We start from the raw sequence: 142,542 nt of genomic DNA, 5'->3' as shown, positions 1-142,542 counted from the left end.
AGGAAGGCAGGAAGGAAGGAAAAGAAACCAGCCTATCAGGATAAAACTGTCAACAGGTTAGCTACAGAGGGGACTGTACCTCAACACAATAAAGGTTATATATGACAAACCCATTGCTAACATCATTCTCAATGCTTAAAAAGTTGACAGCTTTTCCTCTAAGATCTGGGATAAGACAAAGATGCGCACTTTCACCACTTCTTTTCAACACAGTACTGGAAATCCCAGCCAAAGAAATCCGGCAAGAGAAAAAAAACAAGACATCCTAACAGGAAAGGAAAGAGTAGAATTGTCTCTATTTGCTGACATGATCTTATATATAGAAAATCTAAAGGCTCCACCAAAAAAACTGTTAGAACTGACAAATTCAGTAAAGTTGGAGGCTACAAAAGTAACATACAATGATCGGTAGCGTTTCTATGTACTAATAACAAACTATCTGAAAAGGAAATTAAGAAAACAATCCCATTTACAATAATAAAATAATTCAAATGCTTAGGTATAGATTTAACCAAGGAGGTAAAATACCTGTATACTGAAAACTATAAAACACTGATGAGATAAATTGAAAGTCAGGTGCCGTGGTAAGCACCTGTAGTCCCAGCTACTTGGGAAGCCGAAGCAGGAGGATCACTTGAAGCCAGGAGTTCAAGTCCAGTGTAGGCAACATAGTAAGATTCCTGTTCCTAAAAAATAAAAAATTCTAGACTACACAAATAAATGAAAAGATATCTCATATTGATGGGTGTGAAAAATTAAGATTGCAAATATGTCCACAGTATCCAAGGTGATCTAAGGGTTCAATGCAATCCTTATCAAAAATCCAATGTCTTTTTTCTTTTTTCTTTTTTTTTTTTTTTTTTTTTTTTGAGATAGAATCTCACTCTGTTGCCCAGGCTGCAGTGCAATGGCACAATCTCAGCTCACTGCAACCTCCACCTCCTGGGTTCCAGCGATTTTCCTGCCTCAGCCTCCCAAGTAGCTGGGATTACAGGCACACACCACCATGCCTGACTAATTTTTGTATGTTTTGGTAGAGACGGGGTTTCACCATACTGGCCAGGCTGGTCTCAAACTCCTGACCTCGTGATCTGCCCACCTCAGCCTCCCAAAGTGCTGGGATTATAGGAGTGAGCCACTGTGCCCAGACCCAGTGTCATTTTTTACAAAATAGAAAAAAAAACCCTTAAGTTTGTATGGAACCACAAAAGACCCCAAATAGCCAAAACAATCCTGAGCAAAAAGAAACAAGGCTGGGCCAGGCGCAGTGGCTCATGCCTGTAATCCCAGCACTTTGGGAGGCCAAGGCAGGCAGGCAGATATGAGGTCAGGAGTTCGAAACCAGCCTGGCCAACATGGTAAAACCCTATCTCTATTAAAAATACAAAAATTAGCTGGATGTGGGGGCGCATGCCTGTAGTCCCTGCTACTCAGGAGGCTGAGGCAGGATAATCACTTGAACTTGGGAGGCAAAGGTTGAAGTGAGCCAAGATCGCGCCACTGCACTCCGGCCTGGGTGACAGAGTGAGACTCCATCTCAAAAAAATAATTTAAAAAAGAACAAGGCTGGAGGCATCACACTCTGATTTCAAAACATGCAAAGCAATGCAATCAAAACAGCATGGTACTGGCATACAAACAGACACACTGACCAGTAGGACAGGCTAGAAAAACCCAGAAATAACCCTCGCATTTACAGGCAACTGATTTTTGACAAACATGCCAAGAATACACAATGAGGAAAGAACATCTCTTCAATAAATGGTATTAGAAAAACTGCATAACCATACACAGAGGAAAGAAATTAGACCTTCATCTTACACCATACACAAAAATCAACTCAAAATGGACAAAAGACTTAACTATAAAGCTGAAACTGAAAAACTGCTAGAAGAAAACGTGGGGGAAAGCTTCATGACAATTTTCTGGGCAAGAATTTCTTGGATAGGATCCCAAAAGCATAGGAAACAAAAAGAAAAATAGGCAAATGAGATGACATCAAAGTAAAAAACTTCTGCATAGCAAAGGAAACAATTAACAAAATGAAGAGACAACCCATAGAATGGGAGAAATATTTGCAAACCATACATCTGATAAGGGGTAATTTATAAAATATGTAAGGAACTCAAACAACTCAAGAGCAAGAAAACAAATAACCCAATTTTTAAATGGGCAAAGGGCCTGAACAGATATTTCTCAAAAAAAAGACATAAGCGACCAATAGGTACATGAAAAAAGGTCAGTATCACTAATCATTAGGCAAATGCAAATTAAAACCACAATGAACTATCCCCCATTCTTATTAGAATGGCTTTTATCAAAGAGATAAGATATCAAGTGTTCGGATTCAGAGAAAAAATGGAACTCTTACATACTGTTGATGGGAATGTAAATTAGTACAGCTGTTTTGAAAAACAGTATGGAGTTTTCTCCAAGTATTACAAATCAAAATACCTCATGACTCAGTAATCTCCTTTCTGGGTATATATTAATAAAAAACTGAAATTACACCTTGGGATGAAGAGGCGGCCAGATCACCTGAGGTCAGGAGCTCGAGACCAGCCTGGCCAATATGACAAAACCCTGTCTCTACTGAAAATACAAAAAAAATTAGCCTGGCGTGGTGGTGGGTGCCTGTAAGCCCAGCTACTCAGGATGCTGAGGGAAAAGAATCACTTGAACCTGGGAGTCGGAGTTGCAGTGAGCTGAGATCACTCCACTGCACTCCAGGCTGGGTGACAGAGCAGGACTCCATCTCAAAAAAAACTGAAATCAGTATGTTGAAAGGGGTATCTCCATTCTCATATTCATTGCAGCATTATTCACAATGGCTAAAATATGAGAACAATCTAAGTTTCCATAAACAGATAGAGAAATATGGTGTACATACTCAATGGACTACTATGCAGGCTTTAAAATGGGGGAAATATTGTCATTTGCAACAACATGGATTAATCTGGAAGACATTGTGCTAAGTGAAAAAGCCAGGCACAGAAAGACAAATACCTCACGATTTCCTTATAAGTGAAATGTAAAAATGTGAACTCATAGAAGTAGACAGTAGAATAATGGTTACCAGAGGTTGAGGGAGAGGGGAAGGAGGAAATAAAGAGTTGCTGATGAAAGAGTACCAAGACCCAGATTTAGATAAGAGGAGAAAGGATTTTGAGATCTATTGAACAGAAGGCTGACTATAATCAATAATAATGTATTATATATTTCATAATAAATATATTTCAAATGTCTCATCTTAAAAAAATGATAGGTAAGAAAGGTGATATGTTAATTAGCTTAATTAATGCCACACTGTATACATATATTAAAACTTCACATTTTTACATCATAAATGTCTACAATTATGATTTGTCAATCTAACAGTATTAATAATTTAAACTTTTTAAATGTCAGGTCTATCTAATTCTGAAGCCCAGGTTTTTTTCCACCGTACCGTTTCTGTATTTAATAAAATGTTTGTTTTCAAATCATTAAATCACAGGATGTGTTCCTGATTCTTCCCCTTCCCTATCCTCCTTTCCCCATTCCCTTACAGGCTTCCCCTGAGAGCACTCCTTAATAAATCACAGGCACATGAATCCCCACCTCAGATTCTGCTTCTGGAGAATGTGGCCTGAAATTACAAAAGGGATCTCAATTTCAATATGGGCACGAAGTTTAAGTGAAGCTTAAATTGAAGTAATGATCATTTGAAAGTTATCTTCTGGACCAGGGATTACCTGGTCCTCCCTGTGACTGAAATCACATGGCACAGTTTTTAAAATGCCATTTCCCAGCTCCTGTCCTAGATCTCCTTAACCAAAATTCCAGAAGTCTGACTTAGGAGTCTCTTCTTTAAGTTGTAATATTTCTGATGATGGAGGTTTTGGAACCCATTGGTTTAGACAACTCAGTTGTATTGGATGGTTTAGATATACCTGTATATGAACCTGTATATGAACCTCTACATGAACTTGTGGGAGGGATATGCAAAATGAAATTTTGAGGTCCCTGCCAATATTACAAGTCTATGGTTCAGTTAACAATTCATCACAAATCAATCTCTTAATTGAAAAAGCGATTTTGATTTTAAACCAGGCATAGCATGATTATTTATTACAAATGTAATTTAATGTGACTTTCTGAAATTCTGACATGAAAATTTTTGAATATGGTACTTGTTTAATTGATTACATTTTATAAAATGGTAACAATTCTTTTTATTACTAAGTTAAACATGTTACTATATTAGTGGAATAGACTAGGTTACACTCTTGCAACAGTTGGAGTAGACCGTTACACTGTTGCAACAAATGATACCAAAATCTCAGTGATTTAACCCAGTGGAGGTTAAACTCCTGTTCATACAAAGTTTACAGCATGTCTGGACAACTCCCCAGGGCAGCTGTCCTCCACATCCACCACTCAGCAGTGCAAGCAGCTTCCATTCTGAGGCACCTCCATCTTGACAGGAGGCTTAAAGTTCATTGTGGGGAAAAAAAAATTCACACTGGAAATTAAATGCTGCAGCTCTGAGGCAACTCGGATCATCTCCATTGATCACATGGGTCACTGCCCATTAACCAGAATTAGTCATATTATCCTACAATAACTGCAAGCCAAAGAAGGGTAATTCTGCTGTATGTTCAGAATAAGAAGACTGCATACTGGGGAGATTAGCAATGTCAACAGTTATTAAATAAAATGTGGAAGATTCATGAAAGTCAAAAACTCAATTTTATCTGTGTGTGTGCATGTGTGTGCATGCACATGTATACATACACACATATACACACACACATGCCCCCACTGCTGTTGGTTTCGGGTTTATTTTCTTTTTTTTCTTTTTATTTATTTATTTTTTATTATTATTATACTTTAAGTTCTAGGGTACATGTGCATAATGTGCAGGTTTGTTACATATGTATACTTGTGCCATGTTGGTGTGCTGCACCCATCAACTCGTCAGCACCCATCAGCTCGTCATTTACATCAGGTATAACTCCCAGTGCAATCCCTCCCCCCCCCCCCCTCCCCCCTCCCCATGATAGGCCCCGGTGTGTGATGTTCCCCTTCCCGAGTCCAAGTGATCTCATTGTTCAGTTCCCACCTATGAGTGAGAACATGCGGTGTTTGGTTTTCTGTTCTTGTGATAGTTTGCTAAGAATGATGGTTTCCAGCTGCATCCATGTCCCTACAAAGGACACAAGGTTTCGGGTTTATTTTCTTTGAGTCATTGACAATACAAATTCGTGGCTGAAGGTGGTGGCTCATGTCTATAATCCCAGCACTTTGGGAGGCCAAGGCAGGCAGATCATCTGAGGCCAGGAGTTCGAGACCAGCCTAGCCAACATGGTGAAACCCCTTCTGTACTAAAAATACAAAAATTAGCCAGGCACGGTGGTGCAGTGCATGCCTGTAGTCCCAGCTACTTGGGAGGCTGAGACATGAGAATTGCTTGAACCCAGGAAGTGTAGGTTGCAGTGATCCGAGATTGTGCCACTGCACTCCAGCTAGGGGAACAGAGTGTGAGCCTCTGTCTCAAACCAAAAACATCTTTTGAATAAAATTATTTTTCTTTTACAATTACCCATTCTCATTGTAGAATGTTTTTTAAAATACGTCAATATATACCGAAGAAAATTTAAAACCCTTGCAATCTCACCTCCAAAAGACAACCACGCATTATTTTTAATCAGTTAGAATCACAATATTTATGTTTATTTGTACTATGCTCGGTCTCCTTATCAATAAACACAAATTCCATTTTTAATTCCTATTTGCTAATGATCATTGATTATGATTTCTGGCAAGGCACTTCTCTCTGGGTCTCAGTTACTCCGTCACTAAAATAGGTATGTTAGAAAAGATCATCTCTAAAATGCCTTCCAGCTCTGGTGATTGTGTGTATATGCCACTTCTGATGCTTGTACATGTTCTTCTGTCTCCTTTCGTCTTTCCCATAGGCCACACTCAGGACCATTTGTACTTCAAGAATAAAAACCTTGAACCAGATTCCCTTGTAGTCCACTTTCAGGACCCAGAACAGCTCCTAGTGTTGTGGCTCCTGTCTGTCAAGGTGATGTCCAGAAACCTCAGCTGCTTTCACTGTGATGTACAAATCCCCTTAGGTCCCTGAGTCTCTGGCCAAAATCATTGTTACATATTCTTGCCAAACCACAGTATCATTACTGTGAATTGATGAATCTTAGAATCTCTGGTTAGAAAAGAATATTGGAGGCCGTTTATTCCAGTAAAAGGTATGCTCCTAAAACAAGGACTTTTTTTGTTCACAGCTGTATATCTGTCACTCTGGAAAGTTTCTGGAACATAGTAAGTACTCAACAAATATTTGCTTGTTTGAATAACCTTATCACTCCATTTTATAGAATTCTCAAAAAGGACTCATGCAGAATCTGCTTCTACAAGTCTAGCAATTGAGAGCTGATTGCTCCTAAAATAACCCATTCCATGGTTTCACTGAGAGGCAGGTATGACTAGAGGAGGGCAGCATTATACTCGATATATCCTCTACCCCAGCTACCAAGTCAAGAACTGAGGGGCAAGGGTGGCATGCCAAATGAGCAAAAGTCATCTCTGAAAGGGAAAATGCAAGACTCAGAAACAATAGCCTTCAATTTGTAGGCTGTATTTTACCTTACAGTATATTTAGGTCCATTTTTATCCTAACTTGTGGGGTTAGACAGAAGTGGGATTTATTAAATTCAGTTACGTAATGGCAGATCCTTTTTGCAAGTTTTACATATGGCACCAGAGGGCGCACTTGTTGCTTAAATCATCACATCTGCAGCCTCTGAGATGCAGGACTTGAATAAATAATCAGAGACATTTAGGTCCTATCACTGGACCTTCCTACAACAAAGTTATGACACCAAAAGAAATATTACAGAGCAAAGTCGATTCTCGGAGAACATCATATCTAGTAAGAGAGGTGGAGAGAAAGCCCTCTTTTACCACTTACTAGGGAGCCAGCAGAGAGCCAGAGGCCGCAGACATGGAGCAGAGTATTATGGCTTCTAGGTGAAGGGGTCCCAGGGCCTTGCTCACCTGGATTTAGAGTCATAGAGAAGTTGCCTGTAGGCGCTACCTCGCTCTCCAAATCTCTGGCAGTCTCCTTGTAAACTGTCAGGGCTAGAAGAAGCTGCAAGGGCGTCAGCCATGCCTCCACTCTTCTATTTTACACATGGGGAAACTGAGGCCCAGAGAAAACTTAGTCATTTGACTTTGGGCAAGTAATTATTATCTAGTTGCAAAGCCTGGAATAAAACCCAGGAGATTATTTCACTGACTATTTAATTGTTCGGCTTGTTGGAAGTTGTCTGTAGAAAGAACCGTTTGGATTCAGGACAACCTAAACTCTATTGATGACTAAGACTGGTCTTTGCAGAAGAGGTTATTTAGTGTGATATCTTCACTGAAAAGAGAGGAAGGAGGGTGGGAAGGAAGGAAGAAGGAAGGGAGGAAAAAATGAGTTTTCTGATGGTCTTTGTATCCAGGCAGCTTCTGTTGCTGCTCTGTCTTCCTAGCAACTGCAGCTATGCTGCATTGTTTGAAGTATTCATTTTGTTCAAAGATGAAGGATAAACTCCCAAAACAAAAGACAGTTTTTCCAAGGACTGAGATAAATTATAAGTCAAGGACAAAAGAGTCAAGGGTGAGCAATCCCTCAAAAACCATTCGCAGAACAATTAACCATTGTCAATAGCACAACTCATTTCTGAAGTGCAGACTTGGAGTCTTGGAAGCCAGAACTAGAAAGGGCCTTGGAATCATCACATTAAAATTACTCACTTTACAAATGAAGAATGCATGGTTCAGAGCAGAAGGGACAAGATCATAACTCAAATGCTTGCAGGGGCCAAGGAAATTAAGCAAGCTAGGGTCAGATAAGAGATACTTTTTAGATATATTACAGGAAATGTGTGACTTCCCCTTTAAGAAAAATAACAGAGCAAACATTTGATAAGTGGCAAATAGCACATGCCCTCAGTGATGGAGGCAAGAATGGGCACTGTGGCAACCTGGACTTGCTCTGCCTCAGAGGATCTACTGTTATCCAGCTCCATTTGGTCACTGTCACATAGAGATGTGAGCCTGAAGTTGCCAGACTTTATTTTTTTTAATATGGATTTATATTTGAAATGCTCCAATTTTTTCTATAGTGGCCACCAATCTGAATTCATTGCAGGCCAAACAGGGCCCTACTAGAGTCTGGAGTCAGCCTCAGGTTTGTAGTCTGCACCCTCTGGCTCAGAGTACTGTGGAGTGACAGGGAAGAAGCCCTCTGGGAAGCCTTGGGCTTGGGTTTCAGCTCAGGCATCCACTTGGCTTGTGACCTCCAGAAGCCACTTCTCTCAGCCTTCCGTTTTCTCACCTGAACTGTGAGAGAGATGAAGCAGGGGATCTGTACGGTTTGATCTGACAGTCTCTGGGTTTCTAACAGCCTCTGCAGATGGAGACTCTAAATTAGCCAGGCATTGTGGGAAAATAATGGGATCTGGAGACAAAAGGTCCAGCAAACTCCTATATCTCTCCACGTCCCTACCCTACTGGAACTTCAAACTCCACATTTCCAAAACGGAGCTTAGCTTATCCCCTTTCCAAATGGCTCCTCTGCTAGTCTTCTTCACAGCGGATGGCACCACCCCTCACCCAGCTGCCAAGCTCAAAATTCTCGTTTTCATCCTGAAGTTCTCCCTCCCCCTCTACCCTCATCCAATCACTAAATCCTATCAATTCCATTTCTTACCACTCTACGCTGTTCACTTCGTTTCATCTGCAGCACCATCCTTCTAATCCAGGCAACCATGTCTTCACTGGAACCACCGCATCAGCCCCTGACTGTCTCCCTCTCTTCATTCTTAGCCCCCTCCAGTTTATTCTTCATGTTGCAGTCAAAGTTGCCTTTTTAAAATTATGATAAAAATTTATCTTCATGTGGAGGTCTCCTTTTTTATTTGTATAAATGTAAGGGGTGCAAGTGCAATTTTGTTTCATGGCTCTATGGCATAGTGGCAGTGAAGTCTGGGTTTCTAGAGTATCCACCGCCCGAATAATGTACACTCTACTCATTAAGTAATTTCACATCCTCCACCTTCTCCCACCCCCTTCACCCTTTCAAGTCTCCAATGTCTATCACTCCACACTCTATGTCCATGTGTACACATTATTTAGCTCCCACTTATAAATGAGAACATGTGGTATTTGTCTTTGTTTCCGAATTGTTTCACTTAAGATAATGGCCCCCATCCGGGTCTATCCATTTTGCTGCAAAATAATTAAAGTGGACCCCTATCTCTCACCATATTTAAACGTTAACTCAAAATGGATTAAAACCTATAATGCCAGTGCTTTGGGAGGCCAAAGCAACAGGATCCCTTGAGGCCAGGAGTTCAAGACCAGCCAGAACAACATAGCAAGACCCCATCTCTACAAAAAATCAAATCAAATAAAAATTAGCTGGGTATGGTGGTGCACACCTGCATCCTAGCTACTTGGGAGCTACTTGGGAGGCTGAGACAGGAGGATTGCTTGAGCCTCAGGAGTCTGAGGCTACAGTGACCTATGAATGCCACTGCACTCCAGCCTGAGTGACAGAGTGAGAACCCTGTCTCCTAAAAAAAGAATTAAAGACTTAAATGTAAGACCTGAAACTATTAACATACTTGAAGAAAACATAGGAAAACTCTCTCTTCTAGACATTGGTCTGGGCAAAGAGCTGCCTTTACAAAACACAAGTTTCCAGCTTACCATCTTTCTGTGGTTGCCTTCAAGATGAAATCCAGACTCCTTGGCATGAACCCTTGGGTTTTCTGGCCTTTGCTCATACTCTAGCCTTTTCTCTTGCCACTCACCTGCAGTTGGTGAACTTTTGGAGAGCAGAAATATAGGTTATTCACCAGCGAGTGCCCAGAACCTAGCACAGTATCTGACCCCTGAAAACCACGTGCCATTTGACGAATGAATGAAAGAATGAGTGAGTCAATCTATGAATCTAAGGACTCTACCATTTACTAGGTATGTGACCCTGGAATGTGCATGCTCTCTTTCTCTACCTGTAAATAGAGAAAGCTCATTATACCTCTTAAGGTATAATGCCTATCCTTACTGGCCATTGTAAGGAGCAACTTAGACAAGAGGTGTTATGAGCTTTAGAACCTGTAGAAGCAGAATTAAACATTAGTTGCTACATACCCTATCTGTGCTTCAGTTTCCTGACTCAGTACCTGCCTCATTAGTCATAAAGCAAGAATTAAATGAGTCAATATATGTACATACTTTGAACAGTACCTGGCATATAGTAAGTAGTTATTAAACAAATAAATGTGTGTTTATGTGTAATGATAATGATGACAGTGATGACTGATCCTTTCAACCCTCTGAGGTGCCAGGTGTAGTGCACATTTGCTCCTTTGGGGCTGCTTTCTTGGTTAACAGCCTCCTGATTTCCTTTAGGATGAAGCCTTGGATGAAGTTTTGATATGATATCAACTAAGATGTGCCCTTCTCTAGCCAGTGGGGTGAGGCCACAATTGGAACTCAGCCAAAATTGAGTGGTGGGAAGGAAGAAGAAAAGTGAGTTGCTCCATACATCCTTGTAGTGACATCTGGATGTGACTGTGGAGATGTTCCTAACCCTGCAAACTTCTGGAGCTTCTCCACATCCACCTTTCCAAGCCTGGTTCTTCAGTCTCCTCTTCCATTCATGAGCCTCCTTATGGCCTTCCAGTAAATTCCCCTTCACCTAAATCGGCCAATAGTCATTTCTGTGGCCTGTTGCCAAAGACCCCTGACCATGCCTGCTCCAGGGTCAGGAGAGTTTTCAGCCATTAACTCACTGTGTGACCCCAGACAAGAGATTTCCTCTCCCTGTGCCCCAGTATCCTCCTCTAAAAGTTGGGGTCCTTGACCAGGCTAGTTGTTTCTAACCCTGGTCAATCACCCGTCAACAGAATCATCTGGAGAACTTATTTTATTTAACATTGAGCTTCACCTCAATCCCACTGAATTAAATTTTCCAGGGGTAGGAGCTTCAGAATCCATACTTTTTTTTTTCTTTTTTGAGACTGAGTCTCACTCTATTGCCTAGGCTGGAGTGCAGGGGCGCAATCTCGGCTCACTGCAACCTCCACCTCTTGGGCTCAAGTGATTCTTGTGCCTCAGCCTCTCAAGTAGCTGGGATTACAGGCACCTGCCACCACACCTGGCTAATTTTTTTTGTATTTTTAGTAGAGGTGGGGTTTCACCATGTTAGCCAGGCTGGTCTTGAACTCCTGACCTCAAGTGATCCACCCGCCTTGGCCTCCCAAAGTGCTAGGATTATAGGCATGAGCCACCGCACCCGGCCCAGAATTCATAGTTTTTAATAGTTCACCCAGATGATTCTGAGATACAGCTGGGATGCACCGGGCTCCCCTCCTACCCCGTCTCTCGCTCTGTTCTCCTGCTGTGCCTAGAAGAGAATGTTCTGCCCAGGAAATCCTTCTCCTACTCTGAGTGGCTCATTCCTTCTTGCAACTCAAGTCTCTGTTCAAATGGTATCTCCTCCAAAACACCTCCAAATACCCAGTTGAAAATGGCAACTCTCCACCTTCACTCTCCATCACCCACCTTCTTTTCTTTTTCTTCATTGCATTTTTCATTGTCTGAAATCATCCTTTTATCTGTTATTTTAACCTGGCTTATTGTCAGCGTGTCCCCACCAGAATGCGAGTTCCGTGATAGCAGGGAAGTTGATTGCCTTGTTCTCTACTACGTTATCCAGTTTTTGAAACAGAAGCTGGCTCAGAGTAGGCCCACAATAAAATATTTGTTATTTAATTTGCTTTGCAAGAGCTCAGAACCATGATCACGGAGGAGACAAAGCTGTGATGCTCACTCCTCCTGACCAAGTGTTTCTGATATTTCTTCCTGGGATCAGCAGCCAGGTGACCTTGCCCTTCACCTTGAGCTGACTGGTATCTGTAGCCCCCAGGGGCTTGTCCCAGATCTGTGGCCAGCCCCTACAGGAAGATCACACGACACCGCACCAGCCCCCAACACACACAGACACACACACCCCAGCAAATGGTCTCAGCTAAGGTTCTCTGAGACACCTCGCTGATGTCCTTGGCTTTTTACTCTTCAGGCTTGCAGCCAGGAAATACAACCCCAGAGATGAGCTCTTAGGAGCACCAGGACGTCGTCTCTCTTTAAATCAGTTGTTTCACAAAAGAAGCTCTGTTCTTTATTTTCCCATCTCCATCCCAATAGCATATGCTCTAAATCCCAAATCCTTGAGATATGGCACTTGGGCACTATTCCTAGACCCCTAAAGGGATTACCTTTGCTGATTTAGGTAAGGGGATAATATCCAGCTTTTGCTGAGAGAATCCACCACAATTAGGTTCATGAATTCCCATTTGCTCATTTGTTCTAACGATGAGACTAAGGTCTCTGGCTGCATAAACCCCTAAAGGTCTAACATCAGGAAAACCTCCTATAAGACTTGCTTTTAGAGCTAAGTGCTAGAACTACCTCACATTTTTTATGGAGGTGAATGGGGGAAAAGGAGAAAAGGGCCAGGCACAGTGGTTCACACCTGTAATCTCAGCACTTTGGGAGGCCAAGGCAGGCAGATCACACGGTCAGGAGTTCGAGACCAGCCTGGCCAACATGGTGAAACCCCATCTCTACTAAAAATACAAAAAAATTAGCTGGGTGTGGTGGCGTGCACCTGTAATCCCACTTACTCAGGAGGCTGGGGCAGGAGAATCGTTTGAACCCAGGAAGCAGAGGTTGCAGTGAGCTGAGATCGCACCATTGCACTCCAGCCTGGGCGACAAGGTGAGACTCTGTCTCAAAAAAAAAAAAAGGAAAAAAAAGGAAAAAAAAGAAAAGAAAGAAGGAGGGAAGGGAAAGAGTAATATGAGCTTGCAAAAAAAAAAAAAAAAAAAAAGTTACGTACTTTGCTACTTCAGATATACTAGTCTGTTTCTTCCCCTCTGAGATAATTATTTCAGCATTCAACAAAAATGTATTGAGTACCTGCTATGTACCAGGCATTGTCCTGGACACTTAAGATATATCAATGAGCCAAACACATGAAGATGCCTGCCCTGTGGACCTTGTATTCCAGTAGGGAAAACAAAAAACAGATATTTAAAGGGTGAACATACGAAATAGATAAACTACCTAATCTATAGCTCATAAATAAATGTATATAAATAAATATGCCATAAGAAATATATAAAATGTGAGATAGATATTATAACATAGTTTATACAGAAATTATCCAGTACATTAGAAGGTAAAATGTTTCATTATAAAAGGAGAGACTGAAGGGAGCAGGAAAAGGCAGGCTCTGACATATTAGGCAGAGAAGTCAGGGGAAGCCTCACTGAGAAAATGACACTGGAACAAAAACTTGAAGGATATAAAGGCATTAGTTCTATGTAACAGATTGTTTCTTTTTGGCATCCCAAGATGATCAGAACCAAATTTGAGGTTCAAGCACAGTACTCTAGAGGCCCCTGTGTTCTGTACATTTGTAGTCTTTTGTCCTTTGGAGAGGCAGGATAGGACAGTGGTCAAGGGTATCAGTTCTACTGTCAACCTGGATTCAAATACTGCCTCTACCACTTACCAGCTACATGACTTAGGGCATCATATTTCATTTCTCCGAGCCTGAGAGAAATGCTTCCCGAAGCTTCAAAATGAAGATAATAATAGTACTTACCTCACATGGCTCTTTTAAGGATTAAATGAAAATAATGTACACAAATTCCTTTGCACACAGGAATAAACTCAATAAAAACCAGCTGTGATTATTGAGCTTTGGTCATGTCACTCAACGTTTATTTACATTTTCCTCGGTCCTGATTCTTTACCCTCACTGATATTTTAACATTGTTTTATAGATCCTGCTCCTGTGGTAAGCTACTTCAAATCTTTTGTGGATTGGGGTAAGTTATAAATAAGTAAGTAAATAAATAAAAATCTGGATAGGGGGACATTTTCACTGAAGCAAAGCATTTCATTACCAAGACAGCGAATTGCAAGTGAGGCCAAAAGCAAGAAAGATGGACTCTAATCTCTAGCAGTCCACCAAGAACCACCAGGAAAACATTTTCTCTGGTTTCTCAGACCATCTTTTTCTCCCCATCTCCTCTTTCTTAAATCCCTCTTCTTCCCTCCATCAAGAAAGGGTAAATGAGTTACACAAAATGGCTCAAGGAGCCTCCTAAGTCGTCACAACCTCACAACTATTTCGTTGCCATGGGCCTCACAGGACTCTTCCTCATCAGAGAAGAGAAAGGAGATCAAAGCGGCCACTTTTCATGGGTTGACAGGTTGACATAAGTGAACAGAGTCAGAAATAAGCTAGAATCTCGTTTTGTGAGCTCTGTGGCCTTGGGAAAGCCCCGTGGACCTTTCTGTGCCTCTCGTTCCTCTGTGGTAATAGCAGTCCCTCCTAAGGTGCTTTGGCGATCAAAGGAGAAAATGCAAGGAAGCAACATGGATAGCTTATTTTTAAAGCCCTCAATAAATGCTAGATTTCCTTCCTGAACTGCACCCCTGGGGTAATGCTCTTCAATAAGAGGGTGTATAGGGTGGAAACATGGTGAGGAGACTAGTTTAGGTATATCCCTATCTGATAGAAACTCAGTACAAGAAACAAAAGAAAGATCTCTGTTGTTGCCTTACTACTTTCTAGAGGTATTGTCATACTTCTTCCTTGCCATAGCACTTTTAGATCGGCATTATTATCCACATGTGACAGCTGAGGCTGGGCTTTGAACCCAGAGCACACAGCTAGGAATGTTCGCGAGGCACCTCTAGCTTTCCAAAGTTGCCTTTACGAAGGGCAGCCATTAGCCTCCACAATAGGACATCAGAGGCAACGCTGACAGGACCCTGTGAGGTCCCAGCCCACCTAGACTGCCATGATTCAGTGACCCCTGAGCTGGGGACATCAAGAATCTGGGCCAGGCTGATGCCACTGAAGCTCTCAAAGCCCTACTTTCTCCCCTTCCTTCCATCAGCCCAAAGGGCTTTCATGTTAAGGCATCCCTGCTTGTGTGACCACGGGCTATGGAACTGGCTAGATCTGAATTTGAAACACACACCTCTTAAGTGACCTTAAGTAACTCACTTATTCCTGCTGCTTCCTCTAATGAAATTGGGGATGTCAAAAGGCCTATCTCCCACAGATGTCATGAAGATTAAATAGAGCAGTGCCTCAAGAAAACACAAAACACTACGTGGCACATACTAAAGTGCCCATGTATAGTAGTTGCTATTGTTCAACTGATGCAGCCTGGAGAAATCAGCCTTATGCTGAACCATGGTGATGATACTCTCGGGAGGTGAGGAGCAGGTCCTGGCACACAGGCTGACACGTCTACTCACACTTCCACACAACCCAAGCAGTATGGCCTTTTTACCCAATGTATAATTTTCCCCCACCCCACAGAAAACTCCTCGAGGGCAACACAGGGACCTAATTGGGTCTAGGTCTCTAGGTCTTTTTCCAGGAGGGGAAAACAAAGACCCCTCGAGGCCCAGCCTAGGGCCTCCCGATCAGTGACCTTGATCCACGAACATGTACTGATGGGCTCTTCTGTGCTGGGAACTGGGGAAAGGGAAGACACCCCGCCCAACTTTCCAGGAGTTCATAGTGCACCTGGGGAAAAAGACAAGGAATCACTATCACAGCAGACAGAAAGTAATGAAGGCTGAGTGTCCCTGGGAATATGAGGAGAAGGAGGTGGTATTTAAGCTGGACCTTAAAAATTAGTCAAGACACGGGAGGATGGCATTCCAGACTGAACAGGGACAACGTGAACAAAGGCCTAGATACAGGAAAACACAAGGTTCGTTTAAAGAACAGAATTGTGAGGTGAGGCTGAAGGATTGGGATGGGAGGTGGGATTGAGGTGGGAACTGGATATGAGGCTGTGAGCCTCAGGGGCAGGGAACAGAAATAAAAGTCTGCATGGAGAAAATGAGGAGGGAGGCCCAGCAACTTTAAACAGGATAGTTACAGCAATTATCTTAGAAGTGACACACTGAGCCCAGGCAGGGTGGCTCATGCCTGTAATCCCAGCACTTTCGGAGGCCAAGGCGGGCTGATCACGTGGTCAGGGGTTCAAGACCAACCCTGCCAACATGGTGAAACCCGTCTCTAAAAAAAATACAAAAATTAGCTGGGCATGATGGCGGGCACCTGTAGTCCAGCTACTCTGAAGGCTGAGACAGGAGAATCGCCTGAGCCCGGGAGGTGGAGGTTGCAGTGAGCTGAGATAGAGCCACTGCACTCCAGCCTGGGCCACAGAGCAAGACTCCGTCTTGGGGGCAGGTGGTGGGGGGAGTGACAAGTTGAAGAGGTAAAGGAGTAGCCATATGACTATCAGGGGGAAGAGTTTCCAGACAGACCAGCAGTGCAAAGGTCCTGAGGCCACAGGGCTGCCATGCGGATGATGCATTGAAAAGGCCAATGTGACTGGAGTGTGGGAGAAGGGGAGGGCAGTAGAAAGAGAGTTTAAAGAGTTAAAAGGGAGCCAGCTCCTGAAGGGCCTTTGCAGGTCATGAGGGGCCTTTCCAGTAAAGGAACGACGTGCTCTTACTTAAATTTTAAAGGATCGCCGCTGGGACTGTTGTGTAGAGAATAGCTGCAGGGGGCCAAGGGTGGAAACTGGGAGACCAGTAAAGACGCTATTATGGAAATCCCGGGGGGGTGGGGGATGATGGCTGGAACCAGTGTGGTAGCTATGTGGTGGCTCGCCTCTGATTCCCCGTGTAAAAAATGGAGTTTAGGATCCCTGCCCTGTGTGCAGCCCACAGCCTCAAGCCCCTATGGGGATGGAATGCCGGAAACCTCTGGCCAGCATGGTAACAGCCTGCAGAATACCGGAGATTGCGGGAGAATTGTGGGGCGCATGGGCAGCTCCCTGCGCGTCCGGGCCCCTGGTGCCCGCGAGAAAACCGACAGATGCGTGCCCCGCGCCGCACGTCAGGAGGGCAAGACTCAGCGGAGGGAGGAGCTGTCCGCTCGCTCTAGCTCCCCAGAGGCTGAACAGGGAGAACTGGGAAAAGGGGCGCCTCCTCAGCGTCCTAGAACTGGTACTCGTCACCCGGTATTGCGTGCGCCCTAGTATGCGGCCGCTCCACTTGCGCAGGTGTTGGTAACATGGGGGGAGCGCCACAGCACGCCCCCAGTGAGCCGACCCCCCACCCCACAACTCTGCCCCCTTTGTCTCGCTGGCCCCTACTCCATCTGTCTGCCTGTCTGTCCCGTCCCAGGTTCAGCGCGCACGGCCCTGGCAGGGTCCCTCTGGCGGTTGCCGTAGCAGCGCGGCCTGACCTGGGGCTCCCAAGAGCAGAAAAATCATGAATGAAATGGATGCGATGCTCCCACTCCTCCGCCCTCCCTGTCCAGGCAACCTTGGCTTGAGGACAACGACTGCTGGGACTCCGCGCAGAGTTGCTCGGGAGAGGGAGGCACCTGAGACGAGGTCGGGGGTTAAGGGTCTGTGATCCGGCCCCCTTCGTGCCCCGGGAGCAGCCCGATCTCCCGGTCCCCAGCCCCGCCAGCCCTGCGCAATTCCCGGGGAGCGGCGCCAGCCCGCCCGGGGGCGGGGCGGAGCCAGGGCTGGCGGGTGCCAAACCCACCCGGCGGCTGCGCCTGCGACTCCGCAGTTGAAGCGCATTTGGTGAGGCTGTAGGGCGAGGGAGCGCGCACGGAGCGCGGGACGGAGCGCCAGGCGGACGGACCGAAGGACGGACGCCCCGCAGACGCACAGAGCTCGGCGCGGCCCCCGTCGCGCACACACTGGCACAGACACAGGCAGGGACACACGCAGACACACGCACACTCGCGCGCGCACATCCTCCCGCGAGCCTGCCCGCCTGCCCGCCTGCCCGCCTGCCCGCCTGCTCGCCGGCGCCTGGAGACCCGCAGCCCGCAGCCCGCAGCCCGCAGCCCGCAGCCCACCCAGCCCACCCAGCCCACCAGCCACCCAGCCCACAGCCCACCCAGCCGCTCTGTGCCAGTAGGGTCACAGCAGCACCCTCCCGAAATCCCGGCGCACGCCCAGTGGCCTTCCGCCACCCGGACCCGGAAGGTGCAGGGCGCGGGTCCCTCCTTGGGGTGGCCCCGCAATTGACACCTTCTCCAGTCCTCCGGGCCGAGGAGTCGGCGCCCGCCCCCGCCACGCCCCCGTGGGGCTCCGGGCGCCCCCATGCTGGGGGAGGGGTCCCCCAACGCAGAGGAGGGGGCTCGGCGCTTGGTAGCCGGGAGGGAGCGGCAGCCACTCCCCACGAAGCCCGTGCGCGGTTCCGGGGAGGAATCGGGATAGTGTTTTGGAGTGTGAGCCTCTACTGCCGGCAGAGGTTGGTGCGCGGCTCTGGGCTGCATTGCCTCTTCAGAGCCTGAAGCCCCTGAGGGAGGTTGGAAATCGCCGCTACCCTTCCGGCCTCTAAAGCGCGGCTCCCAGCCTTCCCAACGCATCGCCTCCACCGACCCTTTAGCTTTAGCCTCCAGCCTCCCACCTTCCCTCAGAATAAAATCTTAGCGCGCTCCCCTCCCCCAGCATGCAGCTTGTTTCTGGATGAGGCCCAGGCTCCTGCAAAACCGGAGATTGCCCGTGTAAGAGCCTTGGGAGGCTTACCTTATCCAGGATCACAGGGCTTTAGAAGATCCGGGCCAGACGAATCTTCGGAACTTAGTCAACCTCCTCATTTTACAGGTGGGGAAACTGAGGGCCCAGTAAGGTGGCTTGGCCAAGGTGACCGGAGAGTTAGTGGTAAAGCTTTCATTAGAATCTAGGGTCACAGGTTTTCATACTCATGCCCCCTCCTACACAACTAGATCCCACCCCCATTGAAGCCCCAGAACCCCAAAATTCACCTGAGTGTACCACGAAAGTGTGTAATTCCAGCCCTGCCTCACTTGGAGGGGCAGGTGCCATTCATTTGCTATCATCCCTACCTGCTGTAGCAAAAAACGGGGGAGGGGGCTTTAATTTGCTTCCTTCAACCTCAAAGGAGAGCTCTCACGTCTCTTATGCAAACACTCAAACACTCCGAGTTTGGGATTCCGTTTGGGAGAATGAAGAAGCCCTGGACCTGAGATCAGATTCCCAGGCGTTAATCCTGTTCCATCCAGGACACATTGAGCCTGAGTGTCCTCAGTTGGACCAGGTGATGTGGCATCCCAGGATTCGTCCTCTTCTCCACTGTGTCCTGACTGCATGCCCTCCCAGTCACCCTTCCCTCCCCCTTGAGGGCCAAGTCTTCTACTCCAACCAGGCCCCTTTAGTCATCCCTTTGCGGAGGTCCCCACCTCTTTCTCCTTGGGGCTTGTTAAGGGCAGCCTCTTGGTGCTGCTGACAAAGCTGCTGGGGAAGCTTGAGTTACAATCACACCAGGCTCGGGTGCTTTCTCAGCACAAGGCTCCATCAAGGGCAGCCGGGTGTCCCCAGAGCTGAGTCTGAAGCCTGGTGCAGAGAGGGTGCCCCGAGAGGTGTGTTGAAGGAGTACAAGCACAGACGGATGGTGAAGGGATGGAGTCCGTCACCTTGGAGGAGACTCTGGATGGAACAGTTGGCAAGGAGGGCAGTGTTCAGTCTCCAGGGACCTGAGGTTCTGGTCTCAAGAACTTCCTTTTTAAATTTTATTTCCATAGGTTTTTGGGTGACAGGTGGTGTTTGGTTTCATGAGTAAATTCTTTAATGGTGATTTGTGAGACTTCGGTGCACCCATCACCCACAGTATACACTGAACCCAATTTTTGTAGTCTTTTATCCCTCACCCGCCTCCCTCCTTTCCCCCAAGTCCCCAAAGTCCGTTGTATCATTCTTATGCCTTTGCATCCTCATAGCTTAGCTCCCACTTATGAGTGAGAACATACAGTGTTTGGTTTTCCATTCCTGAGTTACTTCACTTAGAATCATAGTCTCTAGTTCCATCCAGAACTATTTTGAGGAGTGAGCAGCTCATCATGGAGCTGAGCCAGGGTGGCCAAGTGGCAGAACTTCAGGGGCTGCCACTGACAATGTAGTCCATATAGATGGCATTGGCTATGAAGTTTACACAGACTTCATAATGAATGGTGGCCCCTGGGTTTTTGCCATGTAGGGGTTTCTCCCTTCAGAGTGGAGAGATCTGGATTCCAGGCCCAGTTTCTTCCTCACTGGCTATACAATGTCAGTATATAACCCTTCTGGGTCTCAATTTCTCCATCCAAAAAATAACATCATTGGATTGATGATGTTATGAACTATTTGGCGGTGGGGTAGGGAGGAGCACGTATTTATATAACTGCTATGGGCTTCTTTTGCTCTATGAAGGAATAATTTCTGACTCAAGAATGATGTATGTAGAGTACTTAGTACAGTCCCTAGCACATACGAAATGCTCAAGAATTGGTAGCTAGTAATTCCACTAGGACCCCAGCTTTGTGGATATACCCTATATGTCTTCCTTTCTTCAGATCATCCAAGGACATGGGATTCTTAAGGCCTCAAAAGTCCTCCTCCCTCAAAAAAATCCTTTCCCCACTGACCTATTCCTGGACTTCAGGCTCAGCCAGCATAAAACATCCATGAAAACTCCCTGGGAGGAGCAACACTTTTGTTTATTCAACGTTTTGTATGTTAGCATGATAGAATTTCATAATTAATTTGTATGTAGTGTCAAAAGCTTTTCCTATACTCTGTCACTTACTCCTCTATAACACATCCATGACATCAATAATGTTATCCCCATTTTACATATAGGGAAATTAAGGCTTGGATTTTCACTTTTCTAAGGGTGCATACCTCAAAAGTCTCAGATCCAGAGAGCTAGGCCCTCCAGCTCAGATGATCTGACTCCAGATTCTGAACTCTTCTGTGTCATATTGCCTGTCCTTTCCTGAGACTTGCCCTAAAAGAGAGGCAGATAACCCCTTAAAAAACAGTTGAGAAGAAAGAGGAATTTTAATCTCCTCACAGGTCAGTAATGGCTTCTTGGAGAAGCCAAGTAGCATTTAAACTGGGTGAATGATTTGTACATTAGAAGAAAGGAAGAAAACTATTTCAAGAAGTGGAAACAGCATAAGCAGAGGATGGACAGGCAATGGGGACTTCTAGGATATATACAGAAACTGGAAAGCAGTTCATTCCAACTGGATCAAAAAGAATAAAAGAAGGGTCTTGAGAAGGAAGGTTGGGTTAAGGGGATGGAGGTTATTGGGGGGACATTGACTGCCAAGCTATAGAGTTGGGAGTCTTTAGTTTTTGAGTAGGGAAGAAACATGATCAAACCTTAGCATGATGAAACTCACTCTGGCTACCCCTTGGAGAACAGATTGGGTGAGGAGAGCCTGCTGGCCGGAAGCCCAGGTAGGAAATGATGACAATGGTTTAGGTGAGAGATTGAGTATGGACTGGGGGTTGTTGTAAGAATGGTTAGAAAAAGGAGTTGATGCAAGAGGCCACAGTGTCACTAAAATTGGTAACTGATTGGATGTAGGCACTAGCAGGAGGGAGGAATAAGTGGTGGCAAGGCTTTGAGACTGAACGGCCAAGGACACCATTCACAGACAGAGCCCAACAGGAGGAGGAGTGGGAGGCTTAGGAGTAGGGGCTATGAATCTACCAGGGACCATAATGATCCCTCCTGCAAAGCTGGTTCATCAAGCACCCTAAACTATCAAGAACCAGTTCATTCATTTATTCTCCGAATACATATAAACATCTGTTACATGCCAGGTTGTTCTAGCCCCTAGGGATACACTGCTAAAAAGATGAACTTCCTCCCCAAGCTCTACCAGGGGAGGCAGAAAATAAAAATAAGCAAAGATAAAATTGTTCAGGTGGTGAGCAGTGCTTTGGAGAAAAATAAAGTAGGATGAGGGATGACTGGGAGGAAGAGTGGAGGAAGAGATCTGCCTTTAAATAGAATTGTCTTTGAGGAGGTGATATTTGAACAAAGACCTGAATGAAGAGGAGACCTGGGGAATAGCATTCTAAGAACAGGAGACTGCAGGTGCAAAGGCCTTGGGGTAACAATATCTTGGTATCTTCAAGGAACCTGAAGTGTAGCTGTAAGAGATAAAGGGGGAAAGTGATAAGGAAAAAGGTGAGAGAGTGGGCAGAGCCAGTCATGTAAGGGCCTGTAGACCTAAAGAATGAGAAGTTGCATGATGTTAATGAATCTAAGAGAACAGACATCCTATTCACCTTATATTCTTTGTGCCTAGCAAACCAAACCTGACCCTTCACAGTAAATAATTGTTGAATGAATGAATGAATGAATGAATGTTGGAAATGACCATTTATGTATGAGACTGCATATCTTGGACTTATATGCACCAATAAATAAAGATATTATACCATAGTAAGGGTATAGTAAGCTGTACTATGATCAAAATAGTAAAGCTCAGATAACTTGAATTCTGTGTTGTTGCTCAAGTATGAAAATTTAAGTGAAGTCTGTATATTTTATTCAATATGGCTTGATACTATAACACTGCTGTTGACTAATACAAAATAGTAAAACATACCTGAAATGACTGTAAAACAATGAAAATAACATTTTTGGTCTTTCTTCATCCTCCTCCCAGCACAAATATACATCCTTCTGGCTTCATTTCAAATTTTCTCTTGAACTCTCAACCATTTCCTTCATAGAGGTTTTAAAGAAACTCATCTCTAACACAAAGACCCATATTTGCAGGACAAGATGCTGTCATCTCCAGTAAATTGACAGATTCCCAAAAAGAGAAGGCAGTGGGGAGGGAGAAATTATAGACATACAAATGCTTCAGGCACCTAATTAATTGTTGAAATGGGTCTACAAGTGGAGATGGAAAAACTGACTGGACCATGTGAGGGGCTAGGTGACATGCAGGCTCAGTGTTAGAAACACAGGATCTCTGGACCCCCTGGTCCAGATTCCATCTGAAGCCACAGGTCTGTCACCTGTCACCTCTAGAAGGTGGAAGCTCAGGTCATCTCAAGGGAAAAAAAAAACAAACTAGAAACTCTTTTCGCTTTTAAGCAGTGTTATCACCAAAAGGCTCTCCCTTACGTTAGGGGATTATGGAAAATAAGATTCCCCCCATTCTTTAACATCATCTCAGTCTTTTCTACATCTGGTGATATGTGGAACGAGCATCGTGGTCACCGGTGTCTGGCAAAACTCAGAAATTTCTGAACTCTTAGACTGAGAAAAGCCTTTCCTGCTGTGCTGCAGCACATGGAACAGAAGCTACCCTCCTTCCTGTGTCCCCGTTGAAGCAAGCGTGACTCAAGTTTCTATACCTGGGGTGTAGCATGTTGGATGGGGAGGGGATCCCCTCACACCAGATGCAGGAGATCCACTGTTTGCAGATTTGTAAGGGAACAAGCATCTTGGGAATTCCTAACTTTGGGCTAATGTAAGGGATAAACTGTTCACAGCCAAATTTTCTGGTTAGTCCAATAGCAAAATAAAGACCCTAAATTGCCCTCCTTTTTGTGGTGAGGTAGTTGGTTGCAGTCATTAGAGAGACACACCAAGTCCCCACGTGTCTTTCTGTAGAGTCTAGATGAAACACCCCCTCGCCCCCCATTCCTCTGGAAGCCATTCGGGAGAGATTTGTGGGCCTCAGTGGTGGCAGCATATGGGCATCTGGAATCAATTCTGAAGATTCTTGCAAAACTAACAATATGTATATTTCATCATCTGCCTAAAGGTGTTGTCTGGTATGAATTATAAATTACAGTTGTGAAAATAACCATACTCCATGCTAGAGAACAAACATAAGATGAACCATCGTTTTATATGCCCCATTCTGTGTTTTCTATAGATCTGTATTTTGTAATAGTCGAAATTAGTCCACATATAGGTTTATAGCCTGCGTTTTTCACTTAACATTTTGTCATGACTTCTCTGTTTATACCTGGTTGGCTGGTCCCTACTTTATTTAACTATGTCTTTATTGTTGCACGTCGTCCATAATGAGCATCTCCAGGCACATAGCTTTTCCATCTCAGAGTCTCAAAGCATCTATCTGAAGCACCCTCAAGAGATATGATGGGATCAAGGAAAAGAACATGTCCTGGCCCTGGGGTCTGCAGTAGAAAAAGAACAGAGAGCTGGGTGTGGTGGCTCACACCTGTAATCCCAGCACTTTGGGAGGCTGAGGCAGGGGATCATTTGAGGTCAGAAGTTTGAGACCAGCCTGGCCAACGTGGTGAAACTCTGTCTCTGGTAAAAATATAAAAATTAGCCGAGCGTGGTGGTGTATACCTGTAGCCCCTCCTACTCAGGAGGCTGAGGCAGGAGAATTGCTTGAATCTAGAAGGCAGAGGTTGCAGTGAGCCAAAATCACGCCGCTGCACTCCAGCCTGGGTGACAGAGCGAGACCCTGTCTCAAAAAGAAAAAAAGAACAGGGAACATGAGAGCTGGAAGCAAGGAGAGGATGGAGAGGAAAACAGATCATGGGCCAGGAGGTCAAGGTCACAGAGCACTAGGGTTGGCAGAGGGGCATGCAGCTCTGTCAGATTTCAGAGGGAAGTCTGTCCTTCCAGTGTTTTGTTTGGTGTGGGAGGCTTTTATTAAATTGTGGTAAAATGCACATAACATGAAATTTACTATTTTAACCAATTTTAAGTGTATAATTTTGTGGCGTTAAGTATATTCACAGTGTTATACAACCATCACCACTGTCCATCTCCAGAACCTTTTTATCTTACCAGACTGAATCACTGTACTCAGTAAATACTGATTCCTCATTCCCATCTCCCCCAGCCCCTGGTGACCTCCGTTCTACTTTCTGTCTTCATAAATTCCCCTATCCTAGGTACCTCATGTAAGAGGCATCATGTTTGTCTTTTTTTGTCTGGTTTCTTTCACTTAGCCTAATGTTTTCAGGGATCATCTCTGTTGTATCATATATCAGAATCTCATTTTTAAAGCTGAGTATATTCCATTGTATGGATATACCACATTGTTTAGCCATTCATCTGTTTCTACCTTTTTGGCTATTGTGAATAATACAGCTATGAACATTGGTGTGCAAGGATCTGTTTGAGCCCCTGCTTTCAACCCTTTGGGGTATATACCTAGCGGTGGAATTGCTGGATTGTATGGTCATTCTGTGTTTAACTTTTTGAGAGGTGCGGAGTGCATTTTTTAAAAAGGATTTTTGCATGCCCAGTATGAAGACCACTGAGTGAAGTCTTAGGAGTAGAGAGTCCAGGAAGAAGCTGTTAATTTAAAAACTAAATGTTGTTTGGGTTCTGCATGGCCATGGAGGTAACAGAAGAGAGAAGAGGGAACAGAATACAAATGAGTCTGGCTCCATTTCTGAAGAATTGTTGTGATTTAGAGGCATTGTGGGTGGAAAAAGAAAGCTCTCAGGAGAGATCTTAGTGGGTGGAATTCATTCAAGCATGCAAGTATTTACTGTACCAGGCACTGTGGTGGACACAAGGCCCTCAGCAATCAACATGACCACAAGGACCCTGCCCACAAGGAGCTTAACATCTAGTGGAGGCACCAGAGGAGTCACCTGGCAACAGTGGTCTGTATTGATGCATTCTAGGCTCACCATAAGCACTCGCTCTTACTGAGTGCTTACTACATTATCTCAATCTTGGTAATAGTTCAGTGAAGACGGTTTCTGTTATCCTCAATTTGCAGGTGAGGAAACAGAGAGCTTGAGTAACTCCGTTTCAGGTACGCACAGCAAGTAAGTGTCAGAGCCAGAATTCAAACCTAGGCAGTAACTGTGTTCTGTAGGGCTGTGGGAACACAGGAGAGACACCTGCCCAGGTCAGAGAAGGCTTTCTGAAGGGAGGAGGGGTCAGGTGAGTATTTTCATGCAAGTCAGCTGTGTTGTTCTTTCGCCTGTGGTGTAAAACAGTGCTTTTCTATAGTAGCAGCAGTAGCGTTCAGCCCTGCTTCCAGTGGCTCCAGACACTCAGGGAGACCCCCGTCACTGAGACTCCACTTCAGAGGAAGATGATCACTTTTATCCTTGGTGCTTATCATGAGGCCGGGAGGCTGGGGGTGGGGCATTGCCATTTCCACTACCATCTGCTGCCTCTGCTACTTCCTAGCTGGTCAGCATCTGAGGTGACTCAGAGGGACCTCCTGGGGCCCCTCCAGGACAGCATCAGGCCAGTGGGCTAAGAGGCAAATATGAGGCCTAGGAGTGGCAGTGAAGATCATATGTCCACCTTCTGTGCCACATCACTGTCCCAAGATTCTGCCACCACCACCACGAGAGCCTTGTCTTACCAAAATACAGATGTGGCCAGGTCTCTCTGCTGTTTCCGTCCTTCTGCGGCTCCCCATGGCTTGCAGCTGTATTTCTCAACAGGGACCTACTGGCCTTTGGGTGGGAGAGTTCTTTGTTGTGAAAGCATCCCTGGCCCCATCTCCTATAGATTTGCCTGTAGCACCCCTCAGTTATTATAACAACCAAAAATGCTCACCCATGTTCTTCAGGTTTATTTTACAAGCAGTCAAATGTACAGATCTTAAGTGTTCTGTTCAGTGCATTTTGACAACTGCATGAGCTCATATAACCATCACCAAGAGCAAGACTCAAGATTTCCATCACCCCCGAAAGTTCAGCGATAACGATTGTTCCCATTTCTATTATTGTAGGTGGATTTTGTCTGTTCCTAATCGTCATATAAGTGGAATCATATCGTATGTGCTCTTTTGTGTCATGAAATAGTTTTTAAAAAGCCAGATGCAGTGGCTCATACCTGTAACCCCAGCATTTTGGGAGGCCAAGGCAGGTGGATCACCCAAGGGTCAGGAGTTCAAGACCAGCCTGGCCAGCATGGCGAAGCCCCATCTCTATTAAAGTACAAAAATTAGTTGGGCATGGTGGTGCACACCTGTAGTCCCAGCTACTTGGGAGGCTGAGGCAGGAGAATCACGGGAACCTGGGAGGTGGAGGTTGCAGTGAGCCAAGATTGTGCCACTGCACTCGAGCCTGGGTGACAGAACAAGACTCCATCTCCAAAAAAAAAAAAGTAAAAAGACATAGTTTTTGAGATCCATCCATGTTGTCACTTTTTCCCCACTAACTCCTGATACACACACGGATTTCTAAATGCCAGCTAGCATGGCAATACCTGCTCTGTCCCCCTGAGAAAAAAATGGTCTGTGAGTCAAAGTCAGTGTGTCTTAGGCTGATGCATGAAGCCCTCTGCTGTGTGACAAGAATCCCGCTTATGTCTACTCTGTGGCTACACTGAGGTGCCTCCTCTGCCTAGCGTACCTTGTGCTTTCATCTCTCCGGGCCTTTGCCCTGCAGTGTTCCCTGCCTGGAATGTCCTCCCTGTATCTGGTGAACTCCTGCTTGTCCTTCAGGTCTCTTCTGTGCAGCTTTCCAGACTCTATTTTTGTGCCCTCCTGAGTACTCCCATAAGACAGCCTCAGTGGGCCCTTAATGCATTTCTCACTCAACTCACTAGGCTGAATGCTGGGTGGAGGGCGGGGACTGGCTCTTAGTTATCTGTGTGTCCCCCAAGGCTCAGTACGGAGCCTGATATGAAAGAAATTGATACAAGATTATAGCAAGATTATCTCAGAGACAAACTGGGTTTAAAATGCAAAATATATTCTGAACCACCCTCTGGAGCTAACAAAGGTGGGGCCGGGCACAGTGGCTCATGCCTGTAATGCCAGCACCAGGCCGAGGCGGGTGGATCACTTGAGGTCAGGAGTTTGAGACCACCCTGGCCAATATGGTGAAACCCCATCTCTACTGAAAATACAAAAATTAGCCGGGCATGGTGTCTGGCGCCTGTAGTCCCAGCTACTTGGAAGGCTGAGGCAGGAGAATTGATTGAACCCAAGAGGCAGAGGCTGCAGTGAGCCTAGATCACACCACTGCACTCCAGCCTGGGTGACAGAGGAAGACTCCATCTGAAAAAAAAATAATAAATAAGTGGTCAAAAAAAGACAGTCTGATCTCTAGCTACAGATGATAAATGTAAACTGACTTCCTGCCAGTGAGGCAGAGACCTCCATGCCTTCCCCAGAGGACCTGGCACACAGTAGGTATGCAGCTGCTATTTATTAAATTTGAATTCAGGAGGTCAGGCCCCTTTCAACCGTGATTCCTGGTCCCACCTGGATATTTTTTCCTAGTTCACACTCTATTTTTTTTGTTTCCTGGCAAAAGAGCCTTAAATCCAGCTGATGTTTCCAAACCCTGCCTCTCTGTGTCTTCCCCTCCAGGCCCTGCTTCTGACTCAGTTTGACTCTTCCACCAAACCCAAAGATGCCGAGATCTTCCCAATTTGCCACGATCTGAGCCAGGCCTGAGCACAGAAGGGTTAAATCGGGCTGGGGGCAGGAGGTGCTGATGAGAAGCTGGAGCTCACAGCAGGGTGTGGCAGGAGCTAGGGGCCCCTCTAGTTGCAGGTGGGAGCAAACTGAGCTCTGAACTTCAGCTTTCCCCTCTGTAAGTACATCCCAGCCCTGTGAGAAAGGAACCTTGTAAACAACGAGGAGCAGAGCAGCAGATGCCAGAAGGGAACATCATGGACCATCCAGAGCAAGGCACAGCTGCACTGGCAGCCTGGGCCCAGGGCGGCATGAGGGAAGTCTAGGGATGAAACCAGAGGCATGAAATAATGTGTGATCAGGGTGGGTGTGTAACCAACACAGGCTAGGCCAGAATTCTAGTTCCAGGGTGTATTAGACCATTCTTGCATTGCTCTAAAGAAATACAACAATTTCTTTAGAGCAATGCAAGAGACTGAGTAATTTATAAAGAAAAGAGGTTTAATTGGCTTATGGCCAGGCTGTCCAGGAAGCATGGCACTGGTGTCTGCTTGGCTTCTAGGGAGGCCTCAGGAAGCAGACAATCAGAAGGCAAAGAAGATGCAGGCACATCACACAGGGAAAGCAGGAACAAGAGAGTGAGTTGGGGGAGGTGCCACATGCTTTTAAAAGATCAGATCTTGTGAGAACTCTCATCAGGACAGCACAAGCCATGCGGGATCCGCCTCCGTGACCTACCAGGCCCCATCTCCGACACTGGGGATTACAATTCAGCATGAGATTTGGGCGGGGACAGATATCCAAACTATATCACAAAGGGAGAAGGGAGAGCTGCAAGAGGGGACAAGGCCTAATCCTAGAAGGCAGAGACTCTGCCCATTAGAGCAGAAGGCCAGTTGCTGGGGTTGGGTCAGTGTCCAAGCCAGATAAGCAACAGTGAGACTGAGTTAAAACTCCTAACGGTGATATTGGCTAACACAGAGCATACAGCGTGCCATGTGCTCGTCTAAGAGCTTCAGGTTTGCTCCTCACAACAGTATTTTGAGTTAGGTCCTACTGCTGATCTGTTTTAAAGATGAAGAAACTGAGGCACAGATTGAGCAAAACTCTGGACCTCTGCTAAGACTGGCAGCATGACTCTTCACATTCATAGCTTGAAATCAGCCATGGTGGGAGCATTACACCATGCAAATTGGCAGAGGACACAAATCAGGGCTTTTCTTTTTTTTTCTTTTTTTTTTCTGAGACAGGGTCTCGCACTGTCACCTGGGCTGGAATGCAGTGGTGCGATCATAGCTCACTGCAACCTTGAAGTCTTGGGCTCAAGCGATCGTAGCTGGGACTACAGGTGTATACCACCATGCCCCACTCACATACTATTTTTTGGTGAGATGGGATCTCACTGTGTTGCCCAGGCTGGTCTCGAACTCATGGCCTCAAGCAGTCCTCTTGCCTCGGCCTCCTAAAATGCTGGAATTACAGGTGTGAGCCACCATGCCTGGCCTACATTATTCTTTTTTTTAATTCCTGCATAATATTCTAGTTTGCTTCATCTTGCTCCCAGTGATACAGCAGTTCAGGTCCAGTAAAGAGAAAGTTAAGAACCAGTTTACCAGGACACCCCAAGATTCATCCCAGAACCTTCATGGACTTTATCCATGGGAGGAGAAGAGTTATATTAACTGGGAAACAGGCAAAGCCTGAAACACAAGATGATGACAATTAACATTTTTAGGAGCTTCCTGGCCCTGTTCTACACATTTTCCATGCATCTTGTGTAAAAACTTTGTGCGAAGGTCAACATTCATTTAATCTTCATTTTAACCCTCTGAGGTGTAGACACACTTATCCCTGCTTCACAGATTAAGAAACTGAGGCACAAAGAAGTCAAAGTCTTGCCCAAAATCAGGCAGCCAGTCAGGGAGCCTTGATTCATACTCAGGCAGTCCAGAGCCAAAGCCTATGTGTTTACTACTTTTATGGTGGTGTTTGTTTTTGAGATGAGTCTCACTGTGTCACCTAGGCTGGAGTGCAGTGGTGCGATCTCTGCTCACTCACTGCAACTTCCACCTCCCCGATTCAAGTGATTCTCCTGCCTCAGCCTCCCAAGTAGCTGGGATTACAGGTGCCCGCCACCACTCCTGGCTAATTTTGTATTTTTGGTAGAGACAGGGTTTCACTGTGTTAGTCAGGCTGGTCTCAAACTTCTGACCTCAGGTGATCTGCCCACCTCAGCCTCCCGAAGTGCTGGCATTACAGGTGTGAGCCACCATGCCTGGCCTTTTATGATGTTTTTAATGAGCCGTTTGTAAATGTTCAAACATTACCCCACTTTTCATTTTTTTTTAAAATTTGCATGGTGCCAGATACAGTATTGGACATGGGAAACAGAAAAGTCCATATCAGATGCTGGAAACCTTGTGATTTAAATAAAGCCTGGAGTTGATATAAACTGAGTTTGAAACCTGGTTCTGCCACGTACCAACTATATGACCTTGAGCAGATGGTTTAGTCTCTCCAAGTCCCAATCTCCACGTGTAGGTGGAGGATGACTGTTTACCTCATCGGGTTACAGTGAGAAGTGAATGATGTCATACATGTACAGTGCTTGGCACGACATCCAGCACACAATAAACCTGCAATAAAAGGAGACTGCAGTCATCATAGACCACAGGTTTATGTCCAGGTAGCTCTGCGTGAGGCAGGGAGACCGGCATCAACACATAAGAGGTAAGAACGGAAGACAGAGTACCCAGTTCTTCCTAAGGGAGTCGGGGAGGGTTCTATTGAGGAGGTGACATTTGAACAGAGTCTTAAGAGGCAAATAAGAATTTTCCAAGCAGAGAAGGGAAAAAGGGGCTTTCTAGTGGAGGGAGAAGTGCATCCTAAGGCATTATAGGTAGGAGCAAACATGTAACTGAATGGAAATATCAGAAGACGCCCACAAGAGGTGTGATCACACCTTTGCATTTGTGATTGCTGTTTTCTCCCTGTAAATTAAACTGCATACCTGGGGGCAGGTGCGAGGAGAGGGAGCAGAATGGACTGTTTTCAGAGTCTTGGAGAACAGAGGTTCAGACCAACCAGATAACCTTTGAACTCTAAAATCCTGCCTTTCTATCTTTTGGGTCCCTGACCACCGCACCATTTAGAATCAGGCCGGACCACCCACAGCATCAAATCACAGCTGAACCTGGACTCTGTCAATAATTGGCTCAGGCCAGATCTGCCCTCCACGCTTGAAGGTTGGGCTGCATGGACCAAGGCCTGTTTCCCCGATGCTGTGAGCATCCTTTGCTGGTTCACTGCCGTTCCACCCTCTGCCTCATTAAACCTGACAGGCCCGGAATTGAAGCCTGACCTCTAAGGAAAGGCCCTTAGAGGTCATCTCATTCAGGTCGTTTGGGTTTCATTTGGGGCTACTGAGTTTCAGATAAGGGAAATGACTAGCCCAAGGTCACACAGTAGCCTGGGACTAGAGCCCAGGGCCAGTGAGCATATTCTTCACGGCACTGATGGAACACAGCTGCCACCATCACAGGCTCCCCACCCAAGCCAGCCTCCCAAACTCCCCATGCAAGCTAGCCTTCCAAAGCCTGCTTCCTGGGCTGCTGCTTCAAGTGGAGAAACCTGAGGTCGTGGTCCAGCGCAGGACTTCCAGTCATTCTTCTGGGGAGAACAGCAATGAGCCCAAGCAGGAACACAGGGACAGGGATCTCCCTCTTGCTCCTTCACTCATTCACTTGGGTCACTTCACCCCCTGAGCCTTAGTTTTCCCATCTGTAAAAATGGGGATCATCACATGCTACTCACATAGATTTATGGTGAGGATTTTTTTAAAGAACATGTAGAAAGCGACTGCCATGATGTGCAGTCTCTTCACAGAGGTGTATTTGCAGAATATTTTTTCTTACCAAAAGCTAAAAAGTGAAAGAGAGGTTAGGAATGTGGGCAGTGGGGGAAGCTCTGTGATGACTAGCTGTGTGGCCTTGGACAGGTAACTTCACTTCTCTGAATTTCCATTTCCTCCTCTAGAAAATGCGGGGAATGTTACCAGGTTCCTCCAGGGGCCGCTGTGAGGATTGAATTTGCTAACACATGCAAGGCACCGGAGCAGTGCCTGGCCTGTGTGGTCCAGGTGCAGTAGTGATAGCTGCCCTTTCTATTGTGAAGATACTGTCATTGTTATCCTCTTCGATCAGGGGCTAAGATGTTACTGAACAGGTGGCCCTAAGATTGCTTCTGCCCTTTTTGCTGCTTCCATTCTCTCCCTGATCGCCTCCTCCTATTCCCTTCCATCCTCACCAATCTGACCATGAAATTTAAAAAGTGTATATTTTAAAAGAAAGCCAGAGTGGCCCTGAGAAGAGGCTGGGAGGGTCCACAGAGTCTGAGTGTGAATTTCTGACCCTCCACCCCAAAGATGTATTTAGGACAGAATGTGTTGGCTTCAGCCATGAGCCCCTGCTCTCTCTCAATGCTGCCTATGCAGCTAGCCCCTGCTACTTTGGTCCCAGCAGGGTGGCCAAAGCCAGCCAAGAATCTGTGTGTGTTTCTCCTGCTCCCATCCCACCCAATAGGAATTTGGCAGGACGGGGGCTCCTCAAATCTCCCTCCAGCCCCCTCCTCCTCAGAGTACAGAGGGAAGCTGGTAAATTCAGTTCATACTGAACCTTTGGACCAGACCACAGACACCTGCAGGTCCAACAGTGCCTTTCTGTTGTCAGCAAGGGAAGGCACATGGTCCTGGGATGCCTCTCTTGTCCAAAGGCTGCCCCAGACAACTTGGCATTGTTCAAAGCCCTTTGCCCTTTCTAGAAGCTAGGTTCCCAGCCCTTTCCTGGGAGTTTATCCATTGTCTCCACCTGCTTCCCCACTACCAACACCCTCATTTCTCTTCTCTGCTGTGCCTTTGTTGGTTGTTTGCACAGGTCCTGAGCACCTGGTGTTCACCAGTCACCATGATAGTCAACATTCACCTTTCTCATTCACTGGTGGTCTTCACCGCAGTCCTGTGTGGAAGGTATTGTCATCCGTGTTAGACATATGAGAAAAATTTAAGGCTCAGAGTTATAAAGACACTTTCCCAGAGCCACACAGTTTGACTAGAGCAGAGTGAAGACCTGTCCCCAGGCAAGGCTTCCTAGAGCAATTCAAGATTAAGCTGGAGCTTAAAGTCTGAGTTGGATTTTAAGGAGGGGTGCAAAGAGGTGATAGCCTTCCAGGCAGGAGAGACAGCCTAAGCAAAGGAGTGACGGGAAGGATGTGCTTCGTGTTCACGGGGGTGATGAGGAGACGGTTATGGTCTGAAATCAGAGTGACTGGAGCAGGTGGCCCAGCAAGGGGGCAGTCCCCAGCTGCAGTCCCAGGCTAGGATACCCCATCACTTACCTGATTGCCACACCCACCTTTTAGCTGGTCTCCTGCCTCCCAAGGCAAGAATCTATTCCTAGAACGCGTTGATTTTTTTAATCCTTAATATCAGGTATGGAAGAAATGTCTCATTGTGCTCCTTAAATGAAATTAGTCCAGACTCAGAGCTCCCCAGCAACCCTACCCTGTAGGAAATTCAATCCCAGTCGTCACTGGAGTGACCTCAACCCACTGCCGTGACCACCATGCCAGGGATGTTTCAAGGAAACCCTGCTGATTATAGCTGAGATATCCCAGCCCCACCTGAAGAGCCCCTCTGGGTCTGCAGACCGTGTGTCTTCTGTCGAGAGGGTGCCGTGTGGGGTGCAGCAGAAGCCCTGGAGCGGAGATCCAGCCCTCTCTATGCACTCAGTGCCACCCACCCACACACCAGGCACCAGTCATGGAACTGATGGGCTCTGTCACCTTCCCAGGCCCGGAGACCCCCTCCCCTTCCTCACACCCCCACCTCCCTGACCAAGAGACACCCCATCCCCAGGTGCTCCAGCTTTCACAGAACAAAGACTGGAAGAATAGCTCCTCCAGGAACTTGGCCTTTGATCCTGCAGCCAAGCTGTCTCTCCCAAGGGAGTGTAGGTCTGCCTTACCTCTCTGGAAAGAAGGGGAGGGATAAGGAAAAAATTTACAAGTGAGCGGTTCGGTAGATCGTCCCATCCGACACCACACCCCCTTTCCACACTCCCTTTTTAGACTACATTTCTTTCTAGTCCTTGAATGTGCCCTGCTTTGTGTCAATTCCAGGCCTGTCTACATGTCCTTATTCTACCTGGAGCACCCCACCCCCTCCTGTCTCATCCCACAGCCTCTCCCCCGCACTCCTCTTTCACATCTCATCAGAGATGACCCTTCCTGGGAACCGAAACTCTCCTGAGTCCTCTGCCTCCTCAGGGGTCTGGCTGGCACTCCCAGGGCACCCTGCTCGTCTCCCCGCACACGGGTCACCTGTGTCGCCATTGCCTTTTCTTCTTACCTACATCCCCCACGAGATGCTTGTCGTTCATTGTATTCCCAGGGTCCCACACGTAGCCTGAACATGGAAAGTGTTTAGTAAACGGGTTGAACAAATGAATGGTCCAATCCCTGAATCAGACTCAAATGAAAAATGGACAACTGTTGCCCGAGCCCCTCAGCAGGCTGGGCCTACCCTACACTTTTCATCTTCTCTTCCCTGGGGTCTCTGCCATGCCCACACCCTGCTTCTCCCACTCAGAGAAGAGCAGGGATGGAAGGGAAGTCATTTGTCTGGGCACATCCCAAGCAGAGAACACTCAGACCCTGTGTTTAGGATCCAGAACACTCAAGTTTGCAGTCTGCTCAGACGTGAGGACAGATGGCTGGACAGTGGACAGCTGGGCAAGGAGGGTAGGCAGCTTGGCAGGATGGAAATAGCAGTGAACTAAGCATTGGGAGTCCTGGGCTCAGAGCCTATTCATTCCACGAGTTTGCTGCACGCATCAGTCTGGGTTATTTGGTTGCCAGCAACAGAAGAGGACTCTGAGTAACTTAGGCAGAAAAGATATTTATTAGAAGGCTTCGGGGTATGATACAAATAACAGGTAACTGAGTTCTGATTCTGGACTCTCTGTTGTAGCAAGGGGCAAGCAGGACACCAGGGGAGGAGAAAAGTGACTCCCAACAGGAAATCAGGGTTTTGACTACCTGAAAACAAATTGTTGGCACACTGCGTGACCGGAGACTAGTCACTTAATCTCTCTTTGCCCCTGTTTTCCCATCTGGATGATCTGAAACTGCCCTCTCTCCTTCATTTATATCTCCAGCTTGCTTTTTGCTGAGAAAGCTTCCTGCACTGGAAGATGGCACCCTTCCCCATCCAGACACCTTGGGAATGAATTATGAGGGAGCCAGGTGAGTGAGCATTTATGCCGTCCCCCTGCAGCCCACCCACTGAGGAGGCCAAGCCTCCATCTGGATGCTCTGGGGCACATGACTCATTCTCATGAGGTGGTCATCCTGATCATTCCTTTTCCATGAAACCAGCATGTCCTCTGCCCCCTGCCTGCTGAACATGCTGATGAAAATCTGGATGGCGTTATGGGCCTCTTCCTGGCTATGGTTTGGCCATCTTCTTTAATTGGGAGGCTCCTAGCTGGAATCTGCCTTCCTAGAGCCCCTAAAGCTACCAACCCTGAGACCCTGCCACTACCCCGCATTTGGCCTTTAACATGTACATCAACAGGCTCAGGCCCTGTGCTGAACACATGGGATGCAGAGGTGGTTGAGGGGGGTGAGGATGCTCCAAAGTCGGAAGTTGGTGGGGGAGGCAGGTGCATAAACAGCTAACTATAGCAGCAGAACAAAGTAAGAGACAAAGGGACATATGAACCAGGTGTGTGGGGGAGCCCAGAAGTGGGAGGACGCAGTTCTTCCTGAGAGATCAGGGAGTGCTCCGTGGGAGACGTACCACCTGAGTCGCACCTTGGAGAATGAGTAAGATTTGACAAAAGGGGAAAAGGATTTTCCAGGCTGAGGGAACAGCACAAACAGGGCTCGAAAGGAGGAATGGACAGGTTCAACTCAGCAAATAAAAATGTCAGGTGGGGTTGGAGCTTTAAGAGGGTGATAAGAGCCCCACATTGATAGTGAGGGGTGTTAATGGGGTACCAGGAGCACAAAGCCCAGAATAGAAGGCATGTCTGCCTGGGCTTGGCTCAGCCTCACACCCAGGAATCCTGGCTTCAGCATCCCAGTTCCCCCTTGCTCCTCACCTATCTTGGAAGCAGGCTTAGGCTCCCTGACTGGCTCAGCAAACCAGCCAGCTGTTTCTCTACATAAGTCCTGGGCAAAGCTGGGACCTCATGTAAGGAGACTCCAGGATGTCTCCTAATAGCATCCCCCATCCCCCGCTCCACCCCCCAGGCAGAGGGGCGGTGCCTCTATTAGAACTTCACCCAGCCCACAGCAGCATCTGTTCTATGTCTTCTGCACTGGCCGTGAGCTTCTGGAAAATGGGGTTGGGTGGTCTAGGCTGGGTCTCCAGCACCCAGCACTAGTGGCGTAGCTGCACGACACATTACCTTCACACGTACGAACGAGCCAAGGAAGGTGATGACTTTCGAGTTACAATGGGCTTAGAGTCCAACCACCTTATTTTCATAAGTGAGGCCTCAGACCCAGAGCGCAGAAAGCATTGCCCCAAACCACACGCGTGATGGGAGGAGAGTGGAAACAGAGCAGTGTGGTTCATAGGAGCACTATTCACAAATAGCCCAAAGATGTAAACAGCCCAAATGTTCAACTGATGAACAGATAAATAAAACATCATCTATCCTACAGTAGAATATTATTCAGCCATGAAAAGGAATCCATGAAAAGGAATGAAGTACTGATGCATACTGCGGACTTGGATGAACCTAGAAAACATTATGCTAAGTGCAAGAAGCCAAACACAAAAGGCTGCATATTTTATGATTCCATTTATATGAAATATCCAGAATAGGCAAACCCATAGATACAGAAAGCAGGTAAGCAGTTGCCAGGGGCTGGAGGGAGGAGGACAGGGAGTGACTTCTTAATGGGTACAGGATTTCCTTCTGGGGTGACAAAAATATTCTGGAAGCAGATCATTGTGATGATTGCACAATGTTATGAATGTATTAAATGCCACTGGATTGTACTCTTTAAAATGGTCAAAATGTTGAATTTTATGCTATGGGAATTTTAACACAGTAAAGAGTAGTTTCAGACCAGATCGGATGCTACCAGCTGGGTCTAAAGTCCATTCCTTAAACATAAGCTGCTGCTGCCCCACTTCCTGTTACAGACCTACCCAGCCAGACCAGGTGTGAGAGAGCCAGCATCACTCTCAGTGCAGGGAAGCCACAGGGAAGCCGTATGATCAAGTGGAAGAGGGCTTCCCCCGCCCCCGGGAGGCAGGATTTCTGGCTTCTAGGCTGCTTCTTGCCCACGTGCCTCTGCTGAGGCCTAGCCCCCATCTGCTGCTCCATCCCACTGACCAGCCTACTTCTGATTGCACCAGATGTTCCGTACATCTTGGGTCTCCATGCCTCACTTTTTCTATTTGCTCTACCCAAGAAATCCTTTTCCCAACCCCTCATTCACCTAAAAACATATTTTAAAAAACAGCTCCTGGCCGGGCATGGTGGCTCACACCTGTAATCCCAGCACTTTGGGAGGCCAAGGCAAGCAGGATCACCTGAGGTCAGCAGTTTGAGACCAGCCTGAGTAATATGGTGAAACCTCGTCTCTGTTAAAAATACAAAAATTAGCTGGGCGTGGTGGCGGGCACCTGTAATCCCAGCTACTGGGAGGCTGAGGCCGGAGAGTCACTTGAACCGGGGAGGCGGAGGTTGCAGTGAGCTGAGATAACGTCACTGCACTCCACCAGCCTGGGCAACAGAGTGAGACTCCATCTCAAAAATTAATTAATTAATTAAATTTAAAAACCATTAAAACCAGCTCCTGTGTCCCCTTTGGAGAAGACTTCCTCTTCCCCTTGCCCCTCCCCACAAATGAGCAGAGCCTTCCCCAAGGTGGTCACATGCATACATCGATTAAAGCAGGCATCAGGGTACGGTCGTGTCTGCATGTCTGTCTCCCTGAGAAGACTGGGAGCCTGCAAAGAGGGACCTGGATTATTCATCACTGTATTCCTAGGGCAGCTCCAGGCCTTGCTCACAGGAGGTGCTGAGCACATGCCTGTTGAATGTGACGATGGCTTTGGGAAGCTGCTTTCACTCTGGGACATCCTCCATCAGTGAAGCGGGGGCAGGCTGGGTGATTTCCAAGTCCCTTCATCCCTAGTGTTCTCTGGGTATAAGGGAAGCAGTGGTGGGGGCAGCCCAGCAAGTGGCTGCTGTTGTCACAGGCTGGTTTTCTGTTCCTCTTGCCTGGCTGATAGAAGTGGGGAAGGAGAGAGCAGGAGCCGTAGCAATCCAATAAAATCAGCTATTTCTGCTCTTGGTGGGGAGGGAGGAAGGCAGCGCCCAGAGACTGGGTTCCCCATCCAGCCTGAATGGGCCATCTATTTTCTTTGGAAAGCTAATTAAACCCTCCTCTGGACAGCCTGGACATGCAGGCTTTGGCTGGTGTTGCCTGGAGTCATTCGACTACAGGGAAGAGCAGCAGGCTCTTGCTCCATTTTCCCCTGCAGTCAAGAGGTGCTACTCGTTCTGCTTTTCTGGTTATGAAATTAGTCATTTTCTAGGAAGCTTATTTATAGAGTCCACTGCACACATGCAGCACTGAGCTATTCTGAACACAGCTTGGGGCCTGAGAGGCTTAAGGTGTGAAAAGCAGGTGTGAGTCACACATGGGTCCCCTTCCAGAGGTATCTGGATACTGTGCCTTTCTGTACCCAGCCAGGGGTCAGCCCTCATGGTGCTGCCGTCCAGCTGGGTGCTCTTTAGGGTAAGGAAAGAACAAGTTTAGGATTGGAGGTTTGGGGGTGGGTGCTCTCAAACACAATCCCTATGGCCGCTCTCAAACACAATCCCTGTGGCCGCCACCAACTCAATATAAAATGTGGGGCAAGTCAGACTCCATCCTCTGCCTCAGTTTCTCCTCTGTAAAATGAGAGGCCTTCCAAGTCTGTGATTCTCTGACTTCTGTGGACAATAGCTATGGAGGAGAGCTCCCAGCTACTTAGCAAAGACCCATCCACAAAGCAGCTCAGATGATGGCTGTGTTTTTGAGGCTCCTAATGTTTTCTCAAGAACATCAGGTCAACATTTACTTATTCCATAAGTGTTTGTTTATTGAACATCCTGCTACGAACCAGGCACTGTGCGAGGCTTTGAAGATATGATGGTAAATAAAACAGAAATAGTGGACTCTGCCTTCATGAAAGCTACAGTCTAATGATGAAGACAGGTGTTGAATAATGGCATAAATTACAGTGACATTTCTAACTGTGTCAAGTGCCTACCATGAGTAAAAAGTACTAAGAGGTAGAGCTAGAGAACCTCTCTAGGTAGTAGGTAGAGAGAAAAACATGTGAAAGGCACTGTGAGGAAAGAGCCTTCCCAGTGTGGCTGGAGTGCAGAGGTCAAGGAGGAGAGGTACATGGGGTGAGGCTGGAGGGATCAACAGGGACCAGACCACCCAACATCTAGTGAACTATGCCAGAGGATTTTTCTCTTTGTTCTAAGTACAATAAGGATGCCATGAAAATATTTTTTCAAGAAAGGTTGTGTGATAAACATGGAGTTTTGAGGAACTGATTCTGGCTCCTCTCTTCTGGGGAAGAGTTCTCCATGCCACTTTCCATTGCCTGGGGCAGAGGGGACTTCCACATCCAGTTGTGCAGGTTGTAAACTGCACAGATTTTCTATGCCAGAAGCATTGGAGCCATGTGGAGAATGTTTTGGAGGCCAGCCTGAGTGGATGCCAGCAACCAGTTAAAATATTGCCACAGCAATCTAGGCAAGAGATAATAGTGACTGGGACCAAGATGGGGCGGGAGAAAGATGAAGGGACTCCAGAGACATTTAAAGAAAGCACTTAACGTTACCTTGAAGGAAGTGACCTCTCTGCAGGAGTGCTGGAGGGCTCTAGGACTTGCGATTCTCAGAGACCCTGGCAATTGGATTGAGGAAAAAATAAAATAATATAATGCCAGTTGAAAAAGAAGATATCAGAGAGAGAAGGGACACCCTGAACCTGGCCTTTCTGCCCTTAATTATTTAAAATCTGGAGTTAGGCATGAAACAGGCCCCAGGGCCAGTCTAAGAAGCAGGATAGCAGGACTCAGGGGCAGAGAGGCAGCTGAGCCTCTGAAATTCCTGGAAGTATGCTAGCAAGGCTATGTCAAGGGTTCTTTTGGTTGCCAGTTTCAGAAATCACATCCCACTGGCATAAGCTAAAATGTGGAGATTTATTGGAAGGATCCATGGCCATCTTGTGGTCTGGACGGACATATTGTCCAAGACTCAGTACAAATGGGAACAACGCAGCTCTCAGGCCCTCATCAGCAGATGTTTGCAGGTCTTCTCTCCGGGGCACTCTGGCTTTCATGATTCAGCCAAGCAAAGTGCACCAGGATGCATTTTCAATGTGCAAGGGAGAAGATCTGATTGACCCAGCCTGGTTTGTGTGTCCAGCCTTGAATCAGTCATCAGCTACTGCCAAGGGTCAGAGACATGAAAGGCAGACAAGGCCACTAGAGCCCACGCGGCATTTCAGGCCATTCCCAGGGTAGAACCCCTGTGAGCCAAGTGGTTGCTCTCAAGATATATCTAAAGATGCCTCATGGGGTCTGGCTGATCTCCAGCAACCTTTTTCCAGCTTACTAGGTAAAGGAGAAAAACTAGACCCCCATACTGTCCTATAAGGTGCCCTGATAGGCTAGAAAGAGGGTTCTCTGATTTCAGGAAGGAAACATTTAGACTATACAAAACATGTATGTAACTACTTTTTGTAGCTATTTCTGGGGAAGAGTTCTGCGTGCCACTTTTCACTGCCTGGGGCAGAGGGGACTTGCACATCTTGGAGAGCTGGACACAGGATTGTGGGTTACTCAGAGCCCTCTTCTTGTCCACCCATGGTTCAAAACCACTGGAACTAGGAGACAGAATAGTACAGCAGCGAGAGCATGAGCCCGGAGTCCTAAGCCATAATTTCAAACTCCTCTCTATTCTGTTGAGCTGTGTGACCTTGGGCAAGTTACTTAACCTCTCTGAGCCTGTTTAGTGATCCCTCATTCATGAGATCATAGTGAGGATTTAATGTGGTAAAGTTTGCAAGGTGCTTGCATATAGTAAATCCTCCTTCTGTGGTAGAGATGATGATGGTGATGATGATGATGATGGTTGTGATGATACTGCTGCCACTGATTCCACACGGAAGACACGTGCAAAATTCTGCTCCTGCCTCTGCAGCTTGACCCGTCAATAGGCGGGTATTTTCCTCAGGTCCCTTTGATGGGGTGGAGTTATCCAAAGGGATACAGAATACAGGAGAGGGAGGCTTCTTATCTTTGCTCAAGGTTTTTGTCTTGATTCTGGCTCAACAGCGTCATCTCACCTTTTCCATTCTGCTGCAGGAGTGAGAGAGAGAACCACGCTGCTGATGACTTCGAGGGAGGAGCCCTGGACATGTGCTGCAGTGAGAGGCTACCGGGTAAGTCTTCCCAGCACCCAGGTCCTCCCCAGACCTCAGAGCGGAGAGAGAATGCCCCGGCTGATGCCGGGGCTGGAGTAAAGCCTAGCTAGCTGTGAACTTGAGTGAGAAAACCCATGCGGCTGCTCCATAGCTCTTCGTTTAAATGGGGACTTGTTTTTCTAATCCCTGATGCCTTCTGACCTGTTATCATTTGGAGCTGCTCTAGGCTCACAGGGAGGGAAGAGCAGGCCACTGAGGGTGTGCTAGGAAGTGAAGAGAAGGATGAAGAGCTGGGGAGTCCGGGGCTCCTAGGGAATGACCACTGACCATTCAGTGCTGGGCTGACTTCAAGAGGTAAGGATAGGAAACAAAACCTGAAGGCAGCATGAGCCAAGGATGGGGTGGGGGATGTGGAGAACTACCTGACCTCCCTGTTGAGAAGCCCGGCTCGAGGGTGAAACTGTGCTGCTTGAGTCCAGTTGACCACACTTGCAGGGAGCCAGGCCATTGCAGCCACCATGGAGACATTACCAAGGCACTCTTGTCCACAGGGTGGCAGCTTGTCCCAGTTGTAGCCCCATGACCCACGCCATGATAAATAGCCTCAGAAGGAAGAAAAAGAAGGTGGGGGGGAGAGTTTCACATTTTTTAATAAGTTTTTATTGTTCTTTTCCTTCGTATAACAAAAGGTTAACTGTCAAAATATTAGAAAATAAATACAAATAGAAAAAAGAAAAATCACCATAATCCTGTAACACAGCATGTATTTTTATATCTCTCCTTCCAAACATTTTGTTAGAAGACACGTCTTTTGGGCCGGGCACAGTGGCTCACACCTGTAATCCCAGTACTTTGGGAGGCCGAGGTGGGCGGATCACAAGGTCAGGAGATCAAGACCATCCTGGCTAACACGGTGAGACCCTGTCTGTGCTAAAAATACAAAAAAATTAGCCGAGCGTGGTGGCGGGCACCTGTAGTCACAGCTACTCGGAGGCTGAGGCGGGAGAATGGCGTGAACCCGGGAGGCGGAGCTTGCAGTGAGCCAAGATCACGCCACTGCACTCCAGCCTGGGCAACAGAGCATTACTCCGTCCAGAAAAAAAAAAAAAAAAGGAAAAGTCTTTTGAACTCTTAACTTTGAAATCCCAAACCTGTAGCTTGTCAGAGACCTCATGATTGGCAAGGAACCTTAGAATGGAGTCTTCATGTGACACTCTTTAAGACAGACACTGGAAACAATCAGGTATGAGTCTAAAGCGATGACTCTTCAAAATAAGTGGTATTTTATTCATACCACACACTCAGTGCCCCCGGCTCCTGAGGAAGCCCTTTGGTGCAGTTCATACCTTAACCAGTAGGGGGTGCCATTGCTCAAAACACTTCAGACAGCCTGTTGAGATAGTCTACCGCGGACGCCATCTGTCTTGAAGAGGAGAATTCTCTGAAAAGATGTGAGAACTGCCTGAATATCTGAATGGCTGTCTTGTGGAAGGAGCAGCAGATCTATTCTGTGTATCTTAGGATGACGTAAGCCCAAGGCATTGAAATTAAAGACAGGCGTGTTGGCCCATAGACACAGAACTCTCTGTCCAGTCATAGAACTCGATAATTCCAGAAGGAGAAATGAGTGTTCTGTCACAGGAGGCATTCAAGTACTGGATAGATAGACAGTGGAGAGGAAATTTCCACAATGGGTGGGAGGTCCAGATGACATCAGAAGTTCCCTTCAACTATTAAACGGTTCTGTGATTCAGATATGAGTCATAGAATTCGGAGATGACGCTACAATCAGGGATGGCCCCACTGGCTAGAAGAAATCTGCGGAAAATAGGACAGGATGAGCAGGAGTTCAGAGAGTAGCACGGTGTGGAGGACGAAAGAGCATGGGGTTTGACGTTTGAGTCTGCCTGTTCTGCTTCAGGCTGTGTGTTTATGCACGAGTCACTTAACCTTGCTGGAGCTCCAGTCCCTCAACTGTGAATAGAAACAATAGCAATATGAATATTTATCCTCATAAGGGTCCTGGGGGAATAAATAAATTTTACCAGTCAGTCATTCACTCAAGTATTTATGAGCACCTGCTGGGTCTCAGGGTCTGTAATAGGTGCTAGAGATATCGTGGTAAATAAAACAGACCTAGTCCCTTCCCTAAGGAAAGTTCATGGACAAGTTTGGCTCTGAGCTGCTTCTGCAAAATGGGATGAAGCCACAGCAGAGAGGCTTGCAGTAATAAGCATAATATGTTAATCCCAATGTTCTCTCCCATTTCTCCCCGAAAACCAGCAACCAGTGTAGAATAGAAGAGTATTGGTCATGTAATATCCTAGGAAATCAGTGTCATTTGCTACCCCCATCTTACAGATGAGAGGACTAAGGCCCAGGGAGCTTAGGCAGTCCGTTCAAGGTCACTTAGCTGGTAGAGGGAGGATTCACTCCAGGCAGTCTCTCTCAGTAGCCCATGTCCTCACCACTACCTTGTTCTGCCTCTGTTTTCCCAATGGAACTACTGTCATCTTCTGGCAACCTGTGGACTGAGGCAGAAAGAGTTAAGGTGTGTTTATGCCAGATAGGAGTTTGGAGGAGATAGACAGTGTCACTGTGCCTGTCCCCATCTGTGTCCTTCCTCTGGGAAGTCCTGCTTGCAGAGGCTGAGCAAGTTGTGTGACCCTCTAGACTCCCATGATGCCGTCCTCATAGGGGATTGCAGTAATTATTTGCTGCCTCCACGGGCCCATGAGCTCTCTGAAGGCAAGCGCCTCTCTGTTTCATCTCTGCATCCTCCATGTCCAGCATGTATTCCCTCATTTCTTCATTCTGTCACTACTGATTGAGCACCTACGTGTGCTAGACACTGTTGTAAGCAGTAGAGATTAAATAGAAATCCAAAATGAAAAAATGGCCCACCCTCCCAGGACAGGATTATGTGCTGGTCAAGAGCAGGGACTCCAGACCTCAGCTTGGCCCCACCACTTACCAGTGGGATGATCATGGACAAGCTACTGAATCCTTCTGGGCCTCCCATTCACAATATAACAAGAACAATATTCACCGCTGTGTCGAGTTGTTAGAGGATTCAGTAAATTAACAGAAAGTTTAGCACAGTGCCTGGCATGTAGCAAATGCTGTACAGACATTTGCTATTAAGGCAAAAATAGACAACAAACAAGTAAGTCATGCCACATAGTTTGGCTAATAGTGGTAAGTGCTGTGAAGACAATTACAGCCATGAAGAGAGGGATGGGAAAAAACTGGGGGATGGTTTGGCACTGTGAATAGGGTAAATTCATATTGTGAATTTGTGGAATTCTACTCTACACCACAGCCTGGTGTAGAGTAAACTTCCACAAATGTTTGCAAAGGACACTGACCTGTACTGCAGCTTGGACATAAAAGGAAATGGGGGTTTGTAGGCCAAGGGAGTTGGAGTGTTAGGCCTTTAGAAGGAGCCCATGAGCACTACAGGCAATTGCATAATGATGGTATAAAAATCCAGCCCTCAAGAACTGTCTCCCCTCCTGGCTGTCTTGCCCAGAGGTGAGGCAGAGTGAGGGCCAGCCATGCCTAGTGGCTCATTCGTTCCCACACCCACCTCCGGATAGGGGCAACATGGCCAACATTCCCAGCCACCGTGGTCATCCAGATCTGAGCCAACACGGGGCAGGTCATACAGTTCCCTCAGAGCTTTCTGGTGTGGAAACATCCTCAGCATCACCAACACCCCCTGCCACCCCCTGCCACAATGCCCAGGGCCAGGCATGCTGCCTCACAGCCCCTGGGACACCTCACAGTGTGCTCGCACCCTCGTGTTTGTGCTCACTTGTCACAGCCGCATGCTCCCCGATGCACATGCATGTACCCACGCAGTCACCCAGACACGTGGCCTCCCTCTGTCTCACACAGCCCTGCAGGGGCGGACGCACACCTCCAGGCTCACACACCTGCATGCTTTCCTCTTGCACACTCACCTCTCTCAGCTCCATCCCTCCATCCCGCGGCTTCCGCTCTGCATGCTTCCTGGAGATGTGCTTGCTCTCTCGTTCCCTCCTTAGGTGTCTTTCTCTCTCTCCCACAACTGTACCCCTTCTTCACACACACTCAAAAATGACTAGGCAGACTCCTTTTCTCCCTCTCCATTCTCTATCCTCTTCCCAGGCTCTCAGTCATGCCCAGCTCCCAGGTACTGTGGGGGCACTGAGTGTCTACCCCACTGCCTTCTGCACCCCCATGCACATACACATGCATATGCATGTGTGTTTCTCCTCCCTCGTGCACACACCCTTTTTCATGTGGTCACCCTCCTTTTCTCTTTCACTCTTCCTTTCTTGCTCACTTCGTTTGCTCATAGTCACCCAAACACTTTGGTGCATCCAAACTCACACTCTCCCTTCTTCTATGTGTAGGTGTTCACATTTGCAAGACACCAGGCGGTACTGCTAATGCTGGGGCCTCCACTCCTTCCCCAACCAGCACCAGTACAGGCCTAGCCCAGTATAGTCCTAGCTCCCAGCAGTTGCCGCGGAGGTACAAGGTAGAAGGAGATAGATAAAGCAATAGTGGGTGCCAGTGGGGGCCAGCACATGGAATACAGCAATATCGCCAGGCATTGCTCTCAGCATCTTCATCATGCAGACTCGTGGGCAGGCCTGCAGGGACCAAGGTCAGACTACCAATAAAGACCCTCACAGTATACCACCGCTGCTCAGTCCTGCACTGCAAAGGCCGTCGCTTGCATGCATGCATGTGGGCAGGCCAGTCTGTATGTCCAAGCTTGGTCCACACTCCACCCTAATAGCTACCCCTTGGCCACCCCTCCAACCTGAAGATGCATAAGCAGGAGACTGTCTACCCTCACAGGGATGTACCTGAGCAAGAGACCCGTGCAGGCTTCAAGCCATTTGGGCAGGAAATCCTGAAGTCCTAGTAGTTAGAGTATAGCCTGGAAAGGGGAACATGGACACCAGCTGGTAAGAGACTCTAGCTGAGTATATATCCTGAGCCCTATGGACTTCTCTGCTTATGGGGAGTGACATGGACAGAAGAGATGGGGCCCAGGTCTAAGGACAACACTGCTCTTGGAAACAGAGTACTCCTGGAGCCTTTCTGCGGGCGGCTGGCTGGAGCCGTGACAATCCCTACCAACCTGAGATTTCAGTGTGTCATGATTAGCTGGCTTTATGCATGGTCATGAGTATGCTGAAGGCCTGAGTAGGCCATTGCACCTTTGGTAGGAACAGCTGGCCTCTTGGGCTGGTGATTCTGAGACCTACTCTCTACCTTAGATCCTGATGTCTTGCAACCTGTCCCCAATCCAGCCCTAGGCACTCTGCTCTGTATCATTGTAGGTATTCAGTGGACCCTCCCTTCAGGCCGAGGACAAGGTCTAGGTCTCAGCAAGAAGCCACTGCCCATCCCGAGTGCCAGTTTTTAAAGTAAAGGAGTTGGAGGCCTGAATCAAGGAAAGCTTTGTCACCCTAATCCTGCAGCACCTATCTCTGACCAGCAGGAAGGAACAAGTCATAGCGTGCATAGCCTTCCTACCATGCCACAGATAAGGTCTTGCACCAGTAGCCAACAAGGTCAGTTGAAAAGGCAGCCTGATTCTTTTATCCACTCAAATTTATTGAGCACATACTCCATGTTCCATGCTTGCCAGACACTAGTGATACAGTGCCAAGACAGACAGGGTCCCTGCTCCTAAAGAGTTTAGGGTGCCACGGAAGGGTACAGCCATTATGCAACCCTATCTTGGTGGGTCAGGGAAGGCTTCCTCTAAGAAGTGACCTAGAACATGAATAGGGTCTTGGTTCATGTCTTCAGGAACCTGCTGTGTCAAGCATTTTAAGGAGCGGGTTTACCTCATAATGGGCCTCATCCCTGATCAGCTAGCCCGTTTTCACAAAGCCCCCCGGAGTGGTGCTTAGTATTGGTTCAAGCTGGTCTGTGAGCAGGTGCAGGAGCTCAAATGGACAAACTTCAAGAAGATGGACCTGATTGTAGTAGTACTAAGATATCACCGGTAGCTGTCAACACTCAGTGGTAGAGGTTCTGTTGATTTTTATTTCTTTGTTGAATTGATGGTTCTGTTTTCATTCAAGACTTTAAATGCATTTAGAGATATTTATTGTCATTGATAGTACAATGAGTTTTTTACATGAGTCTTCAGAATGGATAAAGTAAAATGAAACACCATTTGGATGTGCAAAGAACACTAATTGGGCAGTATTCTGTAACAATGCCATTGTATTGAGAAAGGAAGTACCATCCCAGATGCCCACTGGTCAGCAAAAGTGAGGCTAACTATTCTCAGACACCAGGACAGAGCCCATCTAGTTAGGCCTTGGCGTGCTATGGCCGGGCAGACAGACCTGGGTTCAAATCCCGGCTCTACTGTTGACCAACAGCATGATCTGAGGTGAATTATCTAACTGCTGTGAGTTCCAAATTCCTCACTCTAAAATAAGGGTAGTAATATGATGAGATCTTCACAGAGATTTTGTGAGGATTAAATGAGTTCATGGACATAAAGTACTTATTACACAGTGCTCTATAAATGGTAGCTAATAGTGACGGTGATGATTGTTCCAGGATATGGAATGTGAACAGAAAAAAACCTTTGCATCAGGCCGGGTGCGGTGGCTCAAGCCTGTAATCCCAGCACTTTGGGAGGCCGAGACGGGCGGATCACGAGGTCAGGAGATCGAGACCATCCTGGCTAACACAGTGAAACCTGTCTCTACTAAAAAATACAAAAAACTAGCCGGGCGAGGTGGCGGGTGCCTGTAGTCCCAGCTACTTGGGAGGCTGAGGCAGGAGAATGGCGTAAACCCGGGAGGCGGAGCTTGCAGTGAGCTGAGATCCGGCCACTGCACTCCAGCCTGGGTGACAGAGCCAGACTCCGTCTCAAAAAAAAAAAAAAAAAAAAAAGCCTTTGCATCTTTGTGTTCCTGTGCCCAGGGCTTGGGCCTCAGGTCCAGGCCAGTTCTACAGCAGTGGAGTTGGGGTAGTGTAGCCGGTGGTCCTTTCTTGACTCCCCATCGCAGGTCTGAGACCTCACTGAACCAGCACAGCCACAGGCAGGAGTGCTTTCTGCTTGCATAGTCAAGGGGCCAGGGTTGGTGGGGAGAATGATCCTCCATTTTCCTTCACCAGGATAGAAACAGTTCTCATATTCTAGGGAGTTGCCTGGATGTATGATGACACTTAAAGACAGTCTTTGCAACTGAAAGAAGGAATGCATCTGGTCCAGTCCCCTGCATCTTCAAAGGTTGATGCCAAAGCCCTTTTAGACAAATGAGCATCCATCATACTCCTAAGATATGCAGTGACAGATGCCATTACCTTTCTCTTTGGTCTGGCTCAGGGACAAATCACCTCAGCTCTCAGAAAGTTCTTTATATCTGGGGGAAAAAAAAAAACAAAAAACAAAAAAAACTCATCCTTCCATTTAAGCTCATTTCTTCATTTCAGATCTCAGCATCTGTTTTGGTTGTCTATTGCTGCCTGACTATCTCAAAATGTAGTGGCTTGAAACAACAACCATTTTATTTGCTCATGACTTGGAGGGTCATGCAGGGTTTAGATGGGTGGTTCTTCCATTCCATGTGGCATCAGCTTGGGTCACTCATTCAGCTGTACACACCTCGTTCTGTGCTGGGATAGAATGTCCGAGAAAGTTTTTATTATACATCTGGCACCTCAGTGCTCCTACCTTGGGCTTCCTCACAGCATGATGGTCTCGTGGTAGTTGGACTTCTTATGTGATTATCCAGAAGGAGCACTCTAAGAGGGGCAAAAAAAAAGAAGGCCCAGCTCCAGAAGTTACACAGGGTCACTTCACTACATTTTGTTGATCAAAGCCAGTCACAGGGTCAGCCTAGATCCAAGGGATGGGAAGTAAATGCCACCTCTGGATAGGAGGAGTGCAGAGAGTCTGTGGCCATCCTTCATCCACCTGAACTTCCTCTTTATAAGCTTTCACATCCCTCCTAACACTAGCTTCTTCCGCTCCTAAAGCTTCCTACCCTCGGCCTTCATCTCATGTCTCATTCTTTTCCCCAGCCTTGCATTATGTGAGCTACTGACCCTTTGTTGCTTAAATCTTTGGCTCTTTTGCTCTTCTCTTTTCTTTGGCTCTCCTCCCTGCCACTTCAAAGAGCACAACTGTGTGCAGTCCCACCCCTAACATCTGTAAGGCTGTATATGTTATGTCTGGATAGCTAACTGTTCAGAAGCAAGCTGATAAGCTTTGAAAGGAAATATGTTGTCCTTCCACCCTGACAAATACTCATTTGTAAGGAGTTTAAAAGCCTGGTTCAAATGGAGAATTCTGAGTTCTGCACCAAAATATGGGGTCTAGGGAAAGCCAGTCTCCAGTCCACCCCAGCTCTGTCCAGCACCATAAGGACACTCATGAGCACTTGGGTAGATGGCACTTGGGTAGTACCCCAGCCCACACATCTGAGCTCCAAACACACCTCCTGCAAACAGTCACCTTAGCCAGTTCTAGGAATACACACAGCACGGTGTACTCTCAGAAAGCAGTCAGAAAAGAGGGCCACCAGGTCCAGGAATCAGGCTGAGGACCGTTTGACCAGGGAATCTTGTGGGGGGGCGGGTGCGGAGTTTGAATATGTGGCCTTACAGGGGGACTGTCCCTTTGGTTCCCTGGACTCCTAACCTGTGAGGAGGAGCATACGTGGTGGAAGATTGGAGCAGGGCCCTTCAAAGTGTGAGATCAGGACGAGGGGCATTTTTCTGGGTGTAAGGACAGTGCTGAGTGTGTCTGCCCTTGTATTGGGCATTGCCTTTCACTGATGGACTTGGACGAGCCCCTGTACTGCTCCATCTGTCTCATGAGGCATTTCCACTGTGAAATGAGAAGCAATGTTTTTCATGGAAGTTATAAGAATTCAGTGAGACAATGGATGTGAATGGGGGTTTGTAAACCATAAAGTCTTATTCACAGCTCATTTTTTTACGGTTTCTTATTGTTGGATTCAGAAGCCCTGGATGTGAATGAATTTGGACTCTGCCCCTTTTGAGCTTGGATCTTGCTTGAATCACTTTACATCTCTAAACTTTAGAATTTCACACACACACATATGAAAATGATGCATGGGACAGGTGGGGATGTTTATGAGGACCTTGGTGCTATTTCTTTTTAATTCCAAGTGGTTAAAACCTGAAGGATGGGCTGGGTGCAGTGGCTCTGTAATCCCAGCATTTGGGGAGGCTGAGATGGGTGGGTCACATGAGGTCAGGAGTTCAAGACCAGCCTGGCCAACATGGTGAAACCCTGTCTCTACTAAAAATACAAAAACTAGCCAGGCATGGTGGCTTGTGCCTGTAATCCCAGCTACTCAGGAGGCTGAGGCACAAGAATTGCTTGAACCCGGGAAGCAGAGGTTGCAGTGAGCAGAGATCATGCCACCGCACTCTAGCCTGGGTGACAGAGTGAGAATCTGTCTCACAAAAAAAAAAAAAAAAAAAAAAGAACGTGAAGGATGTAAGGTACCAGAAAGAGTTATCAGCAAAGAGGGAACAAGGCTGTCTGAACCAGACATAAGCCAGATGTCAGCTGGGGTAATGTTGCCTTTTAAAATACAGATGACAAGCCTGCCCAGAATTTCCCATTGCACACCATTTTCCTAAATAAGACAAGGCTTTGCATAGAGCATCCCTCTTCTGAGGACCAGTCACTAGCCTGCCCCCTCTCAGCCCTATTTGTGTTGTGCCTGACGTGACTATTAGATATTGAAAAAGATCATCTTTTTTTTTTTTTTTTCCACTTTTTTTGATACAGAGTCTCACTCTTGTCGCCCAGGCTGGAGTGCAGTGGTGCGATCTTGGCTCACTGCAACCTCCGCCTCCTGGGTTCAAGCAAGTCTCCTGCCTCAGCCTCCCAAGTAGCTGGGATTACAGGTACACACCACCATGCATGGCTAGTTTTTATATTTTTAGGAGAGACAGGGTTTCACCATGTTGGCCAGGCTGGTCTCGAACTCCTGACCTTGTGATCTGCCCGCTTCAGCCTCCCAAAGTGCTGGGATTACAGGCATGAGCCACTGCGTCTGGCCCGAAGAAGACCATCTTTTTTCCCACATCCCTGTTGAACATCACCTAGCTTGAGACAAACCTTTATCAATCACAAGCAAGACCATTTGGAATTGTGCGTTAGTCCTCTACCCAGCCCAGTGCCACCCTCTGCCAGTCTTGAGTAGCTTCCCAGTGGGTCCTGGTATCCAGCAGCAGGGCAACCCCCAGCCTCTTAGGCCTGTCTCTCCTCAGTGGGAATGCAGCCTGCTATGAAAGTCCATATTACCTGAGGGAGGGATAAAACCGCTTGCATTAGTTATATTTTGCTACATAACAAATTACCCCTAAAACTTTGCAATTTACAACAACATTTCTTATCCCCCACAGTTTCTAAGTTAGGAAACCAGGAATGACTTAGCCACATGGCCTAAGTCAGTCTGGCCTGATCTCTCACAACATCTCAAGATGTTGACCAGGGCTGCAATAATCCCAAAACTCAACTGTGGCTGAAGAATCCACTTCTAAGCTCACTCACAGGTGACTGGCAGACTCCAGTTCCTTGCAGCCTCTGGGCCAGAGGTCTCAGTACCTCACCATACAGGCCACTCCACAGGCTGCCTCAGCGGCCACGCTGCAGGGCAGCTGGTTCCCCACAGAGTGAGTTATCCAAGAGAAAGCACACGAGGGAGCAAGAGTTGTGTCCAAAATGGAAGTCACAGTCTCTTAGGACCTAATCCTAGAAGTGACATGCCTTCACTTCTGCTGTGTGCTATTGGTCACGAAGACTCACCCTGGTACCACGTAGGAGGGACTGCACGTGGATGTGAAGACCAGGAGGCAGGGTTCACTGAGGGCCACGTTGGAGGCTGTCTGCCATATTACTTAAAAGTTGAATCCCTGTAGGCTGGGCACAGTGGCTCACGCCTGTAATCCCAGCACTTTGGAAGGCCGAGGCTGGCGGATCACGAGGTCAGGAGATCGAGACCATCCTGGCTAACATGGTGAAACCCCATCTCTACTAAAAAATACCAAAAAATTAGCCAGGCGTGGTGGCGGGCGCCTGTAGTCCCAGCTACTTCGGAGGCTGAGGCAGGAGAATGGCGTGAACCTGGGAGGCAGAGCTTGCAGTGAGCTGCACTCCAGCCTGGGCGACAGAGTGAGACTCTGTCTTTTTTTTTTTTTAAAAAAAAAAAAAAAAAAAGATTGAATCCTTGTAATCCAAAGGGGCATAGTCTCAGGATATGCCTACGTACAAAACGATGCACAAGGTAAAAGTGCCCCCACAACAAGAGAAAAATACGTCAAAAGGAAACCAACGCCTTTCTCAGTGAGGCAAGAGTATGGATGACTTGGTTTTTCTTTATGCTTTTATTGTAGGGGCAGGTCTTCATATTTTCTAAAATCATTAAGAAAAAATGATTGGCCACTCCAAAATAGTAACTAATCCTTGCCACGCGAGAGTGATAGCTGATGAGAGAGGGGGCCCTCTCAGTTGAGTCACCACTCTCTGGGTTGATTGGTTCAGCTTGGCAGGTGGAAACCTGGGGATGACCCAACCCCAGGGATCTTGATGGGGCTGGTTATTCTTGGAGACAGCCACCAAGACATAGAATTCCCCTCTCCCTGTAGAAAGTCAAGAAAATGACTCAGCGGTCATGTTGGTGAACCAGCTCAGAGGAGAAGAGATCCAGGGGTCTCCCTGACAGTTGGCTCTGCTGCAGCTCAGTCCATGAGTCTTTCTTCCTTCAGAGGTGTTGATTCCCAAACAGCCAGGATTTCTCTCTCTCCAGCTCTCCCAGTTCCAGGATGCAGACAGGATGAAGGGCCCTCAATTTCTGTTCATTGTTTCCCCCATTGGACCTTGGCTCAACTTCCAACTCAGTGGTTTTTGGATTTACTCCGAGAGGAAAAGGTGGTTCTCAAGAGTTTCTAGAGCATTGTCCATCATACTCCTCAGTGCATGGTCCTCTTATCTCCAGTGGGCCATAAAGGCTCTCTCTTTAGTTTTAGTCACTTATTTACTTTTATGTCCCACTGCTGTGCCCCCTCTCTCTGTAGTTAATGTGTTTAATATGTATTTTTTGTTGCTATGTGCCCTTGAAGAATGGGTGATGTTTTTTGTGTCTATATTTTTAATTGTGCATATTGTACTGTTAAATCTCATTCTTTTTACTCAACACTGTGTTTCTAAGTTACCCCACGGTGCCATGGTACTCTGATCCTTTGCTCCTAAGGGCTGCACAGCACTCCCCAACATGTCCCTGAACACTTGGCCCACCAGCTCCCCAGCCAGGGGCTTTCAGATGTCTGTACTTCCCAGCCCCCACCACAGGTAGCGCAAGAGAGAACATTGGCTTACATGCTCCCTTGGGGACTGTGTGAGGATTTCCTTGACATTTACATCCTAGAGCAGAACCACCAGTTTCCAGACTTTTCTGCTTCCCATACTGGTTCCAACAGAGGATCTGGAAGAAGCCAGACCAGAGAAAACCAGGAGAAGGTGTGGGTAGAGTCTGGGGAGGTAAGCAGGGGCCAGAGCATGGTGGTCCTTTGTTGTTAGCCATGGCAAGGGCAAATATTTTGGTCTTTATCCTAAGAACAAAGGGAAGCCATTGAATTAAACTAAAGCAGAGGTTCAGATTTATTTTTAAGTAACAGTGGATCTTTAGAGATAGAAGGACCCTAAAAGACCCCTAGTCCCACTCTTTGAATTTACAGGACACTTGGAAGGCCCCCTGAGGTAGTGAAATAGATGCCGAAGATCACACAGCCAGAGAGTCCAGGCCCCCTGACACCTTGAGAACGTGGTGTGAGCCTCCCAGGTTGCAAAGACCATCTGATGGTGGCAGCCTCTGGAGGCTTGGGATTTGCCCTGCTGCCCTGGGGGCACCTTGGACTGAAGAGTTCACGTCCTGTCACCTGGACTTTCCTAGACCTCTGAGGGCATTTAACAGGACCCTTCAAAGAGCCCCAAGCCAGGACCCAACCTTCCACTGCCATGGGGCCTCAAGCCGTAGACCTTCCAGATATCCACAGGCAATCCCTGTTGAACTTCATGTGCTAGCTTAATGAGACAACTGAACTCTAGAGGCTTAAAGATGAGCATGGCAGTCCTGGTTTTGCCTCTTATTCTCTGGATCTCATCAGTTTTCTCATCTTTGAAATGAGAGGATGGAGCAAGATGCTCTCTTAAGTCTGTTTCTTCCTCCCCAAGCGTTTGTGCTTAAGTCTCAGGCACTGGGGACCTCTGGTATCTCACCGCCCCAGGGCCTCTGCTGTCAGCTCTTTTAGTTCTCAGCATGGGCAGCTGCTGGGGGAAGCAACACCCTCAGAGTTTCATTGACCCTTTTCACCCTCGTACTTGTGGGCCTCCACGCCAAAGAGGCACAAAGAACTGAGCCTTTGTTTGCAGCAACAAAGCTGTTTGCAATTTCAGATAGAACAATTTTATTATATCCCATCCAAAGAGGACTTGAGTTGTTTTGTTTTGAAAGCTTGTTAGCATTCTGGACTTAATTAGCTGGCAGAGACAAAACTCCTCCACCCCCAGTCCATGCCCACTCCATCCACCGACCCCAGTTGCCAACCAGCAGCTTCAAAGCCCCTGCCCACCTCCAGGTGGGGCACCCATTGTACTCCCGAGGGGCTCACCTGGCAGATGAAAGGGAAATCCTTACTGCTACCTCTCCCTCACGCTCCCCTTTCCCCATAATCTCTAGATTCTGGCTACCATTTATTGACTATTCACCATGTGCCAGGCAGCAGGCTAAGCATTTTGCATGCTTTAATTCATGGCATCCTCTGAGTCCTGTGAGGCAAGTTTGTTTTTTAAGACGGAGTTTCGCTCTTGTCGCCCAGGCTGGAGTGCAGTGGCACACTCTCTGGCTCACTGCAAACTCTGCCTCCCAGGTTCAAATGATTCTCCTGCCTCAGCCTCCTGAGTAGCTGGGACTACAGATGCACACCACCATGCCTGACTAATTTTTGTATTTTTAGTAGAGACGGGGTTTTACCATCGAACTCCTAACCTCATGTGATCTGCCTGCCTCGACCTCCCAAAGTCCTGGGATTACAGGGTGAGCCACCATGCCCGGTGACTACATGGACTCTTCTAACCTAGCCTTACAGTCCTATAACATCACTTCTGCCACCTTCACTCCATCAGGGCAATCAGCCAGAGAGGGGACATAGATGCCACCTATTGATGGGAGAAATGGTGAAGAATTACGGACGTATTTTAAGACCACCGCAGGAGTTAAGTTACAGAGAGGTTAAACAACTGGCCTAAGTCATATGTAGCTGATAAGTGGTGAGCACCCATGTTTTAGTCCAGAATCTTCTTATGTCACAATTTGATTCCTTTTCCCACCCCCATCCTGCCTGCCTGGAGAGTGTGGAGATGAACAAGACTTGGGCCCTTCCTTCAGCCAGCTTACCATCCGAGATGGACTTGCTGCTGGCCCAAGCCCTTATCTTCCTACTTCCTCCTGTGGATTTCTTGGTCGTGTTGCTCACTGATCAGCAGGACTAACAGGGTGGAGGGGTTGCAGAGAGCCAGTACAAATTCCCAGAACTCCAAATCCACTCCCAGCCTTTGCTGGGAGAAGCTAGAAATTTTTTCCACCAGAACTTCTCTCACTAGGAGTCCTATTGGTCAGTGTCGAGGTTGAAACATAGAACATCTTGCAGGCAGGAGATAATCTTAGTGAAGGGCCAGGCATAGAACCGGTGCTTGGTTAGTGTTTGCCGTGTTTCAGGGACTCTGCTCTTCAGCACCGTATACTCTAACACCTACTTTGCCTGCTACACACCTGCAAAAGGTAGCAGAAAATAGGGAGCCACCTTCAGCCTCTCCCAGTGAGTACAGAGACCACAGCAGTACCCAGCGAGACCAGGCTCTTCCTCTCAGAGCCCACGGGAGTGCTGAGGGTGTGATATTGCAATGGCAGAAGTAGCTGATTGGGCCTGTTCCTTCTAGACTCTTCCACCACTCTGCCCTTCTCAGTTCCTCTAGCAGTACCTCCTTTGATTCTGGACCTATCCAAGCAAAACTTCAAAATAGGCCTGTAGGCAAACCTGCTCCACCCATTCCCCTTGTGGGTTTCCAGACCTTTCTGTGGAACAAAAGAAAAGTCATAGACTGTGGAGACCCACGAACCTGGGTTCACCACTTGGCTCTGTGATCCCAGGCAAGTCACTTAACCTCTCTGTGCCTCAGTGGCTCCCCATGCAAGACATGGGCAGTCATGTGAACCTGCAGCTCAGTTGTGAGTATTGAACAGCATAAGACTGACAATGTGCCTGGCTCCAAACTGGCAAGATAGGAGGATAAAGGAGGGCAAATCCTCCCTGTAGATTCATCTCTTCATAGGGGAGAGCTGTTGGGAAATTGCCCAAGGTCACCCCTACCACTCCTATATCCACCTCCATCCCCACAATGAGATAGGAGCAACAATCCTATGAACAAGAAGTCAGTGTCTACTGGTGGCATTTTGGACACAGTGACAGGCCATGGAGCCCAGCATCATCACCCAGATGGTTGAGGGGTGGGAGTGCTGGAGACTTGTTAACAATGATGTGGTGTGGGAGGCAGAATGCCTAGTCCTAGGCATGGGGAGTTAGTCTCATCTCGTGTGTGGCTAATAGCATGGGCTCTGGAAGCAGACTGCCTGGGTTCTAGTCTTAGTTTCTACCCATTTATTAGCAGACCTCGGCCAAGTAACTTAACGTCTCTGTGCCTCAGTTTCCTCATGTGTAAAATGGAGATAAGAGCAGTGCCTGCCTTTTGGGATTGTTGTGAGGATTGAATGTGTTAATATATGTAAAGCACTTGGAGCAGCACCCAGCACACAGTAAGTCTTCAACATTCAGGCTCTGCCCTTGGCTGGCTGTGGACCTTGGGCAAGCCACTTCCCCTCTCTGGGCCTGTTTCTCCATCTGAGAAATTAATGAGCTGAACCAGATATCCCTCAGGGCCCACCAGGCTCTGACAGCCGGTAGTTCATGAAGTCCGGGCAGGTCTGAGTGTCATGTTCTTTTGGGTAGGGCTCCCTGTGGCTGCTGGCCACATTGGGAAGGGAAGAAAAGCTAACTGGGACAGAGCTTCCTTTCTCACGTAAACAGGAACAGGCTGAGCCAGCCTTCCACTCCAGTTCCGGTGGGCTGGCAGCCTGAGAGCTCAAAGAATGAGTCACTGACAGGAGCAGCCACAGTTCTGGAGCTCAGGCAGCACCAGCTCCAGGGCACAGAGTAGCTGCAGAGTTCAGTGGTGGGATTTGGGAGCCGGGTGACAGAAGAGGGATCATAATGTTTCCCTGTCCCTATGTGAAATCTGAAGGCCATTTGCCTGCATGCCTTACCCAGGATCCTACAGCTTTGGCCTGGGATACTGAGCTTTGCCTTCCAGGGCTTGTTTCCTTCCCTCCTTACCACATGTATACTTTGAGGATCCATCAGCTGGGGACCAGGCACAAAATCCGCACCATGGCCCCCATGCAGCTGATCAAGGTTCAAGGTTCTGCCCCGCACCCCTACCCCCACCCCAGACACAGGACCTCCCTGCCTTGCTGCAGTGACTCTTTACTGAGAAGCGGCATGGCAAAATGGAAACGTCACTTGATACTGGAGAGTCCTGGGTTTGAATCTCAGGTCTGCACTTACTTGGGCAAGACACTTAACCTCTCTAAGCCTTGATTTTTCTTGCCTGGAAAATCCCATCATCCTGTGCAAGAGGTGAGCCCATGAGGAGCCCGATGTTAAATCACTCGTCAGCGAGCTGCCTCTGAGTCAGGGTTTCATGCGTGGCAAAGCAGCTACCTCGCTGTGAACTATTGAAAAGCCAGCCCTTGACACAAGCAGCCGCCTCTCACTGACAAAACAGGGCTGATGATGATCATGTCTACCTCATAGGGCTGTCGAAAGAAGCAAATGCAATTGCGTGTGCAGAGGCACTTTGGGAACTGCGGAGAGCCAGCCCAGTGAGGTGGTATTATTCCCAGAACAAGACAGTGAGTGAAGGAGAGGGCAGGGAAAGGATAAGAGCTGACATCATCTCTAGGAGCAGAACAGAGTCCAAAAAAACAAACAGGCCTGGGACCACAGCGGTCCGTGCAAGTGGGGGCTGTTTCCTTCACTGCTGTATCCCCAGAGCCTAACCGAGTGCTTGACAAAGTAGGCACCCAGTAAATACTTTCCTGAATTGCATGACATTGAATCTTCGTGTTCCCAGTGCTTGACGTATATCGGTGCTCAGTAAATGTGTGTTGGACTCATGCACAAATCGGCAGAGACTAAAACCAGAGTGGCAGGCTCCTAGCCCAGTTCTCCATCTTTGAAACTAACACCAATTTCCATCAGACACCCACTGCCCACCCCTGAGATCAGGGGCTCTTAACCTGAGGTCCATGCATCTCCCCAAAAATTAACGTGTAGAATATAGTGTGTGTTTGAAACATATCTTGCTGAATTAAAAAAAAGTCAGATTTCTACCCAGAAAAATACTAAATAAACTCTGCTCTGAAGGATGTACATCTACCAGGCGCCCCGTAAATAGCCATCAGTTGGATGTATCTGGTCCCCAGGGCTGCCAGGTGACCAGTAGTCTTTAAAAAATTGTAAGCCTCCCACTCTCTGAGATCCACATCTAGGGCCCTGTGAGCCTGCAATTTTTCCTACCACCTCCATAATGTGCAAGGCAGTTAACCTATCTTTCATATGCAAAAGTGATGATCACACATTATCCCGGGGACCTGCCTCCGGAGTGGCTGTTCTGCTGCTGGGTGGGTCTCGCAGAGCCACGCATACTCTGTCAATCTCTTACATCCCAGCGTATGCATTTAGATGTGACAGGTGGGAGTCAAGGCCTGAAACCTGAGAATCCTAACTAGGCTTCATGATATCAACTCAGAACTTTGATCTTTTTGAAAAAAATATTTTTCTCACTACAAATACGTGTGTGCATGTGTCTGTGTATGTATGCACCCACATACATATTTATTAGAGGAAATGTAGGATATGTAAATAAAATCACCTCTAATTTCACCCTACCCCCAAAGAACCGGTGTTAATACCTGGCTTTAGTCTTCCCATTTACTGTGTACAACATTTATTAAGCATTTACTGTGTGCCAAGAGTTCACTGTTCCATGCTGTATGATCTCTAACTCATGTGAACCTCTAATCTCACATCAGGTATTTGCTCTCTTTTTACAGACATGTTTATACTTTCTTAATTTTTAAGGCCAGTGAGATTATACTGTTTTGTGACCTTGCCTTTCTTAGTCCATACCATCAGATTTCTTTTACCATGTTATCAAATATTCATCAGCAGAGTCATTTATAATGGCTGCATGATGTTTTATTGCAGACAAATTCCATGCTTCTCAGACTGGGGTGCATGTACCCCTGAGGGCAAAGCCACAGGATAAATGTCACAGATCTTCCTGAAGCAAAATTTGTGATTCAGAGCTTTAGGAGAGGGAAATAAAACACATTATTTTCAAATCAAAACGAGTACAAATATATCATAGTGTAGAATGCAGAACACCCATATGTCTTAATACAGGCCAGACGCGGTGGCTCACACCTGTAATCCCAGCACTTTGGGAGGCTTAGGCAGGCAGATCACCTGAGGTCAGGCGTTCAAGACCAGCCTGGCCAACATGGTGAAACCCCATCTCTATTAAAATTACAAAAATTAGCCAGGTGCAGTGGCTCGTGCCTGTAGTTCCAGCTACTTGGGAGGCTGAGTCAGGAGAATCGCTTGAACCCAGGAGGTGGAAGTTGCAGTGAGCTGAGATCACGCCACTGCACTCCAGCCTGGGTGACAGAGCAAGACTCTTGTCTCAAAAAAAAAAAAAAAAAAAAATGCAGCCAAGTCCAAGATCATGTTATTCCCCATAGTTCCATATTCCCTCTCCTCTGAGGTTTGCAGAAACATCTAAGAAGCACTGAATTCTAGTTCAAGCCCTTGTTTTTACAGATAAGAAAACTGAGACCCAGGGAGAAGAAGGGCTTGCCCGAGGTCCAAGTATGTGCTCTGCAGAACCAAGGCACAGAAGCCAGGTAACCCCTGGGTCTGTCCCTTTCCACCATTCCATATTTGGCATCACCTGTCAACTGTGTGTGGGCAGAGACCTTGCCCCTTGAGAAATCAACCCCCTGCTTATCAATAGTAGCAACTCTTGCCTTCCCACGTGATCCTTCTTTTAGCAGCAGCTTTTCCTTTTTCACCTTGCTGCCAGAATCTGAGCTGACAGCTCAGGTGGTCAGGAACTATAACCTCCATGGACAAAGGTAGATGCCCTCCCATGACCCTCTTAGGCTCCATTGGCACTTAGATTTATTGCTTAATGCACTGTATTGTAAACATGTCTTTACTGGTCTGTTTTAGCCATGAGACTGGAGCCTTTTGAAGGCAAGAATTATGTGTTAGCATTATAATCTGCCATCTATTGGGTTCTTACTAAATGCTGAACACTGTGCTAGGTGTTTCATCTGTAGTATCTAAAATATTTAAAACAGCTGCCGGGCGCAGTGGCTCATGCCTGTAATCCCAGCACTTTGGGAGGCCAAGGTGGGCGGATCACCTGAGGTCAGGTGTTCAAGACCAGCCTGGCCAACATGGTGTAACCCTGTCTCTACTAAAAATACAAAAATTAGCCAGGCGTGGTGGCACACGCCTGCAATCCCAGCTACTCAGGAGGCTGAGGCAGGAGAATTGTTTGAACCCAGGAGGTGGAGTTTGCAGTAAGCTGAGATCACGCCATTGCCCTCCAGCCTGGGCGACCGAGTAAGACTCCGTCTCTCAAAAAATAAATAAATAAATAAATAATATATATATACACACACACACACAGCTTTTCAAAGTATGTATTATCTCCATTTATCAGGCAAAAAAACTGAGTAAAAGAGTGTCATTTGCCCATCATCATTCACTCATTTAGTAAGCATTGATTGTAGCCTTACACACCAGGACTTATGCTACATGCTGTAGACGTCAGGATGAACAAAGCTGATACCACTCTGCCCTCATGGAACTTCTTGGTGGGTAGAGGAAGATGATATTCAAAAATTATTTTACAACCCATAGCAAATGTAATGTAGCCTGAAGCCTATCGGACTGCCCTGGATTGAAGCCACCCTCTACCCTTACCAGCTAGGCGACCTTGGGCAGCTCTGTTAACCTCTCTGCACCTCATCTTCCTCTTCTGTAAAATGGGGATAATAGTAGTAGCAGCTCCATAGGGGTGCTGTGAAGAATAAAGAAATTAACCCATGTGAAGCACACAAAGAAGGGCCCCTGCACGTTCCAGGCATATTGCTGCTGCTGCTGCTGCTGATGATGATGATGAGATGAAGGAGAGGCGTGGGGTGCTCGTGTGTGATACAGCAGGACCTACTTCAGGGGACGTCTGATTGAGGTCTGCAAGATGAATAGGTGTTATCTTGGCAAAGTGTGTGGGCGGCAGGGGAGGGGAGCAGGGTTTTGGAGGGATGTTCCAGGCAAAGGGAATAGCATGTCAAAGCATAGGGGGCGGGTTTACCTGAGGAACTGCAAGGAGTGCAGCTGAAAGGGGTCAGGCTGGGAAGCGGGAGCCTGTGCTACAAACATAGCCCCAGGACCGGGTTCCCTGCACCACAGTCTTGATCCACGCCACGGGAGATGCTCAGTAAATGTTTGTCAAGTGAGCGAGCAGCTCATGGACAAACAGCTGTGTTGGGCCTACATGGTTCTGTTCTCACCCAAGTCTATTGTCCCCTATACAGCATGATAGGTAGACAGCCCCTTCCCAGCTGTCAAACTGTATACATCCATGTTTTGGTCTCTCTCTTCTTGACAGTAAACTAAATCCTGTGAGTTTGGGTGCAGACCTCCAATATCTGGGACTCATTGAGGTGACCACAGCTAGAATCCCCATGCTGTAGCCAGGGGCTCAGATCTCAGCCAGTGGTTTTCAGACTCTTTAGTAGTAGAAGTCTGCCTTGAAATAATCTTAGCGGAAATCCAGTATATGGTACAGGGACAGGCAGAGCGTCTGCCCTTGAGCAGACGTAGGGCCTCAGCCCCTGTGCACCTGAGAAAACACTAGGGCTCTGTAAAGCACAGTTAGAAAAACTAGGGTTGAACCCAAACCCCATCTTCCAGGCGGGGAAACTTAAGACCCAGAGAGGGAGTGACTCTCCGGATTCAATAGGGACAGACCCAGAACTGGCCCCAGACATCTGGTATCAATTCTGCTACACCAAGGTTTTCCTGCACTTCGCCCTAACCGCCCCCAGCCCCTCTCAGTGTGCAGGGAGTCTTGAGATGGGGTGGGGGCACGTGGCTGTGGTCTTGTCAAGAGTCCGGCCTCCAGCCCCAGTCGGGGCATGGCCCACATGAGACAAAAATCCACCAGGCAGGCGTGGGTGGGTTTCTCAGGGTCATGGCCTGGTTATGCCGTGCCTTTTTTTTTTTTTTTTTTTTTTTTCTGCTGCTGCTGCTGCTTTTTTAATTGAGTTTGAGGTGGTTGTTTTTTGTTTCCTTAAGAAATGGAAAAGAATGAAGCTGCGTAAATACAACTATATTAACTCCCTGAAAAACCTCCTGCCATTTTAACTCTGTTACTGGAGAAATAAAAGAGAAATAATTTGTCCACCCACACTTAGCTCTTTCTGACGAAGGTAGGTGAATATTGCTTTGCTAATCGAGGGTGACTGCTGGAAGTGGAGCCACGCTGACTGATCCCAGATTGAGAGGCAGCCACAGCCACCCCAAAAGGAACGGCCCGCCCTGGGGTGGCAGAGCCCTGCCTGTGGACAGGGCCAGAGTCATCGGCCCACATGGCCCATCTTCCACAGGTCTCCCCCAGCCGATAGTGATGGAGGCCCTGGACGAGGCCGAAGGGCTCCAGGACTCACAGAGAGAGATGCCGCCACCCCCTCCTCCCTCGCCGCCCTCAGATCCAGCTCAGAAGCCACCGCCTCGAGGTGCCGGGAGCCACTCCCTCGCTGTCAGGAGCAGCCTGTGCCTGTTTGCTGCCTCACAGTTCCTGGTAAGGACGGCACAGGCCTCACCAGGGCCTGGAGAGAGGTGGGCGGAGGGCCAGCCTCCCACTTCCTCCCCAGATGGCCCCCTGGAAGGCAGGAGGATGAGCGGCCTCCCTGGTGTTCCTCAGGAGCTCCAAGCCCTCAAGGATGGGATGAGGGGAAGGCTGGAATTCTGAGCTACCGCATCAGCAGCTGAGACCTCACACCCTGCCTCCCTAACCTAAGAATCCGGAACACGGGGCCTCCCCGACCCCTGACCTCCCAGCCCTGCAGGGTTCTCCTGAGAACTCCTGTCTGTGGAGGCTTTTCTGGGAGACTTCCCTTTTGATGTACATATTTGTGAGGTCCTCTCTGGAAAGGGCTTTCTCTTGGTTCCCTTCAGTCAGCTTTTCTCCAAGGAGAGTCCTGAGGCCTCCCCTGGGCACACAGCAGCAGGGCCCTGCTCTCAGCTGCCCAGGCTGGACCTTAGAGGTTCAGGAGCCTCCATGCAGGGCCAGGTTGAGGCTGCAGGTGAGCTCTGCTGGGGGAACATGGGGGAAGGGGGCTGGCTCCATACTTAGCCTGCTCCCCTGTGCCCCAGCTTGCCTGCGGGGTGCTCTGGTTCAGCGGCTATGGCCACGTCTGGGCACAGAACGCCACAAACCTCGTCTCCTCTTTGCTGACGCTCCTGAAACAGCTGGGACCCACGGTGAGTAAGCTTTGGGGAGTCCTGGGGTAGCAGGGATCTGTTGGGGGCCTCTAGTCCCACCATCCCCAACCTCCGGATGGGCCTTCTCTGAGTTCGGGAGATACTTCCAAGCCCCTGAAGTTCTTCTGCCTGCTCCCCACCCCAGACCTGGGGCGCGATTTTCAGAGTCTTGGTTTTGTCATCATTGCAAGAGCTGAGAACTCTGCCCCCACCACCACCCTGACCTGTTTATCTGATGTTCCCCAGGCCTGGCTTGACTCCGGGACCTGGGGAGTCCCCAGTCTGCTGCTGGTCTCTCTGTCCATGGGCCTGGTCCTCGTTACCACGCTGGTAAGGTGCCTCCTGAACCCAGCCTCAAGGCTGTCCTCCTCTGACCTTGAGGCCCGGATTTCTACCAGCTCCCATCTGACCTACAGGCTGGACGTTCTGGGTGGGGCAAGGAGGGATGCCTATCTGTTTGCACAAGTGTGCCAGCCTGGGGCAAGAACCTCCTCCTTTCTGAAAATTGGTTTGCAGTGATCTGGGCTAAGGAAAAGGGGTGAGACGGGGAGAAGGCTGGTGTAGGAACTCTGAAGCCCCACTGAGAAGGCCTGAACCAAGAAACAGAGCTGGGAGAGGGAGGGGTGCGGAGGGAGAGTGGGCATGGAGCCTCCCATTGAGGCCGGGGCAGTGCCTTGTGGACAACTCCCAGGAGAGCAGGGCTGCTCGAGACACACTGAGGGAGTGCAGGGGTGTCAATCCCATTTGCGCTCCAGGAACACGGCGGGCAGCCAGCATGGTCCCAGATCCGTGATGCTGTATACCCCAACCAGGTGTGGCACCTCCTGAGGACACCCCCAGAGCCACCCACCCCACTGCCCCCTGAGGACAGGCGCCAGTCAGTGAGCCGCCAGCCCTCCTTCACCTACTCTGAGTGGATGGAGGAGAAAGTTGAGGATGACTTCCTGGACCTGGACCCGGTGCCCGAGACTCCTGTGTTTGATTGTGTGATGGACATCAAGCCTGAGGCCGACCCCGCCTCGCTCACCGTCAAGTCCATGGGTCTGCAGGAGAGGTGGGAGGGGTGGAGGAGGGGTGGGCTCCACGGGCCCTCGAGCTCTTAGCTCCTGATCAGAAGAGTGGATGCCTGACTCTGACTCCCGGTGCCCAGGGCAGAGCTGGCCTCATAGCTTAGCCAGTGTAGACACGTGCTCTCCAGGTCATTCATAGAGATCAAAGCGCCCCAAAATGAATGCTGAGAAATACTGTTACTGCACACGCACACATAGGTGTACACATGTTCACACACACTCTCCCATGCTCAAGTAAGTTTGGGTGGTTTTCTTTGCTGCAGGACTTGTCAGAGCCTTTAACATGTTGTGTTCCTTGGAAATCAGCAAGGGGGCAGTATGTGGCATTTCCCAAAGTCACTTGACCACAGAACTCTATTTTTTCTTTACTTTTATTTTGGATTGAGGGGGTACACGTGCAGTGTTGTTACCTGAGCATATTGCATGATGCCGAGGTTTGGGGTACAAATGCTCCCATCACCCAAGTACTGAGCATAGTACCCAGCAGTTAGTTTTCCAACCCTTGCCCGCCTCTCTCCCTCCCTCCTCTAGTAGTCCCCAGTTTCTATTATTGCCGTCTTTATGTCCCTGAGTACCCAGTTAGAACCCTGTTTTTATAGGGTGGCTCATAGTGTTCCACAGAGCACACTCTGAGAAGTGTAGACACCGTCTTTTCAGAGTCTAGGTGGATAAGCCAGATCGCGCCACATTTGAGTTACCCATGTAATGTCATGGAACGAACACTGAGTGTGGAGTCAGGAAACCTAGCTTTTTGTTTCAGCTCTGCCACCCCCTTACTGGGAAAGCCTGGACGACTCTTGGCCCTTCATGGGGACTCAGTTTCCCCTTCTGTGTAATGAGGTCCCATCCTGTCCTGTGGTCTGAGACACTGAGTGTAGTAGAGTTTGCCCATTGTAGACATCCTTGCGGCCACCTTGCTCCTGGGACTCCCTCCTTCCTGACAGCTGAGGGTCCTGGCCTCTCCTGGACAATCTGTCCTTGACTCACCAGCAGCCTCATCCCAGGACTGCTGGGCCCAGGCCTGCAGTGGGGAGGGTCTGGAGCCATCCTCTCGGGCCCAAGCCCTGCTTCTGTGCTTCAGGCAGGTGTCCCCTCTCTGAGCTTCCTGGGGACCAAGGGCAGAACTGCCTCCAGCGGTGATGGAGGAGAGTCCAGGGTAAGGCCATGTTGGGTTAGCTTTGGATGGAACTTTTAGAACAGGAGCTCCAAACCCCCACTAAGTTAACATCTCCACTGCAGGAGGTAGGAGATAGGGAGTCAGGCCGATGCCTCGGGGCTGAGATTCATGCTGCTTTGACAGGGGGTTTTGTCACACTCCCACTCCTCTTCCTTGATCCCACCCTGTTCCCAGCTGATCTCTCCCTCCCTCGTTTTCCCAGCCCTGAAGACCCCAGCTCATGCCTGCCCCTGTGCCTCTGAGACTCACACTCCCTTTCCTGGTCTTTCCAGGAGGGGCTCCAATGTCTCGCTGACCCTGGACATGTGCACTCCGGGCTGCAACGAGGAGGGCTTTGGCTACCTCATGTCCCCACGTGAGGAGTCCGCCCGCGAGTACCTGCTCAGCGCCTCCCGTGTCCTCCAAGCAGAAGAGCTTCATGAAAAGGCCCTGGACCCTTTCCTGCTGCAGGCGGAATTCTTTGTGAGTTCCCTTGAGCCGGCTGCCCCACTGTGTGCAGACCCATGTCAACCATCCACCTACCCAGGTGGTGGAGCGTGGTCCCTGGAACTCGGCATCTGCCGTAGATTAGTACCACTTTATCATCAGCTCTCCCACCGTCTTGGGCAAGCTGCTTTCCCTCTGAGCTTCAGTTTCCTCATCTGGAAAATGGGGATGAAAATAATAGGATTGTTCAAAGGTTAAAGAGACTAGGAACATGTGCAGAGCACCCAGCCAGGTGATGGAGGTACAGTGACAAGGCGAAGTCTTTATTGCCCAGTGCTGTGCTTTGAAAGCCACAGAGAACCTTCGCTTCTAACTCTTCTGTTTTTCCACCTTCCTCCTGCCAAGCATTGTTCTTCTGCCTTTGAAATCTCTCTAGTCGCCTCCCCTCCTTATCACCCCTGGGGCCCTAGCTTAGGTCCTAATCACCTCCACCCTGGCTTCTGCAGCTGCCTCCTATTGGACTTTGAGGGGCTCGAATAAATGGCACCCCTGTCTACCTGCCTGAGTGCTCAGCCATTAAGAGCTAAGGCATAGGAGATCACAGTATCACCTTTGTCGTCAATAAAATACAGGTTGGGGCCGGGCGCGGTGGCTCAACCCTGTAATCCCAGCACTTTGGGAGGCCGAGGCGGGTGGATCACGAGGTCAGGAGATCGAGACCATCCTGGCTAACATGGTGAAACCCCGTCTCTACTAAAAATAAAAAAAAAAAAAAACTAGCCGGGCGTGGTGGCGGGCGCCTGTAGTCCCAGCTACTAGAAGGCTGAGGCAGGAGAATGGCGTAAACCCGGGAGGCGGAGCTTGCAGTGAGCCGAGATCGTGCCACTGCACTCCAGCCTGGGTGACACAGCGAGACTCCGTCTCAAAAAAAAAAAAAAATAAAATAAAATAAAATAAAATAAAATACAGGTTGGAAATGAGGCTTAGCAGGGTATAGCAAGAGTGAGCCTCCCGATACCGAGACCCAGAATTAGATGCACTTTCCACCCTCCACAGGGGTGCCGGCATATCTCGGACCTTGCCCCATGGGGGCACCCCTATAATTCTTTCCTGGCAGGAGGGCCCTGAGAGGAGGAGGAAGGAAGGGGCTGAGACTCAAAAGCTCCATTCCTCGACCAAATTCACCGAACAGGTAACTCCTCACTTCTGTGAGCAGGAAGAGGCGAGAGGCCGAGAATATCGGGGGCGAGTTCCTCCTGGTAGAAGCCAGAGGGGTACGGAAGCAGGCGTCTCCTCCCTTCCTTTGGCCTCCACCCTGGGCCTGTCTGGACTGGGTAGCTCTCCCCTGTGAGAAGACCTCCATCACCATCTGATCTGCTGCTCCAAGTTCTCCAGAACTTGGTACCACCTGCATACACCATCAGCACACCTCACCTGGTGTGGCCCCAGCCTCCTTTTCCAGCCTTATGCCCCATGCCCCACCCCTGCAGGGATGGTCCGCTTCAAACTGGGCCAGCTCCGCCTGTGCCTTTCTCCTGCCGTGCCTTTGCTCACATCATCACCCACTCCAGATGCCTCTAGAAAGCCTTCCTCGACCACCCCAGCCTCAGCTCCTGCTCTGAGCTCCCACGGCTGTCATCTCCCCTTCGAGAAAGAATCACTTCCTCTAGCTCATTTCCTGTTCGGTGGGTCATTGTCGAGGAAGGAGCGCGACCTGAGCACCCACTCCCGGGGCAGTTTTTCTCATGTTGTATTTTTCTTTTGATCATCACAACTCTGGAAAGCGTTATGATCCTCATTTTACAAAGCCCATACTTAGTGTGTCCAAAAACAATGAATCAGTGTGAAGCTGGGTGCAGTCAGGGACTAAGCTGGTGGGCAGACTGGAAGGAAATGCAGAGGCAAGAGGCATGGAGAGTCATGCCAGAGGATGTCAGGAAGAGACACACTCAGAGGTGAAGGGTTTTTTTTCGGGTTTTTTTTTTTTTTTTTTTTTTTTCCTTGAGACAGAGTTTCACTCTTGTTGCCCAGGCTGGAGTGCAGTGGCGCGATCTTGTCTCACTACGACCTCCGCCTTCTAGTTCCAAGCGATTCTCCTGCCTCAGCCTCCCTAGTAGCTGGGATTATAGGGGCCTGCCACCATGCCTGGCTAATTTTTGTATTTTTATTAGAGATGGGGTTTCAACATGTTGGCTAGGCTGGTCTCAAACTCCTGACTTCGTGATCCGCCTGCCTCGGCCTCCCAAAGTGCTGAGATTACAGGCATGAGCCGCCACACCCAGGCAGAGGTGAACTTTAAAGGGTGGGAACAACTTGGAGAGATGAGGGTCAAGGGAGACCAGTGCCCTCAGGAGGCAGAACATCACAAGCTCAGACCCAGAGGCAGGACTGAGAACAGCAGATTAACAACAGGGGAGAAACAGGCCTAACTGGAAGTAAAGAGAGGCCAGATTCGAGAAGCCCTCACATGCCAGGAGAGAAGTTCAGACTCAGAGCTCTGGACACAGACAGTGGTTGGGACCTGCAAATACTCCTGGGATCTCAGAAAGAGGCTTCTCTCCTGCTGGAGAATCAGGGAAGGCTTCTCAGAGGAGGCGAGACATGAGATGAGGATGGAGTGGGTGTTACCACAGAGCTAGCAGCGCGAACCCAGGTCCCCGAGATAGGGATGCCCAGGGGAGGAATGCTACCCAGGGAGCATGGAGGAAGGCAGCGATTGGCCAGGTCACTTTTTGTCTTTTTCTTCATTCATCAGCTATTTATTGACTACATATACCAGGCTGGCTCTCCAAAAACAACAGTCATTATAATATTTATTACGCGCTCGGCATGTGCCAGGCACTGTTCTGAATGCTTCGTGAGCACTAACTCTCTTAATAGTAAATGTTTGTTGAATGAATGTGTGCACTCAAGCCTGCCCCTGGGCTAGGAGGTGGGGGCACAGCAGCCCCTGGATTCAAACATCTGTGAGGGCCCATAGCTGCTCACACCCCGTGTTCTCCTTCCACAGGAAATCCCCATGAACTTCGTGGATCCCAAAGAGTACGACATCCCTGGGCTGGTGCGGAAGAACCGGTACAAAACCATACTTCCCAGTGAGTACTTGCTGCCCCAGAGGGATGGGGGCAGGCTCAGCTTCACCTGGGGACCCCCTCACCCTGAGGAGGAGCGTAAGCCCCAAGCCGGGCCTCCAGGGGTGAGGGGACACTCATCGCTAGAAGAGGTGGGACAGAGGGTTGGGGTGTGCTGGCTGAAGGGAAGCGCCACCCTGGTGAGGCCAGAGGCGAGTTCATTTCCTCACACAGCACTCTCGTCCTTTGCCCTGCCTGGCCACGTGTTGTGCTGAGCCCTCTAGAAACCCAGAGAGAAAGGGTGGTAATGACAGCAGCTCCTAGCCACAGTGTGGTAGCCGAAAGGTCACCTTTCATATTCTCTATCTTTTCAGAGTGGGCAGATTTTAAGGAAAGGAAGTTAAGGCTTAGAGAAGTTAAGTGGCTCACCCACAGTCCCACAGCTAGGAAGTGCAGAGCTGAATTTCAGACCCGGGCCTCTGTGATCCCAGAGTCAGGCTGTCAGGCTCTCTGTCTACACGGCGTGGAGTGTGGTCGGATTGTAAGCCCTCTAACAGGGACATCCACTGCCACAGGCGAATGAGTGTCTCTGTCAGGGAGTGAGCTCCCTGTCACTTAGTGTATTCAAGTGAGGCGGCATGAGCAGTCCCCTAGAAGGTCTGAAAGGAGTTTTCCTCCTTTGGGGTTAGTTAGACCAGGTGACCTGATGCTCCTCTGTCAGCCCTGGGGTGTCATTTTCAGATAACTTTTTTCAAGCTTCGATGAGCCTGCCACCCTTGCCAAATTCTGACCCCAGGCCCTTATTGAAAGTGAATCCGCATAAACCTGCTCCAATTCAGTTTGTAGAGTAGCAAGGCTTTTAAAAAGCAGCTTTGCCATCAGCATCTCCAACAACATGTAAGATGTCATGACTTATTTTTAACTTTTAAAATATCGACTTGTAGTTGCTATGGTTACACAGTCTCTAGGTAGTTCCGGTTAAACAAAGCGCCATTTAAGGCCAGGATGCGTTATTCAGGGATGCTCACCTCTTCCCTCATCTTGCCCTCCCCCATCCCAGCCCTACCTGGAGGGAGGGACTTGAGTATCCTAGAACCTTATACTTTGCTGGCCACTCAGAATGGCCACTGGGGGAAGGTGGGAGCAGACCAGGATTCCATGCAGTCCTCACTGCATTCCGAGAGGCTCGAGCTGCCTCCAGCCATGCCCTGAGCCCAATAAAGAATTTTGTCTGTGTCCAGCAAGAATGGACCCTGTGCCTGCAGAGACTGGGTTGGGAGGCAGAGAGCAGGTGAGGCTGAGCAGCGCCGCCTCTCAGATCCAGGACACGCTGAGGTTTGTTCTCTCATTCACTGGGCACACGTTTCCTCAGCTCCTGCCCCAGGAACTGAGGATTTAGTTGTAAATAGGACACAGACTCTGTGCACAAGGAGCTTCCAGCCTAGTGAGGGAGAGAGGTCCATGCACAGTTACAGGCAGAGTGACCAGTAACCCACAGGCAGCGTTGAGAACAAGATGCTGTGAGCAATTTCTCTCCCCTTCTCCACTGTGTCCAAAGCATCAAAACAGTGCTGCCTGGCACATGGTAGACATTCTGCACCTATTTGGGTTGTTTTAATTTTTGTAGAGATGGAGGTCTTGCTCTGTTGACCAGGCTGGTCTCGAACTTCTGGCCTCAAGGCTACCTTCACCTGCTTTGGCCTCCCAAAGTGCTGGGATTATAGGCATGAGCCACCATGCTGGGCTCTGCACCTATTTGAATGAATGAATAATGTCTCTCAGATCTACATCCTCTTCTTCAGCCTCACTGCCAAATGATGCTTTTGAGGTTAGGGCTTTCATGTTGCCCAATTCCAGGGGACACCATTTACATAGATTACATTGATTGACATAAGTGCCCCCTGGAGCCGTGCCAGGCTGGACAGCCCTGTGATCCTTGACACTTCTTACTTGGATCATTGCAGTAAACATCTTTTTTTTTTTTTTTTTTTTTTTTTTGAGACGGAGTCTCGCGCTGTGTCACCCAGGCTGGAGTGCAGTGGCACGATCTCGGCTCACTGCAAGCTCCGCCTCCCAGGTTCAGGCCATTCTCCTGCCTCAGCCTCCGAGTAGCTGGGACTACAGGCGCCCGCCACCACGCCCGGCTAGTTTTTTGTATTTTTAGTAGAGACGGGGTTTCACCATGTTAGCCAGGATGGTCTCGATCTCCTGACCTCGTGATCCGCCCGCCTCGGCCTCCCAAAGTGCTGGGATTACAGGCTTGAGCCACCGCGCCCGGCCTGCAGTAAACATCTAACTGGTCTTCTGGCTCCCAGCTCCCACACTCTCCTCTCCATCTTCTACCATTGCCACCAAAATGATGCAAAACAGAAATCTAATTAATTCCATCATTATTGTCACCCTTTTAATCCTCAGGTTTAAGTCCATCTTTCTTTTTGTTTTTTTTTTAAGACAGAGTCTCACTCTGTTGCCCAGGCTGGAGTGCAGTGGCACAGTCTCGGCTCACTGCAACCTCTGCCTCCTGGGTTCAAGCAATTTCCGGCTAATTTTTGTATTTTTAGTAGAAACAGGGTTTGACCATGTTTGGCCAGGCTGGATTTGAACTCCTGACCTCAAGTGATCCGCCCACCTCAGCCTCCCAAAGTGCTGGGCTTACAGGCATGAGCCACTATGCCCAGCCTAAATCCAGCTTTCTAAGCCTGGTTTATAAGACCGTTTGTCACCTAGTTCCTCTCCAGCCTCACCTCTCACCACTCCCTACCCTGTGCTGTGCATGTGAATCTGACAGAACGGCATTGCCTGCAGACAGGGAGATGGGAGATGGCCCACACAGAGCTTCCTGCCCTCCTCTGCTGCAGGTCCCCCAAAAGCCCCCTCCCGCTTACCCTCGCTCCTCTCCATCCCTGCCACCCTCTACACCCCCTCTTCACAAGAACTGCCTCCAAATCACCTGCCAAAAACTTAGACAGTGGGGTTGGGCTAAAGAGGCAAAGCTTGTGCCCTTTACCTCCCCAATTTCTCATACCGGGTTTAGGATCCTTCTTTTTATCCTTTAACCTGTGGAACTTGTAATAATGACAGTAATAACAGCAGCTGATACTTTGTGTTGGTCCTAGTTACAGCTATAAGGACTCTAGTTGTTAAAGTTAACTTCTTTACAAGACAAGCAAGGTCACTGTGGAATGACCATCCCCAGGTTACAGATAAGGCACAGGGAGATGAAGTAAATTGTCCATGTTGACTCTGCTAGTAAGTCAGAATCAGGATTTGAACCTAGCCTCTCTGACTCAGCGGTGTAGACTCTTAATGACTCCCCTCTACTGCCTGTGAGAGCCTCCTAATGTGCACACTGGAAGTCTTTAGTCCAGTCCTCCCTATTACAGGAAGTAAACTGAGTCCTGGACAAGTGGGCTGATGACAAAACTAAACCAGAACCCAGGACTCTGGGCCTCCAGCCAGCTTCCCCCTTAGCCCATACAACCTCAGTCTCGGCCTCTGCAGGCTGACTGAATAGTCAATGCACGGAGGCTCTAGCTGGAACAAAACAAAATCTACTTCAGGAAGAAGAGCAGGGTGGGGGCTGGGCACAGTGGCTCATGCCTATAACCCCAGCACATTGAGAGGCCGAGGTAGGAGGATCACTTGAGCCAGGAATGGGAGACCAGCCTAGTCAACACAGCAAGACCTCATCTCTACCCAAAAAAAAAAATAATAATTTAGCCAGGTGCAGTGGCACATGGCTGTAGTCCTGCTTACTCAGGAGGTTGAAGCAGAAGGATCACTTGGGCCCAGGAGTTAGAGGCGGCAGCGAGCCATGATCGTGCCACTGCACTCCAGCCTGAGTGACAGAGAGAGCCCCTTTTACTATGGGATTTGACATGTGAATAAATTGAAAGGAAAAAAAACCCTTTTTGCATATGTGCACATGAGGCTAAGACCCTCCAGTCTTATTTCAGATAGGGGAGACTATCGTTTTCATCTTAATAGCCTCCCTCAACTTTCTATTCCCACATCTGAACAGCCCTTTATACTTATAAAGCACTTTACCGTTTATACAGAACTTTCACTTCTCTTTTCTCATTCGTCTTCCCAGCAGCCCAAGGAAGTAGACATCTTTGCCTCCATCTGACAGATAGGAAAACTGGGGCTTAGAAAGGCTATGTGTTTTACAAGCCTACACAGCAAGTCAATGACAGTGTGTACTCAAGCTAGCTGTCTCTTGCTGTCCAAGATCTGTACAGGAATTTCCCTAGGTAATTCTATTGTTGACTTAGCTGTCTCCTCTCCAGAAGCTAAGACGCAGTGAGTATAGGGCAACTTAAGGGGCACAGGCTAAGGATAGAGACAGAGGTGGAGACCCGGGGACACCTCTCTGTCTCCACCCTCCTCCTCATCCTGAGTCCTCGCCTGCAAAATGAACCATGAATGGGTGAATGTTTTGCTGCTGGGCAAGGAAAGGAAGAACTGCTAAGGTCACAGAAGAAATATGAGTATCTTGGAATAGGCCAGAGAAGGTGGGCCCTGCCCCAGAGGGCCCAGCTTCCAGCTTTACTTGTCTCCTACCACCCCAGACCCTCACAGCAGAGTGTGTCTGACCTCACCAGACCCTGACGACCCCCTGAGTTCCTACATCAATGCCAACTACATCCGGGTACGTATTCCCACCCTGACAGCCTCTTGCTGAAGGGGAGGCTTGAGTCGATGGGATCCATCCTCCAGCCTTGTCCCTACACCAGTCTGACTCCTGCCAGCTTCTGGGAAGAGCCTGAGTGTGGGGATGGGGTCCTGGGAGCACTGCCTCTGACCCTGACAGCCTGGACTTGGCTGGCCGCAGGGCTACGGTGGGGAGGAGAAGGTGTACATCGCCACTCAGGGACCCATCGTCAGCACGGTCGCCGACTTCTGGCGCATGGTGTGGCAGGAGCACACACCCATCATTGTCATGATCACCAACATCGAGGAGATGAATGAGGTAGGGACCCCCGTCCCCATTCCGAGTGCCTGCTACATTGTGCCCTACACTAAGTGTCTTGTTCTCAGATTAATCTTTATGACAATCTCACAAGGTTGGCGGTGTTCACCCTGCTGCCAAGATGAGGAGATGCGAGGCTTGGTGAGGTTAAGTCGTTTGCCCCGGCCTCACACATAGAGGCATGCCTGGAGGTGGTCTTTCCACTTCCGATGCCTGTGACCTCAAACACAGCACTCTGCTGCCTCCCAGCCTGCCGGGACAGATGCTGGCTACTCCTGTACTCCTGGCCCATTTAACTGAATCTCCATGAAAGTCCTTCAGATGGTAGCACTTCTGTTTTCCAGAGGAAGAAACGGAGGCTCAGGAAGGGGAAGTAGCTTATAGAGTTTGCAGCTGAGATTTGAACCCAACACTCTGTAGCAGCAACCCTGTTGCCCTTGTGTATCTCTCCGCTGGCCTGGGAGAGTGTTGGGGAGAGTGTGGGAAGGGAACAGGATTGTATGGCAGCCTGATCTGGGCCCCTGCAGAAATGCACCGAGTATTGGCCAGAGGAGCAGGTGGTGTACGACGATGTTGAGATCACTGTGCAGAAAGTCATTCACACGGAGGATTACCGGCTGCGACTCATCTCCCTCAAGGTGAGGCCTGGGGCAGGGCTGGGCGAAGCTGAGGATGAGTGTAGGGGCTTAACTGGGGACTCCACAGAGAACAGGTCCCCAAAGTCCACTGTAACTGACCTAAAAGCCAGTGTCACTCCCAGATTTTCTGATAACTATGGATGAGTGAGAGGTGAAGGACTTGGGGGCCAGAGGTAGAATCAAACCCCTTGCATTTCCCAGTCCTCAGTTGTATTTCGTGCTGTTGGGCTCCTCTCTCTTTCTACTCTGTCATTCATAATGCCTTCTAGCTATGCTTCAAATGTACCCAAGGCCAGGACTGTCCGGATGAGGGGACTTCAGCAGCCTCCAGCACTGTCTTTATAATTGAGGGTTCATCATGACTTTGAGATCCTCCCTAGAAACATCTCTTCACCTGGGATGCTGGGCTTCTGGCCTGTAGTGCCCAATCTGTCCACAAGAGGGCAGGCACTCTTTGCTGCTTTGGGGTGGTATAGGGAGGCTGTGGTTGCAGAAAACAGCAAGAAAAAGGAAGACACACAAAATATGAGCAATACAAAACAGCCCAGAAGAGTGGGGGAAGGTATCCTCCCACCCTGAAGTTGTGCTTCTTCCAGGATCAGCATCATAGAGGAGACTGTTCCTTTGAAATCGGGATTAGTGGATTCTGCTTGTGAGAAATAAGACCCATGTTTAGGGAAGGCTGGAAGAGGCGAGCCAGGCACCAGGAAGCTGATGCCCTATCCAGGAGGAGCCAAGGAGGTTCACTGATGCTGACAGCCACAGGGGTTACTGAGCACAAGACCGGAGACTTGGCCCTCTGAGCTGCTCCCTCTCCCACTGGATAGGGGCTAGGTAGGGTGTCGAAGCATCTCAGCCCCCAAGAGCAGTGCCCCCTCTCCAAGCAGCTCTAAGATCCAGGTCTTGTTGGAGGGCATGAAGGGCCAGGAAGTCAAGAACAGAGGTAGTGGTTGCTGTCACAGCCAGGTAACCCAGGACCTGAGCAAATGGCTTCCTGAGTAGAAATTCCACAGAAAGACAGGCTGAGATGAGGCAGGGCTGCTCACCTTCTCAATGCCATGGAGATGATGAGGGACAAACCGGGTCTTCTTGGAGTTTGAGGGAATTTACTTTTGTCCATAAGACATTACAAATACCTGGCCTGAGCTTGGTTCTGGGTTGGGTACTGTGAACACAGAGCTTCTCAAAGCTTGGACTCTTTCCTCGAGAAGCATGTATAAGATGGTCAGTACTGAGCTAGAGATAGGTATATAGAATATAGGATATGTATATCATATGTTAAATTGGATGAATATAGGATCTATATCATATGTATATATGATATACGCATCCTATATATACCTATATATAATATATATAAAATATAAATATATAAAATACATAATATATATAAAATATAAATATATATATATATAGGGGTGTGTGTGTGTGTGTATATATATGTATAAAAGAAGGACACTCTGCCAGCTAATGTGCTCAGGGAGGGCCTCCTGCAAGTGGTGGTGCCGAATGGGGTCTTGAAGGATAAGTAAGAGTTGACCAGGGGCAAACAAGTCAGGAGAGCATTCCCAGTGAGAAAAAAATAAAACGAAGGACATGGAAGATGGAACACTTGTGTGCATGTGTGTGTGCACATGTGTTTGCATGTGCTGCTGAGATTTTACCTACAAACCTTTCGGAGTGTGGGAGCATTGAGTACAAGTACACAGGAGCAGGAGGTGTATCTGGAAGGGCAGGCCCTGTAGCAGTTGTCTTCCTAGCCAGGCGAAGGACTGAGAAGAGTAGGTCTTATTCTGAGAGCAGTGAGAGACATTGAAGGATGTTGTGGTCTGCTCAGGCTGCTATAACAAAATACCATAGACCAGGGAGCTTGTAAGCAACAGGTTTATTTTTCACAGTTCTGGAGGCTGGGAAGTCCAAGATCAAGGCACCATGACCCTGGTGAGGACCCACTTCCAGGGTCATGTCCTCACATGGCAGAAGGAGTGCAAGATCATTGAGGCCCCTTTTGTAAGAGCACTGATCCCATTTGTGAGGGCTCCGTTCTCATGACTTAATCACCTCAGAGGCCTTCCCTTCAAATACCACCATATTGGGGTTTGGTTACAACATGTGAACTTAGGGGGACACACACATTCAGTCCAAAGCCATGTGTTTGCAGCAGGAGAGCAGCATGTCCAGAAGTGTGTTGTACACAGACTATTTTGACTCTGTGGATCTGAGACAGTTGGGAATGAGGCAGAAATCTCCCACACTCAAGCAATGATAAAGGTCAAGGTGGCAGTGAAGCGGGGAGTGTGAAGAGGTGGTAAAACTTACAGCACCAATTGCAGCACTAAGATAGAGGCGAGTCACGCAGGCAAGGCACAGCAAGAGGAGAAGAGTAGTCCTGGGGCTGGGTTATGTGACAAAGGGATGACTGGGGGACCATTTGTTAAGATAAGGAGCCCCGGAGACAGTAATAAATTGGAGAAGGGGTTCTTGGCCCCTCTTAGACGATCCTGAAGTCGTTGGGGCAGGACCAAAGACAAGATCCACGCCAACACCACTGACCAACCCCCAAAACCGAGCTGGCTTTGGGTCTCTGGTGCCACTGGGCAATATGGCCTAGATGGAAGGGTTAAGGGGTTCCACTCTCTGTGTGCTTCCTGTGTTCTTCTTCCTCCCATCCCATCTCTATCTCTGGGCTGGTTTGTGAGCTGAAGGAGTTCACACATACCCGGGGTGGGCCTCTGTCTCCTCGACAGAGTGGGACTGAGGAGCGAGGCCTGAAGCATTACTGGTTCACATCCTGGCCCGACCAGAAGACCCCAGACCGGGCCCCCCCACTCCTGCACCTGGTGCGGGAGGTGGAGGAGGCAACCCAGCAGGAGGGGCCCCACTGTGCCCCCATCATCGTCCACTGCAGGTGGGTCCTCCCAGCCAGCCACTGGAGCGGGGCAGCCCCCCACCCGCTGGGCTGCCCTGCCCCTCACCCCACCGGTCCCCTCGGCCCTCAGTGCAGGGATTGGGAGGACCGGCTGCTTCATTGCCACCAGCATCTGCTGCCAGCAGCTGCGGCAGGAGGGTGTGGTGGACATCCTGAAGACCACGTGCCAGCTCCGTCAGGACAGGTCAGCCCACGGGTGGGGGCTGGGCACACAGGGGAGCTAGAGCTTCGAGGGGGTAGAGGGAGAGACCCACATGTGCATTGGGGGGCGAGGGGCAGATGGAAAACACTGGCATGGACTGATGGGCAAACAAGGAGTAGCGAGAACAGCTGGGTAGAGAGGCAGGATCCAGATGGTGGGGGGCCGGATGAAGAGGGAAGAAAAGCAGAGCTGCTGGACAAAAGGACAGAGGCTGAGAGGCTGAAAGCGGTAGGACATGTCATCTGTGTCCCTGATAGGAAGGGGCAGAGGGTAATGGTTGGCAAGGGTTGGTCTCTCCGTGATGCACAAGGACAAGGCCTGGCAAGTGATGGCTACTCCATGGCTTTTGAGGCACCCTCCCACAGCCCATCCTTCCATGACCCTGCCCCCACTGTGCATCTCTGCCGGGCAGGGGCGGCATGATCCAGACATGCGAGCAGTACCAGTTTGTGCACCACGTCATGAGCCTCTACGAAAAGCAGCTGTCCCACCAGTCCCCAGAATGACTGCGCTTCTCCTGCAAGGTTCTCTGGGCACTGCCCAGCCTGAGTCTCGGCCCTCACCCAGGGCCCCGCCTTGGGTCCTGGGCCTGCTCCCCGCTTCCTCCCCTTCAGTCAGCTCCCTCTGTCCTCTCTGTCAGCCTGGCCTGGCCCCTACCCTCCAGCATTGCTCTTCCTACTGTACATATTGAGGAGTGGGGGCAGGGTCGGGGAGGGACATGCCAGGCCGGGCCTGGGGCCCCAGGGCCTGATCCACACCACAGAGACCCCGGGCCCCAGTTTTTAACGATGGTCCCATCAGTACCTGATCCAGAACGTTTCCGTGCCACACTCTGTGTCCTGCTGCAGTGTGTTCTGTCTGTCCGTCCATCTCTGCTGTCTGTACCGGACACTGTGTCTCCTCGGCCAGGAAGGGGTGATGAGCTCCAGCCCCTAAGCAACCTGGGCGGACTTGCCTGCCTTGGCCTCACCCGCACTTCTCCCAAAAGGCAGATGACTGGGAGTTAGGCATGGGGAGCTCCGGAGGGCTACCAGAGTTCCAGCTGAGGGAGAGGTCTCTAGGTTGGAGTGGGCATCACAGCCAGGGTGGCCTCTGGGTGTCAGATGCCCTCAGGAGGGTGCCCAGCCTGTGAGGCACTGGCGAGGAAGGGGGCAGATGGGGCGTGGAGAACCCAGAGGATCTGGGCCCTGCTGGGGAGGGGAGGGGAGCTCAAGGTTTGGGTGGGGACTCGGCCCCAGATCTGTGTGAGACATTTTTCGTGTCACTGTGGGAAAGCCTTCCCAGAAGTCTCACTGCGTGTCGCTCTGCGTGTGTTCCCATGTCCATGCGTGTGTTGAGAGCCCACCAGGAGGGCATGCATGACTCTGGCAACGTGTGTTATCTTGGAGCCACGTGTTTTTATTGCTGACTTTAAATATTTATCCCATGGCAGACAGAGACATTTGGTGTCTTTTTATAATTCGCTCGTGGTCATTGAATAGAGCAATAAACGGAGCATTTTGAGCAAAACTAACCACCTGGGTCTGTGTGATTTGCCTCTCCCCTCCACTGCCTGCCTTCCTGTACCTGGGTCTTTGTGCCCCTCCCCAGCATGAGCACACAGAGAGCTTGGCCCTTCTGCTCACTGGAGCCCCTTGTGGAGACTGGGAGTTTGGAGCGAGTCCAAATTTGTAAAGCCAAACTGGGAACATTCTGCAGGATTCTCACAGCCTCAGCCCTGGCCCTGACAGATGCTCTGGGCCAGGTGTGGAGCCTCAAGGACAGGTGTGGAAGGCTTCCAAGGAAGGCACAGTGGCTGGCAGGTCACCAATTCCAACAGACGTGCCAGAGAAGCCAAGGCTAGAGCAAGTAGACATTCAGGTCACACCCAGGCCCCTTCCTGTTGGCCAAACACTTATCCCTTGTGGGCTCCACAGGTCCCAACAGCAGCTGCAGCCCAGTAATTTCCCTTGTAAGGCCTGGGCTCAGAGTAGCTTCTCCCAAGGGGCCCAGGGAATCTGCATGTGGACTGAGATCCTGAGCCATCCTGGACACTCCTGCTCTATTCTTGTCCCCTGCCCCCCTGGGATGGAGCAAAAGTAGCCATGATGCCACTGCTGGCAGGTGGGGGTCACCCCAGGGCAGAAGGAGGGGTCCAGAGCAAGGGTGCTGACCGAAAAGTCCTTACAAGATGCCAGAACCTTGGGTGGGATCCAGGGTCCAGGCATGTGGGGTGTGCTACAGATGATGAGAAAATCTGTCCAGGGTGGGCTGGACACAGTGGCTCACACCTATAATCCCAGCACTTTGGAAGGCTGAGGGGGGCAGATCATGAGGTCAGGAGTTTGAGATCAGCCTGACCAACATGGTGAAACCCCATCTCTACTAAAAATACAAATATTAGCCAGGCATATGGTGGTGCATGCCTGTAATCCTAGCTACTCAGGAGGCTGAGGCAGGAGAATTGCTTGAACCTGGGAGGCGGAGGTTGCAGTGAGCCGAGATTGCACCACTGCATCCAGCCTGGGTGACAGAGAGAGACTCCATCTCAAAAGAAAAAAAAGAAAACAACAGGTGGCTGAAGCAGCCCAGATGGAGGTCCTTGAGAAGAGGTGGCCATACTCTCCAGTCACCCTCAAGAGTAGAGACCTCCCTACAACCCCCAGAGGATGGGCCCTCCTACTCTTCTACCCAGATTAGGGAGATTGGGCTGTTGAAGTGGGAAGAAGGAGAGCTAACATTTCCCTGTCCTTCCCCAGGGTGGCCTTGTAAAGATACTCAGGCTGTGTATGAACCACACATAGGAGTGCAACATGAATGGCACCCCCTGGATTTGTGTAGCAAAGCAGCAGATCCCAGAGGCCCTCCCCAGTTCACCCTGTCCCAGTCCCAGTCCCTGAAAAATACAGACCTGTTGCTTTGCTCCCTGAGCCCTGCTGGACTATGCATGCACATGTACCTGAGTGTGTGCCCATGCACACACACTATCCTGAGCCCCTCCACTCAGAGAGGTCCCCAGCAGCAGTAAGAGCCAAAACCTGTACCACAAGGGAACAGAAAAAGTACCCCTGGACTGCCACCCTCAGCCTCCTTCCTGCCTGGCCTTCAGTGTTTCCCCCAGCCTGGATCCAGCTTTGCTTCCCACCTCCCTTCTCCACTGCCCTCCCTCTTCCCCCCTCCCCCCACAACCAAGCAGTGTGCCATCTAGCTGAGACAGCTGCAGAGCCTGAGTAAGGAATCACCCCCAGGGGGCCAGACATTTAAGGAACAGATGACACTGGTAGCCTCACTGTTGGGGCAAAGGAAGAAGGAGACGGGCCACCGTACAGTCCAGGCACTAGCTGAGCCTCCAAAGCCGTGGACGCAGCATTCGAATTTTGGGAGGGACTGGTCAGTGCTGAAGGTAAGTCTCCCCTCCTCCCTCAGGAAGGGGACAAAGCTGACCACCTTCTGAGCCCAGAGGGGACTACAGGGTAGAGAGCAGGAATAGGGACAGGGGAATAGTCTCAGAACCCAAAGGTAGAAGCAGCCCAGGCAGAGATATATTAGGGGGTGGAGGGAGGAAATAGAGTTTAACCCCTAACTACCTGGTTTAAAGAAGGCTTTGGAGCCCTCTGGGACACCTCCGGACTGGAGTCACGAGCTAGGAGTCTAGTCTGAGTGACCTTAGGGTCATTTCTTTCAGACATCAGATTCCTCATATACAAAATAGGGCTTTAAAAACTGCAATGCTGGGCCAGGCATGGCGGCTCACACCTGTAATCCTAGCACTTTGAGAGGCTGAGGTGGGCGGATCACGAGGTCAGGAATTGGAGACCAGCCTGGTCAACATAGTGAAACCCCATCTGTACTAAAAATACAAAAATTAGCCAGGCATGGTGGTGCGTGCCTGTAGTCCCAGCTACTTGGGAGGCTGAGGCAGGAGAATTGCTTGAACCCGGGAGGCGGAGGTTGTGGTTAGCCAAGGTCGCGCCACTGCACTCCAGCCTGGGCAACAGAGCAAGACTTCATCTCAAAAAAAAAAAAAAAAAACAACTGCAATGCTGGCCAGACGCTGTGACTCACACCTGTAATCCTAGCCCTTTGGGAGGCCAAGGCAGGTGGATCAATTGAGGTCAGGAGTTCAAGACCAGACTGGCCAACAAGGTGAAACTCTGTCTCTACTGAAAATACAAAAATTAGCTGGGCATGGTGGCATACACCTGTAATCCCAGCTGCTGGGGAGGCTGAGGCCGGAGAATCGCTTGAATTTGGGAGGAGGAGGTTGCAGTGAGCCGAGATCGCACAAAAAAAAACCGCAATGCTGGTTAAATACAACATGGAGGGACATCCATTCATTGAGATAACATGGTACTCTGAATAGGAATGAGGAAACTCTATCATCTGGCATGGAAAAAATCTCCAAGACATATTAAATGAAAAAAGAAAGGGTCAGAATAGTGTGTATAATGGGCTACCTAAAAAAAAGGAAGATGACAAGAGCATATGAGTTTTCCTATTTGCATGACGGAGGTCTAGAAGGAGCCTAGAGACGGGCTACCTATTGCAATGGGGAAGGTTGTAAGATAGACAGACACAGGAGTGGGTGGGAGCTTCTCCATATGGATTTTTATATTGTTTTATTCTTTATGTGATTGAATTACCAGTTCAAAGAAAAATGTAAGAAAAACTAAACCTTTGCCTTTACCATGTCGCAAACACAAGCAGAACTGTAGCAACGTTTTGTCATCTGTTTTAGCATCCGGGTTCCCCAGGGCCCAGGAATAAGAGCCACAGCTTCCTTCTAAGGCCCACTCCAGTATGTCTTAGGAAGTTCTTTCTTAGGTCTGACTGCATTCCCTTCTGATGAAACATCCAGCACTGCCTCCTTAGTGCCATGTAGCTATCAATAGGTATCCTCAACTCCCTCCAGGCCTTACTTGGTTGGCTGGGTAAGTCTAAACCCTATAACCCCTCCCTCTGAGACCTTGGAATAGTTTGGAGTTGCTCAGTGAGAGGACAGGACTATTGGGTCTGGTAACTAACCAGGAAAAGGGAGCTAGGAAATGAAGAAAAGAGAGCTTGACTGCTCTCCTGGCCCTCTCCTGTGTGCTTCCATCTCCTCTTATGTCTGAATACACACATAACATCTCTGAATCTCCCTCCTACTCCCTATCTTGTCCTTCATGGCCACATCCTCTCCCCAGTCTCACAGGTGAGTGCCCACGCCTGCTGTCACCATGACAACCATTCACAGCCAGCAGATGCTGCAGGAGCACGTGTCCATGGAGTTCTCCAGCTCCACCACCCACGTGCAGACCTTCTCCCAGACAACCAAGATCGTGGGAGGCAAGTGGAATGGGGGCAGGGAATGGATCGGGAAGGGCAGCTATTCTTCCTCTACACCTATCCCTTGGGTGGCCCCTGTTGTGCCACTAATGGGCCCCTCAGGAGCCCACAATACCAACAGCAACCCCCACCCAATGTGTGCTTCTAATCTGGGCTTTGTTAAAGCTTCAGTCAGCTGGATGTACACCACATATCAGATCTCCAGGAAAACAGCTTAGAAAAGATCAATCGTGTGGATGTGTGTGAATGATTGATAAGCTCTTAATTGCTGAAGGAGATCAGAGCCATAGGTGAACGGATTATGTCTCCAAAGGTAGAACTTCAGGCATGGGGGAAATTAGGAGGGTAGCCACCTTATCTACATATCAGTAATGCTGACCCTGCTCCACTTAAGAAATAGGAGACTTGGGGCTACCAGTGGAGAGAGAAGGTGAACACATAAACAAGAAGGTGACCTTAGCTTCCAGGCTTTTAGCCCACTGGGGCCAGACTTGGAGGAGGGCAGATCCAAGGGAAAGCTGAGAAATGGTCTCAGAGCTGAACAGAGTGTTTTAGTCATGTCTCTAGTGGAAAGAGATTAAAAGATGGCCAGGGGCCGAGACATTGGATACCCCTTCTCACAGTCATTGCTCCTCCCTCAAAGCCTCAAATGGATAAAGTCTCTCAAAGTCTTCTGTGCACAGAAGTCAAGGCCAGATAAATACTCTATACCAACCAACACCTCCTGGCCAGTGAGGCAGAGCAAGTGGAACAGCTGGGACTCAAGGCATATGGTCTAGACCAGAAGTTCCAAACTCAAGTGATTTATAGCAGTGATTCTCTGCCCTGGCTGCACATCAGAGTCACCTTAGAGCAGGGGGTGGGAGGAGGGCAAAAATATGGCAGTACCTGAGTCTCACCCCAGACCATTCAATCAGGTATTTCTTAAAAAGTTCTCCATGGATTCTAATGTGCAAACAAAGCTGAAGACCACTGACCAACAGGGCCCAGGCAGGGAACATAAATGTAGGGAAGAGACTGGGGTAAACTAGATGGTATATCCCATCTAAAGGGGCAGCCACTATTCACCTCCCACTGACTGTTGCCATATGGGAATACAAGTCCAGTGTTGAGAATCCAGAAATCCGAATTTTTATGTGAAATCTTTCTATTTCAGATGTAGGGCTACTTTTTTGTTTAAACATTGTGGAGGTCACATAAAAGACATCTGCAGGCCAGGTATCCCCTGCATTCTGCCTGTTTGAGACCTCTGGTTCCTATTTAAAAGCAGGCCATGAAAGCTTCTTAACACACTTTTCCCCCTCTGTCAGATTAGTGGGATACTAAAGGCACCTACTTCAGTGGGATACTGTGGAGATTAAATAAAATCACCTCTGATATGTGCCTAGCACAGTTCCTGACTCAAGGAAAGTGTTCCATGATTCGGAGCAATTGTTATGAATTGATAACTCACCAGCCAAGAAGATTTTCTGTAGTTTTATGCTGCAAAAAGTTTTTTGTCTTCCAAATATAAAATTATATTTCCACATTGAAGATGTGCTTTCAGATAAGGATATTCCCATATATAGCCCCACTGGAGTGGGAATGTGTCCTGTCCCTCACTCAAGAATCACTACTGCCAAGGCAATGAATGCTGAACCCACAGAATGGCAGGGAGAAAATCTAGAGCAGAGCTCAGCCAAGCTACAGACCTCCCAGGCAGAAGCAGGCCTAGCCCCTCTTAATGCTACTGGGGGACCAGGACTTCCAGGAGAGAAGCCTAAGAGACCAAGAAAATTCCAAAAGAGAAGCCACCTTTAAAAAAAAAAAAAAAAATAGGACTCAGGGTTGTGGCCCCATAAAGGTAATGGACCACTGAGGTGTGGGAAAGGAGTTCGCGTCCCCTAGTGGTTGAAACTTGCCATAACACAATGGCCCATCGACGCACCCTGCTTTCTCCCCACGTAGCTGGTCCTGGTCCCACTTCCCTAAATGCCCTTTGTTCCCATGCTCCACCGTCCCCTCAAGAAAGCTCAGTCCTCCCATCGCGAGCTGGGCTTCTACCTGGAGCCCATTCTGACCTCTCGCCTGCCTCCACAGAGGAGGTCGTGACGAGGAAGTCCTCGAGCACAGTGGAGTTCTTCAGCTTGGTGACCCGGAGCTCCAACATCCCTGCGGGCGACAGCGTCCCAGAGTTCGTGGAGAAGCCTCACCCGGTCACCGCGCCCGAGGGTGTGTTGCTGCCCATGGCTCCCCAGGCCCCCAGTGCTTCGCTTTCTAATCGAGTGTCCCCAACCTCCCTTCCACCCCAACGACCTCTAATGCTAAACCCTGGCAGAGCCTGCCCGAGGGTTCCTCCCCTGCCCGGGGCCAGGCCCAGGTGTCTGGGAGGAGGCGGGGAGTCGGCAGAGGGTGGCAGAGGCTCTAGCCTGGTGGCTAAGAGGCGAAAACGCGTCCTGTGCTCATCGCAGGGGACAAAGCCGTGTTCCGAGCCCGGGTGCAGGGGAACCCCAAACCCTACATCTCCTGGAAGAGGGAGAGCGGCATCCCCATCAAGGAGTCCGCCAAGATATTCTACGACAGCATTAACAAGGAACACGTGCTGAAGGTGCGGGGGCCGAGCCGGAGTCTAGTTACGGAGAAGGCCAGAGGCAGGGACCCCCAGGGCGTGCCGCCAGTCTCCTCACCAATGAGAGCCTTAACGGCGGCCCGAGAACTGCGGCAGGATAAGAGAGGCGGAGTCAGGAACTGGGGTTTTCCCGAATGAGCAGAGGACCCAAAGTACCCCCAGGGCAGAGCAGAGCAGGGGCAGAGCCAGAACGTGGTGGGGCGGGGCCCAATGGAAGTGAAGGGGCGTGTCCACAAGGCGAGTGAGCCAAAAGGAATGCGGGACCAAGACGGTGGCCGTAGCCATGGAGGGCGGGACCATTGTGGGTGGAGAGGTGCCGCAGGGACTGGTCCGTAGAGTAGGGTTGAGGGTCAGGGGCTCTGGACTCTCCAGCTGAACCCTCTAGAACAGCCTCCCCAAGGACAGACCATCCTTAGGTCTAATCAGCTTCCGGATCACTTTCTGAGAGCCGGGCCTGCCCAGCTGCAACCCCTGGCTCCAAGCCCTTCGAGGAAAGAGAGGGATGGGTCACAGAGATCTAGGCCTATAATTACTTCTGATCCTATAATCACTCGGATCCTGGCCCGATTTCCCGTTGTGAAAGGCAAAGAGCCTCCTTTTTTCCCCACAGACAGAAGTAGTCTCCTCCCAAAGACCCATCATCACTGGACTCTCAGCCCCGCACAACACATAGGAGCTGCCCCAGGTCCCCCTACTGGCCACCTCTTACACAAGCTCATTCATTCAGCAGACACTTTCTGAGAGTCTTGGTTTCTGACAGCCTAGCAGGCTTCCGCAAGCACCATGCAGACGGGTACCAAATCAGCCTTACTCACCACCGCTCCTTCTGGGGCTCAGCCCAGTGCCTGGTACAGAGGAGTAAATTGTATTAAATGAAGACTCAGCAAGATGATGCCAGAAACTGCAGATAGAGTTACAACACAGGGGAAGTCCTGCCTTCTGGGAGCTCACAGCCAAGGGGGAAAGTCTGATGGAGAAGCAGACAGTTTTATTGCTATGGAATCAGGCTACAAACATGCATACTCGCACTGACTGCTAGCTGGTACCTCCAAATCATATAGGCTGCTCAATCCTCCACACGTATACCCAACACTCAGCTCCTATTGGCCCCTTTAAAAAAAAAAAAAAAAAGGCCTCATTCCTTATCTCACAGAAAGTCTCCCTGTGGTTCCTTTTCCTTCCCCCTCTAATGGCCGGACTTTGATCCAGCTGGAGCCACTGACCTCAGATGACTCTGACAACTACAAGTGTATTGCAAGCAATGACCATGCAGATGCCATCTATACTGTATCTCTGCTGGTAACAGAAGGTGAGTTGGCCCCTTCCTCTTGGCCTTTCTTCTTAGGGGCCAGACTCCCCCTGTCTGAACCTGTCCCTCTGTGTGTCCTCAGGTCAAGAGAAAATGGACTTCAAAAAGATGCTGAAGAAGCGGTGAGGCTGGCAGGTCCCTCTGCCCAAGATATTGTCTCCTCATCCGGGCTGAAGCCTCTCAAAGGCCTCTCCACAGGGCCCTGAGTTCCAAGAATCTATGGAGTAGGGAGGGGTTTCTCAAGGTTGGGAGAGGCATTGTGTACAAGCTTAGTCCCTTCCTCCTTCTCCTAGGGCACCCCCTGCTCCCAAGAAGCAGCAGAAGAAGGTGGTAAATGAGAAAGAGATGCTGGAGATTTTGTCCAAAGTGCCCAAGAAAGACTTTGAGAAGGTCTGCATGGAGTACGGTTTCACCGACTTTCGGGGGCTGCTCAGGAAGCTCAAAGAGATGAAGAAGAAAGTAGAGGTGGAGGTCAGTACCCTGCAGGGAGCAGGGGCCTGCAGGCTAGGGGCAGGGCCTCACCCAAAGTGCTAGTGCCTGTGTATTTCTCAGCAGCAAGGTCTCCCCAGTTCTGCACACACATACTCAGAGGCATACTCTCTACTCTGAAAGCAGCAAGGGAGCACAAGTCACCTTCCTTCTACTTCTGTCTTTACCACTCCCTGATATACTTGCATGGACCTTGGAGTCAGATAGACCTAGATTCAAATCCCAGTTCTAGGCTGGGTGCAGTGGCTCACGCCTGTAATCCCAGCACTCTGGGAGGCCAAGGTGGGTGGATCACCTGAGGTCAGGAGTTCGAGACCAGCCTGCCAACATGATGAAACCCTGTCTCTACTAAAAATACACACACACAAAAATTAGCTGGGTGTGGTGGCGCACACCTGTAATCCCAGCTACTTGGGAGGCTGAAACAGGAGAATCGCTTGAACCTGGGAGGCGGAGGTTGTGGTGAGCCAAGATCACACCACTGCACTCCAGCCTGGGTGACAGAGCAAGACTCTGTCTCAAAACAAACAAACAAACAAATCCCAGTTCTACTGCCTTATTAGCTGTGTGAACTTGGGCATCTCTCTGAGCTTCAGTTTCCTCATCTACAAAATGAAAATTATACTTCCTTCTTTCATTTGTTTGTGTGTTGTTGCTGTCATTCACTGGTTCACTCAACCAACTCATTAAGCATCTACATTGGAATTAGAGAATCTATATAATAGGCCCAGGTACATAGTGACTATTCTATGAATGATTTTTTTTGTTTTTTTTTGTTTTTTTTTTGTTTTTTTGCTCATCCCCCATAATATTCCTCTCCTCCTAAATATTTAAATTGATCAGTGGAGCAGTGCAGGTTGTTATCTAATTAGCCTAGTCATTTCTCCCCATACGCTTAAGAGTTTATCCAGGATTGAGGACACAGTCTAGGCAGGCTCTGGGTACCACTGACACTTGTCATTTTATTATCATAATCTCTCAGGCCATCCGGATTCTGAAGCCCCTGGAAGACAAAGAGACCAAGGTTGACACCACAGTGGTCTTTGACTGCATAATGGAGCTGAAAGACCCCAATGTCAAGATGATATGGATCAAGGTGGGGGATGCCTAGCCAGGGTCCACCTTGGCAATATCTCTTCCTCTCTACCCCCTTCTCTCACTATCCATAAGCCTTAGCCTCTCCTTCCATCCCATCAAGAGGATGCCTCCTGGTATGGTTGAAAGAGGCTGGAATTGGGCTCTACTGTTAATTGTTTCACCCTTTTGTTGTGTGACGTAAGACAGTCACATTCCTCTGTCTATGCCTCAGTCTACCCATCTTTAAATTGAAAGGCTTGATTAGACAGTCTTAAAGGTCACTGAAGATCTTTGCCTCTAAGGGAAAGCATCTAATGAACTCATGCATATTAAGAGCTCGGGCCTGTGAGGAGGCCTGTGGGGAGGCAGGGATCTTGGATCCCACCAAGCCAGATGATGAGGCTATAGAGATCATAGGAACCTCTGTGTGTCTTGAGGGTTGGACATGCACCCTCCAGCTTAGGCTGGCATTGGGGAATAGAGACCTCTGGAAGCCTCCTCCTAAAGCCCTTCATCAGCTTTCCTACCTGTTCCATGAGGCAGGGTACTGAGCCACTGAGGATCCAGTACTCCCTGGGCAAGTACGATGTGAAGCAGATGGGCACCAAGTACATGCTGGTTATTAGCAACGTGAACATGAACGATGCTGGCATCTACAGCCTGTCCGTGGGCGATAAGCGGATGAGTGCAGAGCTCACAGTGCTGGGTATGAGTGGGGGCATGCAAGGGCACAAGGAGGACATGTCGGGTTGGAAGAGAGGAATGGCCAGGGATGTGGTCCATGGGGATATTGAAGAGGACTATGGGACTATGCAAGAAAGGATTGTGTGGGGATGGGAGTCAATAGAGGGAGGAAGCATCAGATGTAAGGGAGAGGACTATGAGACAATAAGTACCTTGGGGCTGTGCAGCATAGTGATTAAGTACATAGACTCTAGGCCAGGCGTCGTGGCTCACACCTGTAATCCCAGCATTTTAGGAGGCTGAGGTGGGAGAACCGCTTGATGCCAAAAGTTCAAGACCAACCTGGGCAATATAGTGAAACCCTGTCTCTACAAAAATGAATAAATAATTGGCCAGGTATGGTGGCACACACCTGTAGTCCTAGCTACCCGGCAGGCTGAGGCTGCAGTGAGCCATGATCCTGCACTGCACTTTAGCCTGGGCGATGAAGCAAGACCCTGTCTCAAAAAAAATAATAAGTTAAAAAAAAGAACACAGACTCTGGAGCTAAACTACTAGAGTTCAAATCCCAGTTTCTGCCACTTATGAGCTATGTGATTTAGGTCAAGTTACTTAACTTCTCTTTGATTCAGTTTCCCCATCTACAAAATGGGGAATAATGGAATCTACCTATATGATCATCGGATGAATTAATATGGCTACAATGGTGCCTGGAACATATCTAAAACCACAAAAGTGCTTTTAAAATTGCTGTTACCGTTACTGGGGAGAAGACCACGTGAACATCATAGGAGGGGACTCCAGGTGAGAAGGGCTCGAAAACAAAACCAAAGGAAGGGTGCTTCCCCCCAGCCATGGGCTACAGGAGGCCAGTGACACGTGAGTCCCCTCTTCACCATTCTACCCCCTCACGAGGGACCAGCCCAATGACTGCCCCTCCTGCTGTTTGCTGCAGATGAGCCACTGAAGTTCCTGGGAGAGATGAAGCCTCTGAAAGTGACAGAGCGCCAGACAGCTGTGTTTGAGGTCCGCCTCTCCAAGAAAGAGCCCAACTTTGTGTGGAAGTTCAATGGGAAGGAGCTGAAGAGGGATGACAAGTATGAAATCACAGTGTCCGAAGATGGTCTGACCCATACGCTTAAGATTAAGGATGCCAGACTCAGTGACAGCGGCGAGTTCTCTGCTGAGGCGGGGAACCTGGTGCAAAAGGCCCAGCTCACTATTGACCGTGAGTCGTTGGGCAACAGCCTAAGGGGTGGGCTTTGTGACACAGCAACCTCCATGCAGGTAGTCATCATTTATACATCCATCTATCCATCCATCTCCTCTTTGCAAAGCCCTGTGAGAGGTACTGGAAAGATAGAGGGATCTCCCCTCTGTTAACCCCTAGTCTAGTAGGGGAGGCAGGTATGAAAATGAAATTAGAATATCAGTTATTATTCCAAGAGTCAAGACACACTGGGATCTTACTATCAGCTGTGAGATCGTGGACCAAGAAAGTATTAGTCTATGTCTCTAATGTCATATATTACAGCACATCTGTGTCACTCTTGACTACTTACATTCTGCTATCACAACTACTTTGGGAATTCCCACATAATGTAGGTACACCAATGAGCATGTCATACATCTGAACTGCACCTGGAATCTATATCACATGGAATCATCATTGCTGTGACGGAGGGAGTCACAAGGGCTGTAGAAGACCAAAGAAAAGTCATCACCTGGCAATGTCAGAAATAATATAATGAATGATGTCCAAGCTTTACCAAGAACTAAAAGGAGTTCCACTTTCAGAGAATGAGGGAGAGTAGAGAACATCCCCAGCAGAGTTAATAGCATGTATAAATGTCCAGACATTAGAGAGACAATGCAGGTATGGCTGGAGCTCCAAGGGGGCATTAGAGATAGTGAGAACTGTAAAAGTTCTCACCCCATTTTACATATGAGGAAACTGAGACTCAAGACAGGTAAATGAGTTTTATATAGTCAACTAGCAAGACAGGGCCAGAGCTAGCACTCTCCCTGTCAGGTACTTCTGTGAGTCACATATTGCACACAAACACATTCAACATCACAAGTTCTTGTGTTTTCTGGGGCCAGAAGGAGGGACAGGGCTCATGGCTCTGTAGCTGCAGAAAAAAGATGTTGTGGTTTAGGAGCAGGCCCAAGTGTCTGTCCATCCACAGGCATCCCCATTAAGTTTGAGAGCAACCTCAAAAATGTACGTGTGAAAGAGAGGAGCCGTGCATGCCTGGAGTGTGAACTGACATCCAAGGATGTGACACTGCGCTGGAAGAAGGATGGGCAGCTGCTGATGCATGGCACTAAGTACAGCATGAACCACGAGGGCAAGCGAGCAGAGCTGGTCATTGAGGATGCACAGCTCAGTGATGGTGGCGAGTACACCGTGGTGGCCATGCAGGATGGAGACCCTACTGAATACTACAGTACTGCCATCGTCACTGTAGAGGGTAACACCTGCCCTATCAATCCCCACTGACCAATCCACCTGACCCTGGCATTCCCTTACAGCGGACATCAATTGCCCCCTCCCACTAACTCCAACCCTCCCACAAACCATGACCAACTTGTGTCTCCCCACTCTGATCACCCTCACCTCCTAAATTCTGACCATCTCTGACCTCCCATGCCCTGAACATTTATACCTCCTAGACACTATCATCCCCCATCTTCCAGACTCTGTCCCAAATTTCCTGACTTCGTCCTTCACTTTCAGACTCTAACCATCCCCAGCAACCCTGATATCCCAGACATCTTGATCCCAACCATCTCCTACTACCTAACCATAAACCACTTTTCACAGACCCTGGCCACCCTCAACCCCCAATGACCCTATGTATCCCACAGTCTAGCATAACCACAACTAAACATCCCAACTCCAGCGACCGCCTGCATCTTCACCATCTATTTCCCTCTTCAACCCAGCATCCTAAGTCCCTGCTGACCACCCTTCACTAATCAATGCCCCATTAGCCATCTCCCAGTTTTTCTGGTCACCATTTCCCAAGCCACTGACCTTTCCCCATCCCCCTCCCACCTATTCCTCCAGTTCCCCCCACTGACCATCCCCCAATGACCTATGGACCACAATGGCAAGCCACCTGCTCATCATAAATTATTTTGATTGACGCAGCACCCCTGACCAGTCCCATGACCATCGCCACCAGCCCTTTTCCCAGAAGTCCCTCCCACCCCAACATCCTGAGCCAGTACCTTGCCCACCTTTCTCCCCAGAGCGCCTGGCCACAGTGAAGAGCGGGATGTCCGACGTGCACGCAGCCACTGGGAGCCCGGCTGAGTTGTGTGTAGTGCTAAACGACGAGAAGGTGGAGGGTGTGTGGCTGAAGGACGGCAAGGAGGTCTGAAGCAGGGGCCAGGGAAGGGGGTGAAGGAGGTAGACCTATCCTATGCTCACACTCACGCCCACCCCTGGCCCCCAGATCACGGACTTGCCAGGCGTGCAGATTGTGAAGCAGGGTGCAGTGCACAAGCTCATCTTCCCCAGTATGGGCCCTGAGCACGAGGGCAAGTACACATTCCGGGCCAAGGGCGCGGAGAGTGAAGCCTCTGTATTCATCGCAGGTATGGATCTGTCCAAGGCAGGCAAAGCTCAACTATGCCTGGCCCACCCACAAGCTCATGGCTTCTCCCCTGCCCCATGGGCTCCTCCATGCCAATGCTCAAGCCTTCCCTGCCGCCCCGCCCCACAGATCCTCCTACCATCGACCCGTCAGTACTGGAGGCACTGGCCGCACACCCCATCACCGTAAAGGTAGGCCACACGGCCCACATCAACGTCCCCTTCCGGGGAAAACCGCTGCCCAAAGTGACATGGTACAAGGATGGCATGGAGGTGACGGAGGAGGAACGCGTGTCCCTGCAGCGCGGGGAAGACCAGGCGCTGCTCACCATCTCCAACTGTGTGCGTGAAGACAGTGGCCTCGTCCTGCTTAAGCTCAAGAATGACCACGGCTCAGCCACAGCCACTCTGCACCTTAGTGTGCTGGGTAAGGGCAGGGCTGGTCTGGGCTGGGCTGAACTGAGGGCATCTGCTGCCCAGACTCAGGGCAGAAGGCAGGCTGAGGAGGATGCCAGAGATAGAGTTGAAGTTTGGGCTGGGAATGGGCCTAGAAGGCTGGCTTTGCAGTCAGAGCCTGCTTTCTAACTTCCCAGCTAGCTCTTGGTCGAGTGAACCTCCCTAAGCCTCAGCTTCTTACCTAGAACAGGGTGATTTTTTTTCTAGTATCCATTTCTAGTGAATTTAAAGTGCACAGCTAAGAACACAGGACATAATATACTTTCAGATATGTTACTTAAGTATTGTTATTGACTTGAAGAGGAAAACTTGATAGGAGGTAAGGTGGAAATGAGGTGAAAGACAGGTGAAATTGGCCAGACACAGTGGCTCACGCCTATAATCCCAGCACTTTGGGGGTCCAAGGCAGGTGGATCACTTAAGGTCAGGAGCTCGAGGCCAGCCTGGCCAACATGGCGAAACCCGGTCTCTACTAAAAATACAAAAATTAGCCAAGCGTAGTGGCACACAGCTGTATTTCCAGCTACTCGGGAGGTTAAGGCACAAGAATCGCTTGAACCTGGGAGGCAGAGGTTGCAGTAAGCCAGGATCAGGCCACAACACTCCAGCCTGGGTGACAGAGCAAGACTCTGTCTCCAAAACAAACAAACAAAAAAAGCAACAACAACAACAAAAAAAGGGGTGGATTTAGGGTTGGAGGTGAGGTTGATTGGAAAGAGTAGTGAGTTTGAAAGTGAAACAGGGTGAGGTGGGAGGTCAGATACAGCTGGAGACAAAATAACGTGGGAAAGATGGAATGGGGATTGGGAATGGGATTTGGGATTTGTCTGAACATGAGGATATAAGGAAAGAGATAAGGAGCTGGCCTGAATGTACTTACATTCAACATGCCACATACACGCCATCACCACCTCCTCCACCTGCATTTCCATCGAGCTGTGGGATGGGAAAGTTTGAGTTTCAATTCAGCAGCAAGACTGAGCACCTCCTCTGTGTTCTCACTGCTGGCTACACAGAGATGAAGTATCCCCAGCAGTTCCTCAATCCAAAAGGTGTGAAACTGGTAGACAGACTGTAATTATAACATAAGGTAAACGGTGGTACTAGAAAGCACTGGTGTTCTCAAAGCTCAGAAGGGGAGAACTGGTCTGGAAGGGGACAGGGAGATCAGCTAAGGGCAGGGGACCCTAAGGTCTCTAGTCTACCCATTGTTAGGCAGATGGGAAACTCACGGGGGCAAGGATCAAACTGTTTGGGCAAGTCTTAGAAGGAGGGATGATGGACACAGGGAGGGGCAAAGGGTCCAAAAAGCTCAAAATCCAGCTATACCCTAGTCTGGGCAGACCTTTGATGAGTGGGAGGAGGCTCTTCTGATCCTTTGTTCCAACGCCCCATTCTGAAGCTGTTCTCTGTCCCCAGACCGTCCGAAGCCTCCACAGGGTCGGGTGGAGTTCCTGGAGCTCTCAGGTAGTTGTGTGCACATGAAGTGGAAGGCCCCAAAGGACAATGGTGGACGACCTGTGACACAGTTCATAGTGGAACGGAGGGCAGTTGGCAAGAAGTCCTGGATTAAGATAGGCGAGGTGGATGGCAAAGTCACCAACTTCTCCACCAACAAGGTGGAAGAGGGAAAAGCCTACCAGTTCCGTATCCTGGCAGTCAATTCAGAAGGTGTGAGTGACCCACTGGAGACGGAAGAAGTGTTTGCAGGAAATCCCATAGGTCAGTGAGATAGCCTGGTGCTCAGTGGGGAACCCAGGGGTCAGCGTGGGGGCCTTCAGCCAGGGATGAACACTGATCTGTGGGGAATTCCACAGGAACATCTCTCTAGCTGTCTCATGAGACGGACTGATTCCAGAGTAAAAACAGAACATCATTTTGGGGAGGAATTCTCAACTTTGTCCAGTCATATCACATGCACAACACACTCCCATGGGTATACCCAGGACGTACACAACTTCAGGGAACTGACTCCACTTCTTTCTCCATCCCAGAAGTCATCCCAGAATCCAAGTGAGCATGATGTTGCTTTAGGGATAACCTTGAAACCACTCTAACTTTTTCCCCACAGAAAACCCTTGACAACATTGGCATTTTAATTATAATTACAGGCTGGGCACAGTGGCGCACACCTGTAATCCTAGCACTTTGGGAGGCCGAGGTGGGCGGATCACCTGAGGTCAGGAGTTCAAGACCAGCCTGGCCAACATGGTGAAACCCTGTCTCTACTAAAAATACAAAAATTAGCTGGGCGTGGTGGCAGGCTCCTGTAATCCTGGCTACTCAGGAGGCTGAGGCAAGAGAATTGCTTGAACCCAGGAGGCGGAGGTTGCAATGAGCCAAGATCGTGCCATTGCACTCCAGCCTGGGCAATAGAGTGAGACTTTGTCTCAAAAATAATAATATTATTATTACTGCAAGTTAATTACTTGCTATACCTCTCCCAACTGATCTCCAAATCTCGTGTCAGGACAGTAGATTGAGAATAATGGGATTGGGGGTCACACTGTGGAAAAGTTTAAGTCACTGATTCTCAATGTTGGCTATACATTAGAATCACTTGGTTTCTTTAATAATGCTAATAATACTTGCCATTCACACCAGGCATAGAATATGGGTAGGCGGGACCCAGACACTAGTTGTTGTTAGTAGGGTTTTTTTGTTTTGTTTTGTTTTCATTTTTGTTTTTACTTCCCACTTGATGCTAATGTGCAAGCAAAGTTAAGAATCATTTGTGCCAGGCATGGTGGCTCATGCGTGTAATCCCAGCACTTTGGAAGGCCGAGACAGGAGGATCACTTGAGCCCAAGAGTTCAAGATCATCCTGGGCAACACAGTGAGACCTTGTCTCTAAAACAGGAAAAAGAAAAAAGAATCACTGGTTTGAGTTTATTTAAGCAGGGGAGGCAGAAGTCAGCATGAGGTGGGCAACTATCTACATGCTCCCCTTCCTAACCTTTGTGCTCTCTCTGTCCCCCATAGAGCCTCCTGGTTTTGCCTCCCAGCCTCAAGTGACTGATGTGACTAAAGAGACTGTGACCATCACGTGGAATGTCCCTACCCAGGATGGGGGAGCCCCAGTGCTTGGCTACATTGTAGAACGAAGGAAGAAAGGCAGTAACCTGTGGGTGCCAGTCAACAGGGACCCCATCCAGGGTGAGGTCCTTGGGACAGAGGCCCAGGAGGGGCCAAAGGTGGTCTTGTTGAGTGGACCCATTAGCTGCTGACAGAGTCCCTCCTCCAGCTCTTCTGGAATTTTTAACAACATCCCATGACCTCCTCTTCTATGTCTCTCACTCTTGTTCTCACCCCATGGATGCCTCTGGCCTCACAACCCCTCATCTTCCCATTTCAGGCACCAAGTGCACTGTGAATGGTCTCCTGGAGGACACAGAATATGAATTCCGAGTTATAGCTGTAAATAAGGCAGGCCCTGGACAGCCCAGTGTGCCATCCAGCTCAGTAGTGGTCAAGGATCCTGTTAGTGAGTATGGGGCTGCCAGGTCCTGACACATAATGGAATTAGCCCATTCAAAGTAGAGAAAGAATTTCTTCCCTGGGGAAGTATGACAGGCGGTACCACAGTCTCTACACTCTGGAAACTGCCAGTCTCATAGAGGGACAAGATTCACATGCAAGAGAAAGTCAGCAAATAAAGACTGAGAGTCAGGGACAGTGAGGAGGTGGGGTACAAAAATGTTTTTTAAATTTCGTGTATTTCTAGTTAGGTGAGGTAGGAGAGGCAAGCTGAGGGTTGAGTAAGGGTGTGAGGTAGATGGTTGGAGGGTGTTGCATTTAGGAAGCAAGGTGAGGGTACTGCCTGGAAGTGGATGTGGTGGAGATGGTTGGGTTAAAGGCTGGGGTTTTGAATATAGAAGCTTTGAATGTGTGGGGTATGTTGAATTTAAGGGGTATTGAGTTTAAGGATGAAAGTGTTGAAACAGTAAGACAACTGAATTTGAATTTGGAGGTTGAGTGTATAAGGTTAGGTACTGAGGGTGTTAACTGCGGGATCTGGAGCTAGAAGTAGTGAAAGATGGGGTTCAGGAGTATTGAGTGGAGATGAGTTTGGGCGGGGGGCGCTGACTACATGTCTGTTCTACCCCAGAACCCCCAGGCCTGGTCCAGGACCTGCATGTATCTGATTCCTCCAACTCCAGCATTTCCCTGGCCTGGCGGGAGCCTGCAGAGGGAGACCCACCCTCTGGCTACATCCTTGAGATGAGGACTGGAGACACAAAGGAGTGGTCCAAGTGCACAAAGATCCCCATCTCAGGCACCTGCTACACAGTGGGAGGACTCACCGAGAGGCAAAAATACTTCTTCCGAATCCGGGCTGTGAATGAGGCTGGGGTTGGGGAGCCTGTGGAGCTAGACAAGGGGGTCCGTGCCATGCCACCACCAGGTGAGGAGACAGAGAGGGCTGGGGATTCATGCCCAACATGGTACCTCCAAACCTTCTCCTCTGGGGCCTCATCCCACAGGAAAATTGGATGATGCTATGATCATGAAAAAGTCATCCATAGTTATTGTGCCTGGACAAAGTTACGGGTAACTTCAGGGGCACCCCCACTAAAGCAATCATTGTGTGCCAAATAGCATCCACTGTGTGTCAAAGTATAACCACCCAATGGGTTCTTCTTGCCCATTGCACACACAAAACCGGTTCACTGAGACCACAGCATTGCAACAAAGAGTTTAATGGACACAAGGCCAGCCATGCCGTATGGGAGACGGAGTTATTACCCAAATCAACTCCCCAAAAATTCAGAGGCCAGGGAGTCTGCTTCTGAGTGGGACCACAGGACCAGTGGGGTGGGGGGCTCAGCAGGTCCAGGTGGAGCTATCAGTCGTCAGAAATGCAAAAACCTGAAAAGACATCTCAACGACCAATCTTAGGTTCTACAATAGTGATGTATTTGCAGGAGTAGCTGGGGAGTTGCAGATCTCTGGAATAATGGCTGATAATCTTTTATGTCTACACCTTAGCAGAATTCAGGCTCCTCACATCCTCCTAACCTGGTGGCCTTTCATTAGCTTCGCAAAGGTGATTTAGTTTAGGGGAAGGACTGTTATCATCTAAACTATAAACTTAAAAAATGTCTCTCCCAACGTTAGCTTGGTCTGAAACCAGGAATTATTATTATTATTATTATTATTATTATTATTTTTTTTTTTTGAGACAGGGCCCCTCTGTAGCCCAGGCTGGTGCGCAGTGGCCGGATCTCAGCCTGCAAGCTCACTCCCTGGTGCCCACGCATTCCTCCGCCTCCCTCAGCCTCCGAAAGTAGCTGGGACTACAGGCACCCGCCACCGCCTGCTATTTTTGTATTTTAGTAGAGACGGGGTTTCACCGTGTTAGCCAGGATGGTCTCGATCTCCTGACCTCGTGATCCGCCCATCTCGGCCTCCCAAAGTGCTGGGATTACAGGCTTGAGCCACCGCGCCCGGCCGAAACCAGGAATTATTAAGGGCAGTTTGGAGGTTAAAGGTAAGATGGGGGTTGGTTAGATCAGATCTCTTTCACTGTCATAATTTTCTCACTGTTATAATTGTTGCAATGGCAGTTTCAAAAGGAGGTGTTAAGAATATAGAAACAAGACACAGGACTTGCCTTCCAGGGTCTTGCATACTAGTAGAAGGAGACAGATAAGAAAACAAATAAATGTTTCACAGTGTTGCAGGGCAGCTAGATGTCCGTATGGCCTGTAGTGGGGGCATAAAAGAGGAGAGGTTGGGAAGGCTTTGATGAGGAGGTTTAAAGCAGAGTCTTCTTGAAAGAGAGATCCATGCCTCCACCTCTGTCTCCTCCATCTCAGCTGCACCCAAGTTTGACCTCAGTGCCCGGCTGAAGAGTCACATGGTGGTTCGCGCTGGGACAGCCCTCTGCATCCATGCAGCCTTCTCCGTGAGTTGTCCCTGACCCTGACCTCCATACACTCTCCAATAACCAAAATGGCTATTGTAGCCATCACAGTCTCTGACTCTGACTCTGCCCCTCACCAGACCTCTAGTGCGACAGCCTGGCGGGAAACTCCTCGACAATGGAGGAAGGCCTGCCCCCAAATATCATCTGCGTGACCAATTGTGCCATCTCCTGTCACTACTCAGGGCTCACCACCACCTGACGTGATCTGGCAGAAAGATGGTGTTCCCACCAAGGGCCGAGAAACAATTACCAAGAGCAAAAACCACTCCCAGTTCCTCATCAATAGCGCCAAGCGCTCTGACTCAGGGGTGTACCGAATCTTGCTTCAGAATGAGTTTGGAGAAGCACACTATGACATCCATGTGCGCGTAGCAGGTATGGAGAGAAGGCAGAGGCCTCCAGGACCCATCCCTGCACACTCTCCAAAGTACAGCTCCCCAGTGCTGCTTGAGTTCCTACCACAGGAAAGTTGTGCCTTAGGGTCATGAAGATTTCTTTGACAACCCAGAGCAAAACTTTATCATACAGAGTATGGTCAGCAGAGAGAGTAGAAATGAGTGAGGGGCAGGAGGGACAAATGGAGATGAATCCATTAAAAATTGGGGTGACCGCTTAAAGAGAGCTGGGAGCTTTAAAATAAAGCTCTAAACCCCCAAGGAAGGAATGGATTCACTTTTACTGAACAGTAACTACATGCCAGGCTCTTTACCCACTATTTCTATGAAATAGTCATTGTTAGCTCTATTTTGCAACTGAGGAAAGAAGTTTCAGATAAGTAACTTACCCCAGGTCACAAGGCTAGTAAATGGCAAAGCAGACTTCAGAAATAGTTTTCCGACTCCAAGACACCAGCTGCCCGAGACTTGCCCCATCTTATCTACCATCGGACTTGGCAGATGGCTGGGTTGGGGACACAATACTTCAGGTCCCCCAAGGTCGCTGACAGATCTTCCAACTCTTCCAGATTTCCCTCGGCCCCCCACAAACCTACGGTTGTTTGAGGAAGTCCCCAACACAGTGACTCTGACCTGGAACCACAGCCCAGATGTGCAGGAGGACAGTGAGGCTCACTATGTCATCATGAAGCGGGATGCAAGCACCGCCACCTGGTACACGGCAGCCGAGCGTGTCTTCAGCAACAAGTACACAGTGACCGGGCTGCTCCCAGGCAGGAAGTATTACTTCAGAGTGGTGGCTCGGAATGAAATCGGTGACAGTGAGCCACTTGACTCCAAGGACACCTGGCTCATCAATAAAGACCAGAGTAAGTCTGGGTGCCCTGATGGTGGGGATGACATAAGGATCGCAAAGGGTGCCCAAGAGGCAGGATAAAATCCGAAAACCATTGAGATAGAACAGTTAATATCTGGGACGCTGCGGAGAGAAGGAAATGTTGGCTTTCGGCCAGGCGCGGTGGCTCACGCCTGTAATCCCAGCACTTTGGGAGGCCGAGGCGGGCGGATCACGAGGTCAGGAGATCGAGACCATCCTGGCTAACACGGTGAAACCCCGTCTCTACTAAAAATACAAAAAACTAGCCGGGCGAGGCGGCGGGCGCCTGTAGTCCCAGCTACTCGGGAGGCTGAGGCAGGAGAATGGCGTGAACCCGGGAGGCGGAGCTTGCAGTGAGCCGAGATCGCGCCACTGCACTCCAGCCTGGGCGACTAAGCGAGACTCTGTCTCAAAAAAAAAAAAAAAAACAAAAGAAATGTTGGCTTTCTTCGGGATACTTAGGGGTGAGACTAAAGTGGAGGTGGGGAGGTACCTTTGGGGGCGGAGACGACAGTGGAGGGGCTGCGGAGGGACTTAGAGCACAGACTTAGACTGCGTTCTGCTGAGGGGAGGGTCTAACCGGGCAGAGAACAGGGGAGGGCTCTAGGGAGCCAGGAGGATGGCTGGGATCCCTGGAGACTAGGGGTTAAGGGTGGGGGCTGCATCGGGAAACTCCAACTGAGGAGCTAAAGGGATAAGACGGGAGACTGTGGACGCTGATATGACGTAGGGGAAGCTTGGAGGCGGAGTTAAAGGCTGGGAATAACAGGGTCCAGGAAGCTGGCGCTGGAATGACATCTTGGCCCCGGGTGTATGGGAAAGCATGGCTTGGGTGGCAGAACCCTGGAGTGGCTGGGGACGGAGCTGGGGGGTCCGGGGGAGGTCTGGGGGCTGGTGGGGAGCCCTTAGGAACCAGTGTAACATTGGGCCCCCAGAGTTAGTGGCGCTGGGAATCTGGCCTAGGTCCTCGGGGTTTCGTGTAAGCTGAGCTCTAAGATGTGGGTGGTGGGTGGGGGCCTTGGGGCGCGCTCACGGCCGGCCCCGCCCCGCCCCGCCCCGCCCCGCCCGCGCAGTCGAAGACCTGAGCGCCAAGCTCAAGCCCTACGAGAAGAAGGACTGGCGCCAGGCACCGCGCTTCCTGACGCCCCTCAAGCCACACACGGTGCTCCGCGGCCAGGACTGCACCATGACCTGCGCCTTCCTTGGGAACCCGCGACCCACAGTGACCCTCTACAAGGGCGACGTCAACATAACAGCCAACTCGAAGTTCTGGTACAACTCCACCAGCGGCGTGTGCACCCTCGTCATCCCCACCTGCACGCTCAAGGACAGCGGCGATTACTGCGTGCTGGTGGAGAACGAGCTGGGCAAGGACTGCAGCAGTTGCATGCTCACCGTCTATGGTGAGGGCGCCACGGGGTCCGGTCTCCGGGAGGGGGAGAGGCGCAAAAGGCTGGTCTTGTGGGCCATTGGTCAGCTCTTTTTTTGGCTGGCACCGTTTTTTGACCTGACTACCAACAGGTGGTGCAAACATTCTTAGTTGGCCACAGTTCTTACCACTCTCCCATCCTTTCGATGTCATTTGTTATATGCCTGGTCCCTGCAGACATAAGAGTTCTCAATCCCTAGATAAGATGTGGTTTGCAACTCTTGGTGAGCCTAGACCTGCCTTCAAAAAAAAGATACTTGTGATCAGGATTCAACCAGACTCACCAATCACGATCTCTCTGGCAGGGTTCTGGAAATAACCTTTGTGTTTACAAAATTTTGCGGGTGATTCTGATGTGCAATCAAAATTAAAACTGGTCTAGGATAAGGGCAGGTGGGGGGCACAAACAAGGGGAGGAGCGAAGGGAACCCTCCCTTTTGTACATGCATGCCATGTTTCTACTCATGTGTGCACACATGGGGGAAGCATTTTATTCCTTCCCAGTCTACTGTCTTCATAGCCACACAGCTAGCAGCATGAACTCTAAATGCAAAGCTGGCCTGCCTTGCTGTTGCTTAAATTTCCCCCGGCTTTCCTTTCATGGTAAAATCCCAAACCAACAAGGTTTCCCCCTCCCCCACCTCTCATCTCATCTTCTGCTACTCCTGAACCTTCCATGACACTCCATTGCTGTGGTCTCCATGGTTACAAACCTTTTTTTGTCCAGTTATAGATACCTTTCTTTGGGGAAAGGACCTTGTCATGTTGCTCTGTCTCTTGAGTGCTTAGCTAAGTGTCTGGCACTGAGACAGTATCTCCAGAGAGGCTGCTGAGCTGTGTAAAAGAACTAGGCCAGGGAAGGCACTGTGGGCGCTATCCAGCTTTCATTCCACAGCTAAAGAGATCCCTGATAACTCAACTCTGGTTGTAAGCACAGCATGTGGGCCCAGGGCCCTGGCTCTGCCACTGACCAGCCATGTGACCTTAGCAAGCTACCTCATTGAGCCTGTTTTCTCATCTTCTTTATAGGACTGTGAGGTTTAAATGAGATAGTACAGAATTGCCTGGCAAATATTAACTGCTAGATAAATGGCAGCTCTCGCCCCTTCCGCTCTGCCAACCCAAGATTAAGGGTCCCAGGGTCCAGCTCCTGGTTTCCTGCATAGGAAGTCCAGCAGTTTGGAATTTCCCTGGTCCCCAGCATCATTAATATAATGAATACTTGCTTTGCTCTTTCAGACAAAGATGATAAGTCAATTGTAGCATCCATCACCGAGAGTCTGCAGAAGAAATCAAAGCACCTTATGTGAGCTCCAGCCCAGTCCAGGCATCAGGAGGCTGTTACGATGTGGAGCTTCTTGGCCGGTCCTCTGCATGGCCTGGTGTAGGAAGCCCAGTTTGCTCTCTGGTGTTTGTCAACGTAAACATTCAGTGGAGGGATGGGGCAATAAACTAAATTCATCCTTTCCTGTTCCTGAGGGTGGTATACAGCAGGGACCAAGGGGATGGATGTGATTGCATGATAGGGAATCCCAGACCTGGACCCCTGAAAGCCTAGTCCAAACCCACCCACAAAGCAGTGACCAGCCTTCCTGTGACTGGACCTAGACTTCCCTTCCCCTCCTCCACATCCACATGGCACCTTATCCCTCCCCTCAGAGCTTGGAGGCAAGTCCTGCTGACTTCATCCTTCTCCCCATCCTGCTATCTCCCATTTCTTCACACTAGGTAGGTCTGTGTTCAGAGTTCTGAAGTTTGAAAGGATCAAGATCTTCCCTCTTTAGTATCCAGGGTTCAGAGCTAGAAAGGATTGATCATCCAGCTCACTGTTTCAAACTTACGTTTTTCAGTGGACTCCTTCCACAACAAAATAAAACAAAAAAACGCAACCTAAGAAGCTACTGGACTTGAAATAAGGATAGGGGGTCTTTGAGCCTGCCTTCTCTCATTATTCCTTCGCTAACCCCTTACCAGGAATCTCTGTAAAAACTAATTTGGAAATCACTGATTCATCCAACCACCCATGACACCTGAGTCTCCTAAATCACATTCCCACAAATGTGCAACACCTCTACTGATGGCATATCCACCACCACCGAAGGCTTCCCTTTCCACTTCTGGGTTAGGGCATTGCCTGTTAAGTTGCAAATGCTCCTGGAGCAGAGTGATACATTATTCTGCCAGGGCTTTACATCTAATGAATGAATCAGTCAATCTAATCCCATTGCTCCCAGCTGTTCAACTAAGCCCAGAGTCCAAGATGAGGGAGATGCTTGAAGGGAATCTGGATCATTTTGAAGGAAGCAGCAGGTCTCGAGTCGGGAGGGGAGGAGGTGGGCAGCAATAGGTGACACTGGATAACTAAATGTCACCAAGGGTGCTGGGCACCTGTGCACAGGGGAGTACAACAAGGACAAATTTGGACAGTGACAAATACCACCCATCCCCCATCCTTCTAAACCACATCCTCACCTACACCAGGGAAGTGAGACACACTCCAACCAGCACAGTGTCACCAGAGCCAGGGAGCCAGCCTGGCACCAAGATGCACTGCCCAGGACTGTGACTAGGCTGTGAGGACAGCCAGAGCCCCTGGCACCATGCCCCCATGCCCTCTCCAAGATAGGCATGTGCCACACAGGCCCACAAGCAGAGCAGCCAATGGCTCTTGATTTTTATTTTTTTTCACATGGGCAGCAGAAGATGGAGTTGTCCCATCCTTGCTCCCCTTGCATTGAATGTGCCTTGGGTCTTAAAACCCCAGAGTGTCATTTCAGCCCCCTCCTCTTGCTCCTAGTGTAGGAGGGGCAAGGAGGAAAGCCCTGTGAGTATGTGTGTTGGAGGGGAGAGGTCCCAGCTCCCTGAGCCAGGCTCAGCACCCCTCAGCAGCTCCCTGAGGCCCTCTCTCTGTGAGACTTTTGACAGACAGACAGCAGGACAGAAACATATAGCAGAGAAAGACATAGGCAGACTAGGAGACAGGCTACACACACACACACACAGAAGCTGGCCCCCTCCTTTGGCATGGTTCACCCTAGCCCTGGGGACAGGATCTAAGGGTGGTATATGGGACCTGAGCTTTGGGCTTGCCTGAGAGAGAGATGGGGCCACTTGAATTCTTGAGACCCCAAGCTCCGAGACCAAAAAAGTTCTCTCTCCTGCCTAGCCTGGATCCACACCTCTTCATATCCCCACCCACCACTTAGAGATTGAGATTGTTCAAGTAACAAGGATAGAAGAGGGAAAAGGGAGGCTCCACTCTCATCCAGTCTTCCCAACTAGGGGCCTGTGAAAGGGGCTCCTGGGTCTAAGTCTTCTCAGCACAGATTCTCCCATTTCCCTCAACTCTGTGCAGATGAAAAAGGGGAGGAGTGGACGAACCACTGCCATTGGTCCTAGGCATAACACATGGAGTCAGACTCTTCCACCTGGTAGGGGAAGGGGGTGTATCAAGAAGCTGAGCACCATCACCTTCCAGGAGGGCTTTTGAAAGTCCTGATGGGGTAGAGGTGGGGAGATGTCTACTTCTGGCTCCAGTCAGGGATTAGGCTGGCTCTTTTAGCTCTCAGCATTGTCCTGGACCACGAGTTCCACTAGGGAGATCCTTTTCCAGCCTCCCCACTCAAACTTGCAAATTCCTCAGGCAGAACCTGCTGCCCCAGGATGGCACTGCAGCCATCCTGATCCAGCTCCTGCAGCTTCCCAGGATCTGGGCCCCAGCCCCAGGAGGAGAGAGGGGTGACCGGACCCTGGCACCTCAGTTGGCCTTGCTCAGTCTGTAGTGTTCCACAGGCTCCCGGCTTTCGACAGCTGACAGGGCGACGAGCATTTGAGCCGCATAGTAGGTGGACATGATGAGCGCCCGAGAGTAGGGCACAGGAAAACAGAATTTGTTGAGGGCGATGGTCAGGTCTGAGATGATAAAGAAGAATGCACCACTGCCAGCTGCCAACTCTGTCCAGCGCCAGTCTGCCCCGGCCAGCCGCAGCCCTGCCATAGCTCGCCAGCCCATGAAGCCGATAAGGGCCACATAGACCCCCACCAGGTAGGTGAAGGCACCTGAGAGGCACGGGTAGAGGAGGGCATAGCACAGACCAGACAGCACTGCCATCACCAGACCTGTCCGAAGAGCCAGTGGCCGCATGCCAAAGGCCGAGGCGTAGAACATGTGGGTCACAGCAAACATCAGCAGACCTGGGGGTAAGAGGGGCGAAGGCAGCTGAGGGCAAGCTTGATGAAGAATGAGTAACAGGGTGGGGGTAGGGATGGAGTGGAGTGTTTGGGATAACCCAGCAGCTTTGCTTTGGGATAACAGGGGTAAGAAAATCTAAAGTTAAAGACCCCCACCCCAGTCCCCTGAAGGACTCTGATCACTAGTTCCCCTGCGAGGTCATCCCCTAACAGGGACCCTCACAGTCCCTGGTCTCAGAAACCCTCAGGCTCCCCATACTCTGGTTCAAGAACTCCCTCTTCCAAATCTCTGCCCACAGCCCCAGGACCCCTCTATCCCCAAGCCTAAGGACTCCTCCCAGGCAACTACTATGGCCACTGACCATGCACGAAGTATCCTTGGTCCTGCCAGATGAGGAAGGCGTCACCTACAGCAGAGAAGACAAGCCCCACAAAGATGCGGGTGGCACTAGGGTGGGCCAGCAGGAATCCCAGGCCATGGGCCAGAAGGAAGAGCCAGAGGCAGAAGATGGGCAGGCATTTGATGAGGGTGCTGACCCACGACGGGCTAGATGAGGGCAGCCAGAGCACGAAATACACGCAGGTGGCCTTGAAGAACGGCACCAGTTTGGGTCCTTCACTCTTCACCTGGAGGACACAGGACAAGGGCAGCACTCAGAACCTGGGGGCTTAAAGCCAGCATCCTCAGCCTAGGCATCCACCCAGAGACACTCCCACCCATACCCCCACCTCACTTCCACCCCCAACCTGAGAAGACTGACACAGAGAAACCCCGCCTGACCTGCCTCTACCAACCAGCAGGTTGTGGCCAAACCCATCACTGCCCTGAGGCTCAGTATACTAGGAGGGGGAAGGGCTCCACTGTCCTTGCTGTCTGCCTCCACTCTTGGCCCTGGGGCTGGGCCGGAATAGTCACTCACTGGGCAGCAAACAACCTTTGGAATAATGTCCCCTTCGGCAGCCTAGTGTGCTTCTCCCTTCCTGCCCCCTCCTTCTCCCTCCTCAGGGCCCCTTTGGCCCCCCTCTCTGCCAGCAACAGCCCCCAGCTGTCTGGAATGGAGTGAAGTCAGTAGGAAACCACAGAGACGCCCTGACTGGCCAACTCGTGATCCTCAGCATGGGGCCAGGGTGCAGCCTTAGGGCCCTGGCAACACCAGGTGTGTGCCAGGAATGTGGGAAGGCAGGCAATGCCAACCACCTCAGCCACCACAGCCTCTCTCTCCTCAATCAATCTGTTCCTCAGCCTCCACTCCACCTGCCCCAGCCTGAAGGTGGCATCAAGGGCAAGGAGAGCTATGCTAGGGATGCTGGCTAGACAAACGGACCCATGAGTTGGGAGCAAGAAAATTGTCCCTCAAACACCAAATATTTCAAGGATTGAGGGAAGGGAGGGTGTGTGTCAGTCAGTCTCATTTCCCAGAGAACAAGAACAACTCAAGCCACACCAGAAAGAGGCAGGAAGGGGGGGAGGGGTTCTCTTCCCAGCTTCTGATCTGGAGCCAGCAGACAGGCTGGGAGATGGGGAACTGAGAGGGGGAAGTTAGAGCAGCTGACTTGGTCTCAGCCGGATTAGTAGAGGGCAGCTAAAGAAAGGTTGTCCCCAAGGCCACTGCAGGCAGAGTCCAAGCTGGGGGAGGGGGCTGCAGCGATATTCTGAATCTGTGATCCTTGAAACTCCCTTGGGCTGCTAACAGATTCCTTGAGGGTGATATGGAGCAGCTGGGGTTCCCTGTACACCCACACTCTGCCCAAAGTGATTGTGTCTCTGGCTAAGTGAGCTGTCCAACACAGGACTTGGGAAACACTCAGACTCCCAGACCACCAGGTACTTAAGGACTAATCAGACTGTGATGATGAGGATTGGGAAGAGGCAGATGGGTGGGTCCAGGTTCCAAGCCTTTCCTTGTTCTGCCAGAGGTAAGAGCAGTGAGAAGAGATGACTTCTACTTCCCATGGAAATTAAGGCTGGTCAGGGTAGGGGCATGGTCAGGGTAGGGGCATGGTCAGAGGAGGAGGCTGGAGGGGATGCCCAGGCCCACAATGCCCAACAACCACCTGCCAGCCCCTGGGAGCATTAACCTCCGCTCCATGGCCTCTCCCAGCCCCATATTTTCTAGAAGGAGATACCAGCAGTAGCTGGGGAGACTCTTATAGTTATAGGGAAGCCAATAGTAGAATAAGGAGGATGGGGAGACGAGACAAAAGGCTCGAGCTGAGAAAGTCTGAAAAGCAGGGGATGTCAGAGAGAATGCCCCCTTTTCCTCCAGCGCGTTATCAGCGCTCCTTAGACTCAGGGGCGTCCGCCAACTTGTTTACAAAATGGGGAAGGTTAGGAAACAAACTTGGGACGGCATTCCCAGGAGGTCCCCGTCATCCTCCCAGCACTCCCCGCCCCCACGCCTCCCCGTGGTCCGCCTACGCAGAACCCGGCGGCCGCCAGCGGTCCCCTCCCTCTCCCGGGCCCCGACCCCGCCGACCGGCGCCAAATACGTGGAGATCAACAAAGTCACGCTTCCGAGTCACGTGGCCAGTGTTTTCCTCCCTCCCGCGGGCGGGCTGGGGGCGAGCGAGGAGGGGCGAGCGAGGAGGGGCGCCGCGAGTCTGAGGAGTGGGAGACCGTGACAGCGCCCGCCTCCCGCCGGGGAACGCCGGCCGCCGCGGGACCCCCGCCCCGCCTCGGCCCCTAGCAGCTCGGCCTGCCTAAGTCCGGTGGCCAGGCCGGTGGGCTCCAGACGCGCCGGGCACTGGCTCGCTCGCTCGCTCACTCACCACAGTGACCGGGGACACCATGGCGGGGGCGGCGGCGGCGGCTGGCACCCCGCTCCCGGCTGCAGCGGCCAGGACGCGCCCACGGCCAGGTGAGCCGGCGACGACTCTCCAAAGCGCGGAGGGACGGACAATACCTCCCGAGCGCCAGGCGCCCGGGTTCTGTCAGCTAGCCCCGTGACGTCACCGCGGCCAGGGCCAATGAGCGGGCGGGAGCCCGGGGGGCGGGGCCCGGCTGGCGGCGCCGGCCAGGCCCTCGGCTGCTGCTCGGAGAAACGAAGCATCTCCCAGGGGTCAGAAGGCGGGGACCCCCAGGCCCCGCCCCCTTGGGAGGCCGTGCCAAGGCGTCCACGGAACGTAAACGTGACCGTGATCCCAGTGCCTGGGTGAGGACTGAGCTTGGCTCAGAGACAAACACATTGCTGTCCTGGACGCACAGCCACATACATTTTCTCATAACCCAGGAGCAAAAGGCAAAGACAGATTCCCTTAAGCCTTTAAACATGCAGTCCACGCCGATACAATTGCAACTGGACCCACAGCCTTCACTGGATACAAACGCACATCCAAATCATCAGTGAACACAAAACATTCGACTTGAAAAGCGGCACATATATAGGTATGCAGCAGCCATGGACCCATAATCGTAGCATATACATCACACATACAGAATCATATTTACCCTTAAGCACTCAACAAGTACACAGATCCAAAACCAATAACCACAAATTGGCATATATTCTCCAAGTAAGAATAGAGACATATACAGGGGCTCTACAGCAGCTCGTAGACCCATGACCCCAATATAGAAACAAACACAGATAATTGCCCTTAGGCACACACCTCTTACAACTCAGAGACGACTGCCACACATACAAGAGCACCCCAAGAATGACAGACAGGTAGACCTGAGTATACTTAAGGACCCAAAGAAGCGTGAGCCAACTTTGCCAAAAATACGTCCCAAGTTGATTTAATGTTGATTTTACGTAGACTAAACGAACACAAGCTCATTCTGAGCCGTGCATGTTCAGAATCATTGGAATTACATGGATGGAGAGGTAGGTGGCCAGATGGACTGAAATCTAGTCCCAGTTTTGCCACTTCCATGCTGTTAGATTGGGTGAATCACTTCCCCTCTCTGGTCTTGATTTCCTCGCTTAGAAGATGAGCGGGTGAGTTCTAAGGTTCCACCCAATTCTGACATGTATAGGATGGGGAAGAGGAAGGCCTGCTGGTTTTAGGAAATTTAAGTCTAGCAATCCTGGAGATGGAGATTTCAGCTATATCTCAAAGGATGGACAAGTGGTCTGTAATCTGCTGTAGAAGGGCAGTAGCTGTGTGTCAGGCTTTGGGAATTGATGGGAAAGGGGTGACCAGCCCTAATTAGCAGCCATAAAGGAGTTTCAAACATCCTTGCATGGTGACACAGGCCCTTGTGCTGGTCCTGAGCCTTGTGCTGTTTGGGCAGAGACCCACAGGCTGAAGTCTCCTGTAGGCCCCTCCCACAATGGGTCTCTTCCTTTGTCTTCTGGATCCTACCCAGTTTTCCCTAAAGTCCCAACACCCATTCAGAGGGGTGATAGTCCTCTTCTGGTGATGGAATTAGCAACCAGAGCTTCAGAGCCCAGTACAACAAGAGTGAGAGTCTAGGCCGGGCGCGGTGGCTCAAGCCTGTAATCCCAGCACTTTGGGAGGCCGAGACGGGCGGATCACGAGGTCAGGAGATCGAGACCATCCTGGCTAACACAGTGAAACCCCGTCTCTACTAAAAAATACAAAAAACTAGCCGGGCGAGGTGGCGGGCGCCTGTAGTCCCAGCTACTCGGGAGGCTGAGGCAGGAGAATGGCGTGAACCCGGGAGGCGGAGCTTGCAGTGAGCTGAGATCCGGCCACTGCACTCCAGCCCGGGCGGCAGAGACTCCGTCTCAAAAAAAAAAAAAAAAAAAAAAGAGTGAGAGTCAAGGCTTGGAACAGGGGTCACCCAGATCTTCCCCCCATCCCCTCCAGTCCCCTCCAGCATGGAATTCTAAGAGTCAATGACCTCTGCCTACTCCGCTTTCTTTCCAGTTAGGGGCTTCAGGGAGAGCACCTTACCATAATGAAGGACTAGAACTGCTGCCCCAGGGCTTTGTCATACATACATACACACACACACACACACACACACACACATTTCTACAAAGTGTGCTGCCTAGCGAGAACACTGGCTTGAGAGTTAGAAATGCCATTCTTAGCCCTAGTGCTTCCTTCTCCGTGACTCACTACTGTGGTTGTATAATTGAGCACATCATTCCATCCTTGGAGCTTCAGTTTTTTTCATGAATAAAATGGAGGAAATGGGCTAGTAGAAGGTGCAAATATTCCAGTTTTCCAGCCAAACCCTCTAACATCACCTGAGGGATAGTTCTCAAACAGAAATTGCCAAGTCAGGGCATTTTTCATTTCTCTAGACGTTAGTTTGCCTCTCTATAAAAATGAGAAGGTGGATTATATCTGTGGTTCCTAACAAGAGGTACCTACCCAAGAGGTACAAATCACTTGGGAAGCTTTTAAAAACTTAGATGCCCTTGCCCCACCCAAGACCTACTAATTAGTGGCACAAGTTTTAAGAAGCTTGCACACACAAATACCTAACGATACAAAACATGAGACTCAGAACTCCCATCTACAGGGTTCCACTCAGTGCTTGATTACCCAGTAGGCAAACTAATCATATTCACAGGTCGCCTACAAAGCGGAGGCATCTACCCTCAATGCCGGTTTTTCTCCATTTGCCCTCCCACAACCTAGATTCATTCTTGGCTCTTCTCTACCCTGTTCTGGGAGCCTGAGCTCTATGGACTCTATCTGCAGGGATCACCAGGGCCCTGGCTTCTGGTTGGGTTCAGCCAGTGAAATTCAGAGGCAGGAGAGGAGAGCATGGATGAGTCCTGATGGACCAGACTGAGATTCTGGCTGTGGCCTTGCTTCTCCATGGCTACAGCCCCAGGCTCCCTCCCTATACCTTCAGGCCAGGGGTGGCAACAGTTTCCTGCTGTTGCTAGTCTTTTTTTTTTTTTTTTTTTTTTTTTTGATACAGGGTCTCGCTCTGTCACCCAGGCTGCCGTGCAGTGGTGTCATCTATGCTCACTGCAACCTCTACCTCCTGGGTTCAAGCGATTCTCCTGCCTCAGCTTCCCAAGTAGCTGGGATTACAGGCGTGTGCCACCACGCCCAGCTAATTTTGTATTTTTAGTACAGATGGGGTTTCACCATGTTGGTCAGGCTGGTCTCGAACTCCTGACCTCAGGTGATCCACCCGCCTCAGCCTCCCAAAGTACTGGGATTACAGACATGAGCCACCATGCCCAATGCTATTGCTAGTCTTTAGATGCCTCCTCACCCATGGCTAGTTTCATCTCTGCAAATAGTCATTAACTTCACTTAAATTATTGAGTGTGCCAGCACCCTGGCTGATATAGGTGCCCACAAAGCAGAGGCACCACCCTCTTCCCAAAGAGAAAGAGTTTATTCTGACTTCATTCACATGGTTGAGATTTGTTGTTTCAAAAATAAAGTTTTATTTACTATTTACTAGTGTTTACTATTTACTAGTGTTTTTATTTTGAATTGCATATTGCAGGAGGCGAAAAGTGGGATATGGCTGCCTGAAAATGGGCATTTCTTCCTTTTGGTAGGAACTGGCATTTCTTCCTTTCCAACCTATTAGCATGGCCCTTTTCACACAGCTTTGTAATTTTCCCTGTGCTTGTGAGCCCGTTCACTCACTCATTCATCCAACAAGTGTTTACAGTGCACCTAATACGTGCTAGCCACTGTATTAGGTGCGGGGGTGTAAAATATTGAGTAAAATATATTCTCTATCCTTATGGAGCTTACAGTTCATTTCAGACAGGCAAGTAAACAATTACGCAATGTGGCAGCTGACCTAACGAAGTATGAAGGTGTCACAGGTGGCATTAAAAAAGACATCAGAATTATAAATTGCACCTGGAGCAATTGCAGAAGCTAGAGTTAAATCTAGAACGAGTCAGTCTTTATTGAGCAGACACCAATGGACATGCCATTCTAGGCAGAAGGAATTGCATGTGTACATAAAAGCACAAGAGACACACTGAATTCAGGGAAATACCTGTAGTACTGATTCGAGCTGGGGAGTGAGAAGGTGAAACTGAAGAAGCATGAGCCAATTCAGGTCTTGAAGGTTCTATTCAGCCAGGCGCAGTGGCTCATGCCTGTAATCCCAGCACTTTCGGAGGCCAAGGTGGGCGGATCACCTGAGGTCAGGAGTTCGAGACGAGCCTGGCCAACATGATGAAACCCTGTCTCTACTAAAAATTTAGAAAAAAAAAAAATTAGCTGGGCATGGTGGTGAGCACCTGTAATCCCAGCTACTTGGTTCAAGGAGAATCGCTTGAACCCAGGAAGCAGAGGTTTCAGTGAGCCGAGATTGTGCCACTGCACTCCAGCCTGGGCAATAAGAGGGAAACTCTGTCTCAAAATAAATAAATAAATAAATAAATATGAAACTTCCACTAAGAAGTTTAGACTTGATGTAGTAGATGACACTAAACCAATTGTCCTCTGTTCCTTAGCATCTCTAATTGTGCCCGCTGTCACCCACCAGAGACATGGGCAAGGCACAGACATGATGACGCATCATCATTCTGGGCTTGCCTCACTTCCCCCATGGGGCTTCTTCTCACCCAGTGCTCTCCTTCATCTCTGACCCCTGTTGTTTTGCCACAGGATATTTTCCTCACTTAGTTTGTCCTGCTTGAAATCATAATCCAGTCCTAAACTGGTTATCTTATTCCCGACCTGATGCTGGATCTCAGCTAATTTCTTTTCTGTTCCAGGCCTCCAGAGCACTTTTTTCTTTTTTTTTTTTGGAGACAGAGTCTCACTCTGTCGCCCAGGCTGGAGTGCAGTGGCGCGATCTCGGCTCACTGCCGCCTCCCAGGTTCACGCCATTCTCCTATCTCAGCCTCCCGAGTAGCTGGGACTACAGGCGCCCACCACCACGCCCGGCTAATTTTTTGTATTTTTAGTAGAGATGGGGTTTCACCATGCTAGCCAGGATGGTCTCGATCTCCTGACCTCATGATCCACCCGCCTTGGCCTCCCAAAGTGCTGGAATTTCAGGCGTGAGCCACTATGCCTGGCCTCCAGAGCACTTTTAACCAACTCTCAGGGTCACCACCCAAACCCGATTCTACCCCCACTGCACCTGTAGATATGGTGAAGAAATCAGAGATGTTAAGGAGGGTGTGACAAGTTCAGATGTTCTGATAACAGTGTGAGGGCGTCAGTTGTTGAGTTGTTAGGAGTGAGCTGAATGTGTGTCAGCCAAGTGGAGAATGTTAGGGTGGAACTGGATACAAAACTAGGGCTTGGGTTCACAGGGAAGATTTGGAAGTCTCAACCATACTGAAAGTCTGTGGATGTGATGAACCAGAGAGGAGCCTTGAGGGAGTAGAGAAGAGGACTAGAACAAGTACTTGGGGGACAAACATGTAAGAGAATCATGGAAAAAAGGAAAAGAAGGAAGAAGACAAACACACAGATAGATAGATATGCTGAGAATGTATCTGGCACACCCAGATATACCTAGTTCCAAGTATACTCACAGGGAAAGAGACAGACACACCCAGAGAAGTACATGTTCACAGATGATCTGTGGGTTTTGTGGTTTTGTTCCCTCCCTCTGGAACAGGTGGCAGGTGCTGGTTCTGCTTCCCCATTGTGGTGGGCCAGAAGCTTTGAAGATAAATGACCATGAACCATCACCATTACTGACTGTGTGCCCCATGGCCCAGGGTCTGTGGGAGGCTCCACATACCCAACCCCAGCCCAGGCATTCCTCCAGGTCCCTCCTGCCCCTCCTGCTTACAGGAATCAGCAGCCTAGAATCCTAGGCTGATTCCTACTGCCACCCATCCTCTAACAACATCCACTCTAGAAGGCCTCTGTCATGCTGAAGCCCGCTTGGGTCAGGGAGGCGAACCCTGGAGTGGTCGATGTGGTCAATGACGCAGAGTCTGCTCCTGGAGGCACTTTGGAAAAGGACAAAGATTTTAGCAGAACTTTTCTTCCAGACCCTTGGTGAGGGTTAAATATTGATGCCGTCCTGAGATAATATGTGGGGCAGTGTACCTAAGGATATTCCGGGCTATCCGGTTAGCCTCTGGGCTTGGGGCCAGGCAAACATGGGTTTAAGGCTCTTCTTCTGCCTTGTGGCATTGGCAAATTGTTTAACCCTCTGAGTTTCAATTTCCTTTTCTATAAAATAGCAAACCTGGCAGGGGTGGCGTGAAAGGAAGTTTGCTGATGCATGTACCATTAAGGAAGGAGACCACTACTACTCCTGCTGCCCTCCTCCCTGCACCTTGCCTAGTTCACAAGACAGGAGGAAAGCGAGAAAGAAACAAAAGTAAGATAAATAGCCAGACAACCTTGGCACCACCACTCGGCCCCAGGAGTTAAACAAAAAGTAATAATAATAACATCAAACCCTGGCCTAAACTACTTGTGTTATCTGTAAATTCCAGACACTGTATGAAAAAAGCATTGTAAAACTTTTTGTTCTGTTAGCTGATGCATGTAGCCCCCAGTCACGTTTCCCACGCTTGCTCGATTTATCACGACCCTTTCACGTGGACCCCTTAAAGTTGTAAGCCTTTAAAAAGGCCAAGTATATCTTTCTCGGGGAGCTCGGCTCTTAAGACACAAGTCTGCGGATGCTCCCAGCCGAATAAAAAACCTCTTCCTTCTTTAATCCGGTGTCTGAGGAGTTTTGTCTGCGGCTCGTCCTGCTACACCACAGCCAGCATAGCCCCTTACCCACAAGATACTTACTCTTCTTTCCTTTCCCTTCCTTTGCCTATTTGTTACTGGAAAGGGATCCTGATCAAGACCCAAAAAAGGGTTAATGGACCTCGTGGAAGAAAGAATTCTGGGAAAGTCCATAGAATAAAGTGAAAGCAAGTTTATTAAGAAAGTAAAGGAATAGACCAAGCATGGGATTACATGCCTGTAATCCCAGCACTTTGGGAGGCCAAGGCAGGCAGATCCCTTGAGGTCAGGAGTTGGAGACTAGCCTGGCCAACATGATGAAACCACATCTCTACTAAAAATACAAAAAATTTTTGGCTTGGTGGTGCATGCCTATAGTCCCAGCTACTTGGGAGGTTGAGGCAGGAGAGTCACTTGAACCTGGGAGGCAGAGATTGCAGTGCGCTAAGATCAGACCACTGCACTCCAGCCAGAGTAACAAAGTGAGACTTCATCTCAAAAAAAAAAAAAAAGCCGGTGCAGTGGCTCAAGCCTGAAATCCCAGCACTTTGGGAGGCCGAAGAGGGCAGATCATGAGGTCAGGAGATCGAGACCATTCAGGCTAACATGGTGAAACCCCGTCTCTACTAAAAATACAAAAATTAGCTGGGCGTGATGGCATACACCTGTAATCCCAGCTACTCAGGAGGCTGAGGCAGGAGAATCGCTTGAACTCGGGAGGCAGAGGTTGCAATGAGCAGAGATCCCGCCACTGCACTCCAGCCTGGGTGACAGAGCGAGACTCCGTCTCAAAAAAAAAAAAAAAAAAAAAAGCAAGTGAAGAAATAAAAGAATGGCATAGCCATAGGCGGAGCAGTGACAGGGGCCGCTCAACTGAGTGTACTCATAGTTATTTATTGATTACATGTTAAACAAGGGAGGAATTATTCATGAGTTTTCTGGGAGTGGCAGGCACTTCCCAGAACTAACGGTTCTTCCCGATTTGAGACCTTATAGAGTAACTTCCTGACATTGCTATGGCATTTATTTGCCACCTGTCATGGCCCTGGTGGGAATGTCTTTTAGCATGCTAATGTATTATAATTAGCATGTAATGAGCATTGAGGACAACCAGAGATCACTTTTGTCACCCTCTTGGTTTCAATTGGTTTTGGCTTTCTTCTTTACTGCATCATGTTTTATCAGCAGGGTCTTTGTGACCTGTATCTTGTGATACCAGTCCTGTCAACATCATATCCCATCCTGTGACTAAGAATGTCTGACCTCCTGGGAATGCAGCCCAGTAGTTCTCAGCCTTATTTGACCCAGTCCCTAATCAAGATGGAGCCACTCTGGGTTTTTTTGTTTCTTTTTTTTGGTTTTGGTTTTGATTTTTTTGAGATAGAATCTCGCTCTTGTCGCCCAGGCTGGAGTGCAGTGGCGCAATCTTGGCTCACTACAACCCCTGCCTCCTGGGGGCTCAAGTGATTCTCCTGCCTCAGCCTCCTAGTAGCTGGGATTACAAGCACCTACCACAACGCCCAGCTAATTTTTGTATTTTTAGTAGAGATGGGGTTTCACCATGTTGGCCTGGCTGGTTTCAAACTCCTGACCTCAAGCGATCCACCTGCCTCGGCCTCCCAAAGTGCTATGATTACCAGCGTGAGCCACTGTGCCCGGCCTCAGTCACTCTGGTTCTAATACCTGATATATTTCTCCCCTTCCCTTTACAAGGGGACCCTTAATTCTAAGGGTTGTAGAGGGACAAAGATCCATCTTTTGCAACTTCTTCAGGTTGAATAAAGGTGACGATATTCTTGCCTTACTATTAGGATCTTCTGTATCCAGGGTAGAGAGGAGCTCAGTCAGAAAGCACTGGTATGCTGAGGGCCATTCATAACTCTGAGTTCTGACAAAAGGTGAAATCAGGAAGATTAATAAGTATTCAATTTAAGAAAATGTTGACTAAGCTTATCCTGCATTCCTACACAAAGAGTACAACAGTAATATATTCCACAATAGTAAAGCAAAATAAGTAAAACTATCCCAAGTAAACTAAATAAGAAGGCTTTCCATGAACTGGGCAACTGGTGAAACCAAGCTGATATGGAGTTGCTAGCTAATTCTAATCAGAATTATATTCATGCCAGAATTAGATTCAGAGATTGACATTACCCATCCCTCTTGTCTCTTTTTTTTTTTTTGAGATGGACTCTCAATCTATCACCCAGGCTGGAGTACAATGGCACAATCTTGGCTCACTGCAACCTCTGCCTCTCAGGTTCAAGTGATTCTCCTGCCTCAGCCTCCTGAGTAGCTGGGACTACAGGTGCGGGCCACCACACCTGGCTAATTTTTGTATTTTTCATAGAGATGGGGTTTCACTATGTTGGCCGGGCTGGTCTCAAACTCCTGACCTCATGGTCCACCCGCCTCAGCCTCCCAAAGTGCTGGGATTACAGACGTGAGCCACTGCACCCAGACCCCTCTTGTTTCTTCTGAGCTGCAGTCAGAGATCACTGGTTGGTTCACAGGAATAAGCAGGGTCAGTCTAAATTGCAGAAAACACTCAAAAACAACTGATGAGATGAGAATTTAATAACAGGTGTACTGGCCAGGTGCAGTGGCTCACGTCTGTAATCCCAGCACTTTGGGAGGCTGAGGCAGGTGGATCACAAGGTCAAGAGATCGAGACCATCATGGCCAACATGGTGATACCCCATCTCTACTAACAATACAAAAATTAGCTGGGTGTGGTGGCACACACCTGTAGTCCCAGCTACTCGGGAGACTGAGGCAGGAAAATTGCTTGAATTCAGGAGGCAGAGGTTGCAGTAAGCTGAGATTGCGCCACTGCACTCTAGCCTGGCGACAGAGCGAGACTCTATCTCAAAAATAAATAAATAAATAAATAAATAAATAAATAAATAAATAAATAAATAACAGGTGTACCATAGTTGTGGAAACATATTTTTTCTCTCTCCAGTCTCCCATTTTTATTAAAAACAAATCATAATGGGACAAATTTCCTTGATTATACTTGGCCCGATTATTTGCATAAAGCACAGCAAGAATAATTATTCACCACATAGGCTCTTTTTTTTTAATTGGCTTTGATGGAACTTTGTTCCATAAGGAATCTCAGTTTTTAAAGACTTGAGCCCAGTTATGGGTTTATAACACCAAATAGCTCCATGAGTTGGATAAATTTCATACCTCTTGAGGTCCCAAGATAACTTAGAGCTACTTGGCCAGTCAAAAAGTGACATTCCTTACTTGTCACAAGTCAGGAACCCTGTACAGGGACTGTGTATACAAGGTATGAGGCCAGTGTTCCCAAGGGGCTTTTATTGGCTCTGTAAGTCAAGTTTGATTCCTGAAAGGAGTCTGGTTGTATCAGAAAGCTTGCCATTCCAGTCAAAGCCTTGGTAAAATAACCAGTGTCTCCAATTGTGTCCTTTATAAAAGAAAGCAGATTCCTATTGCACTTATGCAAGTAACTATATTGCCATAAGTTAAGAATGCTCACAAATAGTTTTCAAATTCTGGAGCAATCAACCAGAGAGAAAGAGGCATGCTCCAAATTTTCCTCACAAGACTATACTTTTGTTAAAAGCTATAAATAGCTCAAAAGAAAAGTTTTCTTGACTCTGAAAAGCAAAACAGAAAGGATCGGAAATGTTTTAAGCAAAAAGTCATAAAAAGATTATTTTGTTCTTGTATTAGTTCAGTCTATGCAACTAACCCCTGCTTTGCACAACATTTATGTACACATTAGTTTTTCAAGAGAGTCTTGGAAGTTTCTTCCTCTCTATTTTAATGGTCCATTTTCCACAGTTATCAGAGACCTGCATTCAAGAGCATCTGTCATAATCCTATAGCTGATTATATATCGCCTTTTAGGCTGGGCATGGTGGCTTACACCTGTAATGCCAGCACTTTGGGAGACCAAGGCAGGCGAATCACTTGAGGTCAGGAGTTCAAGACCATCCTGGCCAACATGATGAAACCCCATCTCTACTAAAAATCCAAAAATTAGCTGGGTATGGTGGCATTTGCCTGTAGTCCCAGCTACTCAGGAGGCTGAGGCAGGAGAATCGCTTGAACCCAGGAGGCAGAGGTTGCAGTGAGCTGAGATCACACCACTGCACTCCAGCCTGGGTAACAGAGTGAGAGCCTGTCTCAAAAATAATAATAATAATAATAATAATAATAATAATAATAAATAAACCACCTTTTAAAGAGAATCAAAACAATACAACAATTATCTGTGGACAACAAAAAGTCTTAGGGGAAAGTCAAAGACACAACTGACAAGGAAATTTGCTTACCTTTGTGGCACACAATAATTTAACATAACAATCGTAATTGTTGCTGATAGCATACACTAAGTCATATCAGAATTATAGTTTATCATAATTTTGGAATGCATACCAATAACATTTATACAAATACAGTCTAAAGAAAGCAAAACACCATTTCATATTTGACAGTGCTTCCTGAATGATTTTAATATACCAAATAAGCCAAATATGACATTTTTGGACTTTAGGGGACTAGTATCTAAAGGATTAATTAGGTCAGAAAATCATTTGACTTTGGAAACTTTGTCAAATACCGAAGGTTTGAAACACCTGATGCTATAAAATCAAGTCCTAGGTCTCCATTAAGTCATTTATTTAGCCAAAACGGTAACTCAAAAAGGCAAAAAGCTTTACTCATTTAGAGAGGAAAGACTTAGCTTTCTAGACAATCTGTCTCTTTTCTTTCCCTTATTTTTCCTGTAGTTTGTTCAAAAAGCAAATAAAAATATTTCATTATATTTTACTGTTACATGAAAATCTTGTTCAAGAGATAGCCAAATTTCACCTTTGCATTAGCATACCATTAACATCAAACCCAATTCTTTTTTTTTCTTTCTGTTTTTTTTTTTGTTGTTGTTGTTGTTGTTTTGAGACAGAGTCTCACCCTGTCACCCAGGCTGGAGTGCAATGGCATGATCTCAGCTCACTGCAACCTCCGACTCCCAGGTTCAACCAATTCTCCTGCCTCAGCCTCCCAAGTAGCTGGGATTACAGCAGGCACCACCACACCCAGCTAATTTCTTGTATGTTTAGTAGAGAAGGGGTTTCATCATGTTGGCCAGGATGGTCTTGAACTCCTGACCTCATGATCCACCCATCTCCACCTCCCAAAGTGCTGAGATTACAGGTGTGAGCCACCGCGCCCGGCACCCCCCTTTTTTTTTAAATTGAGACAGAGTCTCGCTCTGTCACTCAGTCTGGAGTGCAGTGGCATAATCTCAGCTCACTGAAAACTCTGTCTCCTGGGTTCAAGCAATTCTCATACCTTGGCCTCCTGAGCAGCTGGAATTATAGGTGTGTGCCACCACACTCGGCTAATTTTTGTATTTTAGTAGAGACGGTGGTTTCACCATGTTGGCCAGGCTGGTCTCGAACTCCTGACCTCAGGAGATCCACCCACCTCAGCCTCCCAAAGTGCTGGGATTATAGGCATGAGCCACCATGCCGGGCCCACGCCCAATTCTCAATAAAACCTTATAGACAAATAATATCCAATCTTAATCAGTTTGACCATAAGGTAAGATTCTCATAAATCTTTTTAATAACTCTTAATTTTCTATTAAAGAGCAGATCAATGCTCTAAAAAACCCCTGTTGTGCTTTTTTTTTTTTTTTCTTTTGAGACGGAGTTTAACTCTTGTTGCCCAGGCTATAGTGCAGTGGAGCGATCTCAGCTCGCTGCAACCTCTGCCTCCTGGGTTCAAGCAATTCTTCTGTCTCAGCCTCCCAAGTAGCTGAGATTACAGGCACATGCCACCACACCCAGCTAATTTTCGTATTTTTAGTGGAGATGGGGTTTCATCATATTGGTCAGGCTGGTCTCAAACTCCTGACCTCAGGTGATCCGCCCGCTTCTGCTTCCCAAAGTGCTGGGATTACAGGTGTGAACCACCACGTGCAGCCCTGTTGTGCTTTTAGTCCAATGTTCAATTTATGTAAAAATTGAATAATACCCCTTTAACTTTAGCCATATGTTCACACACAGAATTTTTTATAAGGTTAATCTTTCACAAACCTTTCACAACTTGCTTAAACATTCAGCTTTAACCTATCTAACTTAAAACAATCCTTTAACTCTCTAAACTAGGCAAAAAAAAAAAAAAAAATCCACATTCCCATGCCTTCTTATAATCTTTTACCAAAAGTACATTCTACTTTCCTTACACACATTGCATGTAAAATTGTTTTTCTAGTAGTCTCAAGTACATGCTACACTGTGAACTCTTAGCAACTTTTATGTTTGATGAAAACCCTGGTAAGTGATTTTAATTATGTACCAGGTGTGGAGCCTAGAACACTAGACAGAGGTGCAGGTAAGGTCTGACTCTTTCCGGCATATGTTAGGGGACGAGGCTAACTCCACATATCCCCAGGCCTTATCTAGAATCTAATGGCTCCAAAGCAGGTAAGTTGAATAATTTTCTTTGTTTTTTTTTTTTTTTTTTTTTTGTTTTTATTTTTGAGACGGAGTCTGGCTCTGTTGCCCAGGCTGGAGTGCAGTGGCCGGATCTCAGCTCACTGCAAGCCCCGGGCCTCCTGGGTTCACGCCATTCTTCCTGCCTCAGCCTCCCGAGTAGCTGGGACTACAGGCCGGCCACCCTCAGCCCGCTAATTTTTTTTTCAGATTTTTGAGAGACGGGTTTCACCGTGTTAGCCAGGATGGTCTCGATCTCCTGAACTCGTGATTCGCCCGTCTCGGCCTCCCAAAGTGCTGGGATTACAGGCTTGAGCCACCGCGCCCGGCCAAGTTGAATAATTTTCAAATGGCGGAGAAGCAGTTTATGACCCTAAAGAATTTAGCAAACCTAATATGCAGTCTGCCTAATTTAGACCAAATGTCTGAATTATGAAGACATTTTTAGCCAATAATCTTTAAAATTGTCTTTATTTCCCAAAGATTACTAAAGTCACATAAACTAAGACAGTACAGTTTTTACTTTTCTGAGAAAATATTTGATTTAAATGCTATTTTTTAAGCCAAATTAGAGCTCTTTTATATAAACATCACACACACAACACACATAATACACAGACAGACAGAAGATTCAGTAGTTATAAGATTTTTTCATTTGTCAGTTTTTGTTTCTTAATTAGATTGCTGGCTTCAGGGTGAAGCCTGTGGAGGAACAGGGCCAGGAAAACATGCAGTTTCTAGGGCGTAATAAGCAAGCACAGCTGGAAGGTAAAACAGATCCCCAAAACCAAGGGTCCCATTTCTATAGTGGATCCTGGATCTCCAAAAGAAACACTACATTGGCCGGGCGCGGTGGCTCAAGCCTGTAATCCCAGCACTTTGGGAGGCCGAGACGGGCGGATCACGAGGTCAGGAGATCGAGACCATCCTGGCTAACAAGGTGAAACCCCGTCTGTACTAAAAAATACAAAAAACTAGCCGGGCGAAGTGGCGGGCGACTGTGGTCCCAGCTACTCGGGAGGCTGAGGCAGGAGAATGGCGTGAACCCGGGAGGCGGAGCTTGCAGTGAGCTGAGATCCGGCCACCGCACTCCAGCCTGGGCGACAGAGCCAGACTCAGTCTCAAAAAAAAGAAAAAGAAAAAAAAAAAAAGAAACACTACAAAATAAGACAGTGCGATGATTTTACAGTGCCTTTTATTTCGAGGCAACCCAAAGCCAATCAGCCCATTCTGTAATCAGCCCATCCCCTCTGAGAGTCTTATTTCTCAGTCCAGGAGTGGAGATGTTTCCATATCTTCCTGGTAGCCAGGAGCATACTTCTCTCAGTCAAACGTGCAAATAACTAAGTATTTCCCCATAATTGCCATTAGCCATCCCTAAAAGTATATTTCCTGCCTAGTTATTACACATCAAAGCTCTCTTATAGTGTGAAGTAATTTCTGATACCCCCAAACATAAAAATCATCAGATAACCCAATGCAACACAGAACAAAGCCTTGGATTTTGAGAGGGATCTTTCCACTCTCAATTCCTGGGGTTTCACAACGAAAACAGAGGTTTTCCCCAAAACGTGCTTATAAGAAGGCATGGGAATGTGGTGCCTCTGTTTTTCCAAAGGAGTCCCAGGCTGTTAGAAAGTATCTTAGGTCCTCTCATGTGTGCATCAAGAATGGCAAGAAGATGAAATGGAGAAAAACAGTTCAGTTGACTGAGAAGAAAAAAAATTTTTTTCTTTGGGAAAATAAGATCCAAGAAGAGAAGAAAAACACAAAGGCCTTTTAAATATATGTACAGCTTGGATATATGCTTTTAATTAAACTGACTTAACCAAATTTCTTATTAGCAGACTCTAGCCAGGACAAACAGCCAATATTTCTGGCTTTTGAATTTTACCAAAGGTAACCTCCCATAAGCCTTAACTAAGGTTACGACTTAACCACGGGTGTACAAGCTATTTTCAAAGAGGTGGTTAGTAGTTTTTACAAAATCTAGAATCTCCAAAGGTAACTCAGAGAAAGGAAGGTTCAAGAAGGGAAGTCAGAAGTTGTTCATGAGAATCAATAAGTGGCAAAGGTCACATAGATATCAAACCAGAAAGGATTCATTCTCTCAACCAGGAATTGAACCCAGGCTGCCATTGTGAAAAGACAAAGCCTTAGCTACTAAGCTACAGCATTGGGCAGTTTCCATTGCTCTTCCCAGAAGGAGCCTAGAGCAGTCAGTCTTGAGCTTGCAAAGGCTTTTAAGTGCTTGAGATAATTTCTAGAGCAAACTATAACATGAACTCCAAAATTCCTATCTTCTTGATGGCAGAGAACAAGAGAAAGTATTACCACCTGGTTACAAGGTCAAGCTCCCAAGGACATAAAACAAGATAACAAGGAAACCTTATCCCATTTTTTTGTTTGTTTCAAGGACTTGCAGCAAAGCTTATATCTGACTAGTTTGCTGGGCCAGCTAGAGTAGCAGGTTTATAGAGGTCTTAAGCCCACATCCTATTCTATGGCACACCTTTTCATGACAGGATGGCAAAGACAAATTCAAAACACAAAATACACCAGATTCACTACAGCTTAAGACTAGCCTCAGAAATCCATTTTCTTATTAATCAATTCCCTTGCAAGAGAGACAGTGATTTTTATCATTTATTCAACAGGTTTGCACAAAGAGGTCAGAAGTCTGACTGGTAAGAAATTCTTACCCTTTTGCCAGGATGCCAGGTTTCTGGGTTCCCTTTTTCTCTAAACGACTTTGATGGCCCGGCTTGCTGCACCATAGCTATGGGGGTCAAGCCACCTTACAAAGGAGAATCATCTTTTACCATTTTATGGAATCACAGGCAAAAAGCCTCTTGATTTTGTAAGATGCTGCCCAACGGGTTGCATGGGGTAACCGATTTACATTTTCTATTCCAGCCAGAGAAAAATATGTGTGACAGGCCTGGCATGGTGGCCCATGCCTGTAATCCCAGCACTTTGGGAAGCCAAGGCAGGTGGATCATGGGGACTGAGGCAGGAGAATTGCCTGAACCCAGGAGGCAGAGGTTGCAGTGAGCCAAGATCGCACCATTGCACTCCAGCCTGGGTGACAAGAGTGAAACTCCGTCTCAAAAAAAAAAAAAAGAAAAAGAAAAATACGTGTGATAAAACCTAGACATTAGCCACTCTGCTTAGTGCCCATTATCAAACTGGCAAGGCTCAAACTTGCCCCAGGTTGGGCCCTGTCATGTTTGATCCACTCAAAGTGGGGTGGAATGACTTCCAACCAGGAGTTTCAACACGTGGTCTGTGGGCAAGATGGAAGAGTGGACAGTTGCCCTGGGTGACAGAAAAGGTGGGAAGAAAGGGAAAGGAGAGAGAGACAGAAAAGCATTGCCTGAGGTGGGGTGGGGAAGGCAAGAACATCAGGGAGAGCAGAGAAAGACTCACCTGTTGCAGCGACACATCATGAAGGGATCTTTACCAGCAGTCCCTTCAGTTGTCAACTGTCACACTTTGGGGAGAAAAAAAGCTCCCCATGTCCAGTGATGCTATACGTGCCGAATTCTGACACCCACAGTAGTCAGCAAAGAGTACAAGGCAGATTAGTTCAATGAGAATAGCGGTTAACATCCCATTGTGCCAAATCCATTTTTAACCAAGAGGCACTTTACTGAGGGGGGGCCTCTAACCCCTTAAATATTAGGAAAAACTCTAACCTCCCTAAGTTGGGCCTCGAACCCAATCCCATTTTTTACCCAGGTAAAATGAACCCCACCACTTACCCAAAGTCGGACAATTGGTGCTGGGCAGACAATTTTCCTTTGTGTCAAGGGTGTCTTCAGTATAGTCCCTTCGTGGTTTGCCAGGAAGATGTTACCAGAAAGGGGTCCTGATCCAGACCCCGAGAGAGGGTTCTTAGACCTCATGCAAGAAAGAATTGCAGGCAAGTCCAGAGAGTAAAGTGAAAGCAAGTTTATTACGAAAGTTAAAGAATAAAAGAATGGCTACTCCATAGGCAGAACAGCAGCGTGGGCTGCTCAGCTGAGTGTACTGAGGGTTATTTATTGATTATATGCTAAACAAGGGGTGGATTATTCATAAGTTTTCTGAGAAAGGGGCAGGCAATTCCTTTTACACTATATAGGGTAATTTCCTGACATTACCATAGCATTTGTAAATTGTCATGGCTTAGCTACTAAGCTACAGCGTTGGGCAGTTTCCATTGCTCTTCCCAGAAGGAGCCTAGAGCAGTCAGTCTTGAGCTTGCAAAGGCTTTTAAGTGCTCGAGATAGTTTTTAGAGCAAATGATAACATGAACTCCAAAATTCCTATCTTCTTGATGGCAGAGAACACGAGAAAGTATTACCACCTGGTTACAAGGTCTTTTAGCATGCTAATGTATTATAAATGGTCTATAATGAGCAGTAAGGACAACCAGAGGCCACTTTCATCACCATCTTTGGTCTTAGTGGGTTTTGGCTGGCTTCTTTTCTTTTTTCCTTATTTTTATTTATTTATATATTTTTCTGAGATGGAGTCTCACTCTGTTGCCCAAGCTAGAGTTCTGTGATGTGATCCCAACTCACTGCAACCTCCACCTCCTGGGTTCAAGTGATTCCCCCACCTTAGCCTCTCAAGTAGCTGGGATTACAGGCGCCTGCCACCACACCCAGCTAATTTTTGTATTTTTAGTAGAAATGGGGCTTCACCACATTGGCCAGGCTGGTCTTGAACTCCTGACTTCAAGTGATCCACTCACCTCGGCCTCCCAAAGTACTGGGATTACAGGCATGAGCCATCGTACCCGGCCTTGGCTGGCTTCTTTACTGCATCCTCTTTTATAAACAGTGTTTCTGTGACCTGTATCTTGTGATACCAGTCATGCCAACCTCCTATCCCATCCTGTGACTAAGAATGTCTAACCTCCTGGGAATGCAGCCCAGTAAGTCTCAGCTTTATTTTACCCAGCCTCTATTCAAGATGGAGTCACTCTGATTCAAATGCTTCTGACATATTGATGGGGGCATCATCAGGCCTTGAGACACAAGTGGATTTCTCTAACTATAAAGCTGCCAAACCAAGAGTCTTCTAACAGGGTTTAATACCAGGATGCCCCAGATGGAATCCCGCTCAGTGAGGTGTGTGGGATTAGATGACCACCAACACCCAAGTTTCAGAGTTGCAAACTCTATGAAGTCCAAGTGTTTTTATGAAGTCCTTGTGTTGTGGTCTCTGAGTACAGCCCTCTCACTGATTCCAGTCCCTTCTACCCCCACCCCATCCAGACCCGAAGCTCTCAAGGGTGCACCTTTGAACTGCTTCTTCCTTCCTGTTGGGAAGTTAGTATGAGGAAGTAGAAATAAGAAAGAAGTGTCTGGGGATTGGGCAGGAGAATGGCCTTCAAGGGAAATAAAAAAAAAAACCTAGAAGATCCCACCCACCAAGCCCCAGGACCCTGAATTAATAATTGTCTCCTCAATGCCTGAGAACCAGTCTTGGGATAATAGGGCAAAGCAGACCTCCCTAACTCTTTCTCTCAGAGACCCCATCTTCCCAGACACTCATCTCCCCTGCCCAGACCTTTCCTCTAGTTAGCCTCACTCAGATATGATAATTAATTCATGTAACTAGGCCAGGCACAGTGGCTCATACCTGTAATTCCAGCACTTTGGGAGGCCAAGGCAGGCAGATCACCCGAGGTCAGAAGTTGGAGACCAACCTGACCAACATGGCGAAACCCCATCTCTACTGAAAATACAAATCAGCCAGACATGGTGGTGCATACCTGTAATCCCAGCTACTCAGGAAGTTGAGGCAGGAGAATCTCTTGAACCCAGGAGGCAGAGGTTTCGGTGAGCCGAGATTGCACCATTGCACTCCAGCCTGGGCAACAAGAGTAAAACTCCGTCTCAAAAAAAAATATATATATATATATAATTAATGTAACTGGTATTTATTACCCACTTATAACAGGCCAGGGTATATCTGGGGCACAGACATGAACAAAGACCTTCCCTGTCCTCATGGAGCTCACCAGCTGGCAGGAGAGGCTGACACAATGACCATGGCCTCAGCTTCCCTCCTCCACCCTGCCTCACTCTCCTACAATCTCGCAAGACCAGAAAAATGGGCAGGGACAGCGAGAGCTTGCCAGGCCTTCAGGGAGATTCCTCCCCACAGACCAGAAGCAGAGCAAAGGGCAATGAGGCTGAGGCACCCTGTCCAGCGGTCGGGAGAGTTATTTGTGTTACCTCAGCCCTCTCCCAACCCTTTCCTTGGCTTCCTGCCTCCCATTCAGAGAAGATGAGGCTTTTGGGAGCATATAACACTCATATATTACAATAGGGTTTAAACAGTAAACAAAAAAGCTGGAATTGTGACCATATTCCTTTCCCTGCCCCAAGTCCTGATGGCTCCCAACCTCAAGGTGAGGATGCAAAGCAGTTCCCCATCCCTCTAGAAGTGAAAAATCGACCATTCTGCTTATTACTACACACACACACACACACACACACAGCCCCTGCAACAAGCACCTAAACTTCCGTTGTACTGGGAAATGTTTTAAATGACTTCCACCTGCTGCAGGAGAGCCAGTCAAGCAAACGCTCACACTGTGGAAGTGAGACTGCATTGAAAGCAGTCATAGGCCGGGCGCAGTGGCTTAAGCCTGTAATCCCAGCACTTTGGGAGGCTGAGGTAGGGGGGATCACCTGAGGTCAGGAGTTCGTGACCAGCCTGGCCAACATGGCGAAACCCCTGTCTCTAATAAAAATACAAAAATTAGCCAGGCATGGTGGCAGGTGCCCACTTGTATGCACCCACCTGTATGCACCCACCTTTAACACATACATGTGTGTATATATATACATATACACATGTATATCTATATACACATATATATACATGTATGTGTGTATATATATACACACACATACATACATATTTTAAGACAGAGTCTCATTCTGTATTCCAGACTGGAGTGTTGTGGTGCAATCTTGGCTCACTGCAACATCTGCCTCCCAGGTTCAAGCAATTCTCCTGCCTCAGCCTCCTGAGTAGCTGGTACTACATGCACGCGCCATCACGCCCAACTAATTTTTTTATTTTTAGTAGAAATGGGGTTTTACCCTGTTGGCCAGACTGACCTCGAAGTCCTGACCTCAAGTGGTCCGCCCTCCTCGGCCTCCCAAAGTGCTGCGATTACAGGCATGAGGTAGCACGCCCAGCCAAGAAAACAATTTATTTTTTGATATGCCAATGCCTACCACAGGGCCTTGTACATATGAGCATTTATTTAAAAGTTAACACATAACAGTCTTTAAGGAGGTGCATCTTTATGTGGGAGACAGACGTAAGAATCAATAAATCTGCAAATAGATTGAGTACCAAGAAAGGATATCTGAAAGGAACTAATGCTGCCTTCAGAGAGAGATGTCTGAGAAGGCTTCCTAGGGAAGGGACATCTGATAGCTTAAAAGATAGGCAAGGTTGGGGCCAGGCACGGTAGTTCACACCTGTAATCCCAGCACTTTGGGAGGCCGAGGCGGGCAGATCACTAGGTCAGGAGTTTGAGACCAGACTAGCCAACATAGCGAAACCCTGTCTCTACTAAAAATACAAAAATCAGCCAGGCGTGGTGGCAGGTACCTGTAATCCCAGCTACTCCAGAGGCGGGAGAATCGCTTGAAACCAGAAGGCAGAGGTTGTGGTGAGCCAAGATCACACCACTGCACTCCAGTTTGGGCAAAAGAGCAAAACTCCGTCTCAGGAAAAAAAAAAAAAAGGCAGGGTTCACCAGCCAGAATATCGCACGTGTGCAAAGATTCAGAGGAGTGACAGAAAATGACTATGTGTGTCTGTAGCTTAGGGTACCAGGGAGAATGGTGGGCAAGGAAGCAGGAAGAGATGTGTGTTTGAGAACCAGATTGGGGTGGGCCTGCTCTGCTAAAGAGTTTCAACTTTGTGATGAAGTTCAGGGCAGCCATGAGGATTTTCAGATAGTGGGTGAATTATCAGATTTTCATTGTAGAAACATCATTCTAGCAGCAACCAATGTGGAGAATGGGAGGGCATAGTCAGTACTGGAGGCAAGGAGAGCAATTAGGAAGCTGTTGCAATAGTCCACAAGAAGGATGCAGAAGATCTGAACTGGAGTACTGGCAGCAGAGTGTGGAGGGGAGGCACGAAGACCCATTCAAAAGATTTTTAAGCAGTTCCTTCCAGTATCATGATTCTGTCATCCCAGTGTGGCCCTTTTCAAAACTTGGGGGAATTATTTTTTGCCTTATAGGCTATTATAAAGAACCTTTATGGTTATGAAAGTAACATAGGCTGGGCGTGGTGGCTCATGCTTGTAATCTCAGCACTTTGGGAGGCCGAGGTGGGTGGATTACTTGAGGTCAGGAGTTTGAGACCAGCCTGGACAACATAGTGAAACCCCGTCTCTACCAAAACTACAAAAAAATAAATAGACAAATAAAATAGCCAGGCATGGTGGCGGGTACCTATAACCTCAGCTACGTGGGAGGCTGAGGCAGAAGAATCACTTGAACCCAGGAGGCAGAGGTTGCAGTGAGCCAAGATTGCACCATTGCACTCCAGCCTGGGCAACAAGAGGGAAACTCCGCCTCAGAAAAAAAAAATAATAACATATATATTGATTATGAGAAGTTTAGAAAACATAATAAAGCATAAAGAATATAATATAAATCACTGGCCGGGCACAGTGGCTCAGCCTTAAATTTTTTTTTTTTTTTTTTTTTTTTTTTTTTTGAGACGAAGTCTCGCTCTGCTGCCCAGGCTGGAGTACAGTGGCCAGATCTCAGCTCACTGCAAGCTCCGCCTCCCGGGTTTACGCCATTCTCCTGCCTCAGCCTCCCGAGTAGCTGGGACTACAGGCGCCCGCCACTTCGCCCGGCTAGTTTTTTGTATTTTTAGTAGAGACGGGGTTTCACCGTGTTAGCCGGGATGGTCTCGATCTCCTGACCTCGTGATCCGCCCGTCTCGGCCTCCCAAAGTGCTGGGATTACAGGCTTGAGCCACCGCGCCCGGCCTTAAATTTTTATTTCATGCATTTTTCTTGACCCTTTGATACTTTCTATCTATACAAAGGCCTAATGTATTGCAGCAAGTTATGTAATAGTTAAAATTAATATATCAATGTTTCATAAAGTACACAAACAATAAGACAACTGAGGCTGTTGGGAAATATCTGGGGAAGAAGGTTGCAGATGGCAAGATTTGTTTGGACGTGGCAACCAAGCTTCCTAAGCTGTGACCTTAAAAAGTGGTATGAGAGGCCAGGCACGGTGGCTCACCCCTGTAATCCCAACACTTTGGGAGGCCGAGGTGGGTGGATCACCTGAGGTCAGGAGTTCAAGACCAGCCTGGCCAACATGGTGAAACCCCGTCTCTACTAAAAATACAAAAATTAGCCAGGCATGCCGGCAAGTGCTTGTAATCCCACCTACTCAGGACGCTGAGGCAGGAGAATTGCTTGAACCCAGGAGGTGGAGGTTGCAGTGAGCTGAGATCAAGCCACTGTACTCCAGCCTGGGCCACAGAGCAAGACTCCATCTCAAAAAAAAAAAAAAAAAAAGTGCTTGCCTGTGACCAGAGGGGAAGAGTCAGCTGTTTTGGTGATCACATTGCCCTTGCTGCCTTAGGCTGAGGTTGCAGTTAACTAAATTCCAAAATATTTTCTTCCATCCTGTACTTCACACTTTTCTGGATCTAAATTCAGGACTTGATATTTTTCCTATCATGTTTCATCTGCTATCTTCCTGACGGGGGAGAGCTTTGTGGATCCAGATGATTCTGGCAATGAATTCCACAAGTCCTGTCAACCCCCTCTGCTATGGACTGAACTGTGGTCCCCCAAAATTTGTATGTGGAAGCCTTAACCCTCAATGTGATGGTATTTGGAAATGGGGCCTACGGGAGGAGGTTAGGATTAGATGAGGTTATGAGTGTGGGGTGCTCATGTTGGATTAGTGCCCTTATAATAAGAGACACCAGAGAGCTGCTTGTGATTTCTCACTCCCTCAACCCCAAACCATGTGAGGAAGGAAGCCCTCATGAGGGGTGGAATTCAACTATGCTGACACCGTAATCTTGGACTTCCAGCCTCAGAACAGTAAGAAAAGAATGTCTGGTTTTTAAGCCATCCAGTGTATGGTAGAGTTGACTAGGATGGGGACCGTTGCCGTGCGGCTCTGAAGCAGCAGCAGGTGAAGGACAAGATGGAGAGTGAACAGAAGGCATGTTGCTTCCAGGTTCCTCACCAGCTTTCCCGTGCGTGGGAAGATGCAGATCAGCAGGCATGCTCCAGGATGATGTCGATCCCGGAGGATCAAGGCACCCGTGCCTGTGGGCCCTGTGTCGTGTGTCATTTGGGTTGCCGGTGTGAGGTCTTGGGCTGTGGGATGGGATGGAACATTTTAGGGACATGAATCAGGTGTGTTTATGATCCAGGGCAGAGCAAATGGGCATAGAAACCTTGCAGGGGTGGGCAGGAATTTGAGTAAAGGGCGATTTGGGCAGGTGAACAAAATTTGGGCGGTTTGGAGGCCGGGAGGGGCCGGCTGCTCAGCATGCAAGGGTGGGCGCCGCCGTGAGGGCAAACACCAGCAGCCCAGCCACGGGCAGGCAGTGACAGCTGCAGGCCCTTCTGGCCATGCTTCCACCCCTATTACTTTCCCTCCATCCCATTCCCATCCTCTCCTCCTCCCTCCCGCTCTCTCTCTCACCCTGCACTCCCGCTCCCTGCACTTATCCCGTCCATTCTCCGTTGGTGAAACCAGGGCCGGTCCCTGGCAGCGTGACGGGGATCGGCTTTGCCGCCATGAGGTCGATTTCCATTTCCTGAGTGGTTAAAACAGTAGGACCTCACGGTGAAAATCCCTCTGAGCCCCCTTGAGTGTCTCCCTCAAAACTTAGAGCCCACATCTAGCTCAAGATTTACAGCAAGCGGCTAATTTCCCCTCTCTCCACTGTAGCATGCCAAAGCCGGGAGGAGACCCCTCCTCAGGGCCCCCTAAGATCCGAGGAGCCTCCTCCTTCACTTGTGAGACAGACAGGACCCTGGAGCATGCTTTCCACACCTCCAAGTCTCCTGGGGTGAGTATCTCGCCTCCCTCTCATACTCCTTGGCCAGAGTCTCGCGGGCCCAGGTTTTAGTCCTGGAGTGACCCTGGGAGGATTCCCAAAGGTAGAGGCGTCTGCCCAAAGGAACTCCATTCCAGTCCATGAGAACCCGTCCAGGGCCAGGCGTCAGCCCTGGAGGTAATCTCCATTCCGGCTCAGGGCCTCCCGGTCTCTAGTGGCTCCAAAGGGCCTTTGTAGCCAGGTAGAGTTGGTTTCCGCCTATAGGTAGAGAAGGCAATGGGAAATCCCAGTCAAAGATACCTGGGGCGCACTTTGGGAATGGCTACAACTAATCTCAAAGAGCTTTGCAATTTTGTGAGATCTTAGAGTAGAAGCTGATTCCGGTTTTGCTTTCTCCTGTGCGTGGCCAGTCTCAGCATTGAGACCCCGGCCCAGCCCAGTCTCAGCAGCGCCTGAAGAAGGCACTTTGGGCCGTAACATTTTTAGATTAGATCTCTAATTTCACCCAGAGGAGGCTGGGGAAAGTGGTCAGAATTATCTATGTCCAAAACTTTTAGGACTTGCGCTTCCTGCATGTCACTCACCATCTCTCCTCACTCCTGCTCACCCAGCGAGAGACTCCCTTCAAATGGCGAGAGCAGCAGCAACCTCCATCCCGACTTCCAGCCCCCTCCCTGCCCGGGCTTTCCCACGCCTCCCCGGCGCCCTCGCCCCAGCCACTCCCTCTCACCCCTCCCCTATGGAAACTCCCACACCCTTGACGCCTCCTCCCTCAGCCACTCCTCTTATATATGGAGCATGCAGAGTAGGACGTTGGTCGTGTGAGTGGGTTGGGCAGGCGGGTTGGGCGTAGGGTTGGACGGGTGAGGCGAAAGGGACGGTGGTTGGTCGTCGCGCCGGCGGCAGGCTGAAGAATGACGGGCTGCTCGAAACAGCCCCGCCTGTATTGAAGGTTTGCGTGCACCAGGCCCGGAGCGTATAGCCTTTACCTGGCGGCTTGCATGTCATTCTTACTTTACTCTTAGCGGAGAGAGTGCATTCTGCGGCCGCCGGGCAGCATGCAGATCGTGGCGTTTATTCATGCTGTCGCAATGTTGGGAGAGATTGAAGCATCCCGTCCATAGAACCAGATTGAAGTTACCAGCGCGGCCTGGCGCGTGGGAAGACAGTATAATTCAATATCTCACCAACCGCCAGTATACCAAACGCTTTCCCTCTTCTTTCCGAGATATCCTCCTCCTCCCCAACTCCACTTCTGCAGGCACTTGGGTGCCTTACAGAGGCACTGGTTTTGTAGAACGGATGCATCGCGTGGGACGTGCGGTATGACGTGGCAAGTTACGTCTCGAGATGTTGAGAAAATCGACCCTCCCTCCATAGAAAAATTAGCCTTTAAAGTTTTTAACTCAGAGGAACAGGACGGGGAGGGAGGCTGTCGCCTGCTTCATGCTACCCTCAACAGCATTACCCTCTACCAGCAGGGAAGACACAGGGGCAAGTCTCCCAGGAGGCTCCTGCACTACTCCATCACGGAGACAGAGACACTGGGCAAACCAGTGTCCCAGGCCAAGCAGCCACTCTGTAAATCCATGCTGAGGTATGGCACAACTGGGCATTGGGAAAAAGGTGTCCAAATCCTGCTTACCCACCCACCACCGCCATGGCCACCCAACCTGCCAGCTTAGGAAGGACACTGGAGTCTGATTGCCCGCCAGCAGGGCAGGCATTGCGCCTCAACGTGGTGCCTCTCCTCTCAAAGGCGGAAGGGGCTCCTTCCAGCTCCACACCTGGGCCGATGACCCCAGGGGTGCCCACACTTTCGGAGACCCTGAGTCACCTCGCCGGAGCCTAGGAGTAACTCTACAGATGGCCCAGGTAAGCCAATTTCTTTTCTACTCATCAATCCTGAGGGCTGCCTATTCTGTTTAGCCCAGCCTATGGGTCCTGGCCAATGCATCCACTGTCTCAGTAGTTAGGGTGGGCATTAGGCAAATCCTAGCCTTACCAGATTCCAGTGTTAAATTACTGCCCTGGACTATGCATGCTTTGCCCTCTTTCCTCATCCCATGCCCTCTTATCCCACCCCTCTTAGGATAAAACATCTTAACCTGGCATCAAAACATCTAATTCCCCTTCCCTTTCTCAAATTGCTGCTTAGAGTTCTACTCAGATCAACACCCTCCTCAAATTCCTTCCTCACCATTCTTCATCTCTTTCTTAGCTTTTCCTTCCTCACTCCATAGATACCCCTCCTTCCGACCCATCCCAGCAATCCAGTTTCCAGCAGAGACCTGGCTTACGGCGGGGTGCCCTTTGTGATTTGGCAATGTTGAACTCTTTCTGCGTACATTAAATTCGTTTGTTGTGGTTCGCTCTGGTTACGGATTTGCTCCTGCTGGTCACCGGCATTTGGGTTTGCGGGCGCGGTCGCGGACGGCCGGATTGCGCTCCGGTCGTGCGGGTTTAAATGGCATAATATAGATTGGGGACTCAGCCAAGGCAAGGCTCATCTAAAGCACTCAGAGGCAGTGCATGGAGCCTCCCCAAGAGCCTCTACTGCCTCAGTCCTGTTGAGGTCAGGGGTAGGGAGAAGCCAGGAGGCCTGGGGGTTGGTGAGGGGCGGCCAGGGTGAGGCAGGAGGTGGAGGGCAGAGAGGGGCAGAGGTGGGGAGAGACAGATGACAGAGATCGGGAGGGCGGAGATTGAGAGGGTAGGTGGGACGGGGGTTCATTTTGCTACTCTCATGTAGAAGCTCTTCATGGTGTAATTGCACATAAGCTCAGCAGGACAGGCAGCCCTGTTGACTACTTTTGGTGTAACCAAACTCTATCCTAAAACTCTTGCGGGGTTGGGTTAGGCGAGGGACGGGTGGCGGTTGGGATCTGAAGCTGCGAAACCGACCGGCGTGGCGTCGAGACGACGACATGGTGCCGGGGACACAGCTACCGGCAGTTTAGCGGCCCTTGGCCGGACCGGTATGGCTGCCTGTAGTACAGCAGATGCTTCCATTCTAATTCCCATACTAATCCTCTGCCTTATGGTATGTCTTGCTCCCATTCCTAATGGAATTTCTCGGCAAGTCAAAGAATCCACCGTCCTGCTTCAACAAATACTCCCTGCATCCCTACACTAACTACCAACCTCAGACCCCTGCTACGCCCCTCTACTCCCGCTTTCTCGACTCGTCGCCTCATCCTCCGTCGGCGCAGCACCTCAAAAAAAAAAATATATATATACCATATATATATATAAAACAACCAGGCGAGGTGGTACACACTTATAATCCCAGCTACTCTGGAGGCTCAGGAATGAGAGTGCTTGAACCCAGGAGGTGGAGGTTGCAGTGAGCAGAAATTGCGCCACTGCACTTGTGAGCAACAGAGCTAGACTCTGTCTGAAAACAAAAACAAAAACAAAACAAAAACAACAGAGCAGGCGGTGGCGGTGGCTCAAGCCTGTAATCCCAGCACTTTGGGAGGCCGGCCCGGGTGGATCATGAGGTCAGGAGATGAGACCATCCTGGCTAACATGGAGTGAAACCCCGTCTCTACTAAAATACAAAACTAGCCGGGTGGTGGCGAGCCTGTAGTCCCAGCTACTTGGAGGCTGAGGCAGAGGAGGAATGCGGCGTGAACACAGGGTGGGCTTGCAGTGAGCGAGGTCGCCACTGCACTCCAGCCTGGGTGACACAGACTCCGTCTCAAAAAAAACAAAAAACAAAAAGCAGAGCAGCAAAATCACCTTTTTTGGTTTAACATTACTCTTGTGCCTGGCTGGAGTGCAGTGTGATGTGATCTCGCTCACTACAACCCTCCCACCTCCCGGGTTCAAGCGAATCTCCTGCTTCAGCCTCCCAAGTAGCTGGGATTACAGGCACCTTCCACCATGCCCAGCTAATTTTTTGTATGTTCAGTAGAGATGGAGTTTCACCATGTTGGCCAGGCTGGTCTCAAACTCCTGACCTCAGGTGATCCACCCGCCTCGGCCTCCCAAAGTGCTGGGATTACAGGCGTAAGCCACCGCGCTTGCCCTCAGAAATCACTTTTTACTGTGATGTGTAACTTACTGGAAAGATGAATTGCTCACTTGTTCACTCAGAGATGATCAGCATCACACACTGTTTTAAGTGGGTACTCATAATACTTGAGCTCACCACAACATCAACAAGAAGTGGCTAGGAAATTATTATAGTAGTATAATATATCCTACTGTTATTGTATACAGTTATGATTTAATACTGCATCTTTACATTTATATACGTTTCTCTTGACTTCAAATGGTGCCATGTGCTGTCTATGTGTGTATACGTTTTTATGAACTTTAACTTTTTATAATAGATTTGTGTATATTTTATGGTAGTAAGTGATAAAATATAGACTAATATCTACATGTATTTTATGTATTCATGAGATACCAAACTTTTTCTTGTTTTTGATATTTATTTCCAGGCTACATGGTTCATCTGTATTTTTATTTTATTTTTATTTATTTATTTATTTATTTATTTATTTATTTATTGAGATGGAGTCTTGCTCTGTCACCCAGTCTGGAGTACAGTGGCACAATCTCAACTCACTGCAACCTCTGCCTCCTGGGTTCAAGCAATTCTCCTGCCTCAGCTTCCTAAGTAGCTGGGACTACAGGCATCCACCACCACACCGCATAATTTTTGTGCTTTTTGTAGAGACGGGGTTTCACCATGTTGGCCAAATTGGTCTCAAACTCCTGATGCCAGGTGATCCACCCGCCTCAGCCTCCCAAAGTGCTGGCATTACAGGCATGAGCCACCATGCCTGGCTGATCTGTATTTTTAAATTGTCAAAAATCTCAAAAAATGTTTTCAATGTATTTGGGGGGGGGGAATCCCATATACAAGTGGACCTGCACAGTTTAAACTCATGTTGTTCAAGGGTCAACTATATTTTTTTATGACCGCCAGAGCCTGAGCCAGTTAAGACACCTTCTTTATCCCGTTATCTCATGACTCCATTATCCTCAATTCTCACTTTTTTGTCATATAGTAGCATCACCAGGTTATGTGGTGACTCACCTTCCAGTGCCCTTGCATTTGCTCCACAAGCTGCCTTGGGTCCCACCTGGCCTCCTGAAGGGGTGGCCTGCCCCTCCACACCTGTGGGTGTTTCTCGTTAGGTGGAACGAGAGACTTGAGAAAAGAAATGAGACACACAGACAAAGTATAGAGAAAGAGAAAGTGGGCCCAGGGGACCGGCGCTCAGCTTACAGAGGACCCACGCTGGCACCGGTCTCTGAGTTCCCTTAGTATTTACTGATAATTATCTTTACCATCTTAAAGATAAGGGAGTGGCAGGACAATAGAATCGTTTTAGGGAGGAAATCAGCAGTAAGACATAAGAACAAAAACCTCTGTGACATGAATAAGTTTAAAGGAAAATTCTGTGCCTTGAGATGCATATGCAAACATCTCCATAAACCTTTTAGCAGCATTGTTTCAGCCTATCACTTGGGGAGAAACCTTGGACAATACCTAACTTTCCTAGGGAGAGGTCCCTGCGACCTTTGGCCGTGTACGTGTCCCTGGGTAGTTGAAATTAAGAGAATGGTAATGACTTTTAACCAGCAAGCTGCCTTCAGGCACTTGTTTAACAAAGACACATCCTGCACAGCCCAAAATCCATTAAACCTTGAGTCACCGCAGCACATGTCTCTTGCAAGGACAAGGTTGGGGGTAGGGTCATAGATTAACAGCATCTCAAATACAGAACAAAATGGAGTCTCTTATGTCTACTTCTTTCTATATAGACACAGTAACAGGCTGATCTCTCTTTCTTTTCCCCACACCTCCAACCCCCACACCTCCTACAGATTTGAACATGCCCTCCTTGGGGCCCTCCATCATCCATTAATCAAGATATGAAAGACAGACAGACGCTAATATTTAATAAAACAGTTAAAACCATAGGCTCTGAGGCCAGAATGTCACAGTTCTATCCTCTGTTAATTCCCTGACTTTAGGCAAGTAATTCAACCTACCTGTGCTTCAGTTTCCTTATCTGGAAAACAAAGTCATTACATGAGTTAGTCTATCCATAGTATTTGGAACAGTGTCTAGCACATTACAAACATTCAGTAATTGTAACCATAATTAATACTCTGTCTCAGGCACAATGCTAAGTGCGTCATATGTAGTATCTTATGTAATTTTGATGTCAACCCTGTGAAACAGAATTGCCATCTCCTATTACATATAAGCAACATCCCTGGTCACGCTATCATTTTATCTTATTTTATTATTTTTGTTTGTTTTTTGTTTTGAGACAGGGTCTCACTCTGTTGCCCAGGCAGGTGTGCAGTGACACCATCACGGCTCACTGCAGCTTCCACCCCTCGGGCTAAGGCGATCCTCCTGCCTCAGCCTCCCAAGTAGCTGGGACCACAGGTGCACACCACCACACAGCTAATTTTTTGCTTATAGTAGACACAAGGTCTTACTACATTGCCCAGGCTGGTCTCAAACTCCTGGGCTCAAGAGATCCTCCTGCCTTGGTTGGGATTACAGGCGTGAGCCACCATACCCAACCATCTATTTTATTGTCTTTATAGCACCTACTGCCATTCCCATATTACACCATTTATTAGTTTTCTTGTTTATTGTGTCTCCCTAACAACCCTTTATGCCTGAAAGCTCTTAGAGATAGGGGACTTTGTCTTGTTCACCACAAAATTTCAGTGCATAGTAGTAAATTCTCAATAAATATTTTTGAGTACATGTATCATTAAATGAATGAAAAGGAGAGGTGAAGACAGGTGTGATGGCTCACGCCTGTTATCCCAGAACTTTGGGAGGCCAAGACAGGTGGATCACCTGAGGTCAAGAGTTCAAGACTGGCCAGGACAACATGGCGAAACCCTGTCTTTACAAAAAATTAGCCGGGCATGGTAGCGGGTGCCTGTAGTTCCAGCTATTCGGGAAACTGAGGCAGGAGAATGGCGTGAACCCAGGAGGCGGAGCTTGCAGTGAGCCGAGATTGCGCCACTGTACCCAGCCTGGGCAACAGAGCAAGACTCTGTATCAATAAAAACATAAAATAAAATAAAAGGAGAGGTGAACTTGCTAGGACAAGGTCACACAGCAAGTAAGTGACAGAACCAGGATTTGACATCAGGTCTAGATGGTTCTAAAAATCAATATTTACTTCTGCTTCCCAGAGCAGCCACAGTTGGGAGGAAAAAGCTGTAGGGGGCAGCGAGAGGGGGTTGATAACATTCAGCTCCCTAAGTCAGAGCTTCCCCTCTTTCCTCCCAGTGTTCAAGTGACATCACAGCTGGCGGAGTCAACATTGATATCCAAGGCGCTTTATGGACTAGCAACCCAGCTCCAAGTTGCACTTACAACCTCTTATGTCTCCACATCTAAGGGAGAGTAAATCTGTCTGATAAATCCCTGGGAGTTACATCATTGATTAAAGGCTACGTGCATCTTTTCTTTTGATATTAATCCAAAGAGGATGCACCAGTCTCTACTCACATAGTATTTTCTCACACTTTCACAACAGACTACTAGTAATCTTTTTTGATATTTTAAATTTTGCCAATCTGAGAGATGCAGCTGGAGACTGCAATATTCTAAATCTCCCCAAATTGCTCCTGGGGATAACATCTTAGGTTACAGTAAAACCTAAGATCAGTGCTTGAGATAGTTTGCAGATTCTGTACTCGATGGATCAGCTGACACCACACAGATCAGTAAGCTGGCTCATCTGGTCTTGTGGTCCCCATCCAGGAACTGACTCAGCACAAGAGGACAGCTTCAGCTCCCTATGATTTCATCTCCAACCTGACCAATTAGCATTCCCCACTTCCCGAGCCTCTACCCACCAAATTATCCTTAAAAACTCCAATCCCTGAATTTTTGTGACCAGTCTCTGCTCTACATAGTATTTTCTCACACTTCCACAACACAATATTAGTAATCTTTTTGGATATTTTAATTTTTTTTTTTTTTTTTTGAGATGGAGTCTTGCTCTGTCGCCCAGGCTGGAGTGCAGTGGC

The 142,542-nt window shown here is 48.7% G+C and overlaps 3 protein-coding genes across 6 annotated transcripts; 2 read left to right on the top strand and 1 right to left on the bottom strand.

Annotated features, from left to right (window-relative positions):
* The first annotated feature begins 34,860 nt into the window (after window positions 1-34,860).
* On the top strand, window positions 34,861-80,541 carry PTPN5 (protein tyrosine phosphatase non-receptor type 5). 4 transcript variants are annotated; one of them, XM_017948563.3, is made up of 15 exons: window positions 41,730-41,809; window positions 60,806-60,888; window positions 62,139-62,246; window positions 63,667-63,860; window positions 64,436-64,543; window positions 64,790-64,873; window positions 65,299-65,597; window positions 67,063-67,252; window positions 70,227-70,311; window positions 74,859-74,938; window positions 75,122-75,259; window positions 75,787-75,897; window positions 78,645-78,805; window positions 78,897-79,010; window positions 79,441-80,541. In XM_017948563.3, the coding sequence occupies exons 4-15, from the start codon at window positions 63,687-63,689 to the stop codon at window positions 79,532-79,534; spliced, it is 1,638 nt and encodes a 545-aa protein (XP_017804052.1). In that variant the 5' UTR covers window positions 41,730-41,809; window positions 60,806-60,888; window positions 62,139-62,246; window positions 63,667-63,686; the 3' UTR covers window positions 79,535-80,541. The 4 variants fall into 4 exon arrangements, with proteins under 4 accessions (XP_031509227.1, XP_031509228.1, XP_017804052.1 ...); XM_031653367.1 differs by lacking the exons at window positions 60,806-60,888; window positions 62,139-62,246 and adding an exon at window positions 34,861-35,578 and having other exon boundaries at window positions 41,733-41,809; XM_031653368.1 differs by lacking the exons at window positions 60,806-60,888; window positions 62,139-62,246 and adding an exon at window positions 34,865-35,578 and having other exon boundaries at window positions 41,733-41,809; window positions 65,356-65,597.
* A 3,580-nt stretch (window positions 80,542-84,121) lies between these two features.
* IGSF22 (immunoglobulin superfamily member 22) lies at window positions 84,122-104,659 on the top strand. The gene is made up of 22 exons (XM_009186449.4): window positions 84,122-84,335; window positions 86,415-86,546; window positions 86,786-86,922; window positions 88,153-88,252; window positions 88,335-88,374; window positions 88,546-88,723; window positions 89,724-89,837; window positions 90,362-90,524; window positions 91,458-91,730; window positions 92,692-92,976; window positions 93,761-93,885; window positions 93,967-94,108; window positions 94,237-94,533; window positions 95,982-96,284; window positions 97,545-97,718; window positions 97,918-98,046; window positions 98,671-98,967; window positions 100,382-100,470; window positions 100,674-100,866; window positions 101,456-101,755; window positions 102,837-103,166; window positions 104,432-104,659. The coding sequence occupies exons 1-22, from the start codon at window positions 84,227-84,229 to the stop codon at window positions 104,500-104,502; spliced, it is 3,981 nt and encodes a 1,326-aa protein (XP_009184713.1). The 5' UTR covers window positions 84,122-84,226; the 3' UTR covers window positions 104,503-104,659.
* On the bottom strand, window positions 104,199-110,323 carry TMEM86A (transmembrane protein 86A). Its single transcript, XM_003910146.4, has 3 exons — window positions 110,153-110,323; window positions 107,746-108,010; window positions 104,199-107,386 (listed from the first exon to the last, which is right to left on the bottom strand). The coding sequence occupies exons 1-3, from the start codon at window positions 110,171-110,173 to the stop codon at window positions 106,950-106,952; spliced, it is 723 nt and encodes a 240-aa protein (XP_003910195.1). The 5' UTR covers window positions 110,174-110,323; the 3' UTR covers window positions 104,199-106,949.
* Window positions 110,324-142,542: the final 32,219 nt, after the last annotated feature.

This window comes from Papio anubis, chromosome 12, assembly GCF_008728515.1.
Source record: "Papio anubis isolate 15944 chromosome 12, Panubis1.0, whole genome shotgun sequence".
Lineage (NCBI taxonomy): Eukaryota > Metazoa > Chordata > Mammalia > Primates > Cercopithecidae > Papio > Papio anubis.
Note: the sequence above shows the minus strand (reverse complement) of the source record. Positions and strands in the feature narration are given on the sequence as shown.

Excerpts from the sequence above, each read along its gene's own strand:
- PTPN5 (XM_031653367.1), top strand. The coding sequence starts at position 35,559 with ATGAATTATGAGGGAGCCAG. Across the intron at positions 65,598-67,062 it reads TCCATGGGTCTGCAGGAGAG|GAGGGGCTCCAATGTCTCGC; the intron begins GTGGGAGGGGTG and ends TGGTCTTTCCAG. Across the intron at positions 74,939-75,121 it reads TCAATGCCAACTACATCCGG|GGCTACGGTGGGGAGGAGAA; the intron begins GTACGTATTCCC and ends GGCTGGCCGCAG.
- IGSF22 (XM_009186449.4), top strand. The coding sequence starts at position 84,227 with ATGACAACCATTCACAGCCAGCAGATGCTGCAGGAGCACGTGTCCATG. Across the intron at positions 96,285-97,544 it reads GTTTGCAGGAAATCCCATAG|AGCCTCCTGGTTTTGCCTCC; the intron begins GTCAGTGAGATA and ends TGTCCCCCATAG. Across the intron at positions 100,867-101,455 it reads CATCCATGTGCGCGTAGCAG|ATTTCCCTCGGCCCCCCACA; the intron begins GTATGGAGAGAA and ends CAACTCTTCCAG.
- TMEM86A (XM_003910146.4), bottom strand. The coding sequence starts at position 110,173 with ATGGTGTCCCCGGTCACTGTG. Across the intron at positions 108,011-110,152 it reads TGGTGTCCCCGGTCACTGTG|GTGAAGAGTGAAGGACCCAA; the intron begins GTGAGTGAGCGA and ends TGTGTCCTCCAG. Across the intron at positions 107,387-107,745 it reads CCAAGGATACTTCGTGCATG|GTCTGCTGATGTTTGCTGTG; the intron begins GTCAGTGGCCAT and ends TCTTACCCCCAG.